The sequence below is a fragment of the Sciurus vulgaris genome (genome assembly GCF_902686455.1).
Source record: "Sciurus vulgaris genome assembly, chromosome: 2".
NCBI classification, from domain to species: domain Eukaryota; kingdom Metazoa; phylum Chordata; class Mammalia; order Rodentia; family Sciuridae; genus Sciurus; species Sciurus vulgaris.
Genome location: NC_136462.1, coordinates 49,341,595 through 49,485,773, shown reverse-complemented (window position 1 = coordinate 49,485,773; position 144,179 = coordinate 49,341,595). Strand labels below are relative to the sequence as shown.

Sequence of the window (144,179 nt, the reverse complement as noted above, 5' to 3'; positions counted from 1 at the left end):
ATCTAATTATATGATATAGATCTGTTAGTATGTATTATCATATAATTACATGTTAATATAATATCTATTATATAATAAATATATTAGGATATGATATGTTAATATTCTTCTCAGGGTAAATAATAGGTGGAAAGCAAAAGTTCTTGAAACCCAATGAGTTGCACCAACTGAGCAGGAGGGTGGGATGGTGAAAGAAAATGGTTTGCAAATATTTTGTTTTGCATTTAGGAGTTTGAATTTTGTGAAGTGATCTGCCTGCTGTGGTACAGTAATCACAGCCCTTTAGAATCTACCCATTGGAAATGTCCTGGAAGTAACAGTTCATGATGTAGACCAGCAGAAGTCAGCATCTGAGGCAAGGCCTGGAACCTGCAGGGTGGCCATGGTGGGCCAGGCCCGCAGGGAGGGGCAGGTAGAATGACACCCAGTCACTTTTTCTCAATGTCTGGATGACACTTGCTAGGAATAGTAACAACTGTTTGCTTTTGCTCATTTTGGGCCTAAGGATTTTGGGGCATGGTAAAAATGCCAGCTGTCAACACTCTGGTCTGAATTTACATGTAATTATTAAAGCAAAATTATAAAAACTAGGTGGTACAATCAGTTGTAAACATACTGAGAACTGGAACTTTGTTTTGCTTACAGCTGTCACCTCAGTGCCTGGTGCAGGCCAGGTGCTAAGTATGTGTTCTGTAAATGAACTGGTGCATGAGAAATCATCTCCATCAGTTACTGTATAACCAGGGGAATATGCTACCCAATGAAAGGGAGTCACTCAAATTGTGTCCCTTGTCAGGGACACAAGTGTGCAATAAAATGAAGAGCTTGCTAAGCCAGTCAGATCCTCTCCCCTCTGCTTGCTGTTTGCACATGCTGGGTAAGTGGTAGTGTGATTAATCCTTAGTTGATGTACACATGCTAAGGAGTAGGCAGGATTCAAACCATAAGAGAATGAGCCATTGGTACAGGTTTTGTACTCAGTAGACACTCAGAAAGTGTCTTCAATTCACCAGTGACTTTGAATATTGCCAGTGCATTTAAATCCACAGTGCCTGATGTTTTGCCTCCTGGGACACATCATGAATTAGTTAAGGTCATTGTCTTGCTGCATGGCTTATGGCAGCTTCTGAGGACAAATACATCGCTGAAAACTGGAAAAAGGCCAACTTAATGTCTTTCTGAACAGAAATTGAAAGGGATGACCTTGAAAATTCTTAAACTTGCAGTAATATCTTGAAAAGCAATGCAATAAATCAGTAAAAGATCCATTTAGAAATGCTGAGACAAGAACAAAGCATAGGTATGGCTTTGTAATAAATGATCCTTGTCTGACTTATACCTCTAAGCAGATGTATGGACCTGGGTGAAGGGAAGGGAACAATAAATTAAACCTTTTTTTAAGTCTATCAAAATCTTCATTGTGTCTTGTATTACAAATTAAAAGGAGAAAAGCATTTCTAGGCAGATAGAGTGGTAGGATTAAATTCTAAGACAAATCATTATCAACCATATAACAAACATATTTCAAAGGGATATCAAAAGTATTATTTTTGACTGGTTCTTCCTTCAGTTAGGTGCAGCATATTTACTGAAAACTCACTGAGGCTGGGCATGTTGGTAGAATGCTGGCCTAGCTGCCCAAAGGCCTGGATTCAATCCCCAGTAACACACACACACGCACACAACAAACACACATGCATGTAAAATAAAACTTATTGTTTTGCAGGCACTTCTTTGGATACTGGGGACACAACATAAATCAAACAGACGAAAACCCTTGGTCTGTTTAGACTAAAATGCTCCCATGGTGCTTACATTCTAGAGAGAGAATAGAAAACACACATAAGGTATATTAGATAATGTTAAGTGTTAAGGGGGCTGGGAAGCAGCGAAAGGAAGGTCTCTCTCTCTACTTCCTGGTCAATTAAGAAGCAAATAGTGGTGGAAAATCAGTTGTTTCTAACCAAAACTTGGAGCTATAAGCAGGAAAATAATGCCTCAAGCACAGACTGGTGTGTGGAGTGTCCTCTGTCTGGTGTTTTCAGCAGCGGCTGCAGCAGAGCAGAGTCCTGTGGTGGTGTTGTGGATGTGCCTTCCTGCCCAGCCTTCCTTAGGTTCTGAGCCTAGTTCCACAATCTGTGTACCTTCTATAAACTTTCTGATAAACCAAAAGAGAATTCCTTTTCTGCTTAAGTTAGCCAGAATTACTTCTTATGCCTTCAAGTTAAAAATACTGACTTATATCCATGGAATTCAGGATTATAATCCAAAACATCTTTACCAGCTAATGTACTGATTAGTGAAAAGAAGACAGACACATGGGAGAAAATGAGTTAATACTCGATTCATTTCTACTGCCTAGAACTGGGATTTATAGTGGATTACCAGCTACCATAAGCCAGGCTTATACAATGTAGTAGCTCATGTTTCCAAAGATGGTTGCAGCAATACCTCCCATCCCACATACCCCTTGGCACTATGACCTTGTCAGTCCCTCAACGAGAGGAGGAGTATGTTTCTTCTCTCCTCAAATCTAGGTTTTCTTTGTGACCTGTTTTGACCGAAAAATGTGGCAGAAATGAAGATGTATGATTCCTAAGACGAGGTCTCCATCTTGGAAGCCAGCTGACATGTACAACTTCATTCTACTGCATAGAGACCATTGCTGAGAAGTCTGAAGACACCTCATACACTCTAGTCCCAGCCATACTCACAGCTGAATTTCAGGCAGCCCTGTGACTGAGCCTAGCCAATGTCGTATGAAGCAGAAGGACCTTCCAGCTCAGCCCAGGCAAATTCTACAGAATCATGAGCAAATAAAATGACTGTGCTTCAAGCTACTGCATTTGGCGGGGGGTTATTTGTTACACAGCAATAGGTTGCTGAAACATGCATATATTGTCTTTATAAAAATTTTTAATTAAACGCTTGTGATTTTAGTCATGAGGTTTATAAAGATAGGCGTGTCTGTGTGTGTGTGTGTGTGTGTGTGTGTGTGTGTGTGAGAGAGAGAGAGAGAGAGAGAGAGAGAGATCTCTGCCCACTGAGGCCTTACTTTGTAGCAGATATAATTCTCTTTAGCAAAAAAAGGAAGAAATTCAGTCTATGAAAGAAAGCCATGGAATTGAGATATGAATAGTTATTACTGTATTTGGACTAAAGATAGGATAAAACAAGATGTGTGTGTTTCTGTGTGTTGGGGGGAGATCCAGGAGGTATCTGGGAAAGTTGGAAGGAAGAAAGGAGAAAATGGAGCACAATCCAAAGAAGACCTCACATTTTACTCAGGTCACATGCAAGCTCAGGGCTTTGAACCAGACCAGCACTGGAAATGGTGACTAAACTAACCCATGTTTGGCTCTTGATCCTATAAAGTCATTCATAGACCACCACATACTTCCATGTGAAAATCGGCAGAAGCATCCTATTGCTGATTTTGCTCACTGATCCGCCCCAGGTGCCCTGAACCTGGCCTGCCTCGGAGGGGCTCCCTGAACACTTGTGCAGGAAACAAACACACATGGAAACAGCAATGTGATTTAATTTTTTTTTTTTTTTTTTACCTAATAAAGATTAGAAATATTGTAGAGTAATTCATCCAACGTAGACTTTCCAGACTGATAATGCAAGGTGGGAAGAGGTAGAATGAGCTGATTGGAGAGAGTTACAGAAATCTATAAAAATAGGTAAAATACCATTACCAGAAACTCAAAAAAGACTAGTAAGTCTTAAGTTAAAATAAAGTCAAGATTTTTGAAAACTAGTCATAAAATGTCAATGTTCTTCTATAGTAGCTCTGACTTAGAGCTTTAATTTTACCTGTCTTCCTTCCTTCCCCTTCCTTCCTCCCACTCTTCCTCCTGCCTTCCATACCTTTCTCCCTCCCTCAATCCTTCCTTCCTTCCTCCCTCCCTCCCTCCCTCCCTCCCTCCCTCACTCCCTCCCTCCCTTCCTTTCCTAGAGATTGAACCCAGGGCCTCTTGCATACTAGGCAAGTGCTCTCCCACTGAACTATACCCCTATTTTACTTTCACAGGTAATGATCACCAAATCAGAAAGTATAAAATATACATGTAAAGAGATCACGGAGTTAGAGCCTCTCACATCTCAGTGCTTTAAATGAGTTTAGGTATCTAGGCCTGCCAGGAGAGCCATGGTGGAGGGTAGTGGCCTTGCTGATAATGCTCAGTTGGATCTACCTGAGGGGCCTGGAGGTCCAGCCTTCCTGACTGGAGAGAAATGTGTCTTTCAGATTTGGTCTTGAGCCCAGGCATTGCTCAGGCTGAGCAGCTGCTTAACAACCCCAACTATCTCCCTTGGAGGAAATGTGCTCTCAAGATTTCAGTAAGTTCCAGTCATATTTGATTGACCCTTTCCACATCCAGCAGGTGTCTGAGGACTCTCTTCACTAGGCACCTTACTGACCAAGCCATACTGGAGGGGCAGCTGGATGAAATCTCTGCTTTGACCACAGGGTCCACCAGCCTCCACAACAGGTATGTACGAGATGAAAGGACAGAACCCTCCTTGTGTCTCTTCTGTACTAGAGAGCAGATGGGAGCACACGGCCTCTGAAATGAGATGTGTACTGAAACTGGCACATTGTACCTTCCTCGGCAACGCCATGCTATTCTGGTTGCAGAGAGACAGGCTGAGCCCTTTCCCTTTTTGTAAACTTCTGCTGCATTAGCATTCCAAATAAAATTAAAAATATTACTGATCATCAAAAGTGCCAGAATGATTGTGCTTTTTCCCAAGGGGAACTCCAAAATGCCTTGTCCAAATGACCTTGGCAGAAATTGCAGCATTTACACATTTGCTGCCTGCTCCATTGAAATGAACTCATACTCTGCTACATTGTCCAACATTCTTATGGATAAATGCCCAGAAATGAACTCATAAAGTTGAATAAATTTTTTCAGGTCATTGATATATGGCCTAACCTTAATTTATCCTTTAGCAAATGTCACGTGCTGATTGGCTCAGATATTAAAAGTTTTTGGAAATAAAGTCCAAAACTTAGAAGATTTGCATGTCGAATCATGTAGCATCAGATCAAAATTAAATGTGCATAATTTAAGCATTTTAAAAAAAAATATTAGAAGCAACCCAACTGTCTGTCGATAAAAGTTTGGTTGAATAAATTACCACAGCCCAGCAGTCAGGAGCAGGGTGAACTTGGAGATGCCTGGAAGTTCAAAGGACCATAAAGAAGCAGATGTAACAATTTACATGTGAATTGTGACTTGTGATTGTTATGGATTGCCCTAAAATGCACAACTGCTTTATAAGGTTATAAATAAGTATATATATAAATAATTATATATAAGTATATATAGAAATATATACTTTTTTGCCTTTTTTTCTATTATCATTTTTTAGCATTATTCTTATTAATATTTATGTATTTATTTTTATTTTATTTTTTAATTCATTGTACACATGTGGGTACAACTTTTCATTTCTCTGGTTGTAAGGAAGTAGAGTTACACTGTGTAATCATACATGTATATAAGGTAATGATTGGAATATTATTCAACCATAAAGAAGAATAAAATTATGGCATTTGCAGGTTAATGGATGGAGTAGGAGGATATGCTAAGTGAGATAAGTCAATCCCAAAAAACCAAAGGCCGAATGTTTTCTCTGATAAGTGGATGATGATATTATTATCTTTAAAGAATGAAGACAAGCAATATTATCTCAATCAAGTTGCTAACAGGAACACTCAAAGGAGGACAATTCTTGGAGGGTTCACTTACAGAGGGACAATGCAAAGATGTGGGTGTGGAGTTCCTGCAAGGTGGGTAGGGGCTGCAGCAACCTGGGCAGGGTAGCTGACCACACCCGACCACACAAGGGCAGGGAACTGATATCTGCATCTACAAGGAATGGGAGAGTCAGAGGAAGGGGAGCACAGGTCTTCTGTTAGGAGACAGACATAACTACCCAAGGGATCTCACAGGGAAAAAGCTGCCAAATACCCTGAGCTCACTTTCCTCTTTCCTTCTTATCTGCCGGGCAGTCAGAGGGCTGAGAGACCTACATCTCTAGGTCTGTCTGCAGGGTATAGAAGAATGGAGCACAGGTCCAGCTATCCAGCACAAATATTAGAATTCAGTTTTCCTCACCCTGTCCTTTTTTATGTATCCTCCCCACAAAAAAATTAAAAAAAAAATTTTGCTAGATGAGTTAGAAAAAATCAACCATTGCAACAAGTTGACCTTAAAGTGTATAATGGCTCAAATACAACAGTTTATTTCTCACTCATACAATAGCTCTGGGTAAAGCCCATAAGTCAGTGGGGTGCCTCCTTCTTAAAGTCATTTGAGCACTCGGGCTGATGGAGGCTGTATTTATTCTATCATGCTAAGAGAAGCGAAGAGCAAAGAACCAGGCTTGGCAGGTTTTAATGGTCAGGCTGGAAGCAGCGCATCCCACTTCAGCAATTTCCATTGGCTGAACTCAGTCACATGATTGCTACTCTCTGCCATTGTGGTCCAGTCATGGGTGCAGGAAGAAGAGGACACAGTAAGGAAGCAGCCAGCATCTCTGCCATAGTATGTACACGATGTCCTAGAGCCAAAGTTAGTTCGTACTAAAAATAGACTAAACCCTTTATAGAGCCACAGTACTCGGAACTCTGTGTCCAGCTCTTAACAGTGAATATAGCCAAGTATAATGCAGTACGTGGACCAAATCACTAAAGATCTGAAATAGTTGAGAATGTACAATTTTGATTTTAGAACTTATAGCTCCCATAAGTGAAAGTTTTCTCTGCTTCCAAATTTATTCTCTTCTTTAATGATGGTCATCTTCCATCAGGTATGCGAATGAACCTGGTCAGGTCTTTGGAAGTGGCTAGGAACACTTCAGAAAGAGACATGGCCAACAAAGATGAAAATGTAAGAGGAAAAAACTCAACTGTTTAGATGGCCTGGAACTAGTTACAGAAGTATAACATAAGTCCATAATGGGGTCATTAAAAATTAATATCTCTATGATTGTGGCTGTAGTAGCAGTCCACTCCTTTCACGTGAGTTGCAGTGCACTATTACAATGCCTATCGGAGTGATCAGATATACACATTCCCTTACGAGGCTGTCCTGTCTGGAGAGCAGGTTCCCTGCAGTATGGCATTTATCCTTAGCCTCTAACACAATAGAAGTCACATGGAGGTGAGGCATTTGAATGAAAGGAAGAATGAACAATCATGAGCATAGTTTTATTCTTGGTCTCTGAAGTTACTTACTAACAGATAGGATAATCATTGTAAACAACATTCATACCTAAGCCTGCCTCGACTTTCTATTTGGGAAACAACAACATAATGGACTTTTTTTTTTTCTTTCTTTCTTTTTTTGAAGCTACCATGTTGTTTTCCGAGGTGCTGGGTATTCGAACTCGGGCCCGTGCACATGCTAGGCAAGCGCTCTGTGAGCTGAGCTATTTGCCCACTCCCATTTTTTTTTTTTCTTTTTTAAAAAGAGAATTTGGCTCTGACAATAATCATAGCATGCCTTCACTTTCTTTCAGTCATATTAAGGAAGGGCAAATGCATTTTTATAATCCAAAATCATAACAAAGAAATTAAACAAGTGGAAAAAGAACTAATTTGATTTGCAAAGAGATTTCAGGCAGTAGCAACATCACAAAACACCCAAACCTCATTACTGTTTGTCATACTGATTAGTAATATCACTGTTCTTTGCATAAAAAATTAATGCTTTTTTTTTTTTTTTTGTACTGAGGATTGAACTCAGGAGCACTTGACTACTGAGCCACATCCCCAGCACTATTTTGTATTTTATTTAGAGACAGGGTCTCACTGAGTTGCTTAGTGCATCACCATTGCTGAGGCTGACTTTGAACTCACTACCCACCTGCCTCAGCGTCCCGAGCAGCTGGGATTACAGAATGCTTTGATTTTGATTAAGCAATTATTGGTTAAAAGATACTTTTATATAACTCTGTGGAAACCACATCACAGTTTATGGAGTAGGAATGCAATGCTATTTCTTTTCTTAACTACGGGTTTGTATATGCTTATGAAAAGAAAGACACAAGATAAAAACACAAAGATATATATTTAAAAATTCTTCCCTCCTACCTTTGTTCATCTATTCTAGTCCCTTTTGGCAGAGGCATCAAATGATGCTGTTTCTTGTAGATCCCAATTTTATAGAGTATTCTAAGCATATACAAGCAGGTTGTTTCAAAAAAGTTTCATAGTTAGCAATATGATTTTAAAGGGTTTTTCTTTGGCATGCAGAATCATGAAAAATGACCTGAGAGTCATTAATTTTTGGTTAGTTATGGAAAGTATCCTACTTGATCACACTACTTGATCACATAGGAGGCCTATGGTATGGAATCACTGAGAAATGCTTAAATCCTGTATTGGTTTATAAATCCTGTATCACTGGGCTATTGTAACAAAACCCAGAAACCAGGTGACTTAAAACATCTGAACTTTATTCTCTCATGGTTCTGGATGTCAGAAATCTGAAATCAAGGTGTTGACAGGGTCACATCTTTCTGAAGGCTGGAGAGGAGGACCCTGCCTCATCTCTTCGAGCTCCTGGTGGCCTGGGGACTTCCTTGGCTTCTCAGCATAACTGCCTCATCTCTGCCTTTGTCCTCAGGTAGCCTTCTTCGCTCTCTGTGTTTCAAACCTCCCTCTCCTCTTATAAGGACACCACTCATTGGATTTAGGGCTCATTCTGGATCCAGGATTATTTCATTTGTGAACAAATGGGCTCCTAGCTTTGTTACTTTCAGAAAACCCCTTCCTGGCTACCCAGGCTTGAGGGTAGCAGGCCTGCTTCCAAAACCCAACCTCTCGACCATCTTCCTCAAAGCTCACTTAAACCAAACCTCCATGCTGGGCCTAAAATCCTAAAACTTTACTTTTCACTAGGAGAAGAGGAGTAGTAAGGACCACTTAGGCTTTTCAGAACAATCAACATGCAACAAATTTAGCACATATTATACAATGAGTAATAAAGGGGAAAAACCTGATACAACATTTTTTCCTGCTCGCCACTCTAGCAACAGTTTTGAAAATACAGAGACATCTTTACTCTACCTACCCATTCATTTATTTACTCAGAATGCCACTCTGGTTTCCATTTTTATGCCTAGGGCCTCCTAAGGGCCTTTGGAATCACTGCAAGATCTAGAAGTGAACATTTCATGGTTCATGTCTGGAACTCATTTGTTGTATGTAAGTGTCTATGTATATATGTACGTATGGATGTGTGTATGTGTGTATTTATTTTTTCCCTCATTACTAGGGATTGAACCCAGGGGCACTCTACCACAGAGCTACATCCTATCCCTTTATTTTATGTTTTATTTTGAGCCAGGATCTCCCTAAATTGCCCTGGTTTGTTTTGAACTAGCAATCTTCCTAACTCAGCCTCCTGAGTTGCTGGGATTATAAATGTGCACTTCTGTGCTTGGCTAATCATGTTTTTTTGATAGTTTAAAATCCTGGTTGAACTAATAGAGTTCATAAAGGCAATTAGAACTACTAATTATTCTGAATATCCTCAAAAGTAAGCAATTATAATCAACCTTAATGTAAAAGTTGCTAAAATAGGAAAAACACAAGCTACATTTTCTACCAAACTAGGCAGCAGCTTTAATTCTGTACTAATTAAGAAGTTTCAGTTGCAAGTAACAGACACTGATTCAGAATGGCTTTAAAACTAAGAAAATTGTATTAACTTAAATAATAAAAAGTCCAAAGATATGACTGTCTCTATAATATCATCAATTGCCCAGAATTTTCTTGCCTCTCTGTCCTTATCCTTATTTGAGGGCTGATGCCCCTTGTGCTCAGTATTAATGTGACCACCCATGGGAGTTCTGGCAATGTGATTCCTGGTCTGTATCGACTAGGTAGAGAGCAAGTAAAAGTGGTGGTGGACCAACTTAGTTCATGTGCCCACTCTGGATCAGTAACTCACCAAGGGGGATGCCAGGTGCCATTTGTCTCAAATCTAGGTCACTGAGTCAAACACTGGCAAAAGAGGGGAGAAGGAATTACTAACATTAATTTAGGCCAATTAGAGTCCATTCTTTGATTGGGAATAGGGGATAGAAACTTCTTCCCCTAAAGCCCCTGGATTGTAAATGGGTTTTTGTTTCCTGAACATGGCTGGGGTTCTGATAGGTAAGAGGGAAAGGAGGGTAGGTACTTAGTGGGAAACCCGAAGTGACAGTCAGCAGCCCTGATCAGAACTAATGAGGAAGGGTGGCCAGGTACAGTGAAGATCAACAGGGGCTGGTGAGGACAGCAGGAAGGACACTTGCCACGCAGGTCTTAGACCTGTTCTCCCTGTGGTATACCATGAGGGGGCACTTACACTCCCTGTGTTATGGTTTGGATCTTAAATGTCCCCCCAAAGGTTATATGTTGAAGGTTTGGTTCCCAATCCATCAGTGTTCAGAGGTGGGGCCCTTGAGAGGTGGTTTTGGCTGTGAGGGCTTTGACCCCATCAGTGGGTTAATAGATCAATGGGCTATTGGGAACAGGTGGAAACCTTAGGAGGCTGGGCCTGGTTGGAGGAGGTCATTCACTGAGGTGTGCCCTTGAAGGGTGTATTTTGCCCCTGGCCCTTTATTCCTTCTCTCTCTCTCCCCCTCTGCAGCCATGGGGTGAGCCACTTTCCTTTACCGAATGTTCCCTACCATGATGCTCTGCCTCACTACAGGTCCAGAAGCAAAGGAGCCACACAGCTGTGGCCTGGAACCTCTGAAATGGAGCCAAAATAAGTCTTTCTTTCTTTAAGTTGATTTTCTCAGGTATTGGTCACAGTGACGAAAAGCTGGTTAGAAACAGTGGGAACAGGCTGCCCAGATTGTCTGAAGGAGCGTCCAGGTGGCACTGAGGAGTGGTAGGAGAGGGGGGTTAAGGAAAGAAACTCACACTCTGGCTGTATTTGTAAAAAGTAGTCTGTTGAAGCAAGGTACTGAATTATCAATAGTCTCATGGCGTAACCCACCGACTGGGGAACGTAGAAGGCTAAATCATCTCTCTCATACACACACCCTCCTGTTATGAGGAACCCAGAAGCCAAGCACGCCAGTTCAGTTCCTGCTTTACTCAAACCTCCTACAAATTGTTCTTCCAGGAACACTCATGTCTGGCCTTGCCATTTATCAGCTGTGTGCTCTGAGAATGTTGTTTCATCTCTTTGCACTTTGTTTTGCCCTTGTGTAAAGTAAGATTAATAATGGTCTACCCTCATTTACATGGGGTTGTCAAGGGTTGAGTAAGTTCATATATGTAAAGTGCTCAGAAGAAAAACCTGGAACTTAGCATGATAGTGATGATTATATAGAGATAATTAAAAAAAAAGGAACTCTGTGTGTTTGCCTATGTGTGTGAAAAATAAAAGGGGGAAATCAAATGGGGACAGAACAGAATAATACTGCTATGGAGCTATAGTGATTCTGAACAGAACTAAGCCTGTGCGTTGCTATGGAAAGGGGGACGCCTTCACTTCCCACTTTCTTCCTCTGGCATGGCAATGTCTCCGACTTCTAGCCTTTTCCTGTCCCCCCACTGGGCGTGTGGGGCAGGTAACTTGTCTCAGTTTCACAGGTCCACAAATGATAGACATTTTAGTCAGCTTTTTCACTGCTGTGTCTAAACGATCTCACCAGAACAATTGTAGAGGAGGAAAAGTTTATCTGGAGGCTCACAGTTTCAGAGGGCTCAATCCACAGAGAGCAGGCTCCATTCCTTGGGGCCTGAGGTGAGGCAGAACGTCATGATGGAAGAGTAGTGGAGGAAATCAGCTCATATGATGATCAGAAGGCAGAAAGAGGGGTCTCCACTTTCCAGATACAAATATATACCCCAAAGCCACACCCCAATTCTCACCTCCTCCAGTCATATCCTTCCACTTCATTACCACTCAGTTAATTCCTATTAGGGGATTAATTCACTGATTGGGTTAAGACTTACAACCCAATCATTTTACCTCTGACCATTCTTGCATTGTCTCATGTGTGAGCCTTTTGGGGACACCTCACATCCAAACCAAACCAACAGAGAAATTGTGATTCAGAAACTGCAATTAATGAGTTACACCTGGGCCTGAATTAGAGGATGGGATCCTGACCTTTGAAGTGATGTTATAATGCAAGAGACTTTGTAGAACTTGAGAAGGGACAGGCGCATCTCGCCTGTGGGAGGGACACGGATCATTGGGGACTAGAGGGCCAATTGGGGTTGCCTCTAAGATGGCCCCCAATGAATTCCACCTTCTAGTCTTCTCCCTGCTCCCCTTGAATGTGAGTCAGACCTGTGACTTGTTTCTCATCCACAGAGCATGGTATAGGGGCTGGACTGTGGCTGCTGTGATTATATTAGAGAAGACTGTCACTTCCACCTTGCTGATTTGCTTCCAGACTACTGCATTTTCTGTTCTGTGAACTATGTTCTCTAACCATTTTACATTGCACTGTGATTTTGCTCCCTTGCTGGCCTTGATGAAGTAAGGCTCATGAGGCAAGGGACTCGGGGTGGCTCTGAGAGACAGGCAGCAAGGAGCTGAGGCCTCAGCTGACAACCTTCAATGAACCAAATCCTGCCAATGGCCATATAAACTCGTGAGCAAGTCTGTCTCCAGTTGAGCCCCTGATGAGACCCCAGCCCTGGCCGACTCATTAATTGCAGCTCTGTGAAAGACCCTGAAGCAGAAGATGCAGAATTCCTGGATTCCTGGCCCATTTGGAACTACTGATCCAGTTAGAGAAAGATATTGACAGAGCCCTATTTATCCCTTGCTATGGTAAATCTTGGCTGGATAACATATGTACATGCCGAACACACAATAATTAATCTTCATATAGAAAATATTGGGGAAATTTTTCATAATTTCAAGGAAAATACAACCTACACGCCAAACTTTCTAGATGTCAGGGCTCAGAGAATGGTGCTTGGCGTGCTGAGTGCTTTGAACTAAAGGAGAGGTCTCTCTGACCTGCTCCTGTCTCTCGTTACTCCTTCTCCCCTAAAGCACAGGGAGAGGTTTTCTCTGAATTTCCTTTATCAGCCTTGAGGACACATCCTCCAGAAAGAATTCAATTGTTCTGGAGCCCCTTCCCAATCTCATCACCGGGGGAGACTGACTCATATCACAGGAAAGAAGACCAAAGGTGAACATCATGTCCAGACAGACTTAGTTGCAGGCTCTCACGTGTTAGTTAAGCACATCCATTCTCTCTCCAAAATCATCGAGTTTCCCTGGAGTTGCCTACATGTCTCTTGCCTACCAAGAGAGTGTCCAGGCTTTTAAATTTCATTAGGTTATTGGGAACTCACTTTTCTTTCTTGTGAGGCTCCAAGCACAAGATAATCTTATAAGCCTTTTCTCTGCTGACCTGTTTACTGTCATTTTATTTCATGAGCTCAATTTATGAAACCCTCAGAGAGTAAAGGGGTAGTTCCTTTTCTACAACATTAGAGATGGAAAGAAAAATTCAACAACATAAAACTCAAAAGACTTCTGTATGAAATTAACATGAACAGTATGGGGGGAAGAAAAAAATTAACTGGAAAAAAATTCCTGTTTATACATTGACAAAGGGTCATTTCCCTTAATATACAGAGTTCAACAGATCAAAATCACAGTGCAATGTAAAATGGTTAGAGAACATAGTTCACAGAACAGAAAATGCAAGTGACTTTCAGACATAGGTAAAGATGTTTAACCTTATAATAAAAAGAAATCACATTAAAATTACAATGAGATACCATTTTAAGAAATCTGTTAGTTGAGAAATTTATGTTTGAGTACCCTGTGTGTGGGGGAAACACATGCTCTCATGTGGTAGTATAAATTGCTATAAACTCTATAAAGGGCAATTTGACAAAATAGCTATCAAACTTTGGCATAGAAATCCCTCCAGAAATGTTACCTATATATATCTACCTGCATGTGATATATGTTCAACGACAATCAGTAAGTCCCACTTTGTAACAGGGAAAAACTGAAAATGACCAACATGTATATAAACAGGGTACTGTTCAAATATTTAATTTCAATGACCAAATAAAACAAGGCAGTTCTATTTATACGGACATGAAATAGTATCCTAAGTTGTTTTACAAAATAGAGCAAAGAGGGAAACGTTGTGTAATGCATGCTATTTGTGCAAAACCCTCATACACATCAGACATGTTTGCACATGCAAAGAATATTTCTGGAAAAACAGACATGAAATGAGTGATGGTGTTTACTTCTAGGATGGAGAACTAGGTGACTGGGGTGGGGTAGAAATGAGATGGATACTTACTTTATATTTTATGGTTTTTAAATATCTTAAGTGAATATTATGAATGTATCCTTTATTCATAGTTGTTAGTAAAACTACTCAAGTTTTGACACCCAAATGCTCTCTCCAGGACTTAAAAGGTGGGTACACTCTCAGGCAGAGAGAAAACCAGTGAATGCCAAGAGAGCCAGTGAATGCCCTCTCTCCTGGCATAAAAGGGGAGAACGCCCATTGCATTTTAAAAGTTCATCTTAAAATAGTGTGTTGCAAAACTTGCTGGGCTCAGCCCTTAATGGTTGTTGGTTAGAAGATTGTCAGGGATCATTTTCTAAAAGTCAACTTACAATCCTCTATAATCCAGAGGTTTTTTTTCCTGTGCACATTTTTAGGATTTAGAGAAAGTGGCTGGCTAGCAGAGTTGACAGATCCATACAAAGCTGGAGAAGCCTCAGAGAAGTGGTCCCCGTACCCCTGTTTTCTCATCATTCTATTTTCCTCATTCCAGCCAGTGCTATGCTGCTCTTTCCTGGGTCCGGCCTTTGCCACAAGCTCTGCAGCTGCAGGGACTGACAACCCCGCCCCTTCCCTCTCTAAGTCTGGAACAGCCCTTGTTGGCACTTCTGCAGCTGTGACTCATTGCAAATGTTTTGCATTCCGGGATGTTCTGCAGGGTTTTGGGTCTCCCCTGTGGCTCAAAGCACTAGGCAAGTTGGAAGAAAAAAAGAGGCGCCACAGCTGCCAAAACATTGAAGGGATGAGGGGGAAATTTTAAGGAAGTTGAAAAGATTTTGTGTAGGAGGGACCCCAGCCAGACAGCCATTCCTGCTCCCTTGTGGGGGCCTGTTGGTAACTTGAACATGGTCCCTGGAGGCTGAGCCTGAAGGGGTTGTTCAAACCCCAGTGAAGCACACAAGGTCTAAAAGTGCCACACCCCATCTGTAGACCATAGTCATGAATCCCTGAAAGAGTGGGTGGAAGCTACTCCAGAAGGAGAAAAATGTGTCATTTATATTTAAATGGATTTTTGGTTCTTCAAAAGATTTTTTTTGGGTAGGGATTGAGGGATTGAATATAGGGCCTGGGCATGCCAAATATGCACTTCACCACTAAGCTGCACTCTTGATTCCCTGTCAAAAATGTTTTATGCTGGGTGCTGTGGCACACACCTGTAATCCCAACAGCTCAGGAAAGCTGAGGTGGGAGGATTGTAAGTTTGAGGTCTGCCTCAGCAACTTAGCAAGACTAAGAAACTTAGTGAAAATAAAATAAAAATAAAAAGGGCTGGGAATGTATGGGAATATAACTCAGTGGTAAAGTACCCCTGGATTCAATTCCAAGGTTAAAAAAAAAAAGACTTTTATATACCTTCTGTTCCTTTATTTTCTATTTTAATTCTTCTCTTAATTGCCAGGATATCCTCATTAAGTAGGGTTTTTTTTTTTTTTTTTTTTTTTTTTTTTTTTTTTTTTTTTTGAGAGAGAGACTATCATGGTTACTGTGTTTCTTGATTTTTTTTTTTTTTTCCACATTTGGGAAAGTCTGTTTCATCTGTCTACTGAAACTTATTTGGATATGATAACGTTGGGTTATACTCCATTAGTCATTGTTTCACTGTCTTCTGCCATTGATTTCTAAGGTCAGTCTATACCCTGTAGACAATTTGATATTGTCTGAAAGTCTGAAGAATTCTTTCTTTGCTTTTGCACTTCACTAGATAGGCCAAGATATGTCACAGTATTGAATGTTTCATGGTGATGTTTTCTGAAACACAACATGTTCTTTAATTCTGAGGCTCACTTTTCTTTGTTTCAGGGATTGCATTAGTCTGTTTTCCATTATTATAACCAAATACCTGAAGTTGGGTAACTTTATAAAGGAAAGAGGTTCATTTAGTTCACAGTTCTGGAGGTTTAAGGGCATGGTGCTGGCAATGACTTAACTCTGGTGAAGACCTCATGGTAAATGGCATCATGATGGTAGTAGTACATGTGAAAAGGAGAGATCATATGTCAAAACAGGAAGCCAAAGGGGAAGAGAGGGATCAGGCTTGCTCTTTGAATAACAGCCTTCTTCTAAGAATTAACTCAGGAATGCCCATGAGAGTACCTTAATCCCTTAATCCCCTCTGAGGGCAGGGCTTTCAATGACCTCCCGTAAGACATTACCTGTTAAAGGTCCCACCATGTTATGGTTTGGATATGGGGTATCCCTTCAAAACTCCTGTGTAATGCAGGAATATTTGGAGATGAAATTATTGAATTGTGAGAGGTATAACCAAATCATTCCTTCCCAGTTTGAAGGGACTAACTCACTGGTAACTGTGAGCTAGAAGAAGTGGGTCACCAGGGTGTGCCTTGAATGGGTTCATCTTTCCTGTGGCCCTCTTCTCTCTCTCTGTTTCTTGATCACCGTGAGCAGAACAGTTTTCCTTCACCATGCCCTCCTGCCGTGATGTTCTGTTTCACTTTGGGTCCACAGCATTGTAGTTGACTGACCATGGACTAAACCTTTGAAACTGTGAGCTAAACTAAACGTTTTCTCCTCTAAGTTATTCTTGTCAGGTATTTTGGTCACAGTGATGAAAAGCTGACTAACATAGAAATTGATACCAGTAATTGGGGTGTTGCTGTGAGGTCATGTGGTACAGAAACCTTCGGAACTGGTTTGCAGGAGAAGTTTGGAAAAGTTTGGAGTTGCTAGCTGGAGAAGTCTTAGAATGTTGAAGCAGAGTTTGATGGCACTTCTGGTGGGAGCTCAGAAGACCAGAATGCCAACTGAAATGCAGACAGTAGAGATGGTGCTCATGAGGTTTCAGAGGGAACTGAGAATTCTATTAATTGAACTAGAGGTCATTCATGCTACATTCTGGCAAAGAATTTGTCTGTATTTTTCTCATGTCTTGACTTTTGTGTGAGACTGAATTTAAAAGTGACGTACTAATTTATCTGATGGAGGAAATATTGAGACAGTATAGCATTCAGGCAGTGGTATGGATTTTGCTGGCAACTTTTAGCCAGGTTTACTGTGAGAATTTGGAGTGAAAAACAGAGCTGAAGGACTTTTAAAATTTTCAGTTTGACCAAAAAACTGGGGTCAAAGAGGGTATTGTTGTTTAAGAGACTACTGCCACTGAAGAGATGCTAATACCTAGCATGCACGAGATCCTGAGTTCAATTTTCAGTACTGAAAAAATAAAGTATGAGAGAAGGAGAGATGTTAAGTACTCTGCACAGAGACAAAAGGAAAGATGACTTGAGGGCATCTAAGGAATTGGCAAGATCATACCCATTGCAGGTTCAAGGGAATAAAAGCAAAATTTCTTGAAAAGAGACTATGGGGGCACTCTGCTTGTACAGGGGGGCCTAGGAAATTGTTTCACTATGTTCAGCTGCCTAGGCACTCAGAGGCTACCATAACCGTTTCCAGAGGGCCCAGCTACTGCTTGAGCTGGCGGCAGATCTTAGCATTATCCATGTGGTGCTGCTTCTGCAATAATGCAGGATGCCTGAATTAAGGGATTATGGAGGCTTCCAGTGAAATTTCAAAGGAAGGCTGGGGAAGCCAGGGCAAGTGTAACAGGGTCAGAGCCCTGCAGATTGCCCCTGAAAGGGTGATGTGTAAAGCTGTAAAGGTGAAGCTGAAGCTGGAATAGAAACCCTAGAAATTAAGAGATGCCAGTAATGTGGACTACCTGCCAAGAAAAGCTGCTGGTTACAGAGAAAGTCAGGCTAAGCGAAAGGCCATGTGGGCTGCAACTGGCGAGGCCAAGGGGGCAGGCCTGCCCAAGTCTTTCGGAGAACAAGTCTCACTGCCGTGTACTCTAGTTGCTGTATACAGAGTTACGGGATCTATTCGTCAGACTGGGTTTCAATCTTGTTTTGGTCTCCCTTATTTCTATGACCCTATTCCTCCTTTTTGGAATGGGAATATTTATTCTGTGCCACTGTATGTTGGATATATATAACTTGCTTTTGATCTTTACAGGGACTTGCAGCCAAGAGTTTGAGACTCTGGACTTGGACTTTTTGGGCAATGCTGGAATTGTTAAGACTGGAGATTTCTGGAGATGAGCTAAATGCATTTTGCATTGTGAGATGGACTTGAACTTTTGGGGACCAGGGGTGGAATGTTATGGGTTAGATGTGAGCTCCTATGTTAATGCAAGAAAGTTTGGAGAAGTGAAATGATGGATTGTGAATTTTCGCTATACCCTAATCAGTCCATCCTAGTTTAAACGAACTGACTGGGTGGTAACTGTGGGCAGGTGGGAGCATGGCTAAAGGAGGAGTGTCACTAGAGGCTTACTCAGGAAGTGTTTCTTGTCTGTGGCTCCTACTCCTCTCCCTCTCTGCTTTTTGACTGGCATAGTTAAACATTTTTCTTCTTCCATGCCCTACCACCATGATGTTCTGTCTTACCTTTGATCCAGAGCAATGGAGTCAACTGAAGATGGACTGATCCTCTCAAACCATAAACCCAAATTAAACTTCTTTTTTTCCCTTCTATGTTGTTCTTGTCAGGTATTTTGGCCACGGTGATGAAAAGCTGATTAACACATACTACCTCTTAACATTGCTACACTGGAGACCAAGCTTCCAATATATCAACCCTTGGAGGACAAACCACATCCATACCATAGATGGAATATTCTCTTGAATATTTTTCTGTTTAACTTAGACTTTCAATTTCAGGGACACTATCTGTATTATAATAGATCATCTTTAGCCCCAGCTACCTACTTTCTTCCTACTGTAGGGGAGGAAAAATTATGTTTCTCTATTCTTCATAGTTCTTGGTTGGCTTATACCCCATAACAACAACAACAAACCCCCAAAAACCCAACAAACAAACAAACAAACAACAACAACAACAACAACAAAACACTAACAAAAGAAAACCAAATTTGCTAACATGTATACCTCATGTATACTTGGGAGGGACCCAGAGAAATAAATACATTTCAAAAGAAGGCTTTGACTTCAAGTCTAAATACCAACATCCACTGAAACAAAGAAAGGCATGGAGAAATTCAGTCATGGGCAGGTAGCCAGGAAAAGCCTGGTGAATAAGGGTAGGGTTGGTCATGCAGGTTTAAGTTGATGCCTTCTCTATTTATAAGAGTTTCTAGTGATTTTAGAATCATCCTTCTTTTCCTGGTAGAGAAAGAAGACACCCAAATAAAGGGAGGTTTCCATTATAAATATAGATTGAAATTTCCTTAACGAAAGAATAACTTCTACTCTCTTTTTAGAGCTACTACAGTCTTCACTATTGCTCAAAATAATCTGATCAAAATAATCTTTATACCCAAAACGCATATTACTACTACTATACTACTTTCTTCAATCTCTCAGTATTTTTTTAAATTTGATTTTACTGAGATCTTTAAGATCTTGTACTATAGTAGTAATTCAAATTTTAATTATTTATACTCTGTTCCTTCTCGATTTAAATTTATTTGTTATTTTGTAATTATATTATGTTGTTTTCATTTTCTTTCAGCTTTAAATTTTTATCATACATTTGATCTCTTGTTTTATTCATTTTTTTTAAACATTGTTCAATAACGGTATAAAGCATTTGTAAGAAATTTCATTGTTATTCTAAGTTGAGTCATGTTCATCATGTTTGTTCTTCCTTTGAATTTCAAAAAAAGCAAGTGTATTTGTAAAATTGCTTTGTGATTTTTTTCTCCCACTAGGCTGACATACTATTTAGATTTTCTACTCTCTATTCATTTTGGCTCTGGATTCTTGTTCTTCCAGAAGTATTGGTTTGTTTCTCTCTGTACCATAGTGTGAGAGTAAGAAATGTGTCCTCACATGATTCTGTTACCTGAGGTGATGGCAGGGGGTGGATGAGAGAGACATTAGCTGAGGAAATATGCTGCTGGTTAGAGGACTAGGTTCTGCTTTCCTGAAATTGTGTTAAATATCCTATACTGATTTCTCCCAGTTGGAGGCTGTATTCTACTCTTTTTTTTTTTTTTTTTGTTATTAAAAAGTTTATTTAACAAAAAGCTTAATATGAAAATGTACATGACCTGATTTTTATGTCATAGTTAAACAGGCCCTCTGGAAACGGGACACGGATTTCTGTTCTGAATAGTCATTACTTATACTCATTCCAAGGCTTCTAACATGATGATACTATTTCCTCGTATTGCCACCATTCCAGTATTGTTCTGTTGCCCACTAGTTGCCATCTCCACACATTCGTCTATCACAAGATTCATAAAGGGGTCAAATCCCCGCAATATTCCTTGGACATGTCTGCCACCATTTAATTTCAATGATAACTTCTTGTCCATAAATTTTTCAGCTCGGGAGGGTGAGCTTTGCTCATGCTGTCTACTCCGCAGGCTCAGAGATGCTTTGAAATTGTATTCTACTCTTAAAGCAGGGATTGGCGGGAGTTTAGGAATATTTAATGAAGGAGCCAAGGCGAGGCCGCCCGGAAACGTGCTGCTTTGGCATATTGATTATTTTGAGCTGAGGGCACCTGAGTAACAACAGATGCAGGAAGCACTCTTTGACTTGTCATTTTCTACCCAAGAACAGGCCATAGAATTTTTCGCAAGCCAGGAGCCCTCCTGGTACCAGGAAGAGAACTTCCTTGTCACCAGGAATCAATGCTACAATGGATCTGCACACATTTGCTAAAATAACCTTTATCTCCTGCTGCTTTTACTTCTCCCTCACAACTCATTTACTGCCTCTAGTCTAAACCCTTTCGTCTTGTCAGTTTTTCAAAAACTTATCATTTCTTTGTCTAAAAAGTACAAGAACCATCTGTCCTGGTCACTTCTTCATGTATTTGTTTTCTTATGCTTTCCATGCACATGTAAAAATTTCATGAAACTTTCATGCTTTTCTCCTGTTGTTTTATGTCAGTTTAATTCTTAGGACCAGATGGAGACCTTACAAGAGTAGAGGAGATGCTTTCCTCCCCAGCAGTTCTGGTGATGAGGAGGGAATTGCACTGCTTGCTCTGGGGCTCCTGCAACCGGGAGACCCTGTGACCTTCTGACATCAGCAGAAAGTTTGAGTTCTTACCTCATCTGTTTCCCAGATCTCTGCTTGCAGGGTCTGGCCAAATAGAACCACAAGAACCTCCTTCTCTTTTTTCCCATTCTAATTTTAGATTACCAGGAGGAAATCTTAATGTAAAGTAGTTCTTTAGGTAAAGCAACTCTGGCATTTTATTTTCAAGTGTTTGTTTTCTGCTTAATTCCTTTCTTCTAGATACAGCTGTTGTTTTCTTTCATCTGTCTTTTGTGTTATGTGGCATAAGGAGGAAAATTGTAGGGTGGAGCACAGGTACAGGTCTCATACCCTATTGCTTGAGCTGGCCTTGCAGATCAGTGAATTCTCATCAGTTTGGTGTCTGTTTAGACAGACTTTGCTGGGGGTCGCCGATAAAATCAAACCAGATGAGATGCTCCTTTCATCTGCGAAAGTTTAGCTTTGTGACCAATGAGAATACTCCCTCTGACCTCCTCTAGCTAGGGGGTACAATTGTCAGCTTCTGTCAGGTGGCCACCCAAAACCATCTGGGAACCCAAGGCAGCAGAGGATAAGCTGCATTTTTTGGATCATGGGACTACGCCTTCTGCACCCACTTTGGATGGAGATGCCTCTTACACTGTGGTAAAGATTTTTGTAAGCCTAGAGAGTTACCTCCCAGATTTATTTGTCTTTGAGTACACACCCTCCATAAGAACACGGTAAACTAGACTTTGGGGATGGTACCAGAAGATCTCAGAAATGACTATCTCCCAAATTAACAACTCTGTTATAACTCCAACAGAGACCATGTGGAATGTAGTCTTTGAATCTTCTGTTTAAAAGCCCCCTGTTCCTGCTGATGGGCAGAATCACAGCCTTTGGGACAGAAGCAATAAACTTTGTTTTTCCTTTTTCTCAAAAAAAAAAAAAAAAAAAAAAGAAAAGAAAAGAAAAGAAAATGAAAGTTATTTCCCAGTGTTTCCACAAAAAGTCCTATTGATTTTATCTACTATTGGAATAAATATACCCTTAGAGATTTTATTCACCGCTGGCCAGATGATGAATCCTTTGAATTGGCAAAACCACTTTTGAAAAAATTTTAGAGAGCTCTCATCCCCAAAATGGTCCTATTAGTGCCTGTGGATGGCCAGACTGAAGTGAGGATACACGAGTGCAATGGCAAGATTTAGGGTCTCCCTCAGCATGACTAAGAACGGAAGTCAGACTTAGAAGAAGAGCTGAAATCTGCACCCAGTACACATCTTCTTCTCTACCCACCCATACTCCCATTTATTCTCAATTCTCTGTCCCTGACTCTCAGGGCCCCTGGCTTAAGCACCCCCTCAAGATCTGGCTCCGTGTCCTCAGCAAGATTCTTTAATGCCTAAAACTCTTCCAGCTTCCCCAGAAAGATCCCTTACCCACCCAGCTAGTGCTTTAACTTTCATTTCCCTGCAAGATTTACAGAGACCCCTCTGGTCTGATCTCCAGGTTTCAGGTTTACAGGTTCCTTGTATAAATGCCATCAGTCCGAAAATAAATCTTGCTCAGTGTCCAGGAACAAATAGCCAGGCTTGCTTTGCTGTGCCTTCCCAGGCAGGGATCTTAAACTCCATCAACTCCAGACTTGCCTCTGTCGTGATATTCTGAATCCCCACTACAAGAATCCATGTCCCATACAGCAGCAGATCTTTTAAATTACAAAACCCACCCCCCCTTCATATCTTACTAGATTTAGAGAGGACTTAGAAAGATTGGTGACCATTCATGATCCCACTCACAGGGACTTTGGCACCTAAGGTGGGAAGAACATTATTAGACAAGCCAAAGGCCCTCTAGAGGATTTGGGGGCTGAGAAGATGATATCCCAAAGTATGGTACTTTGGTAAGCTTCAAATTGAAAGAGCTTAGAAATGCAGGGAGGCGCTTTCCCTGAAGTTACTGTACCTGACTATGGAAATTTCCTCCAGAAGGAATGCATTTGTCTTGAGCCCCCTCCCTCTAATCTTATCACACAGGGAAGAGCAATTCACAGAACAGGAGACTAAATGTCTTCACCTGTCTACGCTAATACACGACCTACTTCTGAGGACAATGATAGAAAGCCTTTGTTCATGGTACATTTTCTCCTCACACCTTTCCAATGGCCTGTATCTTCTTCCAGAGGCCACGGACCCCCATTACTTCCTGTTCCTGTCTCCCCCTAGAACCTCCGAGTCCCTACTTTCTATAGACCAGAATGCTATTTAAGTTTCAATCCTCAGACCCTGTCTGAGCCTCATATTTTGTGTGGTTCCTGTGCACATGCACATAATAAATTTGTATGTCTTTTCTCCTGCCAATCTATTTCAGTCTACTTTAGCAGACTCAATTTTTAAACTTTCCTTTTGCCTCTACAGGGGAAATTCTCTCCATAAAAAGAAAGAGGTGGCCAGAACTCCCAGACCCTCAAGCCAATGACCAGGAAATGGTTAGGCCAGAGAGTGATGCTCAGGGCCTGAAGGAGTGGTGGTGGAGGCCTTTACTCCAAGGTGAGTTGGTCTAAGATTGAGACGGACACTCGAATGGAAGGAGAACATCCTGAGGCCATGGTGAAGTGTTTTATACGACTTCTCAAAGGCTCACTGCATTAAGCCAGGAAGCTCCAAAACAAAAATCTTTTAATTTCGGCCTTGGTTAGATATCTTCTCCTTGATAAAAAGAGGCAATCCAAAATAGTGTGGTTGGTTTGGTGAGTCAGGCTTTGAGCATTAATATAGAAGCAGCTACGTAATTCTTTGAAAATAGCTTGCAGAAAATGAGAGGAAAAAGGAATGAAAATCAATAGCCCTTGCCTAGCAAATTGAGTATTTACAGAAAGAAATAGAGGTAGCTCAAAATTCTCTAATTTTTCTTGGCCTGTGAGACTCTAGGTATTCACAGATATGAAAATCCAGGACACTGGAAAAATCACTGTTTTGTATTTAAAAGAAAGGAAACTTAAACAATCAAACAACAATGTAAAACCGATCTCCCTGGACCCCAACAACCTCAGAAATGTCATTCTTCCCTTTGGTGGGACAATTCCCCATTAATCAATGAGGTCAGCTGATCCTCAGCCACACTTCAGAGTCCACCATTAAACTCAGAGGATTGGAAACTGGTTTTCTTAATTGATACTGATGTGACTTTCTCTATCATCCTCTTAGAGATTTATCTCTGCTTGTCACTTCTGATGCTGCTCAAGTTGTTGGGGTCTCTGAGCAACCTATTTCTGTCCACATCTCAAATCCTCTGGCCCTCTTAACATTCATCCAGCTTTTCTAGGTTCCGACTCCTCACCAGAAAACCTTTCAATAAAAAATTTTAATGCAAGTTTAATGTCAGCATACAATGTAATGAGAAAGGTGTTTCCCTTCCCTAAGAACAAACCTAAAACTTCTTACCTTCTCTAATGGAACTCATCTCATTTTAAAATCTGCTGAAGAGGAAGCAACCTTGAAAAAGGTTCCCATTAGTTTCTGGGTCCCACATGCACATGGGGTTGGATTGCTTCTCACTGCAGAGTCTATGCACATTGTCTGGAGAAGAAGAAACCTTTTCCATCAGTAGCCCAATACCCTCTCTGATGAGATGGAGCGAGGAACTCAGGGCATAACAGACTCTTTTATGGGTAGTGTGTTCTCATGTTTATTTCCTGACCCTGTAACACCCCAGTCTTGTCAGTAAGGAAAGCAGGGAAATTTATTTCAGATGGGAATCAAACCTATTAATTTGTACAAGATCTGAAGCATATAAACTGCTTTGTAATTCTTTGCCACTCTATAGTCCCTAATGCAGCTACAATTCTTACCTCAGTTCCTGCTGATACAGCCTGGTTTACGGTAATTGACAGCCTCCTAGCTTTCTTGTTGATTCCATTGTACCCTAGCTTGCATTTTCTGATTGCATTTACATTTAAAGGAGGACAATGTGGACTTGTATACCTCAAGGATACAGTGAGTCTCCCTTTAGTTTTCCAAGTCCTTAATGCCAGCTTAGACTCTGTTAGGCATTACCCAACTCCACTTTTGTTCAGTATGCTGATGACGTCTTCCTTTGTAACCAAACTAAACAGGGTGCTCTTGAAGACTCCTACTTTCACCTAGCTGAAAGTTTCCCTATTTAAATTTCAATTTTGTCAATCTCTTTCAAAAAACCAAAAACAAAAAATCTCCAAAAGACAACCACATCGATCTGGAGGGGAAGCTGGCTGTTGTTGCTAATGGAATTCTAATTCTGCTACCCTTTTAAATGTCTGTCTGCCCTCCTCCCAGAAACTATCTCAGAACTCATTCCATGGTCCTAGGAAGCCATGACTCTTTGCTCTTGGCTTTCCTAATTTCGACGAATCTTTTCACTTACCTATATTGTTATCAAAGTACTGGGATTTCTGTAGGTTTTCTAGGACAACATTTTGTGTCTCAGCTATGTCTTGTAGCATACTTCTTATGTAAGTTGAACCCAGTGGTAGCAGGCATGTCCCCAGGTAGTAGGGCTTTGCCACCCTAGTGAACAAAGTCAGTAGGTTCACATTGGACCTGCCAGTCACCTCTGTGTCCCTTGGGCTCTTTCTGCTCTCTTATAAGTTCCTAAGATGTAGTACCTCTACATGGCAACAGACCACCTCTGAACAGGCCCTATTAACCAATCCTTCCATCATCTTACATCATCGGAATAACTGAACTCTGGCTCCTCTACTACCTTTCCCTGATGATGGGGAATCTCACTTCTCTTCATGCAATTGCTTTGTAGTCAGAGAAATGGTTTTAAACCACAAGAAGAACTCTTTGATACCCCATTCGACCACCCAGACTTACCTCTATTTTGTGATGGCTCCTGTTGATGAAATTTCCAGAAAAACATAGTCACTGGATAGTTTTCCCACATATAACACTTGGGACACACTCTTCGCCCACTGTAGAGTCAGGTCGAGCTGCTGCATGTACAGCTTCTAGCAATGCTTGCACTCTGCAAAGGAAAGTGCTGCCATTTGCACTGACTCCAGATGAGACTTTGAAGTCTGCCACAGCGCTGTGCACAATCTAGAATTCCCTGAGTCTTGACTTCTGCCAGTGCTTTATTGCCAAGGGATGAACAATTGCTGCCTTATTATAGGTTGTTCACTAAAATTGGTATTGTTCATTGTTCATTCTGTACCAAGGAGACTGATACTATGTCTCTAGAGAATGACAGAACTGACATGGCTGCTAAATGCATAGCCCCCAAATGAACCCCTCTGTTCTTTTACCACCAACTTTATAAACCTCTCTGTTAATGGTTTGGAAGTGGTTTGTCCTTCAGGACTCACGGGTTGGAAGCTTGGTTGTTAGTGTGGCAATGTTAAGAGGTGATGGGACCTTTATGAATTGCAGCCTAGTGTGAGGTGATTAGGTAATTAGGGACATCATTCTTAAAAGAGTTAAGGTAGTTCCTGTGGGACTGGTTAGTTTTTGTGAGAAGGTTGTTATAAAACAGCGAGATTAGCCCCCTCCCTGTTCTCTGGCCCCTGTCTCACTATGTGATCTTTTCTTCTTGCATGCACTCTCACCATGATGCCATCCATTACATGACATAGCCATGGGGTACCTCACCTGCTGGTGCCATGCTCTTGAGTCCCCAGAATAATGAGCTAAATAAACTTTCTTTCTTGATACATTACCTAGTCTCAGGTATTTTGTTACAGGAATGGTAAATGAACTAATCCACTGCCCTTGACTCTATTGCCACAGCAGTGGTGAATAAATTAATTAAGACTCTCTTTCATTTCATCATTCCTTTATAGATTGGGTCAGACAAAGGAACTCATTTTATAGCAGAAATAAACCATTTGCTTGCAAAAACTTTGAGGGCACTCATTAAAATTTCATACTTTGTGCTAGTCCTAATCATTAGGGCAAGTTGGACATAAAAATTCAGAGATAGAAAGGACTTTAGGGGAAGAAGCATCAGAGGTATTGGGTTGTTCCCACTGTCCCAGTGAATGTGAGTTTGTGTGTAGTGCGGGGAGGGCCTCAGAAATGGAGGTGGCTTATGCCTGAGCAGGAGGATGGTGCTCTTCACCATAGTCTCTCAGATAAGATGGAAGAATTCTGCAGCTCCCTAAAACATATCTTCAAGCCCTCATCTGGAGGTGAGTGGAGACTGACTGGTCCATCTGAACTGTTCACTATTCATCCATTGGCAGAAAAATCCAGAACAAATGCTCATGAGATTAGTGTGGAGTCATCAAAGGGATCATGCATTGGCTACAGCAAAGGTAATTCTAAAGAACAGAGGATGGACATCAAAGAACACATTCTCAAAAATTAAATGATGCTTTATTTTAGATGGTAAAAGGTTATAAAAGCACTTTTTATGTATCGATTAATATTGTGGATTATTAAAGTATTGGTAGTATTAAAAAAGGACTTTAGTCAAATGTCTGTCAAGAAACTGGATCAAAATGGTCAGAAGCATTTCCTCTGGCCTGTATGAGGATCTAGAACACTCCAAAGAGAAGGATGGATTAATCCCTTCTGAAATAGCATTTTGTTGTCCAGTGCCTATGGTATCTCTAAACCTGTATCTTAGATTGAGTGAAAATTATGGGGACTTAAGTGAAGAAGTTGAGGCTATGATTACTTTATACAGGGACTGAGTAGTGTTCTTGGAGCCTACCTCAACAGATAAAAAGGTCACAGCCTCTGCCAACTGACAAGACTTGCCATTCCCTTTGACCAGGAGACTGATGTACATTAAATTTTTTACAAGAAATCACTTACTGTCACCTCCCTGGAAAGGACTTTATGAAGTGCTACTAACCACCCATGCTGCCATCAAAGTAAATGACAAATCCTCATGGATCCACATGAGTCATGCTAAGCCAAACCCAAGACAACTGGAAGACCATTCCTATGAGTGACCTTCGAGTAAGGATTCCCAAGGTCAGTTCTCAGTTCCTGGAAGCAGAAGACAGAATCATTGACTAAGAAACTTCACTTCCACCTATTTTCTCCCCAATTAGATTTCCCCTAATCTAAAAACAAACAAACAAAAATATCTTTTCTTTTTAATGAAGACTTCCTTTCTTTGGCTATTATAAAGGTTAACTGGAGATTGCTTGTCTCATTCTATCCTATTTTCCCTTTGATCATCCTCATTGAGCTTTCTCTCAAACTCTGACTTGCTCTTATTAACCCTCACTGTTTTCTGAACAGGTCAAGCAGAAACTCGACACCCTCTGAACACCAGTTTTCCAAATCCAGGACACATCAATTAATGAATCCAATTGCTGGTTATGGCAACATTTAAATTATGGGACAGAACCTGCACGAATTTTGTTCTTTCCAATGTAAGTACTGGTGGACCAAGTTTGAGAAATAGATGCATGACAAGATATGTCATCCATGACCAAGAAAACAATGTCACTCTGCTCCTTTTGGTGAGTTAATTTGATGTGAAAAAACCTTTATGGAAGCTCAAAGACTGGTCTTTGCTCAGTTAAGGGAATTTCCCCCTGTGTATTAAAGCAGGCATGGTGTCGAACCTTTCCTTAGTATATACCATGGCAAAATTGCAACCAGGTCTTGTGGTTTGATTCTACAAGTGGCGTCATCCATTTCTTCTAAAGGTCACTAGTGGTCCCAGCACTGACTCTTGTGGTACAAACACATGACAAATCACAGATGGTACAGCAGGCTCACGAGTCACCCCACGTAACCTGGAGTAGCCCACCTCCTCCACTCATTAGGCAACCAAAGAAGCTAGGGACTCAGGCAAGCTGCCGCCCCGTAGTTTGAAAACCCAAGAACCAAAAGGTCGGTAGTGCGTTCACATCTGGAGCTAAAGGCCTGAGAACCAGAGCGCTGAGGGCAGAAGGCCAGTGTCTCAGCTTGAGCCGCCAGCCAGAGTGAATTCTGCCCTCCTCCGCCTTTAGGCTCCATTCTGGTGCTCAGTGACAGGATAATTCCACTCACATCTTAATAGCGCAAACAGGACTATCCCCTATACTCAGACTGTCAATTCAAATGCGAACCTCTTTCAGAAACACCTTCAAGGCACACTCAAAAGTAATGTTTAAACAGAAAACAGCCTCCTATGACCCACTCAAGGCGACACATAAAAGTAACTGTCAGAAGTTCCGATGAAACCTTTCTTTGTATCTATGAAGAGGCAAGATGAAGGTAGGCCTATGGGGTGATCAAGCAGTTAAGAGAACCATAGTGGATGGATAGAAATTTCCTGAAGATTAAAGTTTAATTCTCAAACCAGAGGGAAACCTGATTACAATACTTGCTCCTAACCCTATCTTACACAAACCCTTTGATTGAATTTGGAGAAACAAAAAAGAGCTTACAAAGAGGGTAGCAGCGGAAACCTGAGTTTCTAACTCACTGAATGACAGAATTCCTACTTAAAAGATATTATCCTCTGGATAAAGAAGATATGCACAGTGAAATATTATATATTCAGTGGTTACCAGAGACTAGAAAGGGTGGGAGGAGGGGGACGTGGACGATGGTTGATATGTATGTGGGTGCAGTTGGATAGGAGGAATGACTTCGAATATTCTTTAGTACAGTAGGGTAACTATAATTGACAACAATTAATTGTAGATCTCAAAGTAGCTTCAGAGAGGACTACATTTTTGAGAGGATGGATTTGCCAGTCGTCCTGATCTGATCACTGCACATTGCAGACATGTATTAAAATATCAAACTATATCTCATAAGTAGGTGAAATTATTATGTGTCAGTTAAAAAGGAAGATATTATTCTAAAGAAATGAACTTAAAATAACAAAAATGAAAATTTATTCGTAACAGATCTTTGTAATTAATGTTACTCAGCATCCAAACACTTTTCTTATTTCGGGGAAAACAAGATAATGACAGGGAAGTCCTCCACTATGGAGGCCAACAGGGCAGGTAGCCCCCGGGAGTGGGATCAAGAATGGGACCTGTGCACAATCAGATGCTGCCACCTGTGACTTTATACCCAGTGGTTGTGATAACAAGGCCCAGGTCCATCAGGGATGCTGCAGAGTGCCTCTGTAGGGAGGAGTGTGGAAGGCAGAGGAACACGTCTCTTGACAGTAGAATACAGACCTGGGGCAGGAGGTATCCTTTGGTGGTGGTGCCAGGCTTGTGGTGGTGAGTGGTGAGTATCCTGCTGGCAGCTGGCACCTCCTGAGCAGCCTGGTACTCTGCTGACAGGTTGTCTGAGTTTTGCCTGCCTTTGGTCCTCTCTGACGCATATCCACCTTTCTTTGATTGTAGGAGCCATTAGTGGATTCTGTTTCTGCTCAAGTTGATTGCAGTTTTGATTTCTATTATTTAAATTAAGAACTTTTGCAAGTACAACACATTTCTGGGTTCAGGATCCAGAATCTACAGAGTCTGAATGGAATAATTCCTGGACTTCAACCAGATAGGAAGCACTTTCTCTTTGGGGGCCTTTATTCACCGAGCGCAGGTGTCTTCTTCCCCAAGTGTTCATAAAATAGCCTTTTGCATCAGAGGAGAAATACAAGTTCTTCATGTACTGAAACACTTCAAAGGCATACTGTTGCATACTATCATGATCTTATCTACACTGGCATTTTAGTTTGAGCTTAAGACAGTTAAAAGCGAATTGCTTTGCCTTCTGGTTTTTAATGTGTTCAAACGGGTAATAAGACCAAACCCTGTTTTTTCCTTGCAATTTCATAAAAGGTTCAAGGTACTTCTATCCCAGAGTATTTCTGAGGATGATGTGTGATTACTTTGAATTAACTGTTTCAAGTAAGAAATAGTAAACTTACCTTATATGTGCATATATTATTTGCACATTTCTTCCACCTTCTATGTGGCATTTAAGAAATGAAATAATTGAGGCTATTTTGATGTGTGAGAAAATCAAAATCTCTGAAGGTAATTAAACTCTTTTGCTGCAACTCCAGTGTCCACTAGCGTGAAGAATTGAGAGGATCTGTGAGGAAATGGAGGCCTCTGTACCTTTAACTCTTTAGCAGAGCACAAAGGACCAAGGCATCTCCCTGGGAAATCCAATCTGGGGATTCAGTACTGGAAGGATTTAGAGTCCAACAAGAGCTTCATTCAGGCTAATGAGGGTTGGTACAAGTAACACTGATGTGAGGATCTTTCTGACTACTAAGCATGCATATTAACCAGCTTTAACATTTGTTCCTTGTTTTTGCAGAAATAGCAAGTGATCTGGGTCAAGCCATTCTCCCTTCTCCTTGTGACACATATTTCTGTAGTCTTATTGAGGGTAGAAGAGCAATCTGTACGAATAGACCAGGCTGTGGGTTCCGAGTGTGGGGGTTGGGAGGCAGAGGGGAGGGGGGCAGGCTTGGTAAATTGAGTTTCTCCAGCATCAAGAACAGTCGCAAGCACAAAGTAAATAACTGTTGGATTGAACTGAACCAAAAGAATGAACTAACTGACCCATAATATCACAACTACATACAAAAAGGGAACATGTGCTAAACAAATCAATAGATAAAACAGATTTTGGGGGCAGAAAGAAGTTGAGAATGTATTTTTCCTTGATCTTCATATTATCATTTGAATCATTATATAATTTGTTAAGAATTCAGGGAATAGAAGGCCAGTTTAAAGAAGCCAATAAAAGGACATTAAAAAAAAAAAAAAAGAAAAAACCAACTCTTCCTATCAGACTATGTTTGTTGCTTAGGAAAAATGAATTTTCAACAATTCCCAAATCAAAGAACACAATATAAGTAAATCTGTCATTGTGTTTATGTAAAGAAAGAGGTAAGAATTTTATTTAATTCCTTCTCACTTAAGTTTAATTTTCTTTCTTTTAAAAATTCTTCATATGGGGGAAAATAGAAATAGCATATTAAATTTTTATTTACTTATACAGTTTCCAAATGCTCCATTAGGCACACACTGGTATTTCTGCATGTAATACAGAAAAAAGAAGGAATGCAGATGATTTTTTTATAAATGTTTTTTGTTTTTAATATTTTTTTAGTTGTCAATGGACCCTTATTTTGTTTTTATTTATTTATGTGTGGTACTGAGAACCGAACCCAGGGCCTCACATTCTAGGCAGGTGCTCTACCACTAGCCAAAACCTTAGCCAGATAATTTTTTTAAACATAAAATAATTGAAATTTTCTTATTAAAATTAGAAAATTAGAAAAATTTTGTATTAAAAAATTAGAGAACAGCCTGGGGGTGCAATTCAGTGGCAGAGTGTGAGGACCTGGATTTGATTTATTTGCTAAAGCAAACAAACAAATTTAAAAAAACCCAGGAAAATAGTACTGATAATAAATAAACCCCACAAATTGATAGTTAACATTTTTAAAAACATTTTATTTTTGGTTGTGCTGGGGATCAAACCCAGGGCCTTGAGCATTCTAGGCAACTTTGCTGTTGCTGAGCTTATACTCCCAGCCCCTACATAACCTTTTTAGAGGGAGAAAACAAACATTCTAAAAATTGGGGATGGAAATGGATTAATAACCACAGGCATAAGGAAATTAAAAGATTTCTTAAAAACTCTTTTTTATTAGCTTTATGCAAAAAGCCCCTTTAAAATTCATAAATGGATGATTTTCTAGTAAGCATTGTCAATACTATCCTCAGAAGAGACAAAACATAGTCATTATTTTGAGAGAAACATAGAAGGTTATCAATCTTCCTACCAAAAAAAACCCCAAACAAATAATGTCCTGATCACAGATGACTTTTCTAGAAAATTCTACCCACATTTAGATAATAGACGAAACAAAGTGTTTTAGAATACGCCTAAAAGAAAAAAGGCCCCCAGACTCTCATTATGAAACCAGCCTATACCTGACACCAAAACTTAATAAGGTAAATATCTAGGGGAGGAAAAAAAAATGTTTCACTTTATCCTTTAAGGTTTCATAGTTGAGTTAAACTGAATAGATAGATACACTGTGAGATAAACTATAAATAGATTAATAAGAGAAAAGGCATACACGTTATTGTGTTAATAGTTTTATGGTTATGGGGGCTTCACAGAAAAGAGGTGAAAACCCAAAGAAGCAGTTAGACCCAGGAGCTTATATACCATCTTAACAAAGGGTGATACATTGTGATGTGACTGGACAAAGTTAAGGGAGGTTTGCCTACTAGAGGTGTTACATGGTGGGAAATTGACTAGGAGATACATGGGGGAACTAAATGGAAGAAAATGTTTATTTAGTAAGGTCTGTTTTATGCAGATTCATTCCAGGCTGACTTTCTTCCTCTGGTGTTAAGAGTTGCTCTCTTCTTTTTGGTACAGGAGAGAGGCATACCTTTACTTGGGAAATTTATGTCACCTCTGCAAAGAAAATGGATGCCCTGCAAAAAGTGATCATTGATTATTCAATAAAAAAATGGTTGGAGAGTTAACTGAGTGGCCATCTTATAAAAAGAGGTTGTGTCGCCTTCCTTCACTCTGTGTACCAAGACAAATTTGAGATAGGTCAATAGATTTAAATGTAAATGATCTAATTTAAAAAGTACTAGACAAAAAACAGTGAAATTTTTAGAAGCAATTACATAAGAAGTTCTTTGGAGAAAGATTTTAGGAAGCTCTTTGGAGGAAATAAGTATTTTAAAAAAAATCTCTAGAGCTGGGTATTATGGTGCTTACCTGTAATCCCAGTGGCTTGGGAGGCTAAGGCAGGAGGATTACAAGTTTGAGGCCAGCCAGCCAGATTCTGTCTCAAAATAAAAAATAAAAAGGACTGGGGATGTAGCTACAAAAACCAAAAACATCTCCAGGTTAACTAAGAAATCTTAAGAAACCTGATTTACTGACCCAGATTTGAAGACTGGGTTAGCTTAACCCTCTGGAGGTTTACTTTTAGAAGGAGTGGATAATTCTAAATACTCCCCCTTAAGGCTGTTAAACAGTGTGCCTGCTTAATGCTGTTGGTAGACAAGGGTACTTGTCTCTTTCACAATCTCATGGTGTAGTTCTTGAGTGTAGGGAGGTATAACCCTGATATCACTTAGATTACTGTCTCCTTCGAAATTCAAAGGAAATTAACTTAAGCTCTTGTGTCTCTAGGGAAACATGGGTGATTTATGCATTTTGAGATTTTGAAGAGTTTCATTATTTGGGTTTCACATAATCATGTGTAACATGGTGATTGTTCCAAATTGGTATATGCAGAACTGCCTTATCTTTTTTTTTATTCTGTACTTTTTATCTGCACATTATTCCACTAAGTAAAGGAACCATTATTTATTTAATCCAAATCAACAGACATTTACATTGTTTTTAATCTTTTGCTGTTACCAACAATTCTGCAATAAAAATGGGCAGGTCATTTTACCTGGGGTAAGACTATTTGAGGATAAATTTATAGAAGCAGAACTGGTTAAAGGGTATGGGCATTTTCAATTTTGGTAGATATTGGCAAATTACTTTCCAAAGAGGTTGTACCTATTTGTGTTTCCACTAGCAAATGTTTGGGAATGACTCTTTCCTCATATCTTCAACTGAGCATGTTATTAAATTTTTTGAACTTTATTGATCTTAAAGGAGAAAGTGGAATCTAATGTACTTTATAAAATTTTCTGAATGATTTGACATGTCATATTTATCATATCCTAAAATTTCTATGCATTCAATATATTTCTGGGCTTCCTAGTCTATTCCATTGGTCTCTCATCTCTTCATGTTATTACTATAGTATTTTGATCACAGTAGCATTATACTCTTAGTCTATAGTGGGGCTGATCATCCTCATTACTTTTTTCTCCTTAGACCATTACTCACTTGCTGAAACTTATCATTGAAGATTTACCATTCCTTGTCTACATCTTTAAAAATTTTTTTTTTTTTTTTTTTTTTTAGTTGTTGATGGACATTACACATGCCTTACACATGCCAGGCAAGCACTCAACCCCTGAGCCACAACCCCAGCCCTTGTCCATATCTTTTGAGTCATGTTTTCCTTGTGCTTGACAATAATGATATTTTGTATAAAATGTTATCTTAATTCTTCATAGCAACTTTGGGAACTAAGCAGGGCAGATATGAACTAGGGATTAGCTCAAGACTAAATATGCTACAAAGTCCAATTAGGAAAGTTTTAGGCCTACTATTTAGCAACATCTTGACAACAGATTTTATGCAAATCAAGAAAAAAATTCTTCCACCAAGAGTTAAATTTTCCTACTGAAAAAAGCTAGCAATATTGAAGCACACTTCTGCGGTGTATTTCTTGTGTGACGATCTGTGGCCAAGCACTATGGAATGCATCCCAGTCATGGAGTAACAATCCCAAAAGAATTTTGCAATCAGAATTGGCTTGAATGTTACACAAGGACACCCAGGATCTTGGCCCATTTCCCAGATTTTCTCTTTTTTGGTTTTGTGGCAAGTTTAGTCATGCCTGGGATTTTGCTGAATATGGCATTTGGATCAGTGGCTTCCTGAATGTGACATTGGGATCAATGGTCTTGGTCTCCTCGGAGTTTTGATTTTGGACTATACTCTTTAGACACATGGAAGCTGTAAGTAAGTTTTCTACTGAACTGGTGCTCAGAAAGTCTTGGCACAAGTGTGCAAACAGGAAGATAAGTATGTGAATTGATTATGGAAGGCAAAGATCTTAAGATAATGTTCTCCTGTGAGATGATGTTTGCTGCATACCTGGGCACGCTGGAGTTCCAGCCAGAGGATCTTCAGATCTTTACATAAACATCTAATGGACTGAAGAGCTATCTTTAATGCCCATACTTGATGTTATGGTTTGGATCTTGAATGTCCCTCCAAAAGCTCATATGTTAGGAAATGCAGGAATGTTCAGAGGTGAAATGATTCTGAGAGCTGTAACCTGATCAGTAGATTAATTCATTCAGTGGGTTAATGATTTCGAGTGGATTGCTGGGTGGTAATTCTAGGCAGTTAGGGCATGGCTGGAGGAAGTAAGTCATTGGGGATGTGCTCTTGGGAATTGTGTTGGTCCCTGACTTGCTCTCTCGCTTTCTCTCTGCTTCATGAATTGAGCAGCTTTCCTCCGCCATGCCCTTCCACCATCGTGTTCTGCCTCACTTCAGACCCAGAGAAATGGAATTAGCTGACCATGGACTGAGACCTCTGATACCATAAATCAAAATAAACTTTTCTCCTTCTAAGTTGTTCTCATTAGGTATTTTGGTCTCAGTGACAAAGAGTTGACTAATACATTAAATAAACTGGGCATCGAATACCATCGCTTAGTATAGACAACATGAGAGAGTTGAGAAGGAGCCCTCATTAGTTCCTGAATTATTCAGGACACAAATATGTGTGGGCATATATCTGAGTGATTTTTTTTCAAAATTACAACTGCAAAGCAAATACTGTATTCATCATTCTTTTTTAGTCAACACTTTTCTCAGTGCCAAGTGCAATTAAGAGTTGACTTAAACCATTCTTAAAAATGCAGCAGTCTCATATGCATACCTAGGTAACATCTGAGTTTTCTGCCACCACAAAAATTTAGAACATTCCTTAGCTTGTTCTTCTGCAACAAAAGATTCCTATGTCCTAAACTTGAATGTTATGCAAGAATCTGAACAGTGTATAGTTTAATGAATGCTTAGCCTGTTTAGTGACAACCAGAAAGTAGGACAAAGGCTAAAAGCAAAAACTTGGGCCAAGTTCTAAGCAATGAAATTGAAGGCATGTGGGTGATGAAATATTTAATTATTGAGGCAGAGAGTGGGTTTTAAGACCTGGCTAGGGAAAGGATAAAGATGGGCTATGAACGAGATAGCTGTTCAATTTGGTGAACTCCCTGGTCTGTCGAGCATTAAGTGTGTTGCTGAAGTTATGAGATTGGACCTTCCTGAGCAAAGAATAGCAAGACTGGGATGGAGTTTGTATATTACTTACCTTTTATTTGACTATGATAGTAACACCTCAGCTATAAAAATTAACAATCGGTACATGAGAAATTCATGACTGGTCAGGCAAAACAGGCAGCAAAAGGAAACTGTTAAATTAGGACTATGGCATATAAAGGTAGGAGGCATTTTTAAATGTAGGAGAATAAGACAAATTTAATGATTCTCCTTTCATTAATAAAATTGGTCTCAACCAAGTTATATGAAGAATACTTTTTATAAACATGATTCGGGTGCTTCTGAGTCTTGAAATTTGCCTTCAATATAACTGAATGTTGTAGTTATAAGTCTCTGCAAACCCCAGATAAATGGAAATCAGAATCTGATGAGCCACTCAGAGAAATGTAAAACATGATTTAAAATATCAGGAATTCAATTCCTTTGGATGACAATTTTTAATCTAATATTTATTCTTAGAGACCTCTACACATCTGAGAAATTGAGTGCCTTCATGTTGTATATACACATATATACATAGGTAACATTACTACTTATTTAGTATAATGTTATAGATGATTATATATAAAACATGATTTTAGAGAATTGTCTGAAGGATTTCAGGGTATAAATCTTCATGCTGTTAAAAATAGGTTGCAATATGGTTAAGACAATTATAACAGAGAATATGTTGTGACACCTTAAACTAAGGGAGTGTGGATTGATCCTTCCTAGGAACGCTTTACTCCAGGGAAGAATATTTAGCTGTTGTATGTACTGGAAAGATCACAGATGTACTCACTGGGTCACTCACCTGTCAAGACAGTAGCCATCTGCTTAAAGGCCTGGAGGAGGCAAAGCAGGGTGTGATCCCCGTGGTGTCTTCTTCTATGTGAGATGTGTTTATTTCTATCCCATTTACAAGTACTTTTATCAGCAGTCAAGCCCAGAAGCAGGGAAGAGGCTAGAATTTGGACCTAATTATAATTCTCAGGCTCTTATGTGCTTAATTGTGGAGTCTAGTTTCAGGGACCCATCTAGAAGACCGCACACATTAATATACCTCAGCTCCACCAGCATCTCATGGCTGTGTGACTGTCGTCTGGTTACTTGACTTTTCTGTGCCTTGGTGAATGGTATTAAACAACAGTATAATAACAGTCCTTACCTTGGGGGCGGGTATTGAGAACAGTAAATGAGAGAGGAGGTTATCTACAGTACCTAGAACAATGGTAGGTAGATAGCAAACTATTGTTCAATGCCCCCAGTGATGTTAATAAAAGTTGCACAACTGAGGATTTAATAAATTTGGCAAGCTAGTAAGAAACAGGTGGTGGCACGAAATCTCTACAACCACAGGTTTATTTGGGGAAAATGTCTAGGCTTTGATGTATCCGAAGAGAATTCTCCAATTTGGAGTTATTATGAGGAGCCAGAATCAGCCCCCAAGCAAGTTGCCCCAGTTATTCTCATTGCCTAAGTAACCTTCCACCAGCACCACCAGTGAGTCCAGTTTCTCTCCCAGACTGCTCTTTCCCTGTGTGTGCTGTGTCCTTTCCTCTCAAAAATCACCTTCAGTGCAACCTGTGGTCAGTTGGCCATCAGAGGCAAAGGTTTTGTGTGAGGACCTTGGGACACGTTTATACATAGGTAGAAAATGAAGATGCTTAGCCTCCCCAATAGCTGCATTCCCAAAGAACTATTTATTTTAAACTTGAAATACATTCCCTTCTTTATAAGTAAAACCTAACAAGATGTTATAGTGTCCCTCACCAAAGCAAACTGACCACCATATCCCTTGACCCCCATATATCTTTTTCTTTGTTGGTTTCCTTTGCATCGTTTCAGTTACAGAGTAGGTGAATCATTTAGTGCCGAGTATAGAGAGAAAACAGTCTGCAGCTGAAGGTATCAAGGAAGCAGTGACAATATGCCTACTCAAGTGCAGATGCGGTGATTACTGACTTCAAAATAAGTAGAAGTTCAATAAATGAAAAACAACATGTTCCGGGGTACCTGCTTAGGGGACAGCACAGGGCAAGGAAGGAAATCTTGTTCTCTGTGGGAAATTACCACTGCGTTTCTATGGGGCAGTTTTGGGGAGTGGTTGTAATTATACCTTGTTAGGCTCTTTAGTTTTGGCACAGTCTAATACAATCATTTTTTAAAATTAGTACACTCCGGTTCTATTTTCAAGTTTATCTAGACATATATTTCCCACTCTTCTGTTCTATCCCAACAGTTAACAAATTTTGCTTCCCTTGGTTGTAGAAAAAGCAAAATCACTTTTGTTTGAGCCTCTTGGTTCCAGGTTTGCCTTTTCTCAAGGTTTCTCCCAATTTCAGCAATTTCCATGAATTTTTAAAAATTTTCCCATTAGAATGTAAGCTCTGTGAAGGCAGGATTTTTGTATTTTTAAATTTGTGGTCATTTCTGGCACTTAAAGTCTGTATACGGTACCAGTTTAGGTCTTAGTCAACAAATTCAAACACCTATGATACACTGTGGAGGGTCCAGTGGTGACTAAGATATGCTCCTCATCCCTAAAGATCTTCCATGAACAAGTGAGAAAGAGACATAATCAACCCTGGCACACAAGCAGTAATTAATTTCAACCAAAGGATGGATAGGTGGCTTCAGTAGACTTTGTCCTTAAAGACAATTTCCATTAGGGATGTGGTGGTTACTTTTGATGGAATGATTATTAGTTTGAACTCTTCTTGATTCAAGAGAAAGAGCCCCATTCAAAACAGCTTAAGCAAATTAAAGCACAGCTGGGAAATCTGGGGTTGGCATTTGTTTTAGTTCAGTTCTCTAGGAACTCTTGGCCTGACATGTGCAGTCTTCCTTCTTTTCCAGGGTAGATGGACGTGATGTGTCATGGGATTAGTTTGGTCACAGGTGGCTCTATATTCCCATCACACTTTGTGCAACTGGATGGTTTTATCAGTCATATAAACTTTTGGGGCCAGAAAATAAAAACCCATGAAGGTCTCTGCTTTGTTGAGTTATGGTCATGTGCCCATTTCTTGGCTAATCACTGTGGCTTACAGGGTGGCAAATAGGACCTGGCCTGAGTATTGTACTAACTTCCTGGCCACAGGACAGATGGTGCTGAGTGGTTCCTGTTCATAGAGTCCCATAAAGCAGAAAATTTTAACCAGGAGTGAGAAAGCCTTCAGAAGACTTCTGTGGTCCCTACTAGAATCACAGGCAGTAGGCAGCTACTGTAATACTTCATAAGGTGGGGAGGAGAGGACCAAGAGGGGAAATAGGATGTCAGGCAGACAAAAAAGGTAGTTACTACATTAAATAAAATGTAAGTATGTTGAGGCTAATATATGTAGTTTGTGACAGGAAGAGTTAGTTGAAGACAGGCAGATGATGAGGCAGGAGAGTGAAGCTGGACTAGGTGGCAGGGAGCCTTGAATGACCAGTGGAGTCACCTGAGGGCGTTGGTTGAAGAATGTTGTGTTAGACTGGAGACCCCATACCTCCTTCTCAGAAACATTGCTTCTGGGCTAACTTTCCTGATTAATGTCATTGTTGTAAGATTGTCATGACCACACACTGATCTTATCCCCACATTTTCAAATCTTGATACAGGAGATATTTTGTTCAATAATGAAATTCAGACTCTTAAAATAATATACATGGCATTCTTTTTAGTCACCAACCAAAATGTTGGGTGGGTGGGTGGGAAGGTGAGTGGGAACAGAGTAGTGGCTGGTTCCTGTCTGCACGAGTTCTTGGAGTGCCTGAAAACTTGAGAACTGTGGTTTACTTTTGAACCCTGGACAGAGAAGTTGTGAATGGATTAGACTCTATAAGATCAAAATGTGCCAATATTTTCTTATGTGTGTACTTATCTTTTGATGTTGAGGGAAATTTTAATATCTTTCAATCTTCATAAAACTTTTTAGTATTAAATGGGCAAATACCAGATCTAGTTGAGAAAAATCAGAACTAGAAAAGCTAGCATGACACTTTTTTTCTATCTAAGCTGATCACTACAGAAATAAAACATGAATAATGGACGCTTCAGTAATATTCTAAAGATTAGAGAAAATTAACCTGCCTTGGCTGTTGAAAATGAGAGGTAATTATAATCACAGTGACTTGGGAGTCTGAGCCAGGAGGATCACCAAATTGGAGAATAGCCTCAGCAACTTAAGAGACCCTCTCTCAAAAAAAAAAAAAAAAAAAAAAAAAAGCCCCCTGGTTTCAATCCCCATTACTGGGAGCAGGGGAGCAGGGATAAAAAAGGAAAAAGGCTACCTTCTAAGCGTTATTACTGCAGTCACTGACAACATTTAGACCTGATGAGTATAAGAGGTCAGAGTTCAAAGAAAGGGAAAAACAAGTCTCAGGACAGTAATATTGCTGTTTCTGAGAGATGTATCTATGAGAAAAAAGCAAAAACCTTCCTAGACTTTCTTGGCAGAGTATGGATTTATTATGACAACATCAAATTCATAAAGCTCACAGGGAACCAAGTATTTTGAGATCAAGCAAAGAAGGTATGGGTGTGCTGAAGGGAAGGTATGAGGGATGCTCCTTGATATTTCATGTGCTCCAGGAGAGCATTAAAGTATTAGTATTCCCTATCCATAGGTTTTGCATGCATGTATTCAACAACCAAGGATCAAAAACATCAAAACGAAACAAAACAAAAAAACCCACAGTGCATCTGTACTGAACACAAATAGATCGTTTTTGGTTATTATTCCCTACATAAGAGTATAACAGCTATTCACACAGCATTTAAGTTGTATTAAGTATTACAAGTAATTTAGAGATGTTTTAAAGTATACAGAATGATGTGCCTAAGTTATATGCAAAATTACACTTTATTTAAGGGGCTACAGCATCTGCAGATTTTGACATCTGCATGGCCCTGGAAACAATTCCCACAGATACCCAAGGATAATTTTTTTTCCCATCATACTTCAACCAGAAGGACAGATGTAATCTTTGTAAGGAATATTTTCCAATGTATCCTGAGTACTGTAGGGTGGGGAGGAAGTAAGCTGCACTCTGTTACCTATAAATGAAAAACCATAAGGCAACAGACAATACTAAGCATGCACCCGCCCCTATTCAAACACAAAGGCAGAGGAAGAGTTCATGCTAACAGTCTGCCAAGGACTATTAGTGGGAGACACACACACACACACACACACACACACACGCATGGATTAGCAAAAACTCTTCTAGTCTCCAAAAAGTACAGCATCTAAATTTCAAAATTTTCATGAGTTAAACTATGTTGTAACAGTTTCATTTTTGGTGGTACCAAGGATTGAACCCAGGGAGGTTGCACCACTAAGTTACATCCCCAACTCCTTTTATTATTATTATTTTTATTCTGAGATAGGGTCTCACTAATTGCCAGGTTGGCCTGGAACTTGGAATGCTCCTGCCTCAGCCTCCCAAGTAGCTGGGATTACAGGACTGTGTCATGGTGGCCAGCTTATGTTGGAACAGTTTTAGAAGTGACCTATTTGTCATGATTGATAAAAGGTCAACATGTAAACACAATGGAAAGGAATGAAAGGGATAGAAACATTATTTAACACTGCAACTGTTGACCAAATTTGTGATTGTCATTGAAATGGAAAACTAATAAAATCTTTCCTGGATATTTTCTTAATTTCTTTTTTGTCTTGCATCCTCCTGTCCCCACACCCCAGGTTGTTCTGAATGTGAGACATTAAGTTTGTACTCAACTTGCAGGACACTTTCATGAGGGCCTGGGAGGAACGAGGGAGACCAATTGGGGAACTCAAGCCTATAGACATTTTTACTACTAGCTCATTGCAAGCGAAGCATCAGGTTACACAAGAGGTATGTGTGTGAGATATGTGGGGACAAAAAAAGAAGAGCGGCAGCTTCTGCCCTTTAGGAATTCCTTATTAGGGGAAACAGGCAGTCTGGTATAAAATGCAGCTTGGTAATTAGGCACTAGTCCTGACTGTCATTGGTTGAGCACAAGGTTATGTAGGGTGGGAGTACAGACTCGTAAAAGGCAGGCATGTGAGGCAATGAAACCGTAAAACAAAGGCATTCAATGTAATCAGTGTTTCTCCAAGGATATTCCAAATAAAATACTTTCTGGTTAACTAACTTTGCAATCTCCCAAGCAATGTCAGATAGACTTGTAACACATTTAGTTTAGCAGAGGTTCCCAAAGTCCTGCTCTACAGGAACCTTTAAATTTGGCTTTCCCAGACTTATTTTCTGACACACTATAACATTTGCAGAGCATGCTTTGGAAAATGATCACCTTCAAATAACCATCTAACTTTAAGACTCTACACTGGTTGATATTTTAGAGACTCTACCACTTCCCTCTTGTCACTTTGGGCTTGGTCTTTACTCCTCAGGACCTTATTTAAATGCTTAAACTAAATTAAATGCTTAAATGTTTCTGTGAAACTAAAACATGTTTGAATTAGATCTTTTAAATCCATAAACTCTGAAATGTTAGGGATCTCTGAAAATATTCACAAGCATTCACTAAAGATTGACATAGGATATACACGACCCAGGTTTTACCATCCCAGGACTAACATTTACAGAATAGGAGAATTCTGAGATGAGATTCACGTTTCAAATCAGCCAGAGTACTGTCAGATTTCTGGCAAGGCACTGAGACTCAGGAAAGACAGAAGAATATAGGCAAGATAGAAAACTTCAGAAAAACCACAGAAGGCAACTGTCCAACACTCAGTTTAGGAAAATTCTAGTTTCTTTTTCTAGTATATGATTGCTATATTCTCTTTTTAGCTCCACCTTGACCTTTCCTTAACATCTCCTTTCTTCTTTAGCCTCATTTTCATTAACACTGAAAGATGATTACAAAGCAATTTTAAGGATATAGACTATAGGGCTTTCTCAAGTTTACAAAAGCCTTCTTCATTAGTAACTGAGGAGACAGAAATATATAAAAGAAATTCAATGACTTGACTCTAGACCTTACAGTAAGATTTCCTGGTTTGGCCTGACTCTACTTTAAGGGGCTCAGGTAGTTAACAAGTGGCCTGGATTGTGACCCTGCACCTTCTGACTCTTGGGGGATGCAAAACTGGGATATGATGTGTTACGTCTTACAGGCCAGGATGCTTCAATCCAATGAGGACATGAGACACACACCCACACCCACACCCATACCCCCCCCCCCCCCACACACAGACACTGATCAGACTTTTTGTGTCTTGAGGCCTTTTGTGTGAGTAAATAAACCAATTGGACAATTTAACAGAAGTAAAACACAAGGTTCCTATAGGCTTGCTTCACATATAAAGGATTTGTAATTGGAATACCCAATATTGTTTCATGATTATGTTCTAAAGTAGTTAATATTGGATTATAATATATGCAAAATTACCGCTGATGATAGTTATGAACCAGCAAAAGGCTTAGAAAGGTTAATTTTAAAGATAAAATAAAGCAAGATTTATTCCAAAACATTCTCCTTATTCTAATTCCCAACTACTCTTTGGATTACCGCTGAATGATCTGATCAGTACTCAAGAGAATCATAGCATATACGCAAAATAGAGAATAAAATTTTAATAGTATCAAAAACAGAACTTTTTTTGGCCAATTTAGTACTTGCTGGAATAAAGTTGCAAAATGTTACTCAGTAACTGACTTAGCTTCTATATCAAGCCAGAATTACACATACTCTGTATATTATTTGAGTATATACAAGTACATCCCATGATAACATGCAGAGACATAAAAACGAAAGTACTATAAAACTAAAATCACCATTCTCTAATTGAGGAAATAATAAATTAGAAACAAATACCTGCCCAGCAGTCCAGAATATCTATTTTGAAAAGGAGTTTTGAATGTTGCTCTTTCCAAGAATTCAAGTAAACTACAGGTGATAAAATTTGACTGTTTTCTCAATATGAAGTAAAGGAAGGGGACGTATTCCTTCAGCTATGGAAACTTACTTTTCTCTGAATTTCAAAGTAAAATGTGTGATGGAATCTTACTCTTTAGGTAAAAAGGCTCTTCACATTGCAGTGGTTAGGTAGGGAACCCTTAAAGCTCTTGGGCATTTGAGTATCAAACCAACTACAGCAACATATGTCATCCTTTAATGATAGTCATATGACATGGGTTTAATTTTCCTGAGAACTAAATTAGACCTAAAAAATAAACAGGCTATGAAAATGACCTGAGTTCATAGGAATCTCTGAATTCAAATGGGAATCCCTTCAGTTTTGCTAAGATTCCATTGAAAGCCTTTTATAGCAAAGGTTTCCTACTGAGTCATGGACTTGGTCATGGAGCCTTCAGACTTCTTAATATTTAAAAAAAGTGCTTCATGTTGTGCAAATTCAATGTAAGGTCAAAACAGCCAACAGTGTGGAGTAAAGCCTATGAGAAAGCCAGAGATTCTACTATCCTATAAAGTGAGACTGACCAACTGTCCCTGATTGCTGGGAAGCTAAGAAATTCCTTGTAAGGTAAATGAAGACAGCACCTTGAGTGGAACCTAGTGGAAGCCACTCAGAAGTGAGGGTTGGCTGTGGCAGAGATGGCTACTTTCTTTTCTCTTAAGAACTCCTTTGCATGTGAAGATTCAAGAATGAATATGTAGGGTAATATATTGGTTTCATGGTCATTTCTTAAACTTCTGTTATTGTTTGCAAACTAACAGGTCACATGTGAATTATTAGCCACTAAACAGCATGTAAAGGAACATGGTCTGCCTTCATCCAAGGTCTGATTTGCTATGTAATCTAATGCAAGACACTTTTAATGTTTTGGTGCCTTGGTGTACTAACATACGAGAATAATGCTCATGTACTTACCTGGAGGAGCAACTATACACATTGCTGAATGCACATCTCTTAAAGCCCTTTGAGCTCCTCAGATGAAAAGCACTGTGGAAACAATTACAGCTGAGAAAAACCCTTTTAGGGCCTCAGTGTACTGATTTATTATGCCTATGTCTCCCTGTTTTAACACTTTAAAAATAAAATTTGTTAGTATCCCTCCATTCCTTCATCTAGGTTAACATTTGGCACATAAATGTTTATACATTTTTTGTTTTCATATTCCTTATTCCAAAGGTGTTTAATAATTTGCTAATAAAGTTAATGAAATGTACCCATTATGGAGTACTGTGTCAAGTTTAGGAAAATTTAAGCTTTCTCTGAGATACATGTGACATAATAAAAAGTTCATTAAAAAAAAAAAACTGAACTAGTGTTGTATGAAACACAAGTTTTTAATGAAAAAAAAAAAATACTGAAAGTATGCCACAGTGTCTATGTTCATCTGAAGAGTACAAAGATGGAATTCTGAGAAAAAAGGGTCTTAACACTATAGAAACTAAATGTGATTTTTGAATTAATTCAAAGGAAACATTAAAAAATGTAATGTTTCATACATTGAAATAAAGCAATTAGTCAGAGGTAATAAATTATAAATATAGTAGTTCAAATTTTTTTTTAGTTCAAATTCAAATATTGTTTTTTAGCATTAGTTTCTCTTCTTTCAAAGGAATTGTGGAAATTGAATAGTTCATAGAAATTTAAAACAATGATATACCACGTTGTAATCTTTACACAGACTACATTGAACCTTGAACATTTTAGATTTATAACATATTTTGGTTAATACATTAGATTCAACCCATTAATATGCTTTTATATTTTGGAGAAATTAGATTGATATTTATAACCTTTACATGCAGTTCACCCAAACCTTCCTCACTTCTAGGTCTTGCTTGATTCTCTCCAGGGAGTTCCATCAGATTCATAATCAAAATGACAGAAACTGTAACTAACTTCTTTAGGACTGAAAATGTGTTTTTCTTTTTCTTTTGAAACAAAATAAAGTGCTTTTAAATTTAAATATTTCTTGCCCCAAACAAAACTGGAACATACTTAACCCTGAAATCTTCATATCTTGACAAACATATTTTAACAGAAAAAAAAAATCAGTTTTGGGTCATTAATGTCTTTCAAGAGTTCAGATTGGATCTAAATTGGGTTTTGCATTATTATCGTGCTCATGTTTGTACATGAAAGTTAAAAGAAAGAGGGCGACATCCAAGGATGACCAATAGGCAGTGTGTGATGTGACAGCTGACCAATAGCGGTTCTCCACAAGGCCTTCTCTGAGTTCAAAATCAATCCTGTGATCCAATTCCACTAAAAAGAAAGAAGATAAATGAATAATGATTACAATCAGATAGTTTAATACAGACTGATTATATTGAATAAAAATTTAACCAAAGACATGATTTTTCTAACTGCCTTTTTAAAAAAAGAAGTCTTTCACTCTATTCTTATGGGACAAACACTTGAAAGAGCTTCAGTAGCACTGGATTCTACTTGGTGGGGTCAATTCCTCTGTTTGCTCAAGTCAGTGTGGAAAAGCAAAGGCTCTCTAGCCAAAAAAATTAACTTGGCCTCATGGCACATTTTTGGAGTAAAAGAAACTGGGCTCAAATCCTGGCATTACCACTTAATCTTTGTGCCCAATCTGCGACACGTGAAAAAACTCCCCTTACAGAACTATGGGCCAGGCTTGCATGCATCATGCCCATTGAAGTACAACAGATCACTCAATGCCTCCTTATATAGGAGGCCTATGTCTTCAAAGATAACCATATTTTCAGTCAAAATGATTCTTTCCCCACCTGACTGAATTCCTTAAATGCGGTCACCACCCACCCTACTCTGCATCCAGTTAGCATGGAACAAGCATGTGCTTATTAAACTGTTAGAACCTCCTAGGTAGCTGTGCAGGATAAGCTGGGAGAATAGTAGTGATTCTTAGGAGAAGGACTTCATGTACAACAGTGCTGTCCTCAAATAATTCAGTAGCTGGGCATGGTGGCAGCTCAGGAGGCTGAGGCAGGAGGATTGTGAGTTCAAAGCCAGTCTCAGCAATGGCAAGGCGCTAAGCAACTCAGGGAGATCCTGTCTCTACAAAAAACACAAAATAGGGCTGGGGATGTGGCTTAGTGGTTGAGTGCCCCCGAGTTTAATCCCCGGTACCAAAAAAAAAAAAAAAAAAAAAAAAAAAAAAAAAAATCAGTGAATTTAATTAATTCTCTTAAAAAAAGCCACATAAGGTTCTTGCAATACCTGTTAGAGAAAAATCCCCTCAAATAAATCTAGATTCTTAAGAGAAACTCAATGGGCTTATTTAATAAATCCTTACTGAAAGATGACTTTTTGATCTTCAGGAACTCCTTTAAAACTGTATGAGCCATACAGTATTTTGAAGGGTCTGTTTTATAAAACAAAAACATCAAGTCACTACCAACCAGACTGTTTAAAGTTTGCTCTTTTTCAACATGCCAAAGGCTGTCAAAAGAATTGGTAAAAGTCAAGAAGGCTGGAGAAAAATTAGGTTTTGCTTTATACTAGGAATTTGGTAGTCACACACAGGAAATTCTATCACTCTAGGAGATAAGTGCTTACTTAATGCTTATTTAAATGCATATTTTGTGAGAATATCATTTGGCAGTTTAAAAAGGCTCTTATATATACTTGTTATTTTACTATTCAATTATGTTTTTCTGGCAAGAAATGTTCATGGATTTATCTGTCCATATTCAGGAAGAGTTTACATTAAGAGGTATAAATACCAATTAGGCTAGAAGATACTTATAAAATACACTGACATAGGCTTTTTACAAAGTTCTTTTTAATTATGGTTTTTTCATTTAATTAAGCTAATCCATTATAAATCAGAAATAGTTGAACTCCACGTGGACCCGTGAGGTGGGAATGTCCTAACTTCCTAACTTTTATATTCTGTGGGCATTTGGATTAGAAAGTAGGCACATTCCAGTATGATAGTCAGAAAAATGAAAAAGGAGAAGGAAACCAGAATTTTCAAGAATAATGAAGGCAAGTCCAGATGATATTGGCTACATAGAGAAAAGAGGAGGAAAAACAGAAGAGAAAGGAAACATATGTGTTAAGATTAGTAAGGACCACCAGGTTATGATTTCTAATAATTCATTTTCAAATGCCACTGCTCGTATCTTCCCAGTCCAAAAGTCTTTTGTTGAAACTGTTTTAAAGTCAAAGGGAGATTTTCCCTGTTACAATAAGTGTTCTCTGGCTCCTCTGATTTTGTGGTCCTGAAATTTATTCTTAATATGCTTCAACTGTCTTATAACATTGCCTTTCACAGACACTCAACTGTTATAATTTTTTGTTGTTACACTCTGTGCCCTTGTCATTTTTACCATGTATAGGAACTTTGATCAATATTGCTAGACTGGCTCCCCTTCCTTTTCTATTAATCTTTGGGTTGTACTGATTCTAGATGAACCTTTCCCTTAAGAGGTTTACTCCATATAATCATGGATAACCATGGCAATAAGCATGGTTATCTATGCTGCTTATGTGGGAAAATGGATGGAACTGGTGGGCCTGTTCCCCATCTCTCTTTTATGTAGATCATGGAATTTTCAAGGGAGTTGAGTTCTACATGGAAGCACCCTCTACATGTGTGATGTGACCTGCTCTTGGCCAAAGCAGGGTTGGATGTACATGGAGTTGCCTTGACATACTTTCTCATTTTTACCACATCAACAGTGGGTGGGCACCACACAGGTTGGGAGTTTTCCCTAGTTTCACTAGCTGACTTAAGTCAGAGGGAAAGAAGAAAATAAAGTCACTACCTTTTCTTCCTCTCCTTCAAATGCCATCCTAGCATTCCTTGATTTAAGAAAAGGACCAGGTTCCTGAACAGCTGAGGAGACTTACAACTGAGAAACTGCTGTTTTATATAGTCATTAAGTTCTTTGCTTTACTGTTTTACTATTTGGCTCCAGAGAGGCACCATGAAAAATACTTCAAATACCAGCAACAGTTAATCTATGCTTCCAAATAATTGGTGGAAAGTTCACTTAGAAAAGAAAGATGATGTGGTCAGAATTCTTGATCCCAAGTTACTTATTTCTATGTGGCCTCAGAGCAACTAAACATTTCATGTGGTTAAGTGTTTAACATTTAAGGAATATTTATAATTTGTGAATTATTGTTTCTTCCAACTATTCTTTATTTTAAAAGACTAACAAAAATTCTAAAATGAGTTTTATAATCAGTTGTCAACTCTGTCAATTTTTTTTTCTCATAATAACTGTATTCTGAAAGACATTCAAATTCTTAACAGATGACCATAGATAGGCTATGTGTGGCAAACTTTTGAGTATTAAAAACTCTAAGAAATGGCCAGAGTTATTGGACTTTACATAATTAAAAAACTTTTCTAATCATATTCAGAACTACTCCCTTCCACTCCTTTTCTCAAGAAAATTAACATATAGTCCCCTATGTCTCCCATGCTTCACGTCTGCCCATGCTGTTTCTTTCTCCTGCAATGTCTTTTCATTTCTGCATGTCCATACCATTTCCTTCACAAAGCCTTTTTTAATTTCTCCAGGTGAAAGCAGTTTCTCATTCTTCAAAATTGACAAGAGTCCTTTCATTTATGTGGTTATGTGGCTCATCACACGCTACCACATTATAGATATGCAATTATCTATACCTTTCTACTAGTACCTTCCCTATTAGGACATATGCTCTCTATAAAACATTCAATTTTCATAACAGCATTTAATACTTGTGGGAAGTACAGAAGTCTGTTTCATCTTGGTGTCTTTTCTAGTGACTACTATGGTATCTTGGCTCATGGTAAACATATAATAAAGGTATTAGATAAGTGAAAAGGAAAGAGAAAATGGAAGTCATATAGATTTTGCCACCTAAATCTGTTTGGTGTAGATATGAATGGTGATCTAACCTAACTGCTTGGGCTTCTTGACTATAGGACAAATATGTGAGTGAATTAATTTTCCTTCTTCCAACTGAAAATGCAAAAGGCATAAATAAAATTATTTCTTTATGGCAATGACTGGCTATTTGATCAGCAAAAACAGAGAGATCACCTACATAAGATCATTTCTTGAGGGAAATTTATTGAGTTTAGTCAATACAAAAAAATATTGCGATGGAGCAAAAAAAAAAACAAGTTTGTTATACTAAAACTTGTTAAGTCATTTTTTTGACAATTGAAAAAAATCATGAAAATTAGTACACTGTAAAATTAAATATGGCTACATTATCAAAGAAAAATGTAATTTTAAAAATCAAAGGTAAAATTTAATATTAAAAACAGGAAAGAGAAAGAAGCTATAAAAAAAGGAATAAGAAGTTAGTCATAAAAATAATTTTAAACTGTTAAGATTAGTGCTTGGTATGAGAATATGATGAAAATTAAAAAGAGCCTGAAAATATCTCTTGCCTCCAATAATACAATTTAAAAAAGTGAACCTACTTCTGTGAAGTACATTAAATATTTGTGTTGAAATTAGATATCAACTATGGCATATTTACAACCCTAAGTGTTAATGTCACTGAATCCTGAAATAACTAGGAATGATTAAATTCTTTGTTATGAATCCTTTTATATCTAAGTATATTACATGAAAAGAACAGTGAACCTTTTTGAAGATGCTAAGACAATAAAGAAAAGCCAGGTGTGGTGGCACATGCCTATAATCCCAGCTACTCAGGAAGCTAGGGCAGGGAGATTACAAATTCAAGGTCAGCCTGGGCTACTTAGCAAAACCCTGTCTCAAAAACAAAATTAAAAAGGTCTGAGTATTTAGCTCAGTGGTAAAGTGCAGGCCTAGCATGCCTGAAGCCCTGGGTTAAATCTCAGCATCATGGAAAATAGATAGAAAGAAACTGACCTATCTCCCCAAAAGTTTCCTTCTCTATAGGACAAGTAACAAGAATATTATATACTTTAGCACATTAAGCAGCTAATCAATACTTAGGTTTCAGGAAGATTAGAAAATATGGGAGGAAAATACATATAAAATAGTCTGTAATGGGAACACTGAAGTTGATCTCAGATGATTTGACCCAATTTTTTGATTAACAGAAGATTAGGTAGATCATTTTCATAGTGTTTTGAGTGCTATTCCTGTCATATACCATACCGAGGGTATTATCTTTATTCTGCATTACATTTTCCGGAAAAAGAAGTTGTGGGAGATAAAAGAACGATTCTTGAAGTCTGAAATCTGTGAAAAAAAAACACAAAATGCTGTAAAGATGTGGCTAATGGTTAAAAATGGCCTTCAATGTTGCAGTGGTCAAAAGTTAGAACAATACTTCCAAATAAGCTAACTATATAGTATACAAAAGGAAGTATACCCCTTGGTTTTTGTGAAGAGCTCTTTCATGGAAAATGTAAGCATAATTAACTTTGAAATACAATTTTATACTCTATTGTCACTCAGAAAGTCCCCAAATTTACAACTAATTTAGGCTCTAACCCAGAGCAATGCTAAAAGAAACAGATCTTTTCCTTTCATAATATTTTATAAACAGAAGGGCACAAGAAATAAAATCATAAAACTTTTGCAAAGAAGCCTGGACTTTTCAAAAGAAATGAAGAATAGATATATAACAGATACATAAGATGCTTCAACTTGATGAAACACTGCTTCAACTGACCACACTACTCTTTCAAAGAGAGAAGCCCTGATTAACCACAAATTTGAAGTCTGTATCCTTCTTACCCTAAAACAGTGAGGAAAATGAGAGAGAGAGAGAAGCTTCAGAAGAAATGTTATCCAGAAGAAATGATGCAATCAATGTGAGGAGGAGGAGGAAAGGAAGGAAGCCAGGCACCTAATCGCAGTCACCAAATTCCAGAAAGATGATTAAGGAAAAAATATTTTATGATTTGCAAGATAAAGCCAAGACAGTGATCATGACATAAGAAATTTGTCTGTTATGATTACATAGAAGGGTATATTATTGAAGCAAGTCAAAGAATTAGGCCTATCCTGGGGATTTGACTTATAAGGCAGAGTCCTATTGTGGTAGTAGTTGTCTAATTTTAATAGTGACATCTATTTCTAGAGATGAATATATATAATTAAGACTCATGAATAGCTGAGCTGAGACAACAGAAGACAAGAAATCTACCATTAGGACAAGCAAAGTATTTACATGCAATAATGACAGAGTATATGTTAAGCCAAGCATCTCTAAGCAATGTCCTAGAAGAGCAGGAAGTTTCTCTATTATCATCTTAAATTAATATGTTAAATAGTGACAAAAAAATCTCAAACAAATAAAAAGCCCTGAGAAACAACAAGAAACTAAAGAAGTTTCTTCCCTTGGATCCTATAGATTCTACACGTTTTTAGGGATTCAACTTCTAGTGTGCTTTTTTTGCTCCCTCATTCACCCTGCTAATTAGCTTCACTGTTATATATTAACAACAATTACAAAGAACTGTGACTTAATTGCTATGTCACAAAAATTTTGAAATTTTCTTTAGAAGTTAGTGATTTTTTTGACACCTGTATGTCATAATACAATTTTGTTTTCACAATCACATTTTTGATATTAAGTAAAAATGACAACTTAAATCAGCAATAGTATAGGAACTCTTAAAAGAAAACTAAACTATGAATTATACACAAATATTAAAGTTCAAAAAGAATTTTCTAGATAGTATTCAAAAGACTTGTAATCATAATATTTTCAGTTCTTAATAAGAACAAGGTAAAAAAATGCTGTTTGCCCAGTTAGAAATGTCCAACCCTATTGACAATTCACTCTGGAGTGGGACTGACTGTAGGAAACATCTACCCTCTTGGACAGTTACACTTGAACTTACTTCCTTTTAAAGTAAGTTTTATAGATGGCAATGAATGCTGGTAATTTTAAAATTTACAGCCGCATATACAGAAAGAGCACAATGCTACAAGTAACTGAAATATGTTTAAAATTTTTTAGAGAAAGCAAATTTTTCCTCTTTCTATAGTCATAGAAAGGTTTCAGACCACACACACACACACACACACTTTTTCAGCATCTACATTTCCTCTTATACATCAAAGGAAAAAAAAAAGGCCTTAACTTACTAGTTTTATTTTACTGAACACTTAAAAATAATGTTCAAGATCAGACTTTGGATATAAGTATATATTAAGTACATTAGTGTGCCATAGCTATTCAAGTTTTTAAACTTTGTAAGTCCACTGGAAAAAATTAAAGTTCCATTCTAATGCTAAGCCCAACTGGGTTAGGACTGGAAGCCATACAGTGAATCTTATGAAATTTCTAAGCTTTGAAGTAGGCTAGATGAGGGGAGTGTGGGATCAGCAGCAGGATGGCCCCAGCAGAGCAGTTTTTAAAAGTTTCAAGACCAGACACAGCATAGATTTGAAGCACTCACATGAATTTTTAAGACTGAGAAGACCATATTTATAAAAATAAACTTTATAAAAATCAGGGGTACTTACCCCAAAGGGATTTGTTTATACTTAATATTTTAGACCCTTGTGCCACAAAAGCCTTGATTATTAATGATCAAACTATCAATTCACCAATGCAGAAACTAAAACTGCATTTACAGGGAAAGTATCCTTAAAAATATAAGTAGAAGGAAAGTACTTTTTTCCTTAAAAGTTAATGTATGCTTTAGATATGAGATTTGACTGCTAGTGCTAATATCTTAAAATGTCCTGCTCTTCTCAAATTTTAAAAAGACAACAGTATAAACTCAAGGGAAGAATTGTATGAACTAACATGCAGAATCAAGAAAGCCAGAACTGCTATGTGGAAGGGTCTGTGTTGCCACGGTGGTAGTAGAAGGAGAGGCAACTGGTTTCTTCTCATCTTCCATTGAGTCTTTTGATGTCTCAGATGGCTGTGATGCAGATGAACGTCCAAATCTTGAGAACAGCATTCCTCCAAGCCCCTTTCCAATGCTAGCAGCCCCTGCATTTTATAAAACAGGATATTCATTCTGTTGAAGCACACCACACACTAAGCACCACCCATAATTGCAGCCAACTGGCAGGGGGACCAAGTCCTAGTCATGCTTTTCCAGGGTGGAGACATAAGAAAATTATAATTTATACTGTAGGTTTCTAAATACAAGTGGTGTTAAAAAGAAGGAGAGTTGTATAAACTCTATGAGTCCCAATTATAGGAATATAAACAAAGGAATAAAGATGTTAATTTAAGCGATCGTTGTTATTGAAATATTTGGCAAAATTAAAAATTTTAATAAGAGAACCATGTCACTGACGTGGGTATAAATTTACTATTGACGGATCTATTTAGTACTGAAGTTAGGCGGGTATATTATAAAAATCCATTAATAAACCATCTGACTATGACCAAGTGAAATATCATATGAGCCTAACAGACAAAGCCCATTTCTAGTGCCATCTTGTGGCATTTTGTATTAAGGCAACTTGTAACTAAAAACAATGAACAAATTCAAGTGGCACAGAATTAAGTGATACGAACACTACACTAGTAGCTAGTACTGGAAATTGTTCAAAGAGAAATTAAATAACCTTGCTGCCCCCAGGAAGCACAGTCTGCAAGACACAGAACAGATCAGAGAATTAGGCAAGGGGAGGCTCCTACAACACAAGTGTGCTCTCATTTCATAGATGAGGAAGTAGAACATTAAAAACTATAGAATTTGCTTAACATCTCCCAGTAGGTGGTATGGTCCAGATTAAAATGAGGAACTCGATTCTCAGAACTGTGCTTTCTCTGGTCCATTCATCTGTCTCACATAAAACTTCAGGATCTGATCTAATCAGAGGACTTTAGAATTTCTGGTCCTCAACTAGGCAGTTAGAGGGTAGTTAGTTCTAGGAGAATAACTATTGAAAGTTTTATAATACACCAAGTATTTCCAAGTTCCCCAAAGTTAATATCTATACAAAAGTGCTTATATTCATGAATAAAAAGTACTTAAAAGAGAAATTACCTAATATGCTTGCTTTGCCTATATTAGTTATAGATTCTCCGTAGTGTCGGCGGGATAAGACTGGTGAGGTCACAGGGCTTGGTATGGTTGAAATGCCTTCATTCTCTGAAATTGAGGTAGATTCTTTTGCTGGGTTGAGAAAACTTGGCTTCATATGCTCATAAGGTAGAGGATTTGAAGTATTGTACCAGTGGATCTGGACAGGTGAAATGTTGCTGTAGTGTTTCAATATTAATGGTTCTAATCTATACGCCTTGATTTAAAAAAAATTCAAAAGAAACACAACATTAATGCACAATGCTTTAATATTAGGAAAATGTATATTCTTTTTTAAAAAAATATTTTTAGTTGTAGTTGGATACAATACCTTTATTTTTATGTGTTGTTGAGGATTGAACCCAGTGTGTCATGGGTGCAAGGTAAGCGCTTTACCACTGAGCTACAACCCCAGCCCCTCTTATACTATTTTACACTAAGCAGACCTTAGAGAGGGAATTTAAAAAGCAGATATTTCAAACATGTATTTTTATTTGTTCACTGTTAATATGTGGCTGGGCTCTTATTATGCACCATTAATGATTAGATGATGAAAAAAATCAGTCTAGGATAATAGTGTTCATTAATTTATTTTTTAGAGATATAGATTAATTTTATTATGTTCTGATATCATCTAGAAATTAGATTTATGTCAGTCTCATAAAGTGAAGTAAATGTAACTTGGAACACAGCAAATAAGGTCAGTTTTTTATATTTTAGAATCTCTTATTAAACTTGATTTTCAAATAGATTAATATAGTAACAGCATAAATTAGATGCCAGCAAAAGACTATATGCCCAATGTAAAGTTGGGATGATGTAGCAGATGTATGTAGTATCAGAATCCTCCAAGTTTATATTCTGGCCTCTGTCACTTATTAACTGATATTTATTAGGCCACAAGGTCTCACAGCCTTAGTTTCCTGATGTAGAAAGGACCACATTTCTTTCCTTTACAGGAATGTGAAGAAGAACAGATAATGCTTTGTAAAAATTGCCAAAGACAGTTCTGACAATAATGAAAAGAAGTTAACATATTAATATAAAAAAGATCACTGGGCTGGGGATATAGCTCAGTGGCAGAACATGTACTTATTGCCATGTAGAAGGCCCTGGCACTAGTACCAAACAAACAAACAAAACCCCCACATTTAAGATGTATGAAGAAGAGGGCTCAGAGTTCAGTTATGAACTCAAGTTCACTTTACGTTATAAGAAAATGGTAAGGTAAATGTATAGTAAAGAAATGCTTATTGTCTAGCTGGGTATTTTCACACATTTTTTACTGAATCCTAACAACCCTGTAAGGTAAAATATTATTAACTGCATCATATACATAATATACAATCTCAAAAATGACTTAGCTAAGAGTGTGTAGTCTGTATTTGAGTCTAACATAATTAGAGACTTCCAGTTGTAATTTTAGTTGAAGTTTATTTCTTAAATATGGCAATTTTGAGTCCTTCACATATGGGAGATTTTCTAATATTTGAGTATTAGTCAATATTATATTATTTTGTACTAGCTAAGGATTCTTTGAAAGACTTCACAGAATTACAACAAAAGCTACTTTTTAGAGAATGAATGCCATTCCTAGCCTTGCTCCCAGAAGGACTTAAGGAAGCATATTTGTTTTGTTTTGTTTGGGATGAAGATTGAACCCAGGGCCTCTTGCATGCTAAGCATGCACTCCTCCCTATCTTACATCCCCAGTCCAGAACATTTTTCTTGTCTAAAAAATCTCATTTGGCATTACATGGTTTACCAAGATGCAAGATCCTTGGAGCACATACATTAAAAATCATTATTTACAACACAAATAAAAAATCCAACATTTCTACTAGGTTAAAATAGTTTCACTTTTTCATGTTTAATATTATAATATTTGAACATTTTTATTATTAAGGGGATCTATAAAACATTTTAGTATTGGAGCATGAATTAGAGAAAAGGTATTTAAAGCAGGATTTTTAAGATTTACGGTGCCTAGGTTATTGATAACACAATGTAGTTAAGGCTTGAAAGTCCAGTAGACCTTGTCTCTTGTATTAATTGTCCAGGGGGCAATAGTATTTCCTTATATTATAAATACAACATCAATAGATGATTTCTAAGGTATTTTATTTCATGAACTCAAAGAACATTTGTGACCTAAGACACAATGTTTGAAGAATATAAACTTTTGCAAGTAAATCAGATAAATAAACTCTTTTTGTAAATTCAGTGATACCTGGCAAGGTTTCCCATTGATTTTGTTTAAGGAATAATTTACTACTGAAAGGAAAAAAATGTGCGTTACAACTCACCACTGGATCTGTAGGATGGAAAATATTTAGCAATCGGTTACAAATCTCTCTAGGTAAAATATGGTCTTGACTTCCAGTGTTTCCTGGGCGGATGCCACGCAATGCTAAAAAAACTGCTAGTGGGGATCCCATACAGAAGAAATTCTCAACCTAAAATGAAAAAGACATCCTAAATTTAAAAAAATGATTATTTTCCAACAGAATTTGGATATAACATGTTAAATTGTAAAATATACAAATAATAAAATTATCTCTAAATATATTTGTTTTTAAAAAGCTTTGTTCAAATGGTATCTGAATTATTTAATTATATGCCAACCATTTGTCATTCTAAAACAATTTGTTTCCAGGAGGAATTTCATTATTTTTAAATCTTACAAAAGTTGAAGGATGAGAAGAAAACTAAGGAGAAAGAAGAGCATTTCATTCACTGTGTGTTTCTATATGCTCATCAAAGATTTGCTCAGTTACTACTTTGTGTGAATATGCTAGGTGTTGTGAATGGATCACAACCAATAAGGACTGATAAGAGCTTCTTCTGAGTTTACAATCCTATGCAGAATAAAATAAGGGCCTAACGGGGAAAGACTGCCATAGAAGAATGGAGAAAGGAATAATTAATTCCAACTCTGAAGGCTTTAAGGAGAGGCTGTATTTGCAGTAGACAGTAAAAGATAAAAAGGATTTCTACAGATGGATGTTGGGACACTGGAGTTGAAAAGAATGACAGAGTAGACTAATGGACCCACATGAATTAAAGCAGAAAAGGAAAGTCCCTGGCTTATTTTTGAGACTAGAAATAGATATGACTGAAAAATTGGGTATGGGACAAAGGCAGGTCAGGATAATCCTCAGATCACTGTTTGATTAAGGAAGTCAAGCTTAATTTTACAGGTAGTTAAGGAAGTTAAACCTGGTAGTAGTGTATGGATGAATTAAAAACTGAAAGATTATTGACTTTAAAGAAAAGTTAGAAATATAGTGAAAAAGTTGAGGTAAGAGATTATCTTAAATTGGGCAGGACAAGCTGTTCTATTCATAAATGAAAACATGAGCGGATAGAGTGAGATCAACATGACTGAATGGAGATGGGAATGAGGAATGGGTGATAGACAAGTCACAAGATTTGGGACTTGGTGATTGGGAGGACAATGGTTCCATTAATTGTAATAGGAATCTCCAGGTAAATCTCATTTCTGTTCACGGTAAGTTTGAGGTATCTGTAGCATATAATATATAGTTAAAATTTTAGGGCAAAAGATATAGAAACAGATGTCTGTTATCTGAATCTATGTATCACCATCAGAGAAGTGGCATGTAAAACCAAAAACACAGTAAGCTTGCCTAGAAAGTGCAAAGAATAAGAGGAAGGTTACATACAGAATGTATTTCTACATTTAATTGGCAAGTGGAAAGGAAGCAAGGGAGAAGGAAAAAAGGAAGACGCCGGATAAAGTGGGATCAAGGAAGCCAAGGGAGTGAAGGTTTCAAGGAAACCTGGGTGGCCAACAGTGCTGAATTACATACAGAAGGTAACACCTTTCCTGCCTAAGTTCACTCAAACTCTCAAACGTCCCATCTTGATGAGTGAGATTCCAAATTCACCCTTTCTTCTCACTCCCAACATCCCATAAGTCACTCTAACAGATTCTAACTCTGACATTTCACCTCATTGCCTGTCACCTGAATTATACTGTGACAGTGTCCCTGCTTCTAATTTTATACACCTTTAATTCTTCTCAACAGACTCTGGAATGATTTTTCTCTCCCCCCAATCAAAAAATTTACATGAACATACACAATTTTTAAAGGATGATTTCAACTTGTTTGAAGGCTGATAAAAATTAACTTGTGAAGATAAAGATTAAAAATAAAAGACAAAGCATTTTATTTTATTTTGTGATGCCAGGGATTGAACCCAGGGCCTCACACATGCTAAGCAAGTGCTCTACCCAGTCCAAAGAAAAAGCATTTTAAATAATAGAGTCAAAGGATAATACTGTTTTGAAAGGAATAAGGTACTTTTTTCTAAAAATTGAGAAAATGATACTAAAGAGAGAGAGAGAGAGAGAGAGGAGAAAGTTATGTAAATTCTTTCTCCTTGATGCAGATAAGCAATTACGCATGCACACACATACACTCTACCTAGCAAAATACTTTACACATTCATCAGGCCCTTCATATATGTGTGCTAAACTGTTAGACCTATAGAATAAACAATTTTTCTTTGATAATGATGAGATTGTGGTTTGAAAAACAAAGGGGTTATTCTCTCAGAAAAGGGTAATAACTGCTTTAGTGATTTTTGTAGCCATCAAAAAATTTTAAGAGTAAAAAAGAGCTTTACACATTTGGTTTAACCCCTCTGTTCAGAGATGAACAAAAAGATAAATTCAGAAATGCTAAATGATTTGGCTAATGTTACATAACTAGTTAGGAGACCACCCAATGACCAGAACAAAATTTTCATTCTCCACACTGATGCTTGTTAATATTATTCTTTTAAGCTCAAAGGTCAACTGTGATGGAACTAATAACAGTATTCTGAAAGTAAATCCAAATCCTGGCTATAGGAATGAACACTTCTGCTCCCTTTAAAGCCCTGGACTCAACCGGCAAATGTCAATTGCCAGTTCGTTAGATATTTATTTCTAAATTCAATTTCTGTATTTGTTCTCTAATTAAATAACAACTAAAAACCCATATTAGGCTATATATGACTATGCATCACAAAGCTATTCAATTATAGTACATATATTCTAGTAATGTGGTACTGAATTTTAGATCCTTACACACTTAATGGATCATACTCAACTAGTAAACACCCAGAACATAAAATAGAAGAGTGTACTTTTTCTACCAGATCAATTCTATACATTTAGCATTCATTATATAATGAAATGATAAAGATGAAACTCGAATTCTAGGTACAGATAATTCCAAAGATGTGTTCTTTAAATGTATGTTACAAGTTTACCATATGATTTTTTAATGTATAAGTTAACAGAAAAACTTTGTAAATCATAGTCAATAAAAAATTCCATGTAAGAAAGTTTCCTGCATCACTCCACATATTAACCTGTATGTTAAATTCTCGTGATATAAGAAAGAAGAGGTAACAGTCTACACTAGACATGAACATATATTCAAAAGGAAGCAAGTATTAGGAAACAGGCATCCTCCACTTACTACCGCAAACAATTGTTTGTTATTTAGTAGTGTGTCCTTTCCAACAGACCTGTCAATGTCAACATCTGTCACCTTATGTTTTCCTGAAACACAGCTTCAAATAGATCATTCTGATGTTCAAAAACTCTGAAATGCTTCCTACTGCCCATCTCGGACAGAAGTTCCTTATTTCTAGCTATTCCTGATTTCTCACAGTCCCCTTGCTAAGTCCTGAGAATTTCAGCCAAACCAACCCTATGAATTTCCGTCTTGGGCTCTTGTCATATATTCTTCATTGACTGAAATTCCAGATTTCCATTCCTGGAATCATTACTGATATACTTCCACTTATTTTTTCTCACCACTGACCGCTAGTTGATCATTAAGATTTGTTAATTCTAAATAGTGAATATTTATATTTCCTAGATCTTTACTTTTCCCCCCTGCTATTCTAGATTATCTGGCATTCCTTGAGGTACTATCAAGTTACATCCTTCCATACCTTTGTTTATACTGCTCCATTTATGCAAAATAGCATTTCTCATTTTTTCACTTGGCCAAATCTAATCTACTCAGAGATTAAATACAAATATCATTCCTTTGTGATATGAGAAAGAGGTAATGTAGTATACTGGACATGTACACTAGTACATGGCAATATTAAAACCTCCCTCTCCTGTATACATATCATCTTGTGTACTGCTGATGGCAATATTAAAACCTCCCTCTCCTGTGCACATATCATCTTGTGTACTGCTAATAATTCTGTGCTATACGTATATATCCTGAGGGCTGAAAAACCATCTTGTCCATTCTTTTCTTTGTAGAACCTATAAACTGACAGCATCCATTCTCAGAGAAATGTGTTCAATAACATTCATAATTAAACTTTCATTTGCATCATAAAGTCATATTTAAATGTTTAAAGAACACCAAGACAATGAAGAACTGATCACTTTTTCCTTACCTTAAATTTTAAGGCAGGTGTTTGTGTTATGGATGATGCCTTCAATTCATGCAGTCGTTCTTCTATTTCCCTCAGCCTAGGAAGTGGTATGAAATTATGTACACAAACACACTCATAATGTTTCATTAAGAGTTAGCATCACATTAGACACTTATTAGTTTATAAAGTGATGACATTTTATCAATCCTGTATAATAATTTCTATTGACGGTATTTGATCAATGCACCTGCTATACTATACCATATCCACAAAAATTAATAAAAACAATGAGTGAAAATACTTCTCATGTGCTGGGGTTGTGGCTCAGTGATAGAGCGCTTGCTAGCACATGTGAGGCACTGGGTTCAATCCTGGGCACCACATTAAAAAAATAAATATAGTTTTTAAAAAAACCCCACTTCTCATGATACCTGCTATTAGTAACACCTTCCCCCGCCCCCCATCATACTGGGGATTGAATCCAGGGCCTGTTAGGCAAATAAATACTCTATCACTGAGCTACATACCCAATCTATCTTTATTTACTTATTTTTGTAGTAAAAATGCTTTTTAGTAAAATGTCAGGCATATGTAAGCACATATATATATATGTTTAAAAAATTATGCCAAATGGTTAATATTCCCTTGTCCATTATCTTTTCTATTTTAAAATGTTCTTATTTAAATGAATCTTAAGAGTTCTTTTCATTTCACTGCTTCCTGTCCTACTTCAATTTTTATAACATCATATGACAAATCACATAAACATTTAACCCTTCTCTGTTGATGAATATTTGGGTTATTTCATCTTTTTCTCATTGCAATTTTTCTACTTATTTACATTTAACAAACAATGGAACCAAGCCCTTCTCCACCAAAAACAAAACAAAAAACTAGAGTTAATTTTTTAAGTCTGGTGTTCAAAAACTTTAATTGGATTTATACATCTAAAATGCTGCTGTGAGGGCTGGGGTATAGGTCAGTGGTAGAGCACTTGTCTAGCATGTGTGAGGTCCTGGGTTTGATTCCCCAATATTGAAAAGGAAAAAAAAAAAAAAAAGCTGCTCTGAGTCTTGCCAGACATGGTATTTTCTTTCAAAACTATCAGATACTATAATATTTATGTGTCCATCCTATGGTACTTAATAAGATCCTAAAGGAAATCCTTAGATAAATTCCCTGAGACTAAAAAATAAAAAAGCTTTCTGAATAAAAATTATAGTCAATTAACTCAGTTGTCTTCATATAATATTATCAAAATGATTTTTCACTGTTTTATCAGAATCTAGCAGATGAATGTAAGTCGTCAAGAGAATAAAGAAGATGGGGCATTAACTAAAGATGAAGACAGGAATGCAGCAAAGAAGTAAGAGATATCAAAGATAGTATCAGGAAGGCCATGAATGATTAAATAATTATAAAATCTGTTTATAATTACATAACATATACAATTATGTTTATATATAACATATATAAAAACATACTTTACAAAAAAAAAAGTTTTAAAATTGTTTCCAGAATACTAAGAATAAAGGTAAAGATCTACCTCTAAAGAATAGTAAAATTACAATGCTTACAAACTGGCAAAGATCTTTAACAAGGGTTCTATGCACTGGCTCAGGTTGGGGTCAGTTTCAGATTTCACTCCTAGTAACTTGTGAGTAAAGAGAAGGAAAATCAGGATTCCAGAACGATTTGATGCTATAGGAAAATGTATATAATTAGCATGAAAATTAAGTCTCTAGCTTGATTAGGGATATTACTAGTAATCTTTGTATCCTAAACAATGTATAGTTTCTTTGTCATGGAAATTATGAAGTTTTCTTCTAGGAGGTCTAGTAATTCCATACAGACATTTAAAAATTCTTTCAATAGACGAGGCTATTTTACCGTCGTTTTGTTATATAGAGTTCATCAAGAAGATGTCTTTCTTCATAGCTCATCCACCGTTCATCAGGCAATTCTTCCTTCTGTAGCAACTGTTCATAGAGTCGAACTGGATTCCAGCCAGTCATTATGTCATAAGTGATTACACATCCCAAGGAATGGGACACTATTGAGACTTTACCCCCTTTTTCTTCAAAGTCTGGATTCCGAGAACAGAAAAGGGAATATAATCGATTCAGCTCTTGCTGAAGGCCTTTAACTAGCTGTTTGAAATAAGAAAATATATTAGAGTCATCACTGAGTATTATAAACTTTACTTCTAAGTTCAAATGTATGAAGAGAGAAATGCAAATGATATGGACCTAATATATTTAGGTTATTAGAATTAACTCAGTTGATTTACAACCTTGCAGGAATGAAGGTGTATATATAATATTACTGTCCAAATCATCACTTTAGAATATGCAGATGTTACCCACAAAGATCCATTAAGTCATCCTTAAATCAACTATATGAGGCAACAGTTCCACAGATTAAACAGTTCCATGAAGATTCCAGTAAGATCTCCAAAGGCCCCTGGAAATTTCTTCTACATTGCAACTTACCTATATGAAATTTCAAATTTTTGTGCCTTGTGATTTTTAGTCATAGTAAATTTTAGAAAATGAATATCTGAGTTCATAAGTGGTATACTAACATACTTGATATTACAAAATCTCTATTATGTTGGTGACATATAAATGAATAAAAAATTGATTTCTGTGGCTGAAAAGCAGGGCTTTTTTAAATTTAGAGGTTTGTAAGTAGAAAGCATCTTTGCAAATTTTCATTGTAAAACTTCTTTATTTGAAATTAAACATTAACAAGTATTACTGAAATATTCCATAAAACTTTGAATAAGGTTCTTTTGTAACTCAACCTATACTGTACCCTGACTCGAGTTTTAAGGCAGGTTTCTCCTTTTCCTATCATGACTTACTTCTATTTGATTATACTCTGCTTGATGTTCAATTTCTCATGGCAGTACTTCTTAGTATGTCAATTGCTACTCTGATACAAAGATTAGTTATTTGCTGCTTCTACTCTCAATCTTATTATGTCTCAAGAGACAAATATCCTTCATCAAATTTTATTGGACATTCTTCACCTGCTGATATACTGTAATCATTTGAGCATTTTATGATTTGGCAGGGATAACAGTGACAGGAATGAAGGCATGATGTACTACTCTCTGTTGATATCTCAGAACTCTATAACATAATAGTGACATCTAGTTAAAACTACTGAAACCACATATCATGTCTGCTGAAACATATCCAAGTCAATGAAGAAAGAGAAGGATAAAAGGAGTTGATAGTATGTGGAAGGATTATAAGCTGCCTTTCTTCTAAGGAGGAATGCACTACGTTTTACTCTAATTAGACATTTAAATTTTTTTTTCCTGAGGAAAACTAATTCCATGATTTAGTGCAACGATTTGCCACTTTTCAACATGCATCAGAATCACCTAGAGGGCTTGGTCAACATGAATTGCTAGGCTCCACCCAAGAATTCTCAATTCAGAAGTTCTGAGATGGGCCTGGGAATCTGCATTTTAACAGTTCCCACAAGATGCTGATGCTGCTGGCATGGGGATGATACTTCAGGAACTACTTGGTGGCAAATCACATAAAAACCTTCAAAGACTTAGGCTGTACATGAGTCTCTGGTTAATGTAGTTTCAGGGGTATGCAGTGTGATATGAAACCACATGGCTCTGTTTGAAGACAACTATCATGTAAATGCTTTGGACTTGGCTTTTATAAGAATATCAACAATCCTTAAAATTTTGTAATTTCCCTGATTTACAATCTATATGATGGAGGTACAGAAAGACCTAATGCTTAGATAAAATAAATTCCTTTAGAAGTAACAATAGTTTATTTTTTTGGTGATGCTGGGATTGAACCCAAGTCTTGTATATAAGCTAGGCATATGCTCTACCACTAAGCTACATCTCCTGCCCATAGTTTTTGCTTTTTTCCCCTTCACTACTGAAGATTGAACCCAGTGGTAGGTTTTTCTTATTGTTATAATTGTACATATTGATGGGATTTGTTGTTACATATCTGTACATGCACACAATATAACAATGTAATTTGATATCACTCCCCCTTCTCTCCCCACTTCCACCCCTTGGTCCCTTTCCTCTGCTGATCTCCCTTTGATTTTCATGAGGTCCACCCTCCACCTTTGTGGAAATGTATACTTTTAATAATTAACTCGAGTATATTGCCTAACATGAACTTCATGTTAAATGAATTTTAATCTTCTTTAAAAAAATAACAATTTCTGCCCACTTCTTACTACACACCTCTTTTGTCCTTCACAATGCCTTAAGCAGTGCTTCCCCAAACTCCCTGATGGCATCTCCTGGGCAACTGTCAAATGCAAATCCACAGGTCCATCTCAGACCCACTGAATCAGAATCTCCAGGGGAGGAATCTAGAAAACTTTCCATTTCCTTTTCGTAACTTTTTATTTAAAAATAATTTCAAATGCATAAAATGTTACGAAATAAAAAAACAGCACAAACATCACACATATATGCTTCATCTAGATTCACCTGTTAGGAGCAGTATATTCTAATTGCTTTATCATTTGTGTCTCTGCTTCCATAACACACATGAATACACTTTCCAAAATTTCTGGGAAACATTTGAGGATATACTGCGTAGTGTCAAGGTCTTTTACCTGTAAACACTTCATTTTATATTTCCTAAAACTAGAAATAATCATAGTAAAGTTTACAACTTCATAGCTTTTACTTGATGCAATGTTTTATTTAGTTTACTATTCACATTCCAGTCCTGTCAGTCCTTTATTGCAGTTTCCCCATCCATTACAGGATACAGCCTAGGATGGGATACAGTATTTAGCTACCTTTAGCCTCCTTTAATCTGGAATATTTTCTATACCCATTCTTTATCTTTTATGACACTGATAATTTTAAAGAACATAGTCCCATTCCTACATTTTTTGTTAGAATGTCCTCATTTGGTGTCCCTGATGTTTCCTCATAATTAGAACGCTGCATAAGTAACACTAGGTCCTCCTCTGAGTACAGCATCAGGAGGTACATAATGTCCATCTGTCCCTCAGGAATGCTAAGTCTAAGTGTTGCCTGAATTCTCCCATGTATAATTACCTTTTCTACTTTTCAAACTAATGAGCAGCTTTGTACAGATAATGCAAAAATCCTGCTCTTCATGAAATATTGTGGCTAATTTAGTATACACTGAAGATTTGTGCCTAATCATCTTTTGTTGGATCCTACCATGATGGTTGCAAATGATTTTCAATTCCAGCATCCCTCCAGTCAGCCTCTAGCATTCTATTGTAAGCAAAGAACTTTCCTTCTTCCAATTTATCTATTCATAATCAATTTTGAGGTAGGATTTTCAAGTGAATAATTCTTTATATTATTCTTATTATAATTCCTTAAAAATGTACTAACAAGTCCTTACAATCAAAACTAATAACTACTTAATATTTGGTGCTCAAATTGTTCCAGATTTGGTCAGTAGGAACTGCTTCTTGGGCTCTGGTGTCCTTGAGACCTGCCGCATCGTTCTTTTGAATATTTCCCTACCTTCTGTCATAACAAGTTGTCCTAGTCCCAGAATTGGCCACTTTCACAAGGGACAGTTTCTCAGAGGCAAAGCTCGAGGTGCTGGGTTTGCTTGCTGTGACCAGGGTGTCACTGCATTTTGGCCATTTCAGTGGACCAAATAGGAAATGCATGAAAGTAAACACATTCACCTACAAATGTACATAACACGTATGTGCACAAATTTTAGAAATCCCAAGTTGAGACTGATACCTTCAATTCTAGTCTCCCCCATAAGAACCAAGTGATCGTTTTAATCTGGGATGTTCAGAAAACACTACCAAAGACTGCTGATTTCATCCTGAATGATAACTATCTTTGAAGATATAAGAACAGAATAGAAAGTGACCAATTTCTCAACTATCGTTAGCCAATGACCAGAGCTCTGAACCACTTTTTTTTTTTTTTTTTTTTTTTGCTATTCTTCTTACTATTAATGCCAACTTTTTAATACCCTTAATATTACTTTTTGGGAACCTGCCTCAAGCACTTTTTTTAAAAAAATACCTTTATTTATTTTTATATGGTGCTGAGGTTAGAACCCAGGGCCTCACATGTGCTAGGCAAGTACTCTACCACTGAGTCACACTCCTAGCCCCCCAGCATGTTTTAACCTTGAACATATGCTCTTAGGGATACTACTAATCATTTGTGTGTGTGTGTGTGTGTGTTTGTGTGTATGTTGTAGCAACAGTATTTTCTCATTCTCTTTGTCTTCCACCTCAATGGTTTCATTTGCAATATTATAGCTCAATTTCCTAACCTTTAGCATGTATCTAACAATACCCACTGAACACTAATAAAAGACTATGAACATGTAAGTTACGAGTATTCTATTCCATGAAATATGCCTTCCTTGTTGGATAGAATTAGGTTCAGATAGTAATTCTCCTTGTAGCTTCTTTCACCTTCTGGTAAATGGTATGTCAGCATGTAAGTAAAGAATACACTGAAGTCATTGCTGGCTTCTAGCTGGTGTCTAGGAGGCTAACATTTTCTTTATTTCAAACCTAGATTAGTTTTGTAAACTGTGTGGAAAATGTGGTAGAACTGGCTTTATTTTTCTTCTCCTTTTGTTTCTCACTACTGCCAATCAGATCAATGCAGACCTTGCCCAATACTAGTATAGGAGAGGAATGGAGAAAAATTAAAGAGATGGCAGCCAGGACAGGAGATCGTTTCTGTGGTAACTAATCAATTAAACAAACATTTCTCCATATATGTAAAGGATATGCAGGATGATATTCAAAGACACTGAATGAACAATGACAACAAAAAATGTACTGGTTTTAAGCAGCACAAAACAGCTCTATTGAAAAGCTTCATTCGTTCCATAGAACACCTAAAATCTATATGTCCAAGTATCACTGCCAATTTTAGAAGGAATAAAGCCAATAGTTTATTTACAATTAAGTTTCTTACTAAAATATTTTGTGAGTTGTTAGTAATTTATTGTCACCATGAATATAGTACTTCAAATTAATCCATATCCTAATATGTAAACACTGAAAGGAACAGTCTTCATTCCTATTAGAAGGATGGGGACAACTCACACACATCAACAATGAAAAGCTTTGTAGGATTTTACTTAGAACAATCTAAACTCCAGTATATTCCTCTCAAAATAGGTGAAATAATTTTCTGATATTTTGGATAAGTAATACTTTAAATTTTGTTAAAATAATACCATTGAGTTCTTACACTATGAAATTGACTAAAACTAAAGAAAAGGTGCCTATCTCTGAAAGGTAACTTGCAGAAGCTTTGATTGACTGCAATTGCAAGCATTTAAACATTTTCTTCTAGCTCTAAGTCCTATCACAGTTACTGGGGTAAAATTTTGATGTCCCTGAAACAATTGTGCCCCAAATTTTAATTGGAACTTTAAGTTCTACCTATTTACATTCAAACAACTTCTTAACTTTACAACTCTTCCACCTTGTCTTGCAGAGTTACCACCTAACTGCAAATTTTTCTTCCTCTAAATTCTCCTCTCCCTATGGACCAGTCCAAACTCTTTTAATTGCTCTCTTCTTACTCTCAATTCCAAAGCTCTTTGGTATTTCCAACTCTTACTCTTAGCCTGTACATAGAATGGTCTCTTCACCTTTTTGCCTAATCTGAAAATGGGTGCAGTTTCTTCTCTCTGAGGAACTTACTCTTCGCTGGTTATCTTCTTAACTCTGATTTCTCTTCCTGTGTTCTTCATCTGCCTGCATATTAACTGATGCTCCTCAGATATCCAATTGTGACCCTTTTCTCTCCCTATCCCTCTCTAGACATTCTTGTTTCAAGGCCATCACATTTTTTAGAAAGCTGAACATGAATGCTTCTGAAACTATTGTTTAGCCTCGTTTGTCTAAATCTGTATTATATAATTCCAGAAGGAAATTTTACCTAAACATACCTAAAATTTAGCAAGCACAGTTCATATTTTCCTTATGTTCTATCCTTCTTACCCACAAAAGTATCTGGTTTCTCCTCCTCTACTGTTGGTTAATATCAGAACCACCTACCAGCTACCTAGGCTAGAAATCACAAGTCATTTTTACCTTTTCCAAACTTGTCATCACTCATAACAAAGCATTCTAAGGTCCTTTTAATTCTCTCTCATAACTATATTTTGAATCTATCCCTTCCCTTTATTCCTTTACACTATTTGGGCTTAGACCATTACTATTTCTTGCATGCATTTATGAACATGGAAGTGGGGTGTGGGATAGAACCATTTTTCCTCCCCCACCTTCGAGAAAATTAAAAATGGAAGGGACAAGACACCAACAATACTATCTGTTACTACCTTTGCCAACTTCAAGTCACTTTATTAGTCTAGAAAAACAAAAGTGTGCTCAAATGTGCTTAGAAAGTATTTGGCAAATTAAATGTATAAGTTAATGTAATGCATATAAAACAATAAACTTACGAGTTTTGCAAAGTTTTACATGTTATCATAAAGATAGCTATTGGTTACTAACAAAAAGTATGATCTTTGTATGTTCTTGAAAACATATACATTAAACCCTATTGCCAGGCTCCACTCCATTTCAAATTGTCTGAAGTCAGGAATATTTTTAGATTAAAAACTAAATAAAAGATATTTCACAGAAATATCAAGCCTTTCCTCTTATCAAAGTAGAGGTGTCTGTAGAAGGTAGTACATCTACTTCATCACTGGAGGATTTTGCTCAGGACTTAGAAACTAAAATGATTTTGTATTATTATAGTACCTGTAATAATTGTTAATTACTGTTGTGTGCCATATTAATGTAAGCATTATCTCGAATAATGTGCACAAGAGCCCTATGAAGTAATTATTGCTAGAATACCCATTTTGTAGATGGAGAGGTCATCCAAAAATTAAGTGTTATAGGTGGCCTGGAATCAAACAGTCTGTCTCTATGGCCCACATACAATTTGCAGAATTCCTATGGCATTGTCTTTAGAAAGAAACTGGGGCCATATTTGATCAAGGAGAATTTATGAAAATACATATCTTAATTATAACAATAAGCCTAAAATATTTTTCAGGGGGTAAAACAGAAGAATTTCAAAAATTTCCATGACTTCTTTTCCTCGGGTACCACATTTCAGGAATGTGTGCTCATGCACTTTAACACACTGTTTTAAATCTTCTTGGGGGAAGGTTCTCCTATCCTTGTACTCTATCTTATATATAATACTTTCTCAATAAACAACTTTTCGATAAATGTATAGATCATTTCCTTAGCTCAAAATTCCTTCTAGCAGCTAATTAGCATGTATATCATCAAATCTCACCTGAGATTCCTTGATAAAGGAATTTAGCCAAAGCAACTGGTTTTACTTCCAAGCACCTACAATGACATTCCCTGTCCCTCTAATGAGGGCTAACAGTTCAAAGTGTCCCAATGTTAGCCAGTTTTTGGTACAGAGAAGATACTCACTAAACATGTATTGATTAAGTTAAAGGCCCAGAAAAGTCAAGACAACCAGGGAATAGACAGCAGACTGGCCGTATGGAGAACAGGGAAGAGAGGAGTGGTGGCCAGCACGTGTTGTGGAGCTCCATCACCTGGTTCAAACCCTGGCTCTGCCATTTCCTAGGCAAGCCCTTAACCTCTCCTTGCATCAGCTGCTTTAATTTTGAAGTGAGGATACTAATTTCACCTATTTCACAGGGTTTTTATGAGATTCTTATGGAACAGAATTCCTTCTCTAATAAAGTGACAAGGCACATTTGATAGAGATTCTCTCACCCTAATGAATAAACCTTCACCTTCTACTACCTGTTTCAGGGTTATCTGGATGATGCATCAGCAACACTACCATTTGAGAGCTATTATCCATTAGAGAAGACATAGCCATAATTAATGAGATTTGCAAAAACTGATATTTTTCAAGTAACTATTTTCTAAACAATCTTCTACCCATGGGACTATCCATTTTTGAAAGAGTCACACTGTCTACAAAGTCTAGTTTGAAGATTATCAAATTCACTATTAAATAGAGGCTATTTATAGATTAATGGATTCCTGCAATTTCTCATTAGCTTTTTTTAAAAAAGACTATAAAATATTAAAATTTAGGTCATTTATGTGCTCTCACTTTGACACATACCCCAAAGCAATAAGATAATGATACTTACTTCATCTCTATAAAGTGGGCTAGTGTAATACATTATGTCCATTGCACTGCTGTTCAGCATATCCCTTAAACCCCGTACTTTGTCAGGAGTAATGGAATCAACAGTGTCTAAAAAAACAAACGAGAACAAAATTAAACTTGAGGTCTTTCATTTGGTGAAAACTGCAAAAAAGGGTGCATTTTCTGAAATTAACATCTAAAATATTCAAGACTGGCTTTGATTCTAATAGACTTTCCCTTCTTGCCAAACTCAGTAAAAAACCAAACCAAACCAAACCAAACCAAACCAAACCAAACCAAAACAAAACAAAACAAAAAACCCAAACAGTAAAAAACAAAAGCGAACATGAAAATAAAAGGAACATTAAAGAATGAAGATCACTGTCAAAACTCAAAACTTCTTTGCTCTATGTGTTCTTTGCCTGGAACTGTTCATGTGGAATGCTCGGTGTCACTAATAACAACAAATTAAAAAAAGGAGTTTCCCTATGCTTTACATTTATTTATCTTTAGTATGGGCAAGAATTATCAAATGACATATATTTATAACGTGAAATAAATGAGCAATCAATTCTTCAGTAGACAAAATAAAGTTGATATAGTTTACTGTGCTGAAAAAAAGTTACCTAATAAAATTATGCAGAAAACTTCAGATTTCTTATAAAAACATGCCAAAAGCCTATCTGTAGATGAATATTATTACTTGAAAGCACAAGGTGGGCAGAAAAAGGCTTACGATTTTAGTAACCCAATTTCATTTATCTTCCAGTTTTTCACTGCATTGACTTAGTATTTTATTTTTATTTATCCCCACTTTAATACAACATAATAAGGAATGGAAGGTAATAACAGGCAGAGACTAGAAATCTTTTCAAAGATGTATATAGATGTGTATAGGTCATACCACATATTTATAGATGATGCTTATTTTGAAATTGCGTAAGTGAAAAGGTATAACCACTTTGCTGATATGAAAAGAGTTTAAATGTCATTTACTACATTTTCAATAAAGTTTTATTGTGAAATTCACACACATACACAAAAAAAGTATTTAATATATATGGGCAATTGCAAGGTCTATTTATAAAAAGTTAACATAATCCTACCACCTTGCTCAGAACATTGCCATTGGGTTGGGTGTGTACCTTGGTAGTAGAGTATGTGCTTAGTATGTGCAGGGCCCTGGGTTCCATTTCCAGCACCACCACTACCAACAAAAAGAATACTGCCATTGTCTAAAGCCCACAATATATGCCTAAGTGATCAGACGTCTCCCTTTACCTAAATGTCACTACCAATAAGAAGTCTGGATTAATTGTGCTTTTCCTTCTTTATAGATTCACTACATGTTCAATAATAATAACTGCAGTCAATGACTTCTATAGCATTTACTATGTGCCAGAGCCTAAATATTTTATTTCATTTTGCCTGATTCTGAACACTGTATAAATTGTCCATGGTTTGCTTCCCTCTCCATCATGTTTGAGATTCATCCATGTATGCATCTGGAATCTAAAATAGGGATTACATTTTCATCTTTTCCCCCCGAGGACAACCAGTTGCCACCAACACACTTACAGAACTTACTTTTCACCAACGAGCTATAATGCCAGCTCTGAAATACATAAGGCTTCCACATTTGGCACAGGTCTACTCTGGGGTCTATTTGCCTTTCCTGTACCAACACTAAACTACTTTAATTACAAAAATTTATTAGATAGCCAGACTTACTTAGTCATGATTCCCCTTTCACTCTCTTGTTCTGTGTTCTTTTTCATCCTTTGTTCTTCTATAATAATTTTAAAATTATCAAGTATCATGAAAAACTCTATGGAAAATTTGACTAGAATTGCATGGAATCTATACATCAATTTGGAAGAATCAATACCTGTAGAAGAGTGAATCATCCAGCCTAATCTATGTTTATATTTAAGTCAAATTTAATATTTTTAATAGTTTTATTTTTTAATATAAATACACATCTTCTGTTATTTCCTGAGACCTTGTATTTTTGTTATTTCTGTTTCTTTCTGGCATCCAGAAGTGAAATTACTTTTATATGGATCTTCTATTTTACAACCTTGATAAACTTATTAATTCTAAAAATATTTCTATATTCTTTTATATGTCTGAATAGACAAACATATCAACTATAAATCAAATCAGATGTTTTTGATTCCTTATCACTATTATTTTTTCTTAAACTATTACAATGCTAATACTTCAAGTATAATGTTGCTAAGTATGGACATCTTTAGCATAGTCTTTATTTAAAGGAAAACTTTTTAGCCTTTTACTACTCTTAAGTACACTTACGTTTCCTAGAGAATGTTCTTATTATCGTTTAAAAACTTACACAGAGTAAAACTGAGTTCTAATGCGTTAAGTTTTATATGACTGCCACCTTGATCAGGATGCAGCACTGTTCTGTCTCCTTAAAAAGCTTCCACACTCTCCCCCCTGAATTGAAACCCTCCCCATTCCTTAAGCCCTGGCAACACTGACTTGGGTTCCTATAGCTCTGCCTCTCTGAAAGCACCAAGTATATACTCTGTTATGATCAGCTTCTTTCACTCACAATAGTGCCTTCAAAACTCCCACAGGAGTTTAAACCTAACAAATGACAAACGGGTTTCAGTAAATATTAACTCATCCTCATTGTCTACATTCCTGAAGAGCCTAAGAAATTTATCTGGGGAATGAGAAGTCGAAGGACACTGTTTTTATTCTACAGAACTTTTATGTATGAACAATCATTGCTGGGAGTTCTTTTTTGGTCACTAGAATTTGCTTATTTTTAAAAACTGATTACAACTTTTGATTACATTTTGGCTTGATAAGCTACAACTGACATTCCCAACTATGAGACAGCATCATAGACCTGGAAGAATCCTTGAAAATCATCGAGGAGGCAGTTTAGTATGATGACAAACATGCTAAAATGGATTTTTAGAAAACATGGATTTTAGAAAATTTTTTGTTTCTTCTATGTGTTCCCTCCTACCCACAACCCACAGAAGACACACATGTAAAAAGTGCTATCTGTGAAATCTATGTGATGGTCCAAATGACCATCAAAACAATTATTAAAAAAAAATGGATTTTAGGGATCCAAGATGGCAGACTAGAGGGTGACTGCATCTCCAGTCGCTCCAGATCCCAGGATTCAAGAAGGGAGGCATTGAGAGACTCAGACTAAAATAAAGCCTCAGGGTGAGTCTCCCCCACCCGGTAAAGATCGGCCCGGGTGGCAGGCCCGGATTCAGGCGACTTATTAGAGTAGGGCAGGGCAGCTAAAGTCTTCCCCAGGCAGCCCTGGGCACTCCAGCGATGGGCTCCTCCCACATGGCCAGCTTCTAGGAGCAGGCCCCCCAGTGAGAGCCTTTCCACACAGAGCCAGCTCCAAGCCCTGGAACCAGCAGCGAGCTAGGGACAGCTTTCTTCGGAAGTACTGCATTATCAAGTTACTCCAAGACTTCAGGCTACTGAAGGGTGGGAGGTGATACACTGGAAATCTACAGGGACACTATAAGCCAATAGAGGAAATCTGCAATATCACAGAGTCCCACTGACATCTGACCAATATGAGAAAACAAGGGAAGAAAATGTCCCAAACAAACCTAGATACTATTTTATCAATAAAACCCAATGACAGCACAGCAGAAAAAATGTCAGAAAGGGAGTTCAGAATGTACATAATTAAAACAATCAGGGAAGCAAACAAGGAGATGAAAGAGCAAATGCAGGCAATGAAGGAGGAGATGAAAGAGCAAATGCAGGCATTGAAGGAGGAGATGAAAGAGCAAATGCAGGCATTAAATGATCGCACCAATCAACAGTTAAAAGAGCAAATATGGGAAGCAAGAGATCATTTCAATAAAGAGTTAGAGATACTGAAAAAAAACCAGACAGAAATCTTTGAAATGAAGGAAACAATAACCAAGTTAAAAACTCCATAGAAAGCATAACCGATAGGATAGAACACATGGAAGACAGAACCTCAGATATTGAAGACAAAATATTTAATCTTGAAAACAAAGTTGACTAAACAGAACAGATGGTAAGAAATCATGAACAGAATCTACAAGAATTATGGGATATCATGAAAAGGCCAAATTTAAGAATTATTGGGATTGAGGAAGGCTTAGAGAAACAAACAAAAGGAATGAACAATCTATTCAATGAAATAATATCAGAAAATTTCCCAAATCTGAAGAATGAAATGGAAAACCAAGTACAAGATGCTTATAGGACTCCAAATATACAAAATCACAACAGACCCACACCAAGGCACATTATCATGAAAATACCTAACATACAAAATAAAGACAGAATTTTAGGGGCCGTGAGAGAAAAGAATCAAATTACATTCAGGGGGAAACCAATAAGAGTATCAGCAGATTTTTCAATCCAGACCCTAAAAGCTAGAAGGGCCTGGAACAACATTTACCAAGCCCTGAAAGAAAACGGATGCCAACCAAGAATCTTATACCCAGCAAAACTTACTTTCAGATTTGACGATGAGATAAGATCCTTCCATGATAAACAAAAGCTAAAGGAATTTACAAAAAGAAAGCCGGCATTACAGAACATTCTCAGCAAAATATTCCACGAGGAAGAGATGAAAAACAACGATGCAAATCAGCAACGGGAAGAACTAGCCTAAAGGAACAGCCAAATAAAGGAGAAACAAAATCATGTCAAAAAAACAAAAATGAGTCAAATGACTGGGAATACAAATCATATCATAATAATAACCCTGAATGTTAATGGCCTGAACTCATCAATCAAAAGACAAAGACTGGCAGATTGGATTAAAAAGAAAAATCCAACAATATGCTGCTGCAAGAGACTCATCTCATAGAGATACCCATAGACTAAAGGTGAAAGGATGGGAAAAAACATACCATGCACACGGACACAGCAAAAAAGCTGGAGTATCCATCCTCATTTCAGATAATGTGGACTTCAAGCCAGAACTAGTCAGAAGGGATAAAGAAGGACATTACATACTGCTTAAGGGAAGCATAAATCAGCAAGACATAACAATCATAAATATCTATGCCCTGAACATTGGCTCATCCATGTATGTCAAACAAATCCTTCTCAATTCAGGAAATCAAATAGACTACAACACAATAATACTAGATGATTTTAACACACCTCTCTCACCGCTGGATAGATCGTCCGAAAAAAACTGAATAAAGAAACCATAGATCTCAATAACACAATCAACAATTTAGACTTAACTGACTTATATAGAATATACCATCCAACCAAGAGCGAATACACTTTCTTCTCAGCAGCACATGGATCCTTCTCTAAAATAGACCATGTTTTATGCCACAAAGCTATTGTTAGCAAATACAAGAAGATAGAGATACTACCTTGTACTCTATCAGATCATAATGGATTGAAATTAGAAATCAATGACAGAATAAAAAACAGAAACTTCTCCAATACTTGGAGGTTAAATAATATACTATTATATCATGAATGGATAACAGAAGACATCAGGAGGGAAATTAAAAAATTCTTAGAAGTAAATGAGAACAAAGACACATCATATCAAGACCTCTGGGACACTATGAAAGCAGTACTTAGAGGGAGATTTATTTCATGGGGCGCATTCAACAAAAGAAGTAGAAATCAACAAATAAACGACTTAACATTACAGCTCAAAGCCCTAGAAAAAGAAGAGCAGACCAACACCAAAAGTAGTAGAAGACAGGAAATAGTTAAAATCAGAGCTGAAATCAACGAAATTGAAACAAAAGAAACAATCGGAAAAATTAACAAAATAAAGAGTTGGTTCTTTGAAAAAATAAACAAAATTGATAAACTCTTAGCCGCACTAACAAAGAGAAAGAGGGAGAAAACTCAAATTACTAAAATTCGGAATGAACAAGGAAATCTCACAACAGACACCAGTGAAATACAAAACATAATTAGAAGCTATTTTGAAAATCTATACTCCAACAAAACAGAAAACCTCGAAGACATCAACAACTTTCTAGAGACCTAAACTGAACGAGGAGGACATACACAACTTAAATAAATCAATTTCAAGCAATGAAATAGAAGAGGTCATCAAAAGCCTACCAACAAAGAAAAGTCCGGGACCAGATGGGTTCTCAGCCGAGTTCTACAAAACCTTTAAAGAAGAGCTCATTCCAATACTTCTCAAAGTATTCCATAAAATAGAAGAGGAGGGAACCCTCCCAAACTCATTCTATGAAGCCAATATCACCCTGATACCTAAACCAGACAGAGACACATAGAGGAAAGAAAATTTCAGACCAATATCCTTAATGAACATCGACGCAAAAATTCTCAACAAAATTTTAGCAAATCGCATCCAAAAATATATTAAAAAGATAGTGCACCACGATCAAGTGGGTTTTATCCCAGGGATGCAAGGTTGGTTCAACATCCAGAAATCAATAAATGGCATTCACCATATCAACAGACTTAAAGTTAAGAATCACATGATTATTTCAGTAGATGCAGGAAAATCATTCAATAAAATACAGCATCCCTCCATGCTTAAAACACTAGAAAAAATCGGGGTAGTGGGAACATTCCTTAACATTGTAAAGGCCATCTATGCTAAGCCCATAGCCAATATCATTCTAAATGGTGAAAAACTGAAAGCATTCCCCCTAAAAACTGGAACAAGGCAGGGATGCCCTCTTTCACCACTTCTATTCAACATCATTCTTGAGACTCTAGCCAGAGCAATTAGACAAACCAAAGAAATTAAAGGGATATGAATTGGAAAAGAGGAACTCAAACTATCCCTGTTGGCTGATGACATGATTATATATTTAGAGGAACCTGGAAATTCCACCAGAAAACTCTTAGAACTCATAAGTGAATTCAGTAAAGTAGCAGATTACAAGATCAATGCTCATAAATCCAATGCATTTCTATACGTAAGTGATGAATCTTCAGAAAGAGAAATTAGGAAAACTACCCCATTCACAATAGCATAAAAAAAAAAAAAATAAAATACTTGGGAATCAATCTCACAAAAGAGGTGAAAGACCTCTACAATGAGAACTACAGAACACTAAAGAAAGAAATTAAAGAAAACCTTAGGAGATGGAAAGATCTCCCATGTTCTTGGATAGGCAGAATTAATATTGTCAAAATGGCCATACTACCAAAAGTGCTACACAGATTCAATGCAATTCCAATTAAAATCCCAATGATGTACCTTACAGAAATAGAGCAAGCAATTATGAAATTCATCTGGAAGACTAAGAAACCCAGAATAGCTAACGCAATCCTCAGTAGAAAGAGCGAAGCAGGGGGTATTGCAATACCAGATCTTCAACTCTATTACAAAGCAATTGTAACAAAAACGGCATGGTACTGGTACCAAAATAGACAAGTAGATCAATGGTACAGAATAGAGGACATGGACACAAACCCAAATAAATACAATTTTCTCATACTAGACAAAGGGGTCAAAAATATGCAATGGAGAAAAGATAGCCTCTTCAACAAATGGTGCTGGGAAAACTGGAAAACCATATGCAACAGAATGAAATTAAACCCCTATCTCTCACCCTGCACAAAACTCAACTCAAAATGGATCAAGGACCTCAGAATCAGACCAGAGACCCTGCATGTTGTAGAAGAAAAAGTAGGTCCAAACCTTCAACTTGTTGGCTTAGGATCAGACTTCCTTAACAGGACTCCCGTAGCCCAAGAAATAAAAGCAAGAATCAACAACTGGGATAGACTCAAACTAAAAAGCTTCCTCTCAGCAAAGGAAACTATCAGTAATGTGAAGAGAGAGCCTACAGAGTCGGAGAATATCTTTGCCACTCATACTTCAGATAGAGCACTAATTTCCAGAATCTGTAAAGAACTCAAAAAACTCTATACCAAGAATACTAATAATCCAATCAACAAATGGGCTATGGAAATGAAGAGACACTTCACAGAAGATGTACAAGCAATCAACAGATATATGAAAAAATGTTCAACATCTCTAGTAATAAGAGAAATGCAAATCAAAACTACCCTAAGATTTCACCTTACCTCAATTAGAATGACGATTATCAAGAATACAAGCAACAATAGGTGTTGGTAAGGATGTGGGGAAAAAGGTACACTCATACATTGCTGGTGGGGTTGCAAATTAGTGCAGCCACTCTGGAAAGCAGTATGGAGATTCCTCAGAAAGCTTGGAATGGAACCACCATTTGATCCAGCTATCCCGCTCCTTGGCCTATACCCAAAGGACTTAAAATCAGCATACTACAGAGATATAGCCACATCAATGTTCATAGCTGCTCAATTCACCATAGCCAGATTGTGGAACCAACCTAGATGCCCTTCAGTTGATGAATGGATAAAGAAACTGTGGCATATATATACACAATGGAATATTACTCTGCCACGAAGAATGATAAAATTATGGCATTTGCAGGCAAATGGATGAAATTGGAGGATATCATGCTAAGTGAGATTAGCCAATCTCAAAAAACTAAAGGACAAATGATCTCACTGATAAGCAGATGAGGACATATGATGGGGAGTAGAAGGGCTTAGCATTAAGGTTAGGGTTAGGTTTAGGGTTAGGGATAAGGAGGGTGGTAAGAATGGAGGAAGAAAGGACTGTATAGAGGGAAAAGAGAGGTGGGAGGGGTGGGGGGGGGAAGGGAAAAAATAACAGAATGAATCAAACACCATTACCCTATGTAAATTTATGATTTTTAATAAAAAAAATGGATTTTATTTTCTTAAATAATCTAGAACAAAGAGTGAGTATAAGCTAAAAAAACTAAACTGAGGTATTTTGTTCCCAAAGAGCAAAAACTGTTTCTAAAGTTTTCTACATTTACTTGGTTAAGTTTACCCCTGGCTAAAAATCTTTCAATTTTGAAACAAAATATACCTCCATCAAGAGTAAGTTTTGACCGCCACTCAACAGGCAGAAATTCAACATGAGTTGCATGGTTGGAAAAATGCCTTTCTTCTATTTTTCTTGCAGCCTCTCTCATCCTAAAAATAAAATAAAAGCAAAACAAAATTTTGAGAGTAACTTCACATATGTATTTATATGACATAAAACATCCTTAATCATAACACTTCCATTTCCTTATAGGTTTCTTCAATTATATTTCAACCATTGCTACTCTAAGCAAATGTGTAGCACTAGGATTCCTTCAGTTATCTACCTAAATTTTCCATAAATAATTTCAAGTGTTCCAAGTTTTCACATTTTAGTCTATGAATTTTTAGTAGACAGAATAGTATGATTATCCCTGTGCCATCACCCAGCTCCAAATATTAGCAAGTCATGACCTATCTTATTTCATTTATTCAACTCACTTTCCCTATAATCTAGACATATATTTTTTAAAAAATTAACATCAATGAATTTATTTTTTTCCTTTTAGTGTCAGTTATATGAATTTTAGTATATGCATAGGTTTGTGGTTAACAACATACAATCAAGGAACTGAACAGTTCATTCCAAATCTCCCTCTTGCTATCCCTTTAACAATCACGCCTTTCCCCCATATTTTATTTATTTAATTTTTGGGCAGTACTGAGGATGAACTCAGAAGCCCTCTATCACTGAGGTACATACCCAGTCCCTTTTTAAAACTTTGAAACAGGGTCTTGTTAAGTTGCTGAGGCTGGGTTCAAACTTGTGATTCTCCTGCCTTAGCCTCCCTAGTTGCTAGAATTATATAAGTGTGCCACTGTGCCTGGCTTCTTCCCCCATATTTTAAAGAAAATTCCAGATACTACATAATTGTATCTGTAAATAATATGTGTTTCTAAAATATAATCTATGTGCTGGTACCTGGGAAACCAGATAATTTCCAAAATTGAGGTACAGTTCATCTATAAAAGCAGGATAGATGTTTAACTCTTCCATTTTACTAATAGTTCTCAAAACAATGAGTTGTTAGGTTTTATACATTTTGATGTTATATCATCTGGTTCCTAATCACTTCCCTAAGGCCCTACCAAACATCATAACTGGATTAAGTTTCTACCCTACCCTATTAACATCTGAAAATGGGGACTAAATGTCAACATATGAAGTTTCAAGGGTCACTCAAATGATATCCAGACCGTATCACATGCCAATACTAATTCAGATTTAAATCTGGGGTGTTTTACCCATCATAGCTATTTTCCTTACTGATGTTTGAATCGTTTCCCATTCTGTGTCTGAGATTTGGTTTTGGTTCTTTGACACAGCCTCAGTAGTTCTTTAAATAATGCAGTAGCTTTCACTATATTCACAGAGGTGTGCAACTGTCACCACTCTAATTCCAACATATTTTTATCACTTCAAAAAGAAACACCATATACTCTTTAGCAGCTACTTCCCCATTCTTCTTCCCCCTAGCCTCTGTCAACTATTAAACTACATTTTGATTCAGTGGATATGTCTATTATGGGTATTTCATGTATAAATGGAATCATACGGTATGATGCCTTTTTTGTTTGGGGTCTTATTTAATGTTTTCAAGGCTCATCCATTCTGTACCATGAATTAGTACTTCATTGTTTTTTATTGTCAAATAATATTTCAATATACCCTTTTTATCTATTCATTGGTTGATGGGCATTGCTTCTATTTTTTTTTTTTTTGGTTATTATGAATAATGTTGCTATGAACATTCTCTGAGAAGTTTTTGTATGGCCGTGTTTTCAATTCTACTTAGGACGGGTACTGTCAGTCCATACACTATCATTTACCTTTTGAGGAACTGCTCATCTGTTTTCCAAAGCAGCTGTACTACTTTACAACCCCAACAGCAACATGTGACAGTTCTAACTTTTACACATCCGTGCTAACACTTGTTATTTTTCATTTTTTATAAGAATGATCACAGAGCGGGCATCTGCGACTGTGAACAAATCTCCCTGATACTAATGATGCTGAACATCCTTTTCATGTACTTTTTGAGCATTTGTATATTCTATTTGGACAAAATGTCTACTTAAATCCTACCACTGAAAAAACCTGAAGTTCTTTTCTTTATGGTTCACTTGTAAGATACCAGACCCTTGTCTGTGGTTTACAAATATTTTCTCCCATCCTGAGGGTTGTCTTCGTCTTCTTTATGGGGTCCCTTGCTGCAGTAAGTTACAGAATCAGAAGTCAGAGTCCTCCGCCTTTGTTCTTTTTCAAGATACTTTTGGTTATTCTGGGTCCTGCGCCTTTACATGTAAATCAGCCTGTCAGTTTTTACTAAAAGACAGGCAGGATTTTAATAGGGAATGCATTATGTGTAGGTCTATTTGAAAAGTATCACCATCTTAACATTGTTTTCTAATCCACAAACATGGATGTCCTCTCCATTTATTTAGGTTTAGAATTATATTCTTTCAATGGTGTACTGTGGTTTTCAGCACCCAAATTTTATGCTTCTATTGTTAAATTTATTCCTTATTCTTTTTGTTACTAGAAATTCCTTGTGTTTCCAGTTTTACAAGTATTTGTTTTTATTACAAAAGGTTTTTAGAGTTTTGATGTGCTTTCTCTCCTTTATTCTATTAATTAATGCATCACTTCTAGGAAGGCAAATTTGGGGACATGGCCACAACACATCCATCTTTTTCTTCCACTCTCTGTCCCCTCTTTTCTTGTTATCTTCTTTCATCTTTTCTTCTCTAACAGTCACTCCAGTTAGCCTTAAATTTCTGGGATTAAGCTGTATCAAGCTATCTAACTCTTTTATTCTGGACTCAGTTTGCTGGTATTTTGAGGATTTCTGTTTTATACTCATAACAAATACTGGTTTCTTTTTCCTTGTAGTGCTTTTGATATCAGAGTAATACTGGCCTCAGAGGATGAGCTAAAATTTTTCTACTCCTCTATATTTTCAAGCATTTGTGAAGAATTGGTGCCGATTCTTTTTTTAATATTTGGTAGATTCACCAGTGAAGCCCTCTATTCTGGGCTTTGTGGTTTGTTTTAGTGCAAACTTCACTGATTACTTCAAATTGTTTAATTTTTATAGGTCTATTCAGATTGACTTTTTTGGTAGTTTTTGTAATTTATAGGAATTTTGTCTATTTAGGTTACCTAGTTTACTAGCATAGAATTGTGCATAATGTTGCCTTATAATGCTTTCTACTTCTATAAGGTTGGTAGTTGATAGTAATGTCCCCACTTTTATTCTTGATTTTAATAATTTGAGTCTTACTATAGCTAAGACTATAACCAAAATTGTGGTGTTGTAATGCCATGCATAAAAATCATGATTTCAGTCGTATTATAAGCTTATTTAACTTTGATGTTCTCTCAGCCAGGCAATGAATGTTTAGTTGATATTTTGAAAAGGGAAGAGATTAATAGCACATGAGAATTACTGTTCAATTACAGATAATTAAATAGCTCTGAAAAAAGTCTTCATAATTCCACTCAATTAGAAAAAAATCAATTGATAAATTTGTTTTAAGAAGACAGGTGTTATACAGAGGAAAGGAGAGAAATAGAAAATCATGAACAGTAACCTCTAAAGTACACATTTTAAAACAAAAGTCAAGGTCCAAAGTGTATAGTATGCCACTTTTCATGTGAAAAAAACAAAACAAACAAAAACCAAAAAACAAAAAACCAAAAAAATCCACCAATTTGTATATGTCTGAAGAAAATATGGAAGAATATAAAAGGAGACACAGGACAAAGGATAATGAGGGAAGATGGGGACAGGTATCAGAATCAGCCCTTTCACACAATGTTTTTATCTTAAGATTTATGAACCATGCAAATTTCCTATTTTATTTTTTCAAAAAAAGTTTTATTGATGTTCTTATCTGTCACTGTTTCCTCTCCCATTTTAACAGTATTTATGAGCTTATGCTTTTTATTTTTAAAATTCCTTTGTTTTCATTTTTAGTGAGGTTCTATGGAGGAATAAGATAAGTTTATGTGTTCAGCCAACTATGTTAACTGAAAAAAATCTTCGTATTCTTTTAGGAAGAGTTAGGTATGTAACTTAATGAAGATTCCCCTTGTAATAAAACTCCATAAAAACAAATCCAAATATTTCAAAACAAATTCATCCCTTTTCGTAAACCAATTCTGATATTTCCAGAAGTTGTCTATAAACTTTCTTCTCAACCTATGTAAATAATAAACATTTTCTGCAACAAAAATAATTAAAAGTAGCTTGAATTCATAAGTAAGTTCACTAAAATAAGGTGACAGAGGAAAACCTGTATTTCTAAGTCTCTAAGACATAATTTCTAGAGATTCTTAGAGAACAAAAGGTTATCAATGGAGTATAGGGTGGTAAAACCTTAGTCTACCTTGGTTGTTAACTGTAGCCTTACTCAACAAATCACAAGTACAGATAAGCTTCAGAATAGCCCTGATAAAGATGAAACAGAAAGTGGGAAAGGGTAAGAAATCCCCTGGGCTTTCTCGTCAATTATTAAGCAAACTTTATTTTTGTGTGAATATTTGCCACCAATTACTAAGTTTTGTGTAGAATTTTTCATCAAATTAACCTGTCTACAAAGGAATGATACAACACTCCTTGAAGTGGGCACATGATTTTTGATTGGATCCATTCATCCTACTTCAATAATAGTTCTTGATTTTTATCTGTGGCTCTATATCTCTCTATGGTTATGACAGAAGTAGTCAACTTACACCTGATTCTAGGGTGAGACTATGACAAATTTGGCCAGACTGCATGGTCACATGTATAAATTCAGGTTCTTGGATGCAATATCACCAATCACCAAAATGTACAGACTAGTTGGGACTTCTGGAAAGAAAGACTTACCCTTTCTTTTTGAATTTGAATAGAAGATACCTTCACACCACATCTGAATGATATATCGAAGAGGAGCTCCAAAATGAAGGAGGGTAGAGTTGATGAAATTCTGATGACTTATTTGGCAGTAGCACTCCTAGTCTCCTCAACATAATGAATTTCTAAATCCTCTTTTTGGTTTAAGCCTTTTTGTGTTAAATTTTCCTTCACTTGTATCCAAAGAAGTAACTTTCTTATTTATCAATTATTCCAGAGAGACTATGTCAGTATATTTAGTTCTCAAGAGCTGAGATAATCGAGTAATATCTGGACACAGCATATAATTATCATGGGAAATAGTGTATAATTCATCAGAAACTATAACTAGGATCAGACTGAAGATTCCTATAATAAAAGCTAGAGAAATCAAAAAGAATCAGGGTAGCTTAGCAGAATCTAACAATGAAAGTTTTTTCTTTGGTACTCGTGATTGATCCGAGGGCCTTGTGTATGCTTAGCAAGCACTCTACCACTGAGCCACTCCACCTACCCTTTTTAATTTTTTAAATTTTAAGACAGGATCTTGCTAAGTTATGTAAGCTGACCTCGAACTTGTGATCTTTATGCCTCACTTACCAAGTAGCTGGGATTATAGGGCTGTGCCACTATACCTGGTACAACATTTTCTTTAAAAGTTGTATTAGGGCTGGGGAGATAGCTCAGTTGGTAGAGTGCTTGCCTCACAAGCATAAGGCCCTGGGTTCAATCTCTAGCACCGCAAAAACAAAAAACAAACAAACAAAAAAAACCAAAAAAGTTGTATTATACTTTTACTTTAATCTTATCAGCTGGCTTTAAGATGTTATAATAAAAAGTGGAATGAAACTCAACATTGTATTATTATAACAATATGCTGAGGGCATACTTTCTAGCATCATACATTACTTGCTATAAGGACTCAATTACTTGAAGCCTCAGAATCAGATAAACTGTTATTCAATACAACTGATTTATTCTCATATCATAAATCTGCACCTTATCAGAGTTTTCATAAGTGGCAATCAAAGAAAGGGCTCAGGGCCAAATTTGTGGTGGAACTTCTAACCCTAATATTCCCTTTTAACGCAGTACTTAAAATCTTTGAACACATAAATCTGCACATACATACCTCAATAACTGATTCAGCTTTATGCTCAAATCTCTATAAATCAATTAATGAGATAAATGTTCTGCCTGGTGTGTTGGTAAAGTAGCCACTATTTTCTGAATACAATTTAAAGTTCAGTTTTCTCTGGCAGCAATTAGTTGGACAGGTTAAGTTGCTAACTGGCAGTTAAAACAATGCTGAGCCCTTTCAGATTTGTACAACTTTGAAGTATTCCAAGTTTCTGAAGTTCAGAGAGTAAGATACAAACTTAACGCTAGGTTGCTCTCTTGTTTTTAACCTGTAAACTAACTTATTAGGCTGAAAAGGCTTTCTGATCCCTCTTCTCTTGCATATAGTAGGGGAAAAAATAAAACATCATCATCTTTATCTAGATACAACCACTCTCAAAATTTGATCCAGAAACTTGACCAATGTTAGAGTAGCAGGCATTGGAGAAACATGCAGAACAAGTGAACTGTTAATAGCTCTCACACCCTAGACAAAAGTATGCATTCTAGAGAAGATGTAGAACATATTCATCAAAGAACTCACATGGCTGTATTTTTGATAATTCTTCCTTGGTCCATTTTCTGCCCAATGCCATGCACAACAAACACAATGTGGGTAGTCTGTGATGGCTTGTCCTCTAATGTGGCTTCTTCTACATAACCTCTATGAAGTCTGGTCCCACTACTTGATGCTGCAGAAAAATTACGATTCTTAGTTTACCATTTTTTTTTTTTTTTTGAGAGAGCATTTTTACAGTGTTTAAAGAAGTAGTAATTACAATATAAAGAAAAAAATTTACTGGGTATACAGAGGAGGATACAGCATTTTTAAGATGATACATTGGGGGCTGAGGTTGTGGCTCAGTGGTAGAGCGCTTGTCTAGCACATGTGAGGCAGTGTGTTCGAACCTCAACACCATATAAAAAATAAATAAAGTTATTATATCCGTCTACAGCTACAAATATTTTTCTAAAAAGATGATATCTTGGTTGGCTGATATAAAGTAAACTAGACATGAGGCCAAAGCCAGAAACTATTAGGAAAAGAAAAGCAAGGACAAACTGAATACGTAAAAATTAAAAACTTCTTTACTAAAAAAATCCAGAATTAAGAGGGTAAATGGCAGACTGGGAAAATATAGGCAAAACATGACACATGGTAAGTTAACTCCCTGCATATTACGAGGACAGTCTGCTGTCATTCACAAAAGGACATCATTCACAAAGTAAAATGGTAAGGTAATTCTCAAAATAAATATAACTAATAAGCTTATGAAAAGATATTCTACCACATTTTAAAGAAATTTAATTAAAAAGGGTACAGTAAAATTTTATAAGACTTCAAAATTATTTTTTAAAATTCATTTTTTAATAGTACTCTCATCTCTTCCCCAGGTACCAATGTTTTCCTTTTAGTAAAAGTTCTTTCAAGAGCTGTCTTTCTCACTGCCTTCATTTCCTGACATTCCTCTTTAGAAGGTGGTCATTCTGGTTTCTGCCCTGTCATCAGTGACCCCCACTGTCACTAAATACAATGGAAAAATTTCAGTCTTCACTCCCCTTGACACTATACTTCAATTGCCATGTTTTATTTTCACTGCCTCAGGTTTGACTGTGTGCATTCAGAAGTATAAAATTCATTGATTAATCTTGTGAGATAAATCTAAAAATATGATTATTCACGATGAATGCACGTCAATTCAATAACCTTAAAATTTCATCTAACATGAAATTTAAAACCTACTTAAAACACTAAAAATACAATTTGAATTGTCTTCTTTGGATATAAGGGGGGAAAAAACACCCCAATTCCCCCAAATTTGACAAAGCATAGTAATATTTAACAATTACCTTTAGAAAATCCCAGCTTTTGGGTGACTGTTCTTGCAATTTTAGACGTGGTTGCATCACTATAAAGATACACTTCATCCATACTATGCCAGTCCACATGGTTTCGACTCAGTTTGAAACTATAAATAGCTGTTGCAGAAAGGGAAAATTAACTTGAAGGTCTGAAGAAAAACTTCATTTATATGAAAAATTATAATGCTACCATGATTTTAGCCTCTAATATGTACTTAAATAGCTGTTTTGATTATTAAAGAACTGAGCTCCCAGGTGATACGACTCTTAGGTCTAAGGGATATATACCTATTTTAAAGTCTTCAATAACACTGACATTGAAATGTTAAGTTTCAATTCTGCTGATTTTACTAAAAGTATCAAAAGATCTGTAAAAGTGTCAGTACAAGACAGAACAAGATATTGGGAATATAAGATACTTTTGGAATGGATATGAAAGCCAATTATCACTGGATATTGCTCATCACAGCAGAAACTCAAAGTTGAAAGATATTTAGTAAAAAAAAAATTAAAAAAATGTTCTTCAATTGATGTTCATCATTATGGTTATCACATTTCTATAAAAGGGTTATGCCTGGTGAAAAATCAGGTCTTAAAGGAAAGAAATCCAAACCTCTATACATCAGGATTTATAAACTCTGTGACTGGCAGGGAATGTGTCATGATAACTTTTGTATCCCTAGCACCAAATACAGTGTCCTAACATAGTGCCTAGAAACTGTTATGAATTCAGTAATATTTGTGGAAGCAATGAATTTGTTATGCTACAAATAGGGTTGTAGGATCAGTGGTAGTGCTTGTCGAACATGTGTAAGGCACTGGGTTCAATCCTCAGCACCACATAAAAATAAAGAAAATAAGGGTATTGTGTCCATCTACAACTAAAATATATGTATTTTAAAAATTAATAAAAAAAAATCAACTAATATTTTACTTACCTGCCAGGATATATTACTGACACTAAATCAAGATCAAGGTTCAATTAACCCAATAAATATTAATATCCTCAGTTCCAAAGAAAATTTACAAGGTCAGCTTTTTAAGTAATAGAACACCTCATAAATTAAAAAATTTGTGCAAGGGTTTAATAATTGTAAACCACATTTTTGACAAAAGTAGTTCTTAGCAACATGCTTAAAATATTGAATCTATAAGATTGAGATAGAGAACAGTGTTATGTCAGCAAAATTGTTCCTTTTAAAAAGCAGCTATACATTATACTAAAATAAAACATCTTAATACTGCTGCACATCTCATTACTAGACCATAGTTTACAAACGTTCATACACATGTATAATAAAGTAACACTAAGCAAAATAGAGTAATGCACATATTTAAAAAAATAAAACTAATAATTTCCATACTTTAAACACAACTGAATGCTATAAGCTGGGAATACAACTACACAGAGAAATAAAACTACAATTACTGTACCTTGGGAACGCTTTCTTTTAAGACCTGCCGCATCTGTACTCTCCTTATATCCTCTCCATTTGAACAGAGAAGGGAGGGAGAAGGGAGGGAGGTGGTGGACAACTAAGAAAGCAAAAACACTGAGCTTCAAAGTAAATTTAAATGAGGTTTGTCCTTTGGCCTTTTTGATCTAGTATTAACTTTAAAAAAGAGTTGTATTTGACAAACATTATTCTAAATGTTTTATTTATATACTTTCTAGTTAAAATTCAGTAAAGCAAAGCATTAGTTTAATGCTTATCAAATATATGCTCTACTTTTACTGAAAGAAACAAAGGTAAATGATATCTAAATTTATCAGTTACAATTATGTGATTATCATTTAATGTCTTTGCATAAATAGAATAAAAAATAGAACATGGCATGTTGAATGTTGATGAAATTTAGAAACTCTATCTTTATACTAAGGTTATTTACTCTCACCAAATTTGTGACTCTGAAACAGTCAATAGCTGATATACAAATCAAGAATTCAGTGAATGACATTTTACCTCTAACAGCTTGTCTAAGAAGACAGCAAAATATACATTTCATGTGATGCTTTCTATCACTGAAGTGCAGTGGCTCGAGGTCCCCCTCAAAAACAAATTTCTTTTCACAACTCTTCTTAAGATCTTAAAAGACTTTTAAAGCTGAATATTTTAAACAGAAAATCAAATCAGAAACTTTTAAAACTATCCCTTTTGGAAAAATTTGTTTAGAAATAAAAAAGAATATCATTAGTAAAAATGTATGCTGTGACATCTTGAAAGCATATAACAGAAAACATAGAGGAAAGCCAGGCACAGACTTAATATTTGGTAAATCAGTAGATAACCTTAAAGTCAACATGTTCCCTGTCAAACTTTGTTAGTTGTATATCCACAGATTTATGTTTTAAGTATGCAATTATTAAAAAGTCGGTTTGGAATTAATTTTACAAATTAGTTATTTGAGATTCAGGTCAATAAATAGAATATTTTTAATTTAGTTAAAATTTATGTTCTAATACATTTCATTATCATCCTCACTCCCTTTTTATATTAATTTGACATTCAAAGGTTAAATACTGCTCAAATAAGAAATTCTTATTGTGCAATTTAGAAATATAACAAATCTGTTGTATATACAGATGTATTATGCAAAGATTTGTGCAATGAAGGTATCTGGGAAATGTTTATGAGGCATTAATCACTATAACTATATACTTAATAACTATGCCTCTATTATATGGCTGAAAGCACTATAGACTAGGACTAAAAGCTGGGTTGCTGTCAGGATTATAAAAAGATTTCAATGTTACAGAGGTAGAATGTGACAACTGAAGCAATTTTCATCCCTGAAATGTTTCTTCTTTCATGTGCCTTTGGTCAGTTATTCAGGAGTAGATGTACCACTTAGCCCAGGAAACAGTTTTAAATTAGGAAATGCTGCTAACACACTAAAGTGGATCAAACTGACATAAACTCAAGAACTTATTATACAAAGAAACAAAAACTAGATTTTATAAATCTAGTAGTAAAACTAACATGAACCAAATACCATATTTATTAAGAGAATAAAGGTTTTCCTCTCTAAAATAGTATAACTTAAAAGAAAAATACCCCAACATATAGAAAGAGAGAAAAGTTTTTCACCCTCAAAACAGAAAAACATTGAAAACATTTTCATGAATTAAATAGACATGGTTTACCTTCTCAAATTTGTTTTCACTTGAACATCATTTGTTATATTTGTCACACATTTTGTAGCACAGAGTTTAATTTTTTTCAACCCAAAGCACAGAATTACAGGTACTATATCCTAAGTACAGTAGAAGAAAAAATGGTTTCACTATCAATCCAAACAGGGATAGAAAGTAATAATTAACTTGTCTTTCATTTAAAAAATGAAGTTTTAGGGTTGGGGATGTGGCTCAGTGGTAGAGCACTTTCCCAGAATGTATGAGGCCCTGGGTGTAACCCCTAGCACTGAAATAAATAAATAGATAAATAGATAGATAAATAAATAAATAAATGGTTTAGTTAGTAATTCTTATGTAGTATTAGCAAACATGCAGGAAATAAAAATGTTAATTTATTAAATGGTAATATTTAATAAATGTGGTCTTTCATATATAAGACTGTAGCCTTATATGACAATGAAAAAGATTTAAAATACTAGTGACATTTACAATAAATTTCCTTACTAAATCACCTCTTAAAGAAATTTTCTTCATCATATAATTCTGAAATCAGTAAGAATATCCAAAGGGGGTTGGCTGATGACATATTAATCCCTACAATAGAAAAAATGAAGAACTAAAAGTGGGCAACCTGGAAAACTACAACCCCTGGAAGGCAGCCTGAGCATCTCAAACCTGCTAATGATAGTGAGAAAACTCCTGGCAATCTTTCTTGGACCTCAGAGAAATTAAGTTAGATAAATTTATAAAAATTAAATAATAACTAAATGCTAGATGATAGAAATCTTAGTCACCAAAGAAAGAAAAGGAAAACTGGTTAGAAGGTTACTACATTCCTCCATTTTTTAAACTGGCTCCTGAAATGCTATTTTCACACTATGGGATATCCTTATTCAGCAAGTGATGGGAACACACATGTTCCCCTCCAAAATGCTAAATGCTGTAACCTCACAGAGCTGCCAGCACCTATGTGGTCATAGCACTTCAAATTAGCTGAAACTGTAAAAATCCCACCTTTTACTTTAAATTTATCTGTGACTTTCCTGTGACTCTTCACAGACAACATCTAGCCAGGTGTTGCGATCTTATCAAATCTGTCAACCTCTGCCTTTTAACTTGAGTATTAGCTCACTTATATTTATTGTAGTTATTGATGTGGGTGAATTTAGGTCAACTATTTTTTCCCTTGTCTCATCTATTTTTTGTTTCTCTATTCCTTTTTTCCTGGTTTATTTTGGCTTAGCTGAAGATTTTTAGTATTTTGTTTTAATTCCTCTACTGGCCTTTAAAAAATTCATTTTGGAAAAATTTTGGACTTAACAGAAAGTAGCAAAAATAGTACAGGGAGTTACCATATTTTCTTTACGCAGTTTCCCCTTATGTTAGCATCTTGTATGACTACAGTATATTTATCAAAACTAAGAAATTAACTGCCATAATACTATCAACTAATATATAGTCTTCATTCAGATTTCTCTATTCTACCAATACCTTTTTTGGTTCTAGGACCCAATCCAGGAAACCGTATTGCATTTTGTTGTCATGTCTCCTTAGTCTCCTCCTACCTGTAACAAATTTCTCAATCTTTCCTTATCTTTTATGACCTTGACAATTTTGAAGAATACTGTCTTTATTTTCTGAAATGGTCTTCAATCTGAGTTTGTTGATGTTTTCCCACTATTGAACTGCGGTTACACATTTTTTGAACAGAGTGGTGTGCAACACTAACTGTGTAGTTCGACTTATTTTTTACTTTTACTAATTATTGCATGTGCTTGGATAAATTGTAAATGAGTAAAAAAGTAATCTAGCACTAGTTTAAAGTATTTATCAAATTTCTTATTTGAAGAACTAATCTGATTTCTATACTTCATCTCAAGTGCAACTATGAACTTTCATTTGTTAGGCTGACAGATGTTTCCTAGGCTATGGGGTGGAGTAAAGAAAATCAATTTTCATTTTAGTTTTCAGGGGAAATCAAGTTTACTTTTCTTTATTTTACTTTGGGTAGTAGGGATTGAACCAGGGGAACTTTGCCACTGGGCTACATCCCCAGTCCTTTTTTTTTAAATTTTGAGATAATGTCTCTCTAAGTTGCGACGGTTCCAATTAGGTTATGCTGAAGCTGGTCTCAAACTTGTGATCCTCCTGCTTCACCCTCCTGGGGTTATAGGTATAACCATTGTGCCGGGCTGAGAACTAAGTTTAGATTTAAGTATTTAAATCACAAAAACGGATTAATGTTTTGTAGGTTATTTTTATTTGGATGCTAGAAAGCGTTATACCAAACTTTCATCAATCTCTTTAATTCCATGTTCATTTTGAGACTAGTAGGAATATTAATAAGGAGAAAAATATTCAACACATCTAATTCACTTGTGGCAACAGCTATCCCAACCAGATAAGGCCAGGAAAAAGAGAGTTATTATTATTATTTTTTAATATCTAAAGGCAAGAATTCTGTTTTAGTTTCTTTGAAATTTCCTAGAGCACTTAGTAAGAGTCCTTGAATATAGTATAATTAAATGTTTTCATTTATTAAATGGTATTTTCCAGAACGCCTTAAATAACTCCACTGCACTGTAATCATTACTTCTCATTATTCCAAATCTCTTTTCAGAATGTTTAATATTCATTGTCTACTGTGTCATCTTGTACTTTCTCTTTTGTAACTATCCTTACATGTTGGCATTCTCTTCTCTAAAAGGCTGAAAAGTATTTGAGTATAGAAACCTTGTCTATTTCTTTCCAAAGGTGTCCAACACAATACTACTGACATAAGGAAACATTCAAAATCTCCTGACAACATGAAGAGTCAAGGCTGTACTGACTATACACAAGAAAATTGGGAAGTTTATTTCCTCTAATGGCTAATGAAATTTCAAAAGCTTAGAGGTAAGAGCAAAATAATGAAAAGATTATATTTTTTATTTTTGTATACAGGATTAAAGTTTGAGGTATCTTCCCAGTGATGGTATCTTTTTGGATGGTTAATGTTCTTTCCTTATGACTAGCTTTAATTTTCAAATGTACTACAAAATTTCCCATAATCTTTGAAGTCAAATGTCACATCTTAATATATATATATATAAATGTATGTTTAATATAATATTGAATAACAAAAGGATGGAAATTATGATAGTAGTATAATTATTCTGAATTGAATTTGTAATCTATAATAACAAAGCATGCTGAATCTTTACCTATGAGTCATGGCGTGTTCAAAAAAAATTTGTTTTCTTTTAATGAACCTCAAAGAATCATTATTTTTGACAGATTGCAATGCAAAAATGCTTTATCAGTTTAACCATATTGTTTATTATTAATTAGAATTTTACCACTCAATGTATATCCTTAAAGAGAACAAAAAATATTACTATAATATCCTACACTGATACATTAGAACATACTCAAAGACATACTAAAAAATCTATTTACACAAATAAATAATGTTCTACAGACATTTAAATCTGGGCACTTTTGAGGAAAACTGAAGAATCCTGCTACATTTAACATCTAGGCAGGGAAAAGTAAACGGATATATGAAAGTTTAACTAGAATTGTAAATAAGATTCCAAATAAGTGAACCAGATGTAGAGATGAAACAGAGCTGATGATTAACCTCCCCAGGTTGTAACAGCAAATGGAAAAAAAAAGAATGTTTTGAACACAGTATGAGAAAGGAGATTTTACAGACTCATCCTTTTCTGCCTCCAAGCTCTCAGACTTGTTTAATGCTCTAAGAGTAAGGAATCTGGGTGTTTAAACAGGGTTTGTTAAGGTGAATTGACATTTTATAGGTAGAAGACTTATGGAGACATAGGGGAAAAATTTTCTAAAAACTCAGAATTCTCCAAAGGTAATGAAATTATTTTATAATTAAACGGGTCCTTCATTCAGATACTATGAAGTAGATTTGAGATTTTTCTGGTAGTAGTGATAAGAGGTTACAAAATATTCCAGCCACTAACATAAAACCAGGGACACATAAAACTTATTTGTGTAAATATTTTTCTTGGAGCAAGAGTAAGATTATTTCTACAGCGATCTGTAGGAATGCACCTATGGTTCTTATACTGAACTGCATTGTACATATTGATATATAAAACCATCGCCTTGAATTTTTCAGAGAAATAAGGTCATTTGATTCTACGGATAAGAAAATAAGAAAATGAATTTCAAATTCCTAGAATATATCTTCACATAACATACAACTATTATATAAATTCTATAGATTTAACTGTCAATTTATTCAGAAGTCACAACTTTTCTCAGTTATAAAGACTTTTACCCAAGTAGATACAAAAGATTTTAATTTGATATAAGCTAAACCATATAATTTACATGCTCATGGCCAATGTGTGTTCAGAGAAAGATAAAAGAATAAAGAGAAGAAAAGAGAAAAAAGAGTTTACTAGTGATAAGAAAAAAATTCTCAACCAACAGAAAGCTTATTGTTTTGCCACTGGTTGTCCTAAGAACAATTATTTCCAACCATGTATTTTGTTTTTTCAAGCTGTACTCTGTGAATTCCCTGATCAATATTAAATTTTCCTGCATAAAATGTTTTTTGAGTAGAAGGAAAAAACCTCTTACTTTGATTTTTTTCCCTCAATTCAACAAGGTTCAGTAGGGCTTGCCAAGAAACCTCCCAAATAAAGGCAAGCAAGGATGAAGAAATGCTTTAAGATAAAAAAAATTAGAGATATTTATACATTCTAATCTACCTGTACATTTGTACTCACCAGAATAGTTGATCCCACTGCCTGCAGTAAATGGAATAATAGAAGTATTTTAAACTTTACCATACATTTGAAGTTTACTCAAGATTCAGACACACAACGAAAACACAGCAATCTCTGCTACTATATTTTTAACTATTGCAAACATATCCAAATAAAAATAAGGAAAAATAAGGGGCGGACTGTTTCAAATTAGCAATTGGTATGTTATTCACTGGAGAGATAGGTAAGAGATACACAAAGGTAGTTACAGGTTTTTAACTTTAGAAAAGAAGCAACATTAACAAAACTGCCTTTTTGATATAGTAAGGATTTTTTCTGCTAAAAAATTGCCAGAAAAGGGGCTGGGGAGTTAGCTCAGTCGGTAGAGTGCTTGCCTTGTAAGCACAAGGCCCTGGGTTCGATCCCCAGCACCCCCAACCCCCCCCCCCCAAAAAAAAAAAAACTGCCAGAAAAGACTAATTTAGGGAGTACAATACACATATACATTTGTAATAAATGGTGTTAGTATCATGCAGTGAAACATACATATTTAGTAAAATAAATATTGAGACAGCTCAGAAATTTGTAGCAGTTTTTCATTTTAGAATAGTTATCAAACATTTTTAAGGCTGGGGATTGTAGCTCAGTGGTACAGTGCTTGCCTACTATGCTGAGGCCCTAGGTTTGATCCCCAGAACCACAAAAAACAAAACAAACAAATGAACAAAATTTTATAAATTCTAATCCTTCTGAATTACTACTACTAAATTTATGAACTACTCTAAACTTTATCAATAATTTCCTCAGTTTACAGAATGAATTAAATGTATTAACTGGTCTTACCATCTTTTCCATCTAAGGATTTTGACACTTCAAGATCAAAATTTTCCTGCATCTGCTGACCCCTAAAACATCTGAGATGTTCTTGCTCAATTAAATTACTTTCTTCTTCTTCTAGAGGCTGCCAAGTACCATCAATGAACCACTGTCCACGCATTACTGGTATTTTATCAGCCTCTGAAAAGAAAAAATCATAACATTATACAATGTAGAATCCAACCTCTTAAAACAAGACACAATAATTACAATCTTACATACTGCTGCTACTGTCACAAAAATAGGTTTTCACGAACCAGTAAAATCGTTTGAAGTTTTAAAATCCGGATTTCAAGCCAGGGCATATCAGCATAAGTTTTACTTCAATATTACACATAAAAATTACTTCAGCAGTAAAAAGATAAACAACTATTTATATAATTGAGGACCTCTGTAACTATAATTATGAGGCTAAGGGATTAAGAAGTTTCATGCAAGGCTTTACTGATAGTACCAAAGACTTAGAAAATATTGAGATTAAAATCCCAGAACTAGTGTTTAGAAATATTGTGTTTGGCAATAGTGTAATACACATTTTAGGGATCCCCTGAAGGTTATAGCATACAGAGATAAATGAAATTCTTAATTTTAATAGATTCCTCATCTATTTTAGAAAAAACATTAAGAACAATTTTCTTGAATAACTTTTCTCCAATTAAACAGTGTTTCCAAAAGCCTGGACTTTCATTTACTTAAAATAAACTATCACTGTCACTATCACTATCTTGAATCCTTAAAGTTTTTAAAAATAAAGCAAAAATAAACCAGAATAGAGGTTTCAAGATGGCGGCCTAGAGGGTGGCTGCATTTCATGTTGCTCCAGGACTCAGGATTCAAAAGAGGAGATATTGAGACACTTGGGACCAACTCAAAGCAGCCGGGTGAGTCTCTCCCATTGGGGAGGCGTCCCGGATGGGACAGTGGTCCCAGAACGCAGGAAACTTTGTGAAGTAGAGCTGCCGGTGAGACGCCCCTCCCCCCGCTGGAGCAGTGAACTTGGACAACTAGGAGCGCCGAAAAGGAGGCCGCCCGGCACAGCGCTGGGACTCGGAGCAACCACTGGGGCTCCGGCGGCTGCCCAGGGGAGGAGTGGCGAGGAGAGCTGTGTGGACTCAGGACACCGGGGCCTGCCCTGAGGAGGAGGAGGAGGAGGAGCGTGGCCACTTGGATTCGGAGTGACTGCACCAGAGCTACAGGCGGTTGCCAGAAGAGAAGCTCCGCGGCGAGCTGTTTGGACTCAGAACGACGCTTCTGAACCCCGGGGCCTGCCCTGAGGACGAGGAGGAGGAAGAGGAACGCGGCCGCTTGGATTCGGGGTGACTACACCAGAGCTTCAGGCGGTTGCCAGAGGAGAGGCTGCGTGGCGAGCTGTTTGGACTCAGACCACTTCTGAACCCCGGGGCCTGCCCGGAGGAGGAGGAGAAGCGCGGCGGGTCGTTTGGACTCGCAGTAACTGCATTAGCGCTCCAGGCGGCTGCTCAGAGGAGAAGGTGAGTGGTGAGTTGTTTGGACTTAAAGGGACAGCGCCTGAACACAGGGGGGCTGCCTGGAGAGGAAGCGTGGTGGGTCGCTTGGTCTTGAGTGGCCGCACCAAGAGCTCCGGGCGGTTGCCCATAGGACCCGTGCAGCGGGTCACGTGGATTCAGAGCCACTCAGAGCGACCACTCCTGAACACTCGGGGGGTTATCTGGAGGAGGAGGAGGAACGGGGAGGGTCACTTCGACTCGGAGTGATTGATTGCCCAGGGCTACGGGTGGTTGGTGGGAGGTGGAGGCACGCAGTGAGTTTCTTGGACTCCTAGTGACCGCACCGGAATACTGGGCAGCTGTCTGGAGGAAGAGGCGTGTGGCGGGTCTCTGGGACTCAGAGAGATTGTACGGGGCCCCAGGTGGCTGCTCAGAGGAGGGGCCGCATAGCCAGGCAATTAGGGGCAGAGCAGGGTCCCAGGATCTAGGAGGCTTCTGGGTGGAAGAGCCGCACAGAGACAGGCTTAGGGCGGAGCAAAGGTTCCAGGCCTGCGGGCATATTCTCTGAGGAGGGGCAGCCTAAGGAGATTCATCTGCGAAGGGTGAGGCTCCCAGGCCCAGGAGGTAGGGCCGGGCCCCTGAGAACTTTGCAGAGGAAGGCAGCCCAGCCCAGGCGGTAGCTGTAATTGAGGGGAACCTCTAGGAGGGTACTGACCAGCGAGACCTCCCCACCGGGTGAGTCTTCCCTGCTGGGTGAGGTTTCCCCACAAGGACGGTAAAACTAGAGACTCAGGCCCAAACAGGCCTTGCCTCAGCCCGCAGCCTAGGTTCCCTTTGGATGACCATTGGTCAACAAGTGGAGGCACCTCTGCCCACTAGCAGGGATTATACCCCTCCTGAAGGCCACCACTCCTAGAGAGGCAGCTTCCTTGTGGAGCTCCGCATTATCAATTTCCTCCAAGACTTCAGCCTACTAAAGGCCAAGGGGGGATATATATAGAAATCTTCAGGGACATTGTAAGTCAATAGAGGAAATCTGCAATATCTCAGCGGTCAACTGATACCTGAACAATATGAGAAAACAAGGAAAGAAAATGCTGCAAACAAATCTAGATGTTACATCAATAAAACCCAATGACAGCATGGCAGAAGAAATGACAGAAAAGGAGTTCAGAATGTACATAATTAAAATGATCAGAGAAGCAAACGATGAGATGAAAGAGCAAATGCAAGCATTGAATGATCGCACCAATCGACAGTTAAAAGAGCAAATACAGGAAGCAAAAGATCATTTCAATAAAGAGTTAGAGATATTGAAAAAAAAACCAAACAGAAATCCTTGACATGAAAGAAACAATAAACCAAATTAAGAACTCCATAGAAAGCATATCCAATAGGATAGAACACCTGGAAGACAGAACCTCAGACATTGAAGACAAAATATTTAACCTTGAAAACAAAGTTGAACAAACAGAGAAGATGGTAAGAAATCATGAACAGAATCTACAAGAACTATGGGATATCATGAAAAGGCCAAATTTAAGAATTATTGGGATTGAGGAAGGCCTAGAGAAACAAGCCAAAGGAATGAACAATTTATTCAATGAAATAATATCAGAAAATTTCCCAAATCTGAAGAATGAAATGGAAAATCAAGTTCAAGAGGCTTATAGGACTCCAAATACACAAAATTACAACAGACCCACACCAAGGCACATTATAATGAAAATACCTAACATACAAAATAAAGACAGAATTTTAAAAGCTGTGAGAGAAAAGAACCAAATTACATTCAGGGGGAAACCAATACGGATATCAGCAGACTTTTCAATCCAGACCCTAAAAGCTAGAAGGGCCTGGAACAACATTTTTCAAGCCCTGAAAGAAAATGGATGCCAACCAAGAATCTTATACCCAGCAAAACTTACCTTCAAATTTGACGATGAAATAAAATCCTTCCATGATAAACAAAAGCTAAAAGAATTTACAAAAAGAAAGCCAGCATTACAAAACATTCTCAGCAAAATATTCCATGAGGAAGAGATGAAAAACAAAGCAGCAAATCAGCAAAGGGAGGAATTATCCTAAAGGAATTGTCAAAGAAAGGAGGAAACAAGTTGTGTCAAAAAATAAATAAATAAAATTTAAAAAATGAACCAAATGACCGGGAAACCAAATCATATCTCTATAATAACCCTGAATGTTAATGGCCTGAATTCATCAATCAAAAGACATAGACTGGCAGATTGGATTAAAAAGAAAGATCCAACAATATGTTGCCTGCAAGAGACTCACCTCATAGAAAAAGATACCCATAGACTAAAGGTGAAAGGATGGGGAAAAACATACCATGCGCATGGACTCAGCAAAAAAGCTGGAGTATCCATCCTCATTTCCGATAGTGTGGACTTCAAGCCAAAGTTAGTCAGAAGGGATAAAGAAGGTCATTTCATACTGCTTAAGGGAAGCATAAATCAGCAAGATATAACAATCATAAACATCTATGCCCCAAACAGTGGCTCATCCATGTATGTCAAACAAATCCTTCTCAATTTCAGAAACCAAATAGACCATAACACAATAATACTAGGTGATTTTAACACGCCTCTCTCATCACTGGACAGATCTTCCAGACAAAAATTGAACAAAGAAACCATAGATCTCAATAACAGAATCAATAATTTAGACTTAACGGACATTTATAGAATATACCATCCAACCAAGAGCGAATACACTTTCTTCTCAGCAGCACATGGATCCTTCTCTAAAATAGACCATATATTATGCCACAAAGCTAATGTTAGCAAATACAAGAAGATAGAGACACTAGCATGTATTCTATCAGATCATAATGGATTGAAGTTAGAAATAAATGAAAGAGTAAAACACAGAAACTATTCCAACATCTGGAGATTAAACAATATGCTATTATATGATGAATGGATAACAGAAGATATTAGGAAGGAAATTAAAAAATTCTTAGAGGTAAATGAGAACAAAGAAACATCATATCAAAATCTCTGGGACACTATGAAAGCAGTACTTAGAGGGAAATTTATTTCATGGAGCGCATTTAATAAAAGAAGTAAAACTCAACAAATAAACGACCTAACGCTACAGCTCAAAGCCCTAGAAAAAGAAGAACAGACCAACACCAAAAGTAGTAGAAGACAGGAAATAGTTAAACTCAGAGCTGAAATCAATGAAATTGAAACAAAAGAAACAATACAAAAAATTGACAAAATAAATAGTTGGTTCTTCGAAAAAATACACAAAATTGATAAACCTTTAGCCACACTAACAAAGAGAAGACGAGAGAAAACCCAAATCACTAAAATTCGGAATGAACAAGGAAATATCACAACAGACAGGATGGAAATACAAAACATAATTAGAAGCTATTTTGAAAATCTATACTCCAACAAAATAGAAAATTTCGAAGACATCAACAGGTTTCTAGAGACATATGAATTGCCTAAACTGAATGAGGAGGACATAAACAATTTAAATAGACCAATTTCAAGTACTGAAATAGAAGAAGTCATCAAAAGCCTTCCAACAAAGAAAAGTCCGGGACCAGATGGGTTCTCAGCCGAGTTCTACAAAACCTTTAAAGAAGAGCTCATTCCAATACTTCTCAAAGTATTCCATAAAATAGAAGAGGAGGGAACCCTCCCAAACTCATTCTATGAAGCCAATATCACACTGATACCTAAACCAGACAGAGACTCATCAAGGAAAGAAAATTTCAGACCAATATCCTTAATGAACATCGACGCAAAAATTCTCAACAAAATTTTAGCAAATCGCATACAAAAACATATTAAAAAGATAGTGCACCATGATCAAGTGGGCTTCATCCCAGGTATGCAAGGTTGGTTCAACATCAGGAAATCAATAAACGTAATTCACCATATAAATAGACTTAAAGTCAAGAATCACATGATTATTTCAATAGATGCAGAAAAAGCATTTGATAAAATACAGCACCCCTTCATGCTCAAAACACTAGAAAAAATAGGCATAGTGGGAACATTCCTTAACATTGTAAAGGCCATTTATGCTAAGCCCATGGCTAATATCATTCTAAATGGTGAAAAACTGAAAGCATTCCCCCTAAAAACTGGAACAAGGCAGGGATGCCCTCTTTCACCACTTTTATTCAACATCGTTCTTGAGACTCTGGCCAGAGCAATTAGACAAACCAAAGAAATTAAAGGGATACGAATTGGAAAAGAAGAACTCAAACTATCCCTGTTCGCTGATGACATGATTATATATTTAGAGGAACCTGGAAATTCCACCAGAAAACTCTTAGAACTCATAAGTGAATTCAGTAACGTAGCAGGTTACAAGATCAATGCCCATAAATCCAACGCATTTTTATACATAAGTGATGAATCTTCGGAAAGAGAAATTAGGAAAACTACCCCATTCACTATAGCCTCGAAAAAAATAAAATACTTGGGAATCAATCTCACAAAAGAGGTGAAAGACCTCTACAATGAGAACTATACAACACTAAAGAAAGAAATTAAAGAACACCTTAGAAGATGGAAAGATCTTCCATGTTCTTGGATAGGAAGAATTAATATTGTCAAAATGGCCATACTACCTAAAGTGCTATACAAATTCAATGCAATTCCAATTAAAATCCCAATGACGTACCTTACAGAAATAGAGCAAGCAATCATGAAATTCATCTGGAAGAATAAGAAACCCAGAATAGCTAAAGCAATCCTTAGCAGGAAGAGTGAAACAGGGGGTATTGCAATACCAGATCTTCAACTCTACTACAAAGCAATAGTAACAAAAACGGCATGGTATTGGTACCAAAATAGAAAGGTAGATCAATGGTACAGAATAGAGGACACGGACACAAACCCAAATAAATACAATTTTCTCATACTAGACAAAGGGGCCAAAAATATGCAATGGAGAAAAGATAGCCTCTTCAACAAATGGTGCTGGGAGAATTGGAAATCCATATGCAACAGAATGAAACTAAACCCATATCTCTCACCATGCACGAAACTAAACTCAAAATGGATTAAGGACCTCGGAATCAGACCAGAGACCCTGCATCTTATAGAAGAAAAAGTAGGTCCAAATCTTCACCTTGTTGGTCTAGGATCAGACTTCCTTAACAGGACTCCCATAGCACAAGAAATAAAAGCTAGAATCAACCACTGGGATAGATTCAAACTAAAAAGCTTTCTCTCAGCAAAGGAAACTATCAGCAATGCGAAGAAAGAGCCTACAGAGTGGGAGAATATCTTTGCCAATCATACTTCAGATAGAGCGCTAATCTCCAGAATCTATAAAGAACTCAAAAAACTCTACACGAAGAATACAAATAACCCAATCAACAAATGGGCTAAGGAAATGAATAGACACTTCACAGAAGAAGATCTACAGGCAATCAACAAACATATGGAAAAATGTTCAACATCTCTAGTAATAAGAGAAATGCAAATCAAAACTACCCTAAGATTCCATCTCACCCCAATTAGAATGGCGATTATCAAGAATACGAGCAACAACAGGTGTTGGCGAGGATGTGGGGAGAAAGGTACACTCTTACATTGCTGGTGGGGCTGCAAATTAGTGCAGCCACTCTGGAAAGCAGTGTGGAGATTCCTTAGAAAACTCGGAATGGACCCTCCATTTGACCCAGCTATCCCACTCCTTGGCCTATACCCAAAGGACTTAAAATCAGCATACTACAGAGACACAGCCACATCAATGTTCATAGCTGCTCAATTCACAATAGCCAGACTGTGGAACCAACCTAGATGCCCTTCAATTGATGAGTGGATAAAGAAACGGTGGTATATATATACAATGGAATATTACTCAGCCATAAAGAATGATAAAATTATGGCATTTGCAGGCAAATGGATGAAATTGGAGAATATCATGCTAAGTGAGATAAGCCAATCTCAAAAAGCCAAGGGACGAATGATATCGCTAATAAGTGGAGGATGACACATAATGGGGGGGAGGGAAGGGTTAGTGTTAGGGTTAGAGTTAGGGTTAGGGAGGGGGGCAAGTATGGAGGAAGGAAGGACTGTATAGAGGGTAAAGAGGGGTGGGAGGGGTGGGGGGAAGGGAAAAAATAACAGAATGAATCAAACAACATTACTCTATGTAAATTTATGATTACACAAATGGTATGCCTTTGTGCCATGTACAAACAGAGAAACAACATGTATCCCATTTGTTTACAATAAAAAAAAAAAAAAAGAAAGAAAAAAAAAAAAACCAGAATAAAAATAACAAAACTCTAAGAGTAAAAAGACAAATGAAAAGAACTGTGTAGGGAGCTGGTGATTTAACCGTATAAAGAGAAATCATTTCAACTGGATTTAAAACTACATTTAAATCTGTACATATATATTAGGAAATATCCTAAGTACATATAGAACATCTAATATTAGCTTAAGCTCTCTGCACTAGACACACTTTTAATAATAAAATAATAAAATCAGTACTGCTAATTTTAAAACATAGGTTAAGGTATTGATCTGTTAAAATCATTAGGAAACTAGAATTTTAGCACAAGAGTGATACAAATATAAAAATCAAAGAAAATCTTATAATCACAAATCTCAATTATAAATGTCAGCATGAAAGATGCATTTAAAAAATGATGGTTAAGCTAGAAAAGGTCTACAAATAAGATGGAGTATGTATAAATGAGCACCCCTAATATAAAGATATCCAAATATTTCTCACAGAGAATCCAAGTCTCCTTAATAAAATGGCTAATTCCAGGAAATGAACAAGGTGATTTGAAGAAACATCTTGTCTTACTAGACTTGAACTATGATGTTAAAATTTCTTACTAGGTGTTTTTTTTTTTTTTTTTTTTTTTTGTGGTGCTGGGGATTGAACCCAGGGCCTTGTGCATGCGAGGTAGGCACTCTACCAACTGAGCTATATCCCCAGCCTCTTCCTAGGTTTTTCTGTTGCTTCTTGCATTCTCCAATATTCTGCTATAGTAATTCTGCTATGTGGTGGTGTTTGTTGATTTTTAGTGCATACACTAAAAAATATCGTAACTTCATTGTGGATTTTGACTTTTAACCTTGAGTGTACTCTGTCATGTTTTATGGTTCTTTAAAAACCTAGATTCTACTTTGTCTATCAAGATTACGACCTCTCATTTCTTATTTCCATTTGCCTGTGATACTGTTGCACATCTATGTATCTGTCTGTCTGTCTGTCTCTCTTTCTCTTTTTTGTGGTACTGGGAATTGAACCCAGTGGTACTCCATCAGTGAACTATACCCTCAGTTCTTTTTTATTTTGAGACAGAGTCTCACTAAGTTGCTGAGTCTAGTCTTGGAACTTGGGATTCTCCTGCCTTACTCTCTTGTCACTGGGATTACAGGTGTGCATTGCCATGCTCAGCTACATCTCTTTAAATCTTTTTTAAAATCACATTTTTAGACATGTCTTTTGTTTATAACGTCTAATTGGGTGTTGCTTTATGAACACATTTGAAAATCTTTTGACTAAACCCATTGATGTTTATTGATATGACTATTATATTTAAACTCAACTTTTCTTCTTTCATAATTGCCAGATTATTCATACTTCTTTTTTCTCTACATGGTATTTTTGTGTTTTTGTGCTTTCTTTTGGTCTTATAAAGATTTGAATTTTTGTTCTAGTGTTTACCTTTGTGTGTGTTAAATTACTTAACCTTTTATATGGTCTGTCCATTTAAATTATATACTATGATTCCTACTTACTCTCTATAAAATAGAGAATAATATTATTCTATTTTTATTTTCCCCTTTTCAGAACATATAACAATTACACTCATGTCCTCACCACTGTTTCAGTCTTGGATTTATATTGAAATATATTAAATTTTTACCAAGTAGCCCCTATACTCTTACATGTTCAAACTGTATTTGATAGTTGAAGGACAGTTTGAGTTGTAAAAAATGCTCTTCTACTGTAGCATTCTTCTGAATATTGTTCTTAAGGACTCTGATTTTTTTATTCCTTTATTAGCCTAACTTTCCTTTACTAGTAGTGTGATTTTATTTTCTCCTTGCATTATGATTTAATTAGTTCTGTTCTACTGACTTTTAGTCTTCAGGGACTAATTAAATTATAATCCAAGGAAATTATAAGTATTTGGGTCTTCTTTTGCCTGTACCTGTAGTTCAACTACTTTCTCTTCGAAAAAAAAATTTTTTTAAACTTCTATATCTCTTTTCATTCTCTTAGCTGCTTTCCTTCTTTTCATCAATAGTCCCAATTAGATTTTTACTGGAATTTATTCTCCCCTGGATATCTTGTTATTAATGTATTCTTCATTTGTAAAGTGGCTTTACTTTTGGGGTAAGGGGCTGTGTGCCGGGGACTGAAGCCAGGGCCTTGGACCTGACCTGCTAGGTAAGCGCTCTAGCACTTAGCTACAAACCCACACTCAGTTTTGCCTTTTTCTTCAATTTCTTTTGAATTTAATCAATCATGTCACATTTTTTTTCTGTTAGATTTTAAATTTTGCTTCTAAGTGGTGTTTTGTTTTGTTTTGAGTACGCCCATAAGTTAGCCTGAGAATATTTTATTAGGTTGAAACACTGACATATATTGTTTTGTGTGTGCTTTTCTGGGGAAGAATTTCTACTAGCTGAAACATTTTCATTCACATTTTTTCTGTATTTCTCTTAAAATAGCTTAGTATAGCATTTAATTCATTCCTATTCTTGGGCATTTTGTGGACAGAGTTCTCCATTTAAGAATCTTCACTTCTGCACATTGGAAAGGGGCTCCTTTAACAGATGATGTCATGGTGGAGTTGAGGAATGGACTGCTGGGCCTTGTTTCTCTTTCATTTCCTTTTGTCCTTATGTCCTTCTTTCCACTTACTACCATGCCACCGAGTGGCACCAGGCTTTTCTCTATCTCCTCTTCCAGGAGCACTGCTTCTCAGCTGCTGCTATTTCTGGTCCCTCTCACTTCCCTTTCCTCACACCTTCCCTCTAGCTAATTATAGGGTTTGTATTTTAGCAGTTACTGTTCGTATTCTCTCTCTGTGGTTTATGTTCACCTATCTCCCTCTCCTCTTCATTGCCTCTTAGGTCTCTCCTTGCCTGCTGTCCACACTCACAGGCTTGTAGCAGCAAAAGGAACTGTTGTTAATTTGACATTTGTTTACATAAAGGTAATTTGAAATTCCTGGTATCTATATCACAGTAATGTTGAAGGTAGGAGAGAGGGGTGTGTGTGTGGTCCTTTTTGGTCTTATGGTTCTTTCTAAGGGCAGTGGAGAGATTTATATTTGGATAACTGCTTGCATTATCTTTCAGACCAAGAAGGTCATCTTATTTATATCTTAATAATAATCTTAAATTATAGTTATTATTTCCCCAGTTTTACAAATGAACAAGCTGAGTCTTAGTGAAACTAAATCACTTGTCCAAAGGCACACAGCTGGTAATGTAAGAATCAAGATTATCAAGATTCCAGCCTAACCTTGACTCCTAACTTTATTAAAGTTATTTCTATACTACGTAACTTTTCAAACAGAAAATCATCTTTTTAGATTTCTCCTAGGAAATATAGTTTCTTTAGTTGTACTGAATCACAAACAAGCATGGAACACATTAGCGTCCTAAAAAAGACAAAACAGAACACAAATCTGTTCCTCCACCTGTATTCCCTATTTTAGTGAAGGGCACACTGACTACATTAAGGTGGTCAATCAAGGCAGAAAACTTAAAATCATCCTTAAATGCTTTTTACAACTGAACTGGATACTAAGCTCTGTTTACTGTATCTCCCAAATCACTCTCAAATTTATCCCTTACTCATTAGGCCACAGTCTAATCCAAGTTCACACTCCCACTTTCTACTTGTTTAATTTCAGAAGAAATTTTGTCATGTGTATGTCTTGAATTTCTGAATTAAATCACTTACAAAGGACGATGATTCCTTCTGTGAATAACAAGCCCTAGGACCTATCACATAGTCCTGTACTTTAGATAGCTCAGCTGCACTTCTTTTATGTGGGGAGAACTGTACCCATTTGTGTCTAAGACACTATTATTTTGGCCTTTTTATTATGTTTCACAGAACCTACTGCTAACTGATATACATTGCATGTATATAGTTTTTAAATTCAACGTCACTTTGTAGTTATAGATTAGCAAGACCTGGACATATCTGCTACTCAATGGACCATGTAGAAAGGGATCAGAGAACAATTTTGAATAGGATTAACAGATACAACAAATATATCTGAACTAGCTAACCAATTTTTTTTTTTTAAGTTTATAACAATACTCACTGAAAGTCAATTTAAACTTGATGTGAAGACTAGCATTTACAAAAAGCAATTATCAGGAAAAAAACTAAATCATTATTGCAATTCTAACTGGTGAAACATGATTAAGCAAAGGTCTTTATAATAATAAATAATAATAATAAAAAAAAGAACAAGAGTTGTCCTTTACTGGAAAATAATTCCAAGGTCCATTTTACACTATGAACATTTCATTTATGCAAATGCTTGAGTGGATTTCTTGGGCATGGGTGGGGAAAAGTTTGCAATAAAGATAAAGGTATAAAAAGGTTACATTCATACCAGTATTCAGCAGGAACAAATGTAAGATTTCTAAAGTTCTGTTTTTGAGAAATTTTTGTATCTACATTATTCTTTATAATGTATGATAAAAATAGAAAGGAAGACTGAAGGGCCTTTTTCCTTGAGCTTATCCATGCCCCTGGAGCGTTTCCCATTTAGGATTCAAGGCATGGCTAAAATTCACCTCTGCAGAAATTTATAAGAGAAATCTGACCACATTTGATTTAAGGAGGAAGGAAGTCACAGAGCAGAGAAAAACAGGAATGGTGAAGCACTGGTATTCAAGTGAAGAAGAAATCAACCAAGGATTAGATATAAGACAGGAGAATGGAGACATGAAGACAAGAAGGGAAGAAAAGAAAAGTAGAAAAAGAAGGAAAATACTGTTATTCATTTTTAAGATTTGTTGTAAACTTACTATCTGGGAACTGTGAATATGCTTCTTACAGAATTAATGCTATAAAAGGTGGTTCAGATTCCCACTCAGCCCCACAGAGGCCTTCTTAAGCCATTATATATTTCATGTATTAAAAAGCACTATTGCTACCAAGCCATCCTTCTCAATGTGTTCTTAAAGAAAAATGCATTCTACATTATAATTTAGGTCTCCAGGTATATATTCCCCCTCTAGGACAGAAACTATATCCCATCAAATTTTTGTTTTTTAACAGTAGCTGGGATTGGGTAGGTAATGGTGCTAATGACTTCCTTGGCACTATCGCAGAGGCACTGGGTTCTAAAAGGAAGCTGGTAACCTTGGGACTTGTGTACTGTAGACTTTGACTTTCCTACGTAGGTCATGCAAAAGTTGTTAAGCATTAGTAAAATCAGAGTAGGTAACTTGGTATTTTGGTAACTATCTTTAAACCTGGTTACAAAAACAAGTACATTAGACTTGTCAAACTAATTAATATGTAACATATACTGAGTTGGAGACTATCATGCTAAGTGAAATGAGCCCAAAAAACCAAAGGCTGAATGTTTTGTCTGATATGTGGATGCTCATTCACAATAAGAGGTGGGGGCTAGGGAAAAATAAAAGTACTTTGGGTTAGGCAGAGGGGAGTAAAGGGAGGGGAGGGGGTATGGGGGTAGGAAGGATAGTAGAATGAACTGGATGTTATTATCCTTTGTGCATATATGATTACATAACCAGTGTAATTCTACAACATGTACAACCAGAATAATGAGAAGTCATATTCCATTTATGTATGCTGTGTCAAAATGCATTCTGTCATGTATAAGTAATTAGAACAAATAAAAAAATATAAAAATTCCTTTTTATAGAATTACAAAATTTCAGTTATTCAACTGCAATTTCTTTGCTTGGTACCCCCATTAAAATCAGTGTCATACATTTCCAAACACATCTGATCTGCCCAAATTGAGTCAGGAAGATCTACAAAACATAAACAGACCAATATGAAATAACAAAACTGAAACAGCAATTAAAAGTCTTCCAAAAAAGAAAAGTCCAGGACCTTATGGATTCTCAGCTGAGTTCTACTAGACCTTTACAGAAGAACTAACACCAGCCATTCTTAAATTAGTCCACAAAATTAAAAGGGAACACTCCCAAATACTTTTTATGAAGCCAGTATAACCCTGATACCAAAACCAGACAAAGACACAAGGAAAGAAAACTATAGATCAATAGCCCTAATGAACATAGAAGCCAAAATCCTTAATAAAATATTAGCAAACCACATTCAAAAAACACATCAAAAAGATAATACACCATGATCAAGTGGGTTTCATTCCAGGATGCAAGGTTGGTTCAACATAGGCAAAGTAATACATGTAATTCATCAATGTAATTTATCACCTAACAGAATTAAGAACAAAAACCACATGGTCATCCCAATAGATGTAAAAAAGGCCTTTGATAAAATCAAACACCCACTCATGTTCAAAATTCTGCAGAAGCTAGACTTGGAAGGTACTTACCTCCATGTCATAAAGACCATTTATGACAAATACAAAGCTGATATCATACTAAATGGAGAAAAACAAAGTATTTCCTCCAAATTCAGGAAGAAGACAAGGCTGTCCACTCTCATTACAGTCCTCAAAACATCAGTCAGAATGATTAGACAAGAAAAGGAAATCGAAGGGATACAAATAGGAAAAGTTAGACTATATGTTTGCCAATGATATGATCCTATATCTAGAAGACCCAAAAAACTCCACCAGAAGACTTTCAGAGCTTATAAATGAATTTAGCAAAGTAGCAGGATACAAGATTGACACCCCAAATCAACTGCTTTCCTATACTTCAACAGATACAGCTGGGGAAAATTAAATACTTTGGAATTACTCTAACCAAAGAGGTAAAAGAGCTTTATGATGAAAATTACAGAACACTGAAGAAAGAAACTGAAAACCTTAGAAGATGCAAAGATATCCCATGTTCTTGAACAGGCAAAATTAATAGTCAAAATGGCCATACTAACAAGAGCAATATACAGATTCAATGAAATTCCCATCAAAATACCAATGACATTCTTCACAGAATTAGGAAAAACAATTCTTAAATTCCTTTGGAAGACTAAAAGACCCAGAATAGCTAAAACAATACTAGGGGGGGGGCGGGGGGAAGGCAAAGCAAAGCAGGAGGCATCACAATACCTGATCTGAAATTATACTAGAGAATTGTAGTAACAAAACCAGCATGGTATTGGCATCAAAATAGATAAGACCACCAAAGGAATAGAATACAAGAAACAGAGACAAATCCATGTACCTACAGTCATCTGATATTTGACAAAGGTGCCAAAAATATATTCTGGATAAAAGACAGCTTTTTTTAACAAATGGTGCTGGGAAACTGAATAGCTATGTGTAGAAAAATGAAATTAGACCCCCTATCATTCACCCTGCACAAAATTCAAATCAAAATAGAGCAAAGACTTAGAAATTAGACTATAAACTTTACAACTGCTAAAAGAAACATAGGGTCAACACTCCATCATATATATGCTGGCACCAGCTTCCTTAATAAGACCCCCAAAGTGTAAGAAATAAAACCAAGAATCAATAAGTGGGATGCCATCTAACTAAAATGCTGCTATGCAACAAAGGAAACAAGAGCTTGATTAGCAAATCTACAGAAAGGGAGAAAATCTTGGCCAGTTTCCCCTCTGATAAGGGAATAATATACAGAATATATAAAGAACAAAAAAAACTTAACCCCTCCCCCCAAAAAACTCAAAACCTACAAATAAGCCAATCAATAAATGGGCAAAAGAATGAAACAAACTTCTCAGAAGATGAAATACAAATGGTCAAAAACTAGATGGAAAAATGTTCAACATCTCTAGCAATCAGGCAAATGCAAATCAAAACTACACTAAGATTTCATCTCACTCCAATCAGAATGGCAATGATCAAGAATACAAACAACAACAAATGCTGGTGAGGTTGTGGTGAAAAAGGTACATTTGGGTACATTGTTGGTGGGACTGCAGACTAGTACAACCACTCTGGAAAGCAGTATGTAGATTCCTCAAAAAACTAGAGATGGATCCACCATATGACCCAGCTGTCTCACTCCTTGGTAGTTTCAAATTGGCATACTGTATTGATATAGCCACCTCAATGTTTAGAGCAGCACACAATTCACAATAGCTAAATTATGGAATCAACCCAGATGTCCATCAATAGATGAAGAGATTAAGAAATGATCTCTCTCTCTCTTTCTCACTCTCTCTCTCTCACACACACACACACACACACACACACATATAATGGAGTTCAACTCAGTCACAAAAAAGAACAAAATTATGGCATTTGTCAGTAAATGGATGGAAATTGAGATGATCATGCTAAATGTAAATTAGCCAAACTCAGAAACTCAAAAGTCAAATGCTTTCTCTCATATGTGGAAGTTAGAGTAAAATAAAAAAGGGGGAGGGAAGGATAAGACAACATAGTGATCCAATCAGATACGAATTAATAGAGGAGCGAAAGGAAGTCTAGTAGAATAGAGGAAGGAGAATGGGAGAGGTGAGGGAGGACGGGAAAGAAAAGGGAGGGAAAAGAGGGGACTGTGTACTGAAATTGATTTCCATGCCTGTATCAGTTTGTCCAGATGAATGCAACGACTATGTATAACTAAAAAGCTCTATTAATTTAAAAAAATTAGTGTCATACAATATACTTTGGTTATTGAAATGTAATATTCTGAATAATTAAGATGTCATCAAAACTAACCCAGAAAGTATGGAAAACTCTGTAAAGTACTTACCATTTCCCTTAGTAAACTGAATATGCTAAATGGATTTGTACATTTTCTAGTGAACACCTTTATTATGAATAGGAGACTTGTGGAAGCTATGGATACTGCAGCAAGAGCACAGAGTTAACAGCTTTTGACCACAGAAGATACATCAAACACTGTCTAAGTTGCCACTGTCACCTTTCTTCACTGGTATTCTGTATCACTCTCAGATGAGTTAGCAAGTTATTCAGGTTAGTTTAACTTGAATGGAGTTTTGTAATATTAATTACTATATCAAAGTCTTTCAAGCAGTTCTTTTCTCAAGTGATTTTCTTACCAAAAATAAAATCATATTCTTTTTGCATACTCTCAATGTTCATGCTATCCAACATATTTCTCTATTATTCTACATTACTAATATAATTTACCAATCTGTTCACCAAAACATCTAATCCTACTTGCATTAATACATGGAATAATCATTATAGCATCTACCATTTATACGTATGCAAATTGTTGAGCCTACAATTTTTTTGTTATCACAATCATGGCAGACCTTCTTCACACCTATCACTAAGCCCTACCTGACTTTTTTTTTGGATACCAGGGATTGAACTCAGGGACAGCTGACCACTGAGCCACATCCCCAGTCCTATTTTGTATTTTATTTAGAGACAGGGTCTCACTGAGCTGCTTAGTGCCTTGCTTTTGCTGAGGCTGGTTCTGATCTCTTGATCTTCCTGCCTCAGGCTTCCAAGCTGCTGGGATTATAGGCGTGTACTACTGCACGCGGCCCTGCTTGACTTTCAGCAGAATTGTTTGCATGTTATTCATAGTACTGAAAATACTAGAGTGTGTGAATATAAAGAAGATGAACTAAAGTCACTAGACGAAAGAAGTATATATAAATTTAAACATGATTATAAAAAATGAACAAAATGCCTATAGTAATTCTGTTCTCCTTAAAAAGAAAACAACCTTCTATAAATAAAACAAAAATATAAGCAACTTGATTTTAAAATATGGGCAAAGGATATTATTTCTGTTACCAAGCCATAGCCTCTCAGCTCCAAATCCACCCTTCCTCGCATGCTCTAAGGCAAAGATGAACTCTTAATTTTTCCCTTGTCATCTGGTCCAATGCTGGGCTTAGCCAGTAGGTGACACTGGAAGGATGCTGAAAGAGGAAGAATGTCTCCTCTTGGTTGCAGTGTGCTCACCTTGTTGGATGCTTTCAGGATGCACATTTCAATTTTCAGCACAGCTCTGGTGCTGAGATGTGGCACCTTCTCACGTGCAGTCTCTCCTGACACCATAATTCCCCAGTGAATTTTGTAGTGAAATATCACCTGCTTGCTAGGCACCTCCCCCTTACAATGCCCTTCTGGCACACCCTTAGGCAGTCTGCTATGATTTCCAAGGCAAGATGACTTCTTGCGAAGGCCTCCTCTAGCACTAACAGAGCAGATTTCCAGCAATCTCAGTGGGACAGCCCTCCAGTGACCACTAATACTCTAACTAGTAAGAATCTTAAGTGGAAAAGGAATACTTCCTTGAGCTCTCTCAGTCTCAGGGGTGGTGGCTGCTACCTGTATCTGCTATTTCCATATTCTTTATACAGTTTTTTTTTTGCCCCATTACTTTATTCCTCTGTTAACATCTTTATTTTACACTTCCTCTGTTAGAAATGGATAAGTGTTTTCTGACTCCTTACTGAACTTCAACTGATGCAAGATAAGTAATAAACCTATAATATAAAATATGCTCAGACTCACTGGTAAGAGAGAAATGGAATTTGAAACACTTCCTTTCTTCAGTACGTAATCTAGATAAATTCTAGCATAGGTGCCCAAGAAGAGATATAAAAATGTTTATTATGACAATGTTTATAATAGCAAAAAATTCCAAAGAAGTAAAATGTGCAAAAAGGAAAATAAAACTGTGATATATTTATGCAATGGAAGAGTACTAGGCATAATAAAAACAAATATCTGGAGTTAGATGTGTCAGCATGGATAAATCTCAAAAACTTATCACAGAACCAAAAAGCAAGTTACAGAAGGATACCCCAGCAGTATGGCACCGTATATATAAAGTTAAAACAAGCAAAAAGTGCCAGTGGGAATAGTAGTAAGGGTGGTAGTTACATCTGTATTAAAGAATAGGGAATGGGAAGGTTCACAGAGGAGATTTTGATTATATTTGTAAATCTTAATATTCAAGACAGCTGAAGGATTACTGATTATTGGTTATGTTGTTCTTTTCATATGTCTGAAATATATCTTCATAAAATAAGTAATTAAAATAATAAACTGATAGTACTTAGGTGACTAAGATAAAAATATATTAAGGAGAGAATTAATAATTATTTAATTGGTAAATGAAATGAAAGGAAGTAAATTAGAAACTAAATATCAAAATATTCCCTTACATTGAAATACCTGAATACTTACTTGCTCACTCACTAGACAGACTCTATAACCTGGGGAAACAATTCAGGCAAAAATAACCAAGTAGTTACTATCCTAACCATTATTTAGCTTGGCTACAATATAGTAACTGTAAAGTTGAGTTAGAGTTAGCAATTATATAAAATTCTATTTTATGAAATAAATACTTCTTAAAATATACCTTGGGTCATATCTAAAAGTAACAATCACACTAAGAATACTAAGGCATGTCTAGGTTAAAGACAATATCTCCATTGACCAACTTCAAACACATTTCACAGAGGTAAAAAATTCTGAACAATAAAATTAAACCTCAAACACTGAGTCTTTTAAGAAATACAGCTGGAGTTGTAGCTCAGTGGCAGAGCACTTGCCTAGCATGTGTGAGGCACTGGGTTCAATTCTCAGCACCACACACAAATAAATAAAATAAAGGCCCATCGACACCTAAAAATATATATATATCAAAAAAATTAAAAAAGGAAATATAGCTATAAGGGTTTTTAAACCTACATGTATTTTCTTCAATAGTGTAACTGTAAAATTAATTAATTGGTTTACTATGTATGTAATAGTTTGCTAGGGCTTTCATAACAAAATGCTACTGACTGGGGGTGGTTTACACAAAAGAAATTTATTTTCTCATAATTGGCATTTAGAAGTTCAAGGTCAAGGTGTTGGTAGGTTTAATTTCTCATGAGACCTCTCTCCGAATAGATGGTCACCATCTCCCTGTATCCATCCTCTCATGGTTTTTCCTTTGGGTATCCAAATTTCCTCCCCTTACCAGCATATCAGTCCAGACTGCATTAGGGTAGATCAGGGTCCATCCTAACAGCCTCATTTTAACCTCATCACCTTTTTATAGTCCTATCTACAATTATAGTCATACTCTGAGGTACTGATGATTAGGGTTCCAATATACAAATCTTGGGGGTACACAATTCAACCCACAGTGATTCTCAACAGTTTTTATTACATGATCCTTTCAGTCATTCACATTACATTTTCATTCTTTTCTCAGATTTTAATCCATAAAAGGCAGATTTTAAATGTTTTTTTTAGCAACCCCATTTCAATTTGAGAACAAACCTTAAATCATAGGTCATTTGGTGAATCTAAGTCATGTAGAATTTTATAGACTTAGGGGAAATTTTCTCTCTAGGTACTCGACTAAGTAAAACAAAACAAAACAAAACAAAACAAAACAAACAAAACAAACAACAAAAACCAAAAATTGACAGAATCTGCATAGATATGGGACAGAAGCCTCTGCCAAAATACAATATTAAAATAGACATTTAAATTTTCAGTACTAATTTTAGCTTAGTGGAGATCATCAATTCTATGCTGACTATAAACATTCCATCTACAATACTGACCAAAATAAAAAGAATATGTATTAACATAACTGAAACTTTTAAAATCAACAGTGTTATTCAAACTTGTCTGCTCTTTCTACTCAACATGTTTCCCATAGTTTTAACCCATGATTTCCAAACCTGGCTGAGTATCAATACCATCATACACACTGAGGAATTGAAAGATTTTCCTGATTCCTTCCTATAGAACTTAATAAATGAGTTTCTGGAGACAGGATAAAGTAATAAGTATTTTTTTCTTGGTATGAGGGACTGAACCCAAGGCCCTGAGCATGCTAGGCAATCTACCAGTGAGCTTCACCCCCAGCATTTATAAAAATTTTATTTTGAGACAAGGTTTCATTAAATTGCCCAGGCTGGCTTCAAAGTTGTGATTCTCTTGCTCAATCTCCTGATTTCACTGGGATTATGGGCATGCCCAAAAGACACATATATTTTTAAAGAAATTCTTCAGGTTATGTATTATAAAGCACTCAAAAGTGACCAATGGTTCCTAACCAGTTTAAATCAGTTACTTCCAAATTTGATCATTCAAAGGTAAAAGCTAAAAATATTTTGAACATGTTCTCATGTATACATAAACTATACATGCATTATTACTCTTCTAATATGTTTTATTCATTCTAAGGCACCCAAAAATAGAAACGTTAAAAGCATGAAACAAAGTAAATACAAGTTCAAATACTTCCATTATATCACCCCCAAATGCACTGCTTTGCATAACCCATTTTAGAGCACTGGTCTAAATAACTGAGAATTTGGTATCTTGAATTTCAGCACTGTTTTTTCAGCTCCAAACCTATGTACCCGACTGCCCACTGGACACTTATACCTGGTTGTGCAGCAGCTACCTTAGATGTGGTATGTCAAAATTAACTTTTAGCTTCCCTCTGCCACCCCAAAGAGGATCTGGGTAGAAAATTGGTTCTCCCACAACCAACCAAGTAAAAAACAGAGATAAACTGGACCACACATTCTCTCACTTGCAATGCACTGATATTGTGCATTCTATCACCTTGACATCTTCCATCCCTCCAATAACCAGAGTGCCATCCCAAAACCTCCATGGCTCACTTAGAAAATCATACTACCTACCCAGTGAGTCTCCTCATTGTAAGCTTACTTTTCCAACTTTCTGTGTATCTTCTATGCTGCTGCCAACTTAGTAATCTAAACATGCAAATCTGATGAAGTTACTTTCCCATTTCATATCTACCAATGTTTCATTCTCACAGGATAAAATTCCAGTCTCTATCTATCTAGTTTTCTTCTTCTATCCTTCTCTATCTTACTCCTAATGCGCTTCCAAACAGAACTTCTGAATGCACTGGCCTCTTTCAGGACTTCATGCTTTTACACCTACCATTCCCTCAGTCTATGTAACGCCCTTCTTTAAGACTCATGTCAAGCATAATTTTCTCTTAAGAGCTTTTCATTTGAGGTAGAGGTGATCACTTCCACCCTTCTTTTTTAACCCAGTACATACCAGATGAATATCTGTTGAATTAAGATTTTTAAAAAATGTATTGAAACAAAACAATGTTAGAAAAGTATATTAGACAGATGGCAAATGACATAATGTCAAAATGATTACTCTACTGGAGGATTAACTATAAATGAAAAAAATCACCTCAAAAATTAAGCTTGAAACTGGGTAGAAATCAAAAGAAAAACCAAAACAATTTTTAAGAAAGAGGAACAAGAGAAAAAGAGAAAGGAAAGGTTTGTATAGTCAAATTCAGAATGCTAATGAGTAAAGCACAGATGCAAAGCTTAAACATATGCAAAAATCAGAAGAAAACATAAGACACTCCTAAAATAATAAATTTATTTGAAGAATATATTTAGAAAACCATCAAATATGTGGAATAACTGGTAATAAAGTAGGACAAGACTTATATAGGTTACAAAATAATCGGGATGTTAGGAACTGCTGGCAACCTAGCCTTCATATCTGCTCTGATGGTGTAAATTGTGAGGTCACAGACATTACAAAGCAGGAAGAGAACTAGTTAAGGACAGAAGCCTCTGCTATAATTCCAGCTCCATCTCTTAACTTCTCTGAACCTCAGTGTTATCATGTGTAACATGAAGCTATTGTCTCACAGAGGGGCAACAATGGGTTTAATAAAATAATGTGAAAGCACTGGGTAAACTCTAAAATCCCGTATCATATTATGGCATTATTCTGAATATGGAGTATATTTTAAAGTTTCTAAAACCACATGTGGCAGTTTAACATGGCTGTACCAAGAATAGCCTTCTGGTCTGGTGTGGTGGTGCACAATTATAATCCTGGCTACTCAGGAGGCTGAGGCAGAAAGATCCCAAGTTTGAGGCCAACCTCTGCGATTGAGGGAGACCCTATCTCAAAATAAAAAGCAAAGGGCTGGGGATGTACTTCAGTGGTAGAATGCTTCTGGGTTCAATCACTTGTACCAAAGTGGGTAGTGGGTAGTGGGGAAAGACTAGTCATTTGAAAGCCTTAGCCACTTGGTTTAACCAAACCCCATTTTTCCTACCATCTCTTTCAAAATTCCCAAATGAAAACTTCATGCTAGGACAAATGAAGAAGCAGGCTCAGAGAACCAAGAATCCCATATATGCAAAGACATGAAGAGGAGACTCTATTGTCACATTGATGGCAAATTGATCCAGTGCTTATTTACTTCCTGATGGTATTAGTAAAATGCAGGTCCTCTGATGTGAAAACAGATCTGTAAGAGTCTGTTTTTACACTGAGTTATAAGAAACAACGACTGAAAAAGAAGCTGTCTTAGTCCACTCAGGCTGCTACAACAAAAGACCGTGAACTGGGTGGCTTATGAACAACAGAAATTTATGTTTCTCAGCAGTTCTGGAGAGTGGGAGTTCTAGGAACTGACAGATTCAGTGTTTGGTGAGGACCTGCTTTATGGCTCAAAGACAGCACCGTCTAGCTGTGTCCTCAGATGGCAGAAGGGGCAAACAAGCTTCCTCAGGCTTCCCAGTAACAGCACTGATTCCTTTCAGAAGGACGCTGACCTCACAACATAATCACGTCCCAAAGCCCTCTCCCCACCCAGTACCATCATCTTGAAGGTGAGCACTTCAACACATGAATTTTTGGGAAGTTACACTTAGTCCATTTTAGGAACATAAGAAGTTAAATATGTAACAATTGATTCTATTAGGCCACAGATAAAAAAGAGCCATTAGCAAACAGTTTCGATATAAAATTCTAACAATTATTTCTACCCTGTAGTCCATAAAAACAGTTACACAAGACATTTCAATTGTACTCTGGCAAACAGCCACTTATGTATATCAGCTCACTAAAGGTGTTACTGTTCTCCATTCCAACATTCCTGGGCAGGAAGGCATGTAGTATATAAGAGTACTGCATTGTGCCTAATAGCGAAGTAAAAAGACAAACATGGAGAGTAAATGAACTTGCCAAATTGGAAGGACACGTTTCGGAATGTAAGTAACACGTTCTGGATTTACTATCTCACCTTAAGCAATTAGAAAAAACAAAATATATGGAACGATGATTTTCAGATATTGTACAACTGGCAGATTGGACAGTGATCACTAAGAGGATTCCCATCACTGTCTATGCTTAGTGCTGGAGAGGATTTCCAGATTATGGTGCAGAGGTAACCCAATGAAACCCAGCAATCTTGTTGAGTTGTAAAACGACTCAAAGTTGAGGGAGGAAAAAATGGTCAGAATTTATGAGGCAAAATTTTAGAAATTAGAGAGCCATATAGTGCTGGAGATCTCAAGAAGTCTTTGGCTAAGTACCATTTATGCATACATAGGAGAAAAATTCCTGAAATAGAAAAAAAAAAGCACTAGAAAAGGTATAGGCAGGACATTTCCAGGGCCCATATAGGGCTAGAAATAGTTTATGTTCCAATTAGTTAGAATACAAAGAACTAATCCACAAGGAATTTACGAATGTCCTCTGAAAAGTTCTGCTGTAGTGGGGATATATCACTCCCATATCAAAAGCTGCTCTGACCTACCAAAGGTTAAAAGAAAGTCTTGAAAAGATCAAACTAATGCAAAGTCACTTAATTAGATCAAAGCTCGACAATACTAAATGAATCCTACAAAATCCAAATACCTGAACTATTCAAACTACAAAATTCAGCCAATATCCATAGAGAAGTCAACAGAAACACACTGAGATGGTAAAATTAGCAGAAAAATATGTTAGAACAAGCATTACACTATCCAGAGTTAAGAAAAAAAAAATCCAAAAAACAAACAAAAAACCCCACGTAAAAACAAAAACCTAAACTGAACTTCTAGAGATGGAAAATACAATATCAAAAATGAAAAAGCAATGACATCAACAGTATATGAGACATTGCAGAAAGTCAGCAAAATTCTTTAAGCTCATAATATAGCAACAGGACATATTCATTCAACAACACATAACAGAAACATGATAATAGAAACACATAACACATAATAGAAACTATCTAAAATGAAACACACACACAAGAAAGGAAAAAATCACAGTATTTTAGTTAACTTTCTTCGATATTGTGACTAAAGGACCCAACCAGAACTACTGCAAAGGAGGAAAAGTTTATTTGAGGGCTCATGGATTCAGAGGGTTTAGTCCATAGAAAGCTGGCTCCATTCCTGGGGGCTAGAGGTGAGGCAGGACATCATGGAGGAAGAGTGTGGCAGAGGGAAGCAGCTTGATCATGGTGATCAAGCGGCAGAGAGGCAGAGTCCCCTCACTGATCCAAACAGATGCCCAAAGCCACACCCCAATTCCCACCTCCTCCAGTCACACCCTACCACTTCACTTAGTTAATCCTTATGAGGGGATCAAATTATGGATTTAAAACCCAATCATTTCTTCTCTGAACCTTCTTGCATTGTCTGTCTCACATGTGAGGGATATTCTCACGCCAAATGATAACACACAGAGTGCCAACATTTTACAAATTTGATGCAAACTACAAATCCCAAGTTACTAGAATTTCAACAAATACTACCCAGATGAAACATGAAGAAAACCTCACTAAGACACATTATAATAAAACCGCTAGAAGTCTTTAATAAATGGAGGAGAACCCGGGAATAAGAATGCTGACACCCCAAAGAACAAAGATAAAAATAACAGCAAACTTCTCATCAGAAACAATACAAATTAAAAAAAAAAAAAAACTATACAAATGAAAGGAAATGGAACGACATATTTAAAGTTCTAAAGGAAACAAAAAATGTCAGCCTAGGATTATAAAACCCTGCACAAATACCTTTCAAAAGTGATGCAAAAATCGCTCATAAAAAGCTCTTAAAAATTGGCAGCTGAGCTGTGCATGGTGGCACATCCCACTCCCAGCTTCTCACAAGGCTAAGGCAGGAAGATGGCAAGTTTCAGGCCAGCCTAGGACACTTAGCAAGACCATCCCAACTGAGTCTTAATAGTAATCATAATTATCTTGATAATACTTGTGGCGAAGGAGTAATGCCCATCAGCAAAGGAGAAACTAGGCCACAGAGAGACTAACTTGTTCAAAGTCATAGAACTACAGTAAATCAAAGATTCAAACTAAAGCAATTTGACAACAAAGATCTGTTTGCTGAACACACACTGTTTTTATTGCCAATGCTGGGGAAGGGATAGCTACCTCAAATCCCCAGACTAATGGTAGATTCAAGATTATTTCAAATCACATCTTATACTAGTAGCCAGAGCCTAGCTGCTGTCCCTGTCATTCTCCATTCAGTGGCAGGTCAGTTAGGAGAAATCATTGAAGCCTGCTGAGGTCTCCTGCACTGTGAGGGATTGTTGTGGGCCATTTTCCCCTTGCCAGCAAGGCAGAAAGCCAAGAACACTACTGGCTATGCCTCAGCTGAAAACTGAGCAGTCTTTTAGAAAACTGTAAAGTTCTCAATTGTATCAAAAATCCTGGTAGGTGGTAGAGATGATCTACATGAGCTTGGGGGGTGAAGTCAGTTTCTCCCATATTTGGTGACAGGATACATACTAAGAGGGGGGAAAAAAAGGTAGATGCTCAAGAATTTAGAATGCTTTAACAGGAAAGAATCCCTCTTTCTCACAGGCAGTAAATTCACAAGAGAATGACAGGTAAATTTCTCTGAGAGCCAAGTCAGTAAGACTGAAGTCAGCACAGTTCTTTCTGGGGCCTGAGAGACCAGGCAAAAATCACAGCTTCTCACAGGGGCAGGTGACAGTTACAGGGGACTCCAGGGCTCTGCCTATTTGAGAGGTGATTACCAGGATAGCAGGTCCAGAAGATGGAATGTCAAGAAAGAAACTACAAATGAAAACAAGAGAGTCAAGAATGTCATGTAGGGTATAAATCTAGAGTCACAGAAAAGGCAGGAAAATGGAGAAACAGTAACAGCTAACAGTTATATAGAACTTAAAATATATTCATCATGGTATATTTCAAGTTCTTTGGATGTTTTAACTCATTTACTAAATAATTTTAAGAGGTAGATCCTATTATCTGCATTTTACAGAAGAAGAAACTAAGGCACAGAGAATGTAAGTTGTCTGAGGTCGAACAGTATATGGTAGAGCTGGGACCTGGGCCCAAATGGTCTGGCTCCCATGGCCCTTTTTCACATTCTTAACTACTACTCAACGCTGCTTCTCTAGAAAAGCTGGTTATAACTGAATGGAGACATCAGAGAGGAAAGCTGATGAGCTGCAGTAGGGTGAAAGGTGATTTAAAAACAAATGTAAACCAGGTCCACTCTTTTGGTGTGGCCTACCACATTCTTTGGTGGGTTGTAGATCTTTCCTTAAAAGACAGACATGCCAGGAAATCAGAATTCCAAGTCAATCCTGCATTCAGAACTGGGGTACTTGCTATAAAGTAGAATTATACCCTTCTCCCCAAAGAAAATATAATAATGTAGTTTACACAAAACAGATTAAATGTAAACAGCTTAAAGAATAAATTGCAACTATATCTAAAAAGATCCTCTAAAATATAAGGTCCCAATTTTTTCTAGTGAAAGACTAAGAGCAGGAAATGGGTAACTTATGCTTAATTTAACATAAGTGTATCAGTGGTTGGCTGTCCAATGAAAATGTTGAGCAAAGGCAAGCATTTGGTCATAAACCTACAGACATGTACCCTTGTCTCAGTTAATGCTAGCCATACAGTAAAGGTTCATTCTAGCACTGGATAGTCACACTGGAAGAGCAGGTACGACAGACAGTGCCTGACAACTACCCTGGTGTTGTTCTTAGTTTGAGTGGTGCTCAACAATCTCTCTGGTTTACTTTGAAGGATACTCTCTGATGATTGTCTTTGATTTGAAGCAAAGACTGTTTTCTAAATCATAAACAAACTTGTAGGAAGGTGAAAACACATGCAAGTCTAGGAGGGTGAATCAGGGATACCCTGGGCCTAGCTAGAAGTAAATTCTATAGAATGAGAAAAAGGGTTCAGGCAATAAAATTTGAACCAAAAGTTAACAGTTTTTATTAAGAAGTAAAATATGAATGAGACTGCATTTAACTATGACTACACTAAGGTTCAGAAATAATTCCAATTCTGTTCCCTGTGCATCATATGAAGTTGCTGAGCATATGTTCACAGCATACGGGTTAGAAATCTTAGGTTTTAGTATAGTTCATCTACTTTTTGTCCCATATCACTATTTTCCACCAGTGTTCAGAATAATGATACACTAAGCAGTTAAAGAGAGAATTAGTAAGAGATTTGTAATCAAAATAGTTAAAATTATATTCTAGCACATAAAATCTTAACTTACAACTATTTGGAAACGCATCCACTATTCAGATGGAACTTACATTTCTCAAGATTTCCAACTATCTGAGGTATTGGGATACAGAAGAATCAACAACAATGTAATTTCCATTTACATGGGCTTATCCCGACAGTCAATCAACAGAGCTTATCTGAATGTACAAGAACAATGATTACAAAGATTATCTAGAGATAACTTAATATAATAAAACAGGATAAACATTAATAAACAATTTATTCTTATTGGCAATCTGGTAAAACTGTAAAGCAATATTAAAATAGAATTACTTCTATATAATCATATCAGTTTTTCTATGTCTACAGCTTCTCTGGCACAGGCAATTCCTATTTTTTAAAAAAATATTTTTAGTTGTAAATGGACATAATTCCTTTATTTATTTTTTTATTTATATGTGGTGCCGAGGATTGAACCCAGTGCCTCACATATGCTAGGCAAATGCTCTACCACTGAGCTTAAACCCCAGCCTCAATTCTGACTTTTTAATCTTAAATTTCACTTGTTCCCTAAATCAGGGGTATCATCAAAAGTATCTGTCGTAAGATTCTCATCCCAATAATCAGTCATTTGTGATTCAACATTTTCTTGTGGGCCAATTTCCCTTTATAGATGCAGAATCAAAAGAGTAGAACGGTAAAATATGTTCTATTTTAATTGAGCTTTTGGTAATGCACCATGGCAAAAAAGACAGGGTTCTTTGCACCTATACCTTTTAACAATGTTGTCAGATGATTTGATAACATGTACAGTTTAAATTCCATCCTACTCATGAAATGATAAAGGTCTTAAATTAGATTCCCCAATTATCAGGGATTCTATATACCTCCCAATCTCTTCAGCCAATAATCTTCATCTTAGGTATCTCCTGTGAATACATTTCCCAATTCCCTTTCCCCTCCCTGTCTTCCTACTCTTCTTCCCTTGTGTCCATCACTCTAAAAGGATTCCTTGATCAGCACACCCAGCTTTTTCTTGTTCTCTACAAAAAAGGATCAGCTGTAGGGTTCCAGACATCAATGATCTCAACATAAAACAAACCACAGGAACTGATGAGAAAAGATCCAAGAAATTAAATTTGGAAGAGGTAAGAGTACAAGTCTCTTTTATAACAAAATAGTACAGGAGGAAAGAAGAGGTTAACAGAGGAAAGAAAATCATACTAATTACTCTAAACATTTATATAAAGCATTTATAATATTATTACACTCAAGCCATAAATAAGGCACATCAATAAGTGATATTAGATCAGTTTTTAAACTAATGGCACACTGCAAAAAGAAACCTTGAATGCACTGGTCAGGTATTGCTAAGTCCTCCATCTTGATTACTAGCCATTCACATTCCTGTGCTACTGCAGTAGGCCACTGAAAATCACACTCTACAGCAGACTTGATCTGGGGCGGGATGGGTTCTCAGAAGCTTCTGCCATGGTAATCTTCTGTAAACTTGAGCAGTCAGAGTTCCAGTGCAGTCCAGGCTGACTTCAAGTATGGATTAGAAGGGAGCTAAGACAGTTAAAAAAACAATAGGAGAAAGTCTCCAACACTTTTTTCAAGATCGGGCATATTAATGCCTGGTCTCTACTTCTTACAGTTCTGCTTTATTGGAGGCAGAAACTTATCAAGAGTGCTTTCTACCCACTTGGACTCCATTATTTTCCAACGATGCTCTGTGCCACATAAAGAATTCTTATTTACTCTTGAATGAATTAATAGCTGGTTACGTCTATGCCAAGTTAATAAACCTCATATATTTGGGGCAAAAGCTCTAATTTTTCTATCTCATTTTGTGGGAAATATAATTTTCTCTTCAATATATCATAAAGACAACTGCTTAATTTCTAAAGTATCTGAAACTGAAAATGGTTTAAAATTATAACAAGGCAAGTAGACCTTATATAAATAAGTTCACTGGAAAGTGTACAGAGAAACCTGTGATTTATAGTTGACTGCTTCTGGAAACTACACAATCATATACAATTTGGATCAATTAATAATTTTATTAATTTAATCAATGAATGGGAATTACACACTTTCTAGCAGTATACACTGCATACATCAGTGCCATCAGAATTGCTATAAGACTCTTCTAAGTTTGTGAAATATATCTATGTTGTTCCATATGTCTTCAGTTATTACTAAGTGCTTTGGTCACTTTCTTGACAATATCCTTTATATTCTTTCACCTCTGATGAGGTGTAGGCCAATAACAAACTGTGAGCACTCAACTAGTTAACTAAGGTGCATAGTTGTTGAGATCCACATAGATATAGTTAACACTATACTAGGGGCCAATTACTGTTTTAAGAATGTTGTATACACTAATTCTCAAAATAAGTCTATGAAGTGAATATAAGCATTTTAGGAGGAACACTGGAAACAGGCGACTTCACTTTGCCATTACTCAGCAATGATCAGTTTTTATCTAAAATGCCCACAAGCAGCCAGAAGAAAATCTAAACATATGATAAAACAAAATTAAGTTTCCTACAACTGAATTTTTAATACATAATATTGACTTCCTATCTATAGAAGACAAATTCCATTCCCCTTCTGATTTGTGTGTACCCAAGTACTTCAAATTTTATTTGCAAGTAAAGTTCAAAAAGAAGAGTAAATTAATTCCTTTCTTTTAGACTAAGTTAACTTGTACACCTTGACATCCAGAGGTAGTGGGAAAAATTAAGACACAAAATCTAAGTGGCCAATGGACTCCTACCAGCATCTGAGCAGGAACTTCTAGGATTCTATGCAGGAACTTAGCCTTTTTTTAACCTTTCATTGTCACTATTCAGAAAGTTTCCCAAAAAGGCTAAAATGAAAAACTGAAATGGAGGAAAGGTCAAAAGCGTCAAGTATCCTAAGAGTTCCTCCTCCATTTGAGGAAATGATGAAGAGACCACACTGGGACTGAATCCAAGGTGTCACAACTAATACAGACACTTATAAGAATCAATTAGGACAAAGTTAGAGGATTTTGTGAGAAATTTGTGAGAAATAGGAGACCAAAAAATACTATAATATTTTCACTTAGCTTGTATGACCTTGAACACCCACAGGGTTGAATCTTGTAGAGAGCTATTTAGAAAATACAAACATGGAGACAAAGTAGGTGTTGCTCTTATGATAACTAACAAGAAAGTAATTTATAAGCTAAAATCAGCCTAATCGCTATCTGCTTTAGGAAAGAAGATGGGAGAAGCCTCAGTTCACTTCACCTTCAAGTTAACTTTTGTAGGCCCTCACCATTTCTTGATGAATTTATGACACTAGCATTCTAAAAATAATTATGTTCCCACTCTACAATCCAACTATTGCATAGGACTTATCACACCTAAGTAACAGAGAACCTTCAACTGTTTGGATCTCTGTGACTCACAGAATAAAGTCCAAACTCCTTATTAGCACTGCACATTTAGCCTGTGCAGTGTTCTCCCATCTGTGCTTCACAATCTCCATTCCATCCCAGGACAAACACCAGCCCTCAAATGTTTCCACCTCAGGGGTGATGAAATCCCAAATCCATCCTGTGTGTCTTGGTCCCTGCAGGTGCAGCCCTCATTTTCACAAAATGCCATGCAGTTTCATTCCTTTATGTCCTTGCATATGCTACTCTATCTAGATGAAATGCTTTTCCCTGGGTCACTCTGCTTCCTCTACCTGATTAAATTCATCCTTTAGCACTTAACAACTGAAACGTACATCCTTTGGGAAGTTTTTCTGACACCCTCATTCTTGGATGGGTCAGAAGCTTTTTGGATACCTCACTGTATTCTCCACTGAATTAATGAACTGCTTTATCACTTTCTAGTTGAGTGACGTTAGGCAAATCCATTAATTTTACACAGTCCATTTCTTCATATGCTTAAAGTTAGCACTGATTTGCCAACACAGTGAAAGAATAAATATCAAAAATCACTTTGTAAACTGAAGCACCAAACTAGCATTACAAATCTTACCAGTAACCAAAAGAACATACAGTATTCTAGGTGAGTACAGAATGAAAAACTGAAATGGAGTAAAGGTCAAAAGCATATCCTAAGAGTTTAATCTAAGCTAAGATTCATTTCTCAGTTTCTAGTTCCCACTCCAAGGATGACCTGCATTTTTCTTCTACTGTCTGGCTCCATTAAGTCTTTGTGTTCCATCTTCAGGAATAAAACAAAATCAAAAAAACAAAACAATACAAAAACCTACAATGATGTTTAGGTCACTTAAAGACACACAAAGTGGGAAGCCCTGAAAGGTAAGAAGTTTTCTTTCTCCTACTTTTCCTAATACCTTCACAGGAGTACTGTATTAGCACAAAGAATTGTTCGGTAAATATGAAAGAATTGCATGAATGAATACAAGAATACCTCATGCTTAGTGGGCTTATAATCAAAAGGGTGATGTAACAGATTTCCCAAGGATCAGACCTTAAAAACATGGTAACAAATGCCTTTAGTGTCATCTTCTAATGCAGTAAGAAATTTCCTGTTATGCTTGTTTTATTTGGTGATTTGGCACAGGTTGTAATTGCTGTCTTTGTAACTTTTGCTTAAGAAATGAATGTTTTAACATTATCAGAATCACTGGTTGTAATCTAATAACTAGTTATTGAATACCTACTGCACTAGGCCTAAAGATAAAGGTGACAGACCCTGTCCATAAGCCATTAAACATACTGAAAGGACACTAAGCCATCAATACACATAATTAATACAAAGTAGAATGTTATAAGATGTACAGAGAACCTAAAGGTAGTGACAATTAATGAAAAACATTTCATTAGGGCATTGGGCCCATAAAATTAATCTTGTATATTACAATTTACTGATTGCCAGAAGCTTCTGTTACTACTGAATATCTACTATACCTTGTATATATAACATTTGCTGCATGCAGTGGTAGATATTTCTGATCGCCTTCTTCCTAATGTAATTATAAGCCTAGTTGCGCTGTTGTCTAAGAAATATTGTTTATACTCATATAACACATATGCTCCGAGTACTGTTCCAAGTCCTTTAGGTATATTTTCTCGTTTACAATATCCCCACTTTACAGATGAGAAAACCGAGGCATAGGACTTGTAATTTTTCAAGGCTGAGTGGCAAAAATCAAAATATGTAAATGAGAACCTAGAAGAAAAGAAAAAAAAGTATTCCGGAGATTGCGAGGGCCTATTGTCAGAACTGTTTACCGCAGTGCTTTCCACCTCTCTTGAACGCACCCAGTGGGAACAACATATATCACCTTTCCTTTCCCGCCAGGGATTAATTTTTTCCCCCGCTGTGTCCATAACTGAACTGTTTGATTCTCATACAGATCCTCTCAAACCTTCCCACCGCAGAGAATATGCTGCTATTTAAATCCTAGGTGATTCGGGGTAAACAAGACCGAATCAGATGCCCAGGTGGGCAAAGCTCTGGTAGGATCACGAAATGAAAACCTTTCGGATTGGGGACCGGTTCCTGGATTACCTCCAGGGAATGGCAGCAGCACTAGGCTCACCCAGGACACGCTACCTCCGGTGGAATCCTCTCCTCCTGACCCTAAACAGCTTGGGCTTTGTCATCTGCTCCTTGACTTGCCGGCTCTCCCAGAGCAATCTCCATCCTAACCGGACCAAACGTCAGGCCTCCCGCGCCTTCCAAATAACCTGCTCCGGTGCTTGTCGGGCCCTGCAGGGCAGCTCGTCCCGCCCCAACCTTGGCCTGCTACTTACGATTCCAGTACACCGGGTAGCACTCTCCTTGGGTCACATCCACCTCGTAGAGGCCGCCACGCACGCAAACCGGCTCGATGTTCACCAGCTCCTCCATCTGGGGTTCATGCCCCGCCGCGCGCGAGCAGAAGCCGCAGGCGCGGTCCTCGTCGTCTTCCTCTCCGGAGCTGGAGGCCTGGCCCAGCGGGGAAGCGGGGCCACACACATGGTGGTTATCCCGGCCCTCGGCCTGGGGCCGGGCGCTCGTGGCTTGCAGCAGGGTCCGGAAGGCAAGCTCGATGCGGAGAGAGTCGTAGCCGATGAAGGGCTTCCAGGTCTTCTTGTCTTCCTTGTAGAACCAGCGAACCTCCTCCGGGCCCAGCTCCGTCACCACCTCGTAGCGGTGCCGGGCTGCAGGGCCGCCGGGCCGGGCTCGCTTCCTCTCCCCAGCACCCGCTCCCGCCGCCCCACTGCCCCCCGAGTTCGTCGCGACCAGCGGCGGCTGCTGCGGCGGATGCAGCGACGCGGCGCTGCCGCCGCCGCCGCTCTCGCCTTCGCTGTAGTAGCGCAGCGAGGACCCAGACTCGGCGGAGCTGAAATCATAGTTCTCGTCACTGAGGCAGGACTCCAGCGCCAGGTGGTTGAGGTCCTCGGCGTCCGGCGCCAAGTGCAGCCCGGGCTCCCCGCGCAGCAGGGTTAGGGGCACGCTGCCATCGCCCGGGTCCCCGCCCGGCAGGTGCTCGAAGCAGCAGACGCTGCCGCCGAACGCCGGCCCCGCATCGGAGCCCAGCTCCCAGGTTTTGCTGCCCCGGCCGTTATGCTCAGTGCTCTGCGGGGACCCGCGGCCCGGGTAATTCATGGTGTGGAGACACTGCCGGCTGCCCGGCTGTGAGCCGAGCCGTGGCCCCCGGCGCTTCCGCCACACATTCAACGCCGCCGGCCTCTCCACCCGGAGTTTTTAATCTTTCAAATCCAGAACAGTGCTGCGGCGGCGGCGGTGGCTGCGGCGGCGGCTCCGCCCCCTTGAGGCCAGCGGCCGCCGCAGCAGCACTCGGTGGCCCGCCCCATTGTGACGCAACCAGACGTGGGCGGTGCTAGTCCCGGCCCCGCCCCGCCTCTGCGCACCGCCCCGGAAGCCGAGTCTCGAGAGCCCTGCTCCTGGCTGTTCCTGGGTTGGGAGCGCCAAGTCGGTTCAGGTCACCCGCTAACCTTGGGCTTTATCAGCTCCCTGTCCCGGTATCAACAGCCTTGCTGCACAGCTGCCTCGGCCCCGCCTTTAAGGTTCCCACCCAGCTGTGGTGAGGCTTTCCCCAACTCATCTTACAATTTGGGTCATGAACCCCGAGGCTTCAGCTGTGCTTCCAGATGGCCCCCGGAAGTTGCACGCTCACTTCCATGACTTTAGACCCACCTGCAACCTCACCTGAACCTTCTTGGTCACTTGGTGCATCTCCAAAATTGTCACCACTCCCACTCAGAAACTGGAGTCAACCTCCCTTCATATGCCACATATTATTGCTTACCTTTCAATACTTAAGACTTCCTGTTTTTTCAACCACATTGTAAGGCCTATGATGGGAATCAAGTCTGTACATCTCAGCCTTTCCTACATATGGGTGCACAGTCTGTGTTTATTGATGATAGCAAGTCCATGCAGGTGTGGTAGAAAGATTATTCAATTGAAAGTGGGAAAAGAGGTTTTAGACAGCTTTGCTAACTAATTCCAGGCAAATCTTGATCCTTTTGGTTTTCTTATCTGTAAAATTAAGAGGACTGAACCAGGTAAACTCTGAAAATTAAGTGAGGACCTTTAAAGATTACTTCCAGTTTTTTGTGTATTTCTGATTTTGTAACTCATTCTCTGGCATTAGGTTGAGCATCAAGTCTCCTTTATGTAGTTCTTTTATATTTAAATTTTTATTTTATTTTATAAATCCATCACCTTGTGTGTGAATCCAGAGAAAAACAACCTCCAACCTCAGTGTTCTCAATTCAAGAATAGAAATCCCCACTGTTTCCTTTGCAATGGAATCAGGTTGGTAGGGCAGTTTTTCTTGTTTATGGGATCTAATTTATCAGAGATTATTTGAAGTCATTATTTAAATCAGGACCATCTCCAGTGTGTACAATGCTTTTAAAGCAATTTGAAAAAAGGCACTGCTTCCTAAGAGCAGATACGGAGTGATGTGATTCATGGCATGGCAAGTGGAGCGTGGGCTGGATTTTGTCTCACTTTATGCTTTTGGCTGGTTAAAGTTGTGCAGTGAACAACCTGACCTACAGACAGCCCCAATTCAAAGCATCCAAGATCAGAACATTTTTCCATTCATAATGCTTTCTGAGTACTTGTATCTCAATTTCACCTCTAATGGTTTTGTTGACAATATGCAGAATGTGAACTTGGATATGCCCCTGGATTTATTTACTGTCCAAGAAAGTACTAATTCTACAGTTTTGATAGCCACCTATGTGCCAGGTGATACTGTACTAGTTACTGATACAAAAGAGAATGAGAGAGAATTAAGTTTTTTTCTTCAAGAACCTCTATCCTACTGGGATATACAGATAAGTAAACAGATAAATTATAGTACAGTGCAAAGAATAGCACAAAAATAAGATACCAAAGCATTTAAAAATCCCTTATTTCTTTATGTTTCTTGATAGAATATAGCCTAACTGTATACTTATCTGGTCAGATTATTTTAGTCACATTTTAATTCTTAAGGATGATGCTGTTCCCATTAGTGAATATTATCCTCTGTAAAAAAGAAATAAATACTCATTGCCTCATATTGAAAGAATTTTCTATTGTTTAAGTGTGCTTTTTGATTGAGACGATTATCTTCCTGTGTTCCACTGGGTAAAGTCACACTCTTTCTAGGTAGTATGATCTTTCTTGAAGGTGTTGATTCTTAACGTAATCCAGGTGGCAGGAGAAGGGCATCCTCAACTCTCTCTTGATCTTGCTATCGAGGTCTAGAATTTGTTGTGGGAGTTGAGCTTATATCTTCCCCTTGGAAGTGAGTTAGGAGGAGGACAGCTTGTAGTGGGTCCCACGCCAACAGTGAGCAAAAGATATTTGAAAGTATAGTATCTAATTTTGAGTGTGTGTGTTTATTTCTTTTTTTTTATTTCCTAGCCATATCAAGAAAAAGATCATTAAACTGCTCTTCACGACTTTTCTGCTTCAGAAAGTCATTTTATCTGAGTCTTCCTGCTACTTTCACTTTCTAGAGCTCCTTTTTTAGTTTATATAATCTTGACAAGAGGAAAAAGTAACTGGGACCTTCATTCTCCACCTGCTAAAACAGGCTTCAAGTGGCTTCTCACAAACTCCACATCATTAATGCAATAATCAATGGACACAGCACTACCTGAACTTACTTAATGTGAAGCATTCTATTCTATTTTAATTACCCAAGACAAAGCCTCCTTTGCACAGGAAAATATGTGTTGATTCAGACTTCTGACATTCATGGGCTTTGCTGCTGTTAGAACCAGCAGTGTAGAACCAAGTGTGAGGGAGTTCCTGGTGTGGAAAGGAAAAAAGAGGTAAAGCCAGTTGGTGTGTACTACGAAAGACAAATAACTCATCTGCATGTCCTACCATCCTCTCTTCCCCATTAGGCATCTGGCAGGGGCTACTGGAAACAATGGGCATCTTACCTTCCCACCTGTCAAAAGTTACATGGTTCAGTTTCTTGACATGCCTTTTATTATCCCTTAAAGCTTGTTCCTATTGTTCATTTTAATCTGTTTTCACCTGTATTACCATATTGGGGACAGCCTTATGCCATGAAATTTATTCCGAGTCAGTACCCCACACTTACACTGGAAATGGCTTCATCCGAAGTGTACAATGGAATACATACATTTAGAATGCAGAAAGAGGGAAGACATAAAACCAAACTGCTCACCTGCTGTATTTCCTGTTTGATAAGCCATCCACTACATTTTAAATTGTACTTTCTTTTGTTTAGGATTAGTATCTATCCCAGTTTTTAAAATGAGAGTGTTTTTGGTGTATTGACTAAAGGGAATAACATCCTTGGCTGAAAACAGGTGTTATGTTAGCTTCCTATAACTGTGAAAAAATACCTGAGATAGAGCAACATTATTTCTCTCTGTACTAGAGATTGAACACAGGGGCCTGTAACACTGAGCTACATCCCCAGTCCATTTTTATTTTGTCATTTTTGAGACAGTTGCTCAGGCTGCCCTCAAACTTAACCATCTTCCTGTGTCAGCTTCCTGAGTAGCAGGGGTTTCAGACTTGTACAACTGCACCTGACTTTAAACTTAAGATTTAATGTTGATGCATTTTTAATTATTTTATGCAAAGAAAAGAAGCCTAACAAGGTAGGAAATAGTGCACATATAGAATCTTGCATCTTTCCTGAATTGTGAACCGATACTGGGAGTTCTTTAAACCCCCCAAAATAACAGGTGGCTACCAAGGTTCAGGCACTCTGCTAGGCTCTACAGTGAAGCATTCACCATGTAGCAGTATCTCTAAATAACTCTACAACAGCAACTCTTTCATTCTTACGAGGAACACAACTGAAAGGCTGGTATAGCTGCATCACCACCACAGAGATCATTTCCTAAAGACAGATCAATAGAGGAAACCAAATTACAATCCAAAGGGAGATGGTGAGCAGAAGGAACACAGAAATACATAATGAATAAAGCCATTCAACCTTCCATTTATTCATTCAACAGATATTTGTCTAGTGCTCATGTAAAGATGTTGTTGTTTTATTTTTAACTGAAATCACACTTAAAATTTAGAATAACCAAGTGCATTTACCTAAAGATTTATGAAAGGCCTATCCACAAAACTGTACTTACCAATACCCCGTAAAAATGGTTTGTATTCCTCCTTCCCATAGAGGTTGATGGTGTTGAAAGTATATATTCAAATGAAAGAAAATGTAAATCAATACAATATTGATGCACATTCCATGGAGGTAACACAAAATCCTCATCAGCTTTTTTTTTAATATCAGAAAGAGATTGGCTATTTATATTCCTGCCCTTTCTGTATAGAAAAGAAAGTTAAGCCAAAGCCATAGGATGCTATTAGATACATAGTAGATGTATTTGATGACTTCTGTTTTCTAGGATTTTCTTGCTACCTCACCCCAGATGTGAAAGCACACATTTTTTCACAAAGTATAAAGTATGTAATTCATATGAACCTTCAATAAAAGTAATGGATAGCCATAATATTGTGCTGAGATTTATAAGTAGCATCTTGAATATGTTTGTTTTATTCAGATTTTCATATAACAAGTTAGGAAAAGAGGAGCTATGTTCCAATAGGGATTTCTACTAGCACAAATCTGAGTAATTTGCTGAGTTTTTATAATGGCAGAATTGACTTACTGGCTTTACTTCTGCTGCTTAATAAAATGTTTATTCTTATGTCAGCATTTCAGATTTAAGATTTCACCTTGAACAAAAATATTCTGAACTTATAATCCTGCAAACTCTTCCATGGTTCCCCTATTAGGTTTTTGAACCATACTAAATAACCATTAGGATACAAACATTAACAAAATTTTAAGGGGATGGTAGGAATGCAAAGTTCTTCAGAAATCTTATCTTGAAGATTAAGCAACCTATATTTTAAATATAAAAAAATGAGTAATAATGACCCTGCATTTGGAATTCATTCTTTCTTCACTTAAGTTTAGAACTGCAGAGTCAAACTAATTCTTTTTCATCAGTGAGAGCTTATAGTGTTTCAATTGATTATTAATATTAATTTTCTTCTTAAGTTAGAAATTATAAACTTTGATCACTCATGTTTCCATTTAGGTGCCTTTGTCTATTTTCTGTTGCTATAACAGAATACCTAAGGCTGAGTAATTTGTAAAGAAAAGAGGTTTACTTTGGTTCAAGTTCTGTAAGTGGGCAAGAACATGGTGCCAACATCTCCTTGACTTAGGATGAGATCCTCATACTATGCAGTATCTTGGTGTTGCCTCATATCCTGGTGGAGAAATGCAATGGGGAAGCAAGTGCTTTCAGAAGGACTATGTGCTCAGGAGAGACCTATGGGAAGGAAAGCACCAGGTTCATTTTATAATACTCTTCTCTGAGGATCACTAACCCACCTGGTGGTAACTACATTAACTGCTTTATGAGGATAGAGCCTCCTTAACTTAATTACCTTCTTTTTTTTTTTTTTTTTTTTGGTACTAGGGATTGAACTCAGGGGCACTGGACCATTGAGTCACATCCCCAGCCCTATTTTGTATTTTATTTAGAGACAGGGTCTCACTGAGTTGCTTAGCACCTTGCTTTTGCTGAGACTGGCTTTGAACTTGAGGTCCTCCTGCCTCAGCCTCCCAAGCTGCTGGGATTACAGGCATGCGCCACTGAGCCCAACACTTAATTATGTTTTGAAGGTCCCAACACCTTTCAACACCTTCACACTGACAAATTAAGCTTCAACATGAGTGTTAGTGAGGACAAACAATATTCAAACCATAGCACCAGGTTAGAAATTATAAACCACAACTGCTCTTGAGATAATTTTAAGAAAGATACAGAGGAACAAGTTTTCCAGAGGTGCTGTAAAAAAAAAAAAAAATCCATAAACTGGATTAAAACAATATGGATTTTTTTCTCATAGTTCTGGAGGCTGGAAGTCTAAAATCAATGTTTCAGCAGTGTCGGTTCCTCCTAGAGCCTCTGAGGGAGAAACTGTTCCATCCCTCTCACCTGTCTTCTGGTGGATGCCAACGACTGCAGGTGCTCCTTGCATTTCTTGGCTTATAGATCGTTTGTTCCAATCTCTGCCTCTGAAGCCACATGGCCTTCTTTCCCACGTCACTGAGTCCCTTTTCTTTTTATGAGGACAGCACTCATTGGATTTGTGACCCATGCTATCATGGTATCACTTCATCTGAAGTAATTACATCTGCAAAGACTCTTATTTCCAAATATGGTAACATTTTGAGGGTCCAGGTAGACAAGAATCTGGCGGGGAGGACACTGTTCAACCAATTACGAACAATGAGTATGAATATGGAAGCCCTAATATTTAAACTACATTGTAGAACAGTTGCTAAAGTTTTACTTGGGGAACTTTTGTATATCTAAATGAAAATGGTAAATATAACAATCATACATACAGATGTAGGAGTTCAACATTCTGAATACAGAAAAGGGAATTGTATGAAGGAGATTTTTTAATTAGTCTACTATAATAAAGGCTATGATTCACTGCAAAACAAAAATAGTATCTGAGAGGATAGTTCAGGAAATGGCGCCTTTTGACTCATTCAGTCCTTTCCATTATTTATCTGTCCATCCAATTATCTATCTGTCCTCTCACTTTTTGGATAGGATTGAAGGTGATTTCTAAAAATATATTCAAAACAACAAATTGAACAGAACTGAAGAAAGAAGAAAATGGAGGTTAGAAACATAAGAATTCAGGGAATGAGACGAATTGGGTAAAGTCCTATATATTTGCAAATGAAGATGGGCCACAATTTGACTCTGGGTTTTCTAGTAGTTATATGATTTGTAGTCTCAATAAGATGGAATAATTGGTTATTGATATTTGTTCTTTATATTTAAAGAAGGAAATAAAGTATTATTTGACAAAGGGAATTACTGATTTTCACTTGAATTGTAGTTGATAAATACATTATTGTAATATTTGATTATGGACATTTATATTGGTAATTTCTCAATTAAGTCACAGATTTTTCTACAGAATATATGGTGAGGAATGGAGAGACACTATCTTTTCTAAAGCCTTACTGACATAGATATAAGTACAGGACAACATCATCCTTCTCTGCTTTGATAAAACTATACAAAACTACCACAAAACTAAACAAGAACAAAATATCAGCCTGTAGTAGGAAATACCTTGACATAAGGATGAAAATAGCAAAATACTTAAATAACCTTGCATTTCTATGATTATGCAAAGAACAGTTTAAAAGATTGTCTTGGCCCAGAAATCTTCAAGACATCTTAAATGAAAGCCGCAAGTTGCAGAACACTATCTCTGGATTATTTTCATTTTTACATTAAAAACATGAACAAGACAAGTGCAGAGATGCATGTCTGTAATCTCAGTTACGCAGGAGTCTGAGTTAGGAGGATTGCAAATTTGAGACAACTTAGTGAGACCGTATCTCAAAATTAATAGAAGAAAAAAGTGATGGGCATGTAGCTCAGTGGTAGAGCGCTTGCCTCACATGCATGGGGCCTGGGGTTTAATCTTCAAAACTGCCAAAAATGAAAAACCACAGTAAAATCCCACAAACCCACACTATATTTATGCATATATGTACACACATACATAAACATATTTATGTTTATCTACATATATGTAAAGCATTGGTAAAACTCTGAAAGATAAGCTCTAAACAGCCCACATACTTAATATGGATGGTGGAGAGGAAATAAAGGTAGATGTTAGGTTCTGTATTATTTGAACTTTGTACAATAAGCATACATATGTACTTGTAAAATTTTTAAAATTAGCTTTTAAAATAAGTAAAGTAAAATGGAAAATAATATTATTTACTACTAATCATGTCTATCTGCTTTAGAGGTTTCTCTTCTTCAAGTATTCTCCTACATGACAATGTCAATTTGGCTAAGTAGTGCTTTTGGAACAAAAGCACTGTCTACAAGTGTCATAGAAGTCACAGATAGATTGTAGAAAGGGCTAGGTTCCATTCTCGGTTCTGACAAATAGTACCTATGTGAGTTAGAGCTTCGGATTCCTCATCAGGCATATGAGAATAACAATACAAGGGGTTTTCAAGATGGAGGACTAGAGGGTGACTGCATTCCATGATGCTCCAGGACTCAGGATTCAATAAGAGGAGGTATTGAGAGACTCAGGACCAACTCAGAGCCGACCTGTGAGTCCCCCCTGCTGGGCAGGGCTCCCTGGCCAGGGCGGTAGTCCCAGAATGCAGGGAACTTCATGGAGAAGAGTTGCCAGCATGACTCCCCCTCTGGCTCGGTGAAGTGGGACAGCCAGGAACATTGCAGAGGAGGGCTGCCCAGCAAGAGACCTCCCTACAGAATGAGGCTCCCTGGCCCAGCGGTAGTTCCAGACTGCAGGGAACTTCTCAGAGGAGAGCTGTCCAGGGAGACTTTCCCACCAGCAGGGAAGATACCCCACCTGAAGGCCACCACCCCTAGAGGGGCAGCTTCCTTGTGGAGCACTGCATTATCAAGTTCCTCCAAAACTTCAGGCTACTGAAGGCTAGGAGGTGAGTTATTGGAAATCTATAGGGACACTCTAAGTCAATAGGGGAAATATGCAGTATCTCAGAGTTTCACTACTATTGAGGAACATACCTGAGCAATATGAGAAAACAAGGGAAGAAAATGTCCCAAACAAACCTAGATGCTACATCAATAAAATCCAATGACGGCATGGCAGAAAAAATGTCAGAAAGGGAGTTCAGAATGTACATAGTTAAAATGATCAGAGAAGCAAATGATGAGATGAAAGAGCAAATGCAGGCTTTGAATGATTGTACCAATCAACAATTAAAAGAGCAAATGTGGGATAGAAAAGAGCATTTCAAATAAAGAGTTAGAGATACTGAAAAAACACCAAACAGAAATCCTTGCAATGAAGGAAACAATAAACCAAATTAAAAACTCCATAGAAAGCATAACCAATAGGATAGAACACCTGGAAGACAGAACCTCAGACATTGAAGACAAAAATATTTAATCTTGAAAATAAAGTTGACCAAACAGAGAAGATGGTAAGAAATCATGAATAGAATCTACAAGAATTATGGGATATCATGAAAGGGCCAAATTTAAGAATTATTGGGATTGAGGAAGGCACAGAGAAATACACCAAAGGAATGAACTATCTATTCAATGAAATAATATCAGAAAACTTCCCAAATCTGAAGAATGAAATGGAAAATCAAGTACAAGAGGCTTATAGGACTCCAAATATACAAAATTACAACAGACCCACACCAAGGCACATTATAATGAAAATATCTAACATACAAAATAAAGACAGAATTTTAAAGGCTGTGAGAGAAAAAAATCAAATTATATTCAGGGGGAAGCCAATACAGATATCAGCAGATTTTTCAACCCAGACCCTAAAAGCTAGAAGGACCTGAAACAACATTTTTCAAGCTCTGAAAAAAAACGGATGCCAACCAAGAATCTTACACCCCACAAAACTTACCTTCAGATTTGATGACAAAATAAAATCCTTCCATAATAAACAAAAGCTAAAAGAATTTACAAAAAGAAAATCGGCTAGGAGGTGAGTTATTAACATTCTCAGTTATTAGCATTCTCAGCAAAATATTCCATGAGGAAGAGATTAAAAACAATGATGTAAATCGGCAAAGTAAGTAACTACCCTAAAGGAATAGCCAAATAAAGGAGGAACCAAGTCATGTTAAAAAAAAAAAATGAGTCAAATGACCGGAAATACAACTCATATCTCATAATAACCCTGAATCAAAAGACATAGACTGGCAGGCAGATTGGATTAAAAAGAAAGATCCAACAATATGCTGCCTGCAAGAAACTCATCTCATAAAAAGAGATATCCACAGACTAAAGACAAAAGAATGGGAAAAATATACCATGCACATGGACTCAGCAAAAAAGCAGGGATTTCCATCCTCATATCAGGTAATGTGGACTTCAAACCAGAGTTAGTCAGAAGGGATAAAGAAGGACATTTTGTACTGCTTAAGGGAAGCATAAATCAGCAGGACAAAACAATCATAAATATCTATGCCCTAAACATCAAACAACTCCTTCTCAATTCCAGGAACCAAATTGACCACAACACAATAATACTAGGTAATTTTAACACACCTCTCTCACCATTGGACAGATCTTCCAAACAAAAATTGAACAAAGAAACCATAGATCTCAGAAACACAATCAATAGTTTAGACTTAATGGACATATATAGAATATACCACCCAACAAAGAGCGAATACACTTTCCTCTCAGCAGCACATGGATCCTTCTCTAAAATAGACCATATATTATGCCACAAAGCTCCTGTTAGCAAATACAAGAAGATAGAGATACTACCTTGTATCAGATACTATCAGATCATAATGGATTAAATATAGAAATAAATGACAGAATAAAAAAACAGAAACTAGTCCAACATCTGGAGATTAAATAATACACTACTGAATGATGAATGGGTAACAGAAGACATCAGGGGGGAAATAAAAATATTCTTAGAGGTAAACAAGAACAAAGATACATCATATCAAAATCTGTGGAACACCATAAAAGCAGTACTTAGAGGAAAATTTATATCATGGAGCACATTCAATAAAAGAAGAAAATAATCAACAAATAAACAACCTAACACTACAGCTCAAAGCCCTAGAAAAAGAAGAACATATCAACGCCAAAAGTAGTAGAAGAGAGGAAATAGTTAAAATCAGAGCTGAAATCAATGAAATTGAAACAAAAGAAACAATAAAAAATCGACAAAAAAGTTGGTTCTTTGAAAAAATAAAAATTGATAAACCCTTAGCCACACTAACGAAGAGAAGGAAAGAGAAAACTCAAATTACTAAAATTCGGAATGAATAAGGAAATATGACAGACACGACTGAAATACAAAACATAATTAGAAACTATTTTGAAAATATATACTCCAACAAAATAGAAAATCTCGAAGACATCAACAGGTTTCTAGAGACATATGATTTATCCAAGCTGAATCAGGAGGACAGACACAATTTAAATAGAACAATCAAGTAATGAAATAGAAGAAGTCATCAAAAGCCTACTAACAAAGAAAAGTCCAGGACCAGATGGATTCTCAGCCGAGTCCTACAAAACCTTTAAAGAAGAGCTCATTCCAATACTCCTCAAAGTATTTCATGAAATAGAAGAGGAGAGAACCCTTCCAAACTCATTCTATGAAGCAACATCAACCTGATACCTAAACAAGGCAGAGACACACCGAGGAAGAAGATTTCAGACCAATATCCTTAATAAATATCGACGCAAAAATTCTCAACAAAATTTTAGCAAATCACATGCAAAAATATATTAAAAAGTTAGTGCACCGTGATAAAGTGGGTTTTACCCCAGGGATGCAAGGTTGGTTCAACATCTGGAAATCAATAAATATAATTCACCATATCAACAGACTTAAAGTCAAGAAGACATCGGGGGAAAATTAAAAAAACAATCACATGATTATTTTGATAGATGCAGAAAAAGCATTTGATAAAATACAGCACCCCTTCACGCTCAAAACACTAGAAAAATAGGGATAGTGGGAACATTCCTTAACATTGTAAAGGCTATCTATGCTAAGCCCATGGCCAATATCATTCTATGGTGAAAACCTGAAAGCATTCCCCCTAAAAACTGGAACAAGGAAGGGATGCCCTCTTTCATCACTTCTATTCAACATTGTCCTTGAAACTCTAGCCAGAACAATTAGAAAAACCAAAGAAATTAAAGGGATATGAATAGGAAAAGAAGAACCCAAAC

General features: G+C 37.1%; 1 protein-coding gene and 1 pseudogene across 12 annotated transcripts; both read right to left on the bottom strand.

The window, feature by feature from the left end:
- Nucleotides 1-20,296: 20,296 nt before the first annotated feature.
- LOC306652931 (small nuclear ribonucleoprotein G-like) lies at nucleotides 20,297-20,640 on the bottom strand (annotated as a pseudogene). The gene has a single exon. The product of its transcript is annotated as a small nuclear ribonucleoprotein G-like (transcript).
- Nucleotides 20,641-44,691: 24,051 nt separating this feature from the next.
- Nucleotides 44,692-132,682, bottom strand: DDHD1 (DDHD domain containing 1). 11 transcript variants are annotated; one of them, XM_079120930.1, is made up of 15 exons: nucleotides 131,682-132,682; nucleotides 98,038-98,211; nucleotides 97,216-97,236; nucleotides 90,769-90,870; nucleotides 89,323-89,451; nucleotides 88,016-88,163; nucleotides 81,477-81,583; nucleotides 72,567-72,673; nucleotides 64,297-64,556; nucleotides 62,428-62,503; nucleotides 58,293-58,442; nucleotides 55,951-56,203; nucleotides 54,747-54,938; nucleotides 52,136-52,219; nucleotides 44,692-47,312 (listed from the first exon to the last, which is right to left on the bottom strand). In XM_079120930.1, exons 1-15 carry the CDS (start codon nucleotides 132,517-132,519, stop codon nucleotides 47,131-47,133), a joined length of 2,823 nt encoding a protein of 940 aa, XP_078977056.1. In that variant the 5' UTR covers nucleotides 132,520-132,682; the 3' UTR covers nucleotides 44,692-47,130. The 11 variants fall into 11 exon arrangements, with proteins under 11 accessions (XP_078977056.1, XP_078977065.1, XP_078977060.1 ...); XM_079120939.1 differs by lacking the exon at nucleotides 131,682-132,682 and adding an exon at nucleotides 130,833-131,028; XM_079120934.1 differs by lacking the exon at nucleotides 52,136-52,219.
- Between the last annotated feature and the right edge of the window lie 11,497 nt (nucleotides 132,683-144,179).

What these genes read in the sequence shown, in the direction of transcription:
- DDHD1 (XM_079120930.1), bottom strand. Translation starts at nt 132,519, where the DNA reads ATGAATTACCCGGGCCGCGGGTCCCCGCAGAGCACTGAGCATAACGGC. An exon ending in CAGTGGGATCAACTATTCTG is followed by an intron (nt 90,871 to 97,215) that starts GTGAGTACAAAT and finishes TTGCTTTCTTAG; the next exon opens with TTGTCCACCACCTCCCTCCC. An exon ending in TCCATCCTACAGATCCAGTG is followed by an intron (nt 56,204 to 58,292) that starts GTGAGTTGTAAC and finishes TTTTAAATCAAG; the next exon opens with GCGTATAGATTAGAACCATT.